The 144,179-nt window shown below is 47.0% G+C and overlaps 1 protein-coding gene across 2 annotated transcripts; it reads left to right on the forward strand.

Annotated features, from left to right (window-relative positions):
• Positions 1-15,822: 15,822 nt before the first annotated feature.
• MYL3 (myosin light chain 3) lies at positions 15,823-57,950 on the forward strand. 2 transcript variants are annotated; one of them, XM_032778903.2, is made up of 7 exons: positions 15,825-16,100; positions 34,735-34,762; positions 45,881-46,030; positions 49,038-49,211; positions 53,253-53,330; positions 53,754-53,789; positions 57,279-57,950. In XM_032778903.2, exons 1-6 carry the CDS (start codon positions 15,969-15,971, stop codon positions 53,780-53,782), a joined length of 591 nt encoding a protein of 196 aa, XP_032634794.1. In that variant the 5' UTR covers positions 15,825-15,968; the 3' UTR covers positions 53,783-53,789; positions 57,279-57,950. The 2 variants fall into 2 exon arrangements, with proteins under 2 accessions (XP_074918258.1, XP_032634794.1); XM_075062157.1 differs by lacking the exon at positions 57,279-57,950 and having other exon boundaries at positions 15,823-16,100; positions 53,754-53,790.
• Positions 57,951-144,179: the final 86,229 nt, after the last annotated feature.

Genomic DNA, 144,179 nt, shown 5'->3' on the forward strand with positions numbered 1-144,179 from the left:
CCAGTGACCCAGGGCTGTGGTGGAAGGAGGGTGCAGATTGGGTGGGGGAGAGCCCAGGGCTGGGGCGGCGGAACGTGTGTGTGTGGGGGCACTAGTGGGGGGGGAGCCCAGAGCTGGGGCAGCAGGGGATGAGTGTGGGGGGCGGGGATAGCCCAGAGCTGGGGCAGCAGGGGGTTGCGGCGAGGAGCCCACAGCTGGGACGGGGGGCAGCCAAAATTTTTTTTGCTTGGGGCAGCAAAAAACCAAGAGCCAGCCCTGGTCCTACCCCCTCATTCTTTTCACGAATAAGGACTTGTCTCTTTCATCATCCTAGCATTCATCTTATCCTTCCTGAGCCTTTGCAGTCTTGTATGACCATCGTATATAAAAAAAAATTGGGCAATCGAGTTCTTCAAATGCACAAAGAAAGAACACAAGAAAAAAGTACAGTTATTCTTCCCACAAATGAATCAATAGAGCTTGTAGGAACGACAGGAAATGACCCTTTGATTTCAGAACCTCAGAACACTCTTATACGACCATTGGCATTTCTTGTAAAATAGATTGGTCAAGTTCATCCACAAGATATCAGTGGATGTGAATTGGGCTCATTCTGTCCTTAACCATACTGCTTCTATACTATGTCATTGGGATGGGTCATAAAACCAAGCACTCGACCACTTTTCGTTATTAACGATCACTTGACACATCACATGAGCTGGAGTCTTGGCACCAGCCTTATGGCTAAATTGCATTCTGCCTATGTGAAATTCCTTCTGAGGTTTCATTAGGAGACAACATTCCTCTTCATGTCCTCTCCCTCAATGGTTGCACATGGGTAACCAGCTGCCCCATTTTATTCCAGAGGTAGCTGCATTTCTGTGGTGAGTGGAATCACTCCCGGAGATATGTATTTTAGTAATGTGCGAAGCACACTCAGACCCAGGTGGAAGGAAAGTTCTCTTTAGCAATGTAAGATCGTTATCATCATTTGCTTTCCCCTGTTCTGTAATTATCAGGGTTTTGGGGGGATGGCCGCCATCTTGATGAGGGCCGGCTCCAGGCACCAGTGTAGGAAGCAGGTGCTTGGGGTGGCCAATTCAAAGGGGTGGCGCTCCGTCCGGTATCAGGGCAGCACGTCCAGGTCTGTGGCGGGAATTCGAGGGTGGGTTCCCTCATTTCTTCTCTTCCCCTTTGAGCTGCTGCTGAATTGCTGCTGAGGAAGAGAGGGAGGACCCGCTGCCAAACTGCTGCAGAAGCAGTGGTGTGACTGAGCTGCCGCTGAATTGCTGATGCTCTTTTTTTTTTTCATGCCACTTGGGGTGGCAGAAAAACTGGAGCTGGCCCTGATCTTGACCAAAACACCAGGGATTGAACCATCTCTGAAGCTAAATGCACCGCGACTGCGGAACTCTTGCAGTAACAGGTTCGTATCTTTGATGGATCGGCGCAGAGGGGGGTACATCACACATGTTCACCAGAGGGTTATGCTTGCATGGCCTTTTCCCCATCTCATGTCGCAGTCCCCTCTTTGGCTCCAATCCTCTCAGATGCCACACACCTGCCAGCCTCATCTCCTAGTCAAGCCAGTGGGATCCTGACAGGACCAGACTGACGTTTATTTATTATCATTCATTTAGGTCAAGATTTTTTCCAAAGTGACTGGTGAGTTGGGATGTCTCCATTTTTGGCTGCTCAACTCGAGATGCCTTAAGGAGCCCTGATTTTCAGAGGGACGGTGCTTGATCTAAAAGATACTCCACGCCAAAGGGCACTTTGGATGCCCTGGTCTTACATTTAAAGCTACAGGAGTTACGAGGCATCAAGGGCCCGGAGCATCAGCCCTCCTCCTTCTTCCCATCCTATCTCACTTCATCCAATCACCAGTTACGAGACCAGTGAAAGCTGGAATCCCTGTGTGTGCATGTACACACATGCCTGGTAGGCCATTCCAGCGGCACTGGATCAGTGAAGGGGGAGTATTCCATAGGCCTTTTCTACATGTGTGGCGGCATGTAGGGTACAGGCACTCCGCATATAGCTACACTCCGCAGTGAAAGGCTCTGGCAGCGGGGACGCAGCAGGGAAAGGCTCTGGCAATTGGGAGGCAGGAGGACACTACACTGCTTGGTCCTGCTTGAGGTGTGACTGGAACCTCCCAACTGTTGTCTGTTGCTAATATTTGAAGAGACCTTTATAATCATCTCGTCTGACCTCCTGAATAACCCAGGCCAGAGAACTTCATTTTCTCCCACTGGGTAAGGGCCTGAGCTCCTGCATAACCCAGGCCAGAGAACTTCATTTCTCCCACTGGGTAAGGGCAAGTCTACACTACAAAATTAAGTCAACCTAAGTGCTGCTTGGGTGTGCAGAGAGCCTGGGAGGGTATATACTTTAGAGTTCAGGTGTATAGGGCACTGTACCTACTCTGCTCACCTAAGCTGTGCCTCATTTTCTACATTGCTATTTAACTCCAAGCTAGTGGGGCGTGCCGTGTCCGCCGTCCATGTAGACATACCTGTAGAGAGCAGTCCATTCACATACAGGGAGCTGCCTTGCGTGGCCCTACTGCTACTAGCTACAGCTCTATGCCGAAAGGAGAGACTTCAGGTGACTCTAAGGCCTGGTCTACACTATGGGGTTAGGCTGATGCAAGGCAGCTTATGTCGACCTAACTCTGCAAGCGTCTACACTGAAATGTTGCTCCCACCAGTGGAACTCACCCACTACACCAACTTAATAACTCCACCTCCTTGAGAAGCCGATTGCCTAGGTTGATGCAGTTAGGTTGACGTAGTGTCCATATAGACCAGGGGTCAGTAACCTTTCAGACGTGGTGTGCCGAGTCTTAATTTATTCACTCTAATTAAAGGTTTCGCATGCCGGTAATACATTTTAATGTTTTTAGAAGGTCTCTTTCTATAAGTCTATAATATATAACTAAACTATTGTTGTATGTAAAGTAAATAAGGTTTTTAAAATGTTTAAGAAGCTTCATTTAAAATTAAATTAAAATGCAGAGCTCCCTGGACCCGTGGCCAGGACCTGGGCAGTGTGAGTGCCACTGAAAATCAGCTCGTGTGCCACCTTCGGCATGCATGCCATAGGTTGCCTACCCCTGATGTACACACTGCTTTGCTTACATCACCTGTTGCTGCCTTTAAGAACATGAGAATGGCCGTAGTGGGTCAGCCCAAAGGTCCATCTAGCCCAGTATCCCGTCCTCTGACAGCGGCCAAAGCCAGGTGCCCCAGAGGAAATGAACAGAACAGGCAATCACCAAGTGATCCATCCCCTGCCGACCACTCCCAGTCTCTGGTAAACAGAGGCTAGGGACACCATCCTGGCCCATCTTGGCTAATAGTAATTGAATTTATCTAGTTATTTTTTGAACCTTGGCTTTTTCAGAAGCCATCCACACAGACAGTTAAATTGGTGAAGACACGCACCGCTGACACAAGGAACATAGTGTGGACGTGCAAAAGCAATTGAATGGCTGCAATGGCTGTACATTGACGTCACTTAGGTTGACTTAATTTTGTAGTGTAGACTTACCTTTACCCAGTGGGAGAAAATGAAGTTCTCTGGCCTGGGTTATGCAGGAGGTCAGACGAGATGATTATAAAGATCCCTTCAAATATTAGCAACAGACAACAGTTAGGAGGTTCCAATCACACCTCAAACTTCAGCTGTGTATCTGAACCTTGCCCAACTCTCTGGAATCTTCAAAATGAAGCTGGAAATCTCTCTTGATACATCACAGCTGGAGCCCAAAAGTACAGGTGGAACCCAGGACAGGAGAGAAAAGCTAACCAAAACTTTCACAGCTCAAGGCAGATTCAGTTAGAGTTTGGGGAGTGGGCTCTGCTTGGTGCTTTCTATATGAGAATTGGCTTCTCCATTCCCGGCAAACGCTCCTGTCAATAAAGAATGAGAGTAATGTACTACAAGAAAGATACAGCGTGGCTCCTAAATAGAAATGGCCCAAAGCTAAGCTAAGGCCTGGATGAACATCTGTGAACTGTGGATCGCTAGTCCCACTCCGTGGCTGGACTGTATTTCTATAATGAATCAGTACCAAAGCCGCATCGGAGCGCCCACAGGCTTTGGAGAAGTTTGGATTTGGATCCTAATTTGGATGCATGGGCCCAAATCTTTTCCATGCCACCAGCCCCTTCCAATATGCTTGGCTTTTCTTCTCAACCCAAGTGACCTGTCATACAGTGTCCCACATTTTTGAGAGCACAGAGGGGAGACAGGCAGCCCAGAAGCCCCCACCATCAGGCCAGGCTTTAGGTGCCTCTGCCGTCAGCCCAGGCAAGCATTGTTCCTGAGCGGCTGCTGCAGATTGTTTAACAGCTCTCAGAAGTGGAGTTGGATTTCGCTCTCCAGCCAGACATTCCACTGAATGAAAAAGGAAGGTGTGTATTTTGGGAGGTGGTGTTACTGTACATGCGTGACAGCATGCAAAAGGATTCCATGTCTGCGTGCCAAGCCCCCTGTGGAAATCCTATTAGAAACATCCAAGTTCATACCAAAGAAATTGATCACCGTCGATATTCTCACTATAAGAGAGAATCACTATCACGGGAATTAATAATTGCTCATGCCAGGTGCCTTATAGAGGGATTGTAGTCAGCCACTGGGTAGTATAATAACGTGTGGAAGGATGGTCTTGTTGTGGGTTAAGGCACTAGCCTGGGACTTCAGAGAGCTGAGTTTAATAGCTAGCTCTGCCACAGAGCTCATATGTGACCACAGGCAAATCACTTAATCTCCCTGTGCCTCAGGTCCACCTGCAAAATGGAGATGAAAATACTCCCTTTGGCTGCCTTGTCTCTCTAGATTGTAAATCGGGGTCAGCAACCTTTCAGAAGTGGTGTGCTAAGTCTTCATTTATTCACTCTAATTTAAGGTTTCGCGTGCCAGTAATACATGTTAAGGTTTTTAGAAGGTCTCTTTCTCTAAGTTTATAATATATAACTAAACTATTGTTGTATGTAAAGTAAATAAGGTTTTTAAAATGTTTAAGAAGCTTCATTTAAAATTAAGGACCCGGGCAGTGTGAGTGCCACTGAAAATCGGCTCGGCACGCGTACCATAGGTTGCCTACCCCTGTTGTAAATTCTTCAGAGCAGGGACTATCTGTATCTACATGTCTGTCTGGCACCTAAGCAATGGGGCTCCAGTCTCTGGTGGGGCCTGGGGCAGGGTGGCTGTCCTGGGGCTGGAGAGCCTGGGTTACAAGAGGAGACTCACCTGAGAGGAGCCAGGCACTCCAAATATAAAAGGCAGCAGGATTCAGCAGGGAGGAGGGTGGCTTAGAGAAGTTACTGGGACTTTCCAAGACAGGAGACCTGGCAGGGAGCTGGGGAACCCAAGGAGACTGTGTGGAGCTGGAACTGATGAAAGGTGTGAGGGGGCTTTTGTGATTTTGAGTTCTGGTTTTAACAAGCACTGTTGGTGAAGGGTGAATTAAAGGATTCTGGGCTGTGAAGGAAAAGGGAAACATTGGGTTCTTAAAGGGGAGCTGGGGAAGGGGAAATAGAGGCAAATGATAGCCAAGTCACAAGGGCCTCAAAGTGCTCCTGTGATACAAATGATCATAGGGCTCGAGTGGCTTTAACCAGGGTTGCTGGGGACACTGTCCCCTTTCTGCACCAGGGCTGGGGTGTAGCAGGGCGTTGGTTACATGGAAATCAGAGATAAGCCCTAACGGTGTTTGGCCCATATAACTCTAATGGGAGTTGCTAGTGCTCAGCTCCTGTCAGGATCGGGTCGGAGGCGAATGCCGCTGAGCACAACCATTCTATTGCTGACATCCGGTCAAAAAGCACCGCCAGCGTCCTCAGTCCTAACGTGGCTCTGGCTGTTTCTTGTGAGCTGGGGTGTCCCACCATCTCGACTCACATCTAAGGGGATTCATTTCTTGTGTACTAGGCGTATGATCGTCACCACTAGCACAGGAGTGTCTCCAACGCACTCTTAGTGCCGCCATGCGTGCTTATGGGAAAGGTTTGCGATGCCCTGGGAATGTCCCCTCCCGGTTCCTGACCAGGACTTGGCAACAACCCAAGAAGAGTGCGGATCCCTGGTTTTACGCTCTACCTGGTGCATGTTGGGACAGGACTCTTTTCCATCTCTGGATTGTGATCCTCTGATCCCAAGAGATGTTAGATACCCTCAGCTCCCATTGACTTCAACAGGAGCTGCAAGTGCTCTGAATCCGCTCAGTCATCACACCCAGCTCCTCTGATACCCCTTCACTGGACCCAATTCATGGGCAGGCCAGGGTAGTCCTGCACCTCAGCTACTTCCGAGTTGCCTCAAAGCCCTGGCTATTCATAGAATCATATAAAATTAGGGTTGGAAGAGATCTCAGAAGGTTCTAATCCACCCCCCTGCTCAAAGCAGGACCAACACCAACTAAATCATCCAGCCAGGGCTTTGTCAAGCCTGACCTTAAAAACTTCTATGGATGGAGATTCCACCACCTCCCTAGGGAACTCATTCCAGAATTCCTTGGCAGCCTCAGGATCACCCACCCATTCTTCTTCCATTCCTGTGCTGGGCTCCTCAGTGCTGCTGGGATGAGTAACCTCACTCAACGCAAGTCGTCAGTCAGTAATCATCTGTAGTTGATTTTCATCCATACCGAGGGGCCTCATGGTCTGAGCCATGTTCCACAGCTGCTGGGTCCGTCCCCATCTCATCAGCTTCTCCCAAGCATCTCTAGGAACCATTTCTCTCTTTGTTTCTTATCATCCTGTTGCTGCCACCCTATCAGTCAAGGAGCTACAGTAAAACACCTTCTCGCACCAATGCCAGTTTTGTGCTGCTGTGATGGCTGCCAGGTTGGCCAAAACCCCGGGATCTCCAGAGCTAACAGCCCAAGCTGTTACAGCATAAGCTAAGGAGGCTGGGCTTCCTCACTGGGGTTGTAACACACTCCTATGCTCTGAGCATCAGGCCCATCAGCAATCCCATAAGACACAGCAGCGGATTATGTTATCCCTACAGTTTTACCCTGAGCAGATGCTTGTCAGAACTCAGTTGAACAAGATATTAAACCCACAGTCCCACTGTGATGTAATTACAACTGTGCAGCCATAAACACTGGTGCTTAGAACACAATCTTATTGTGTCAGAGCCGTGACATCATAGGTGCTAGAACTAGGGGTGCTGGGGGGGAAAGGAGGGAGCTGCCACACCCTTTGGCTTGAAGTGGTCTCCATCATATTCAGAGTTTACAGTTTGGTTAAATGGCTCTCAGCACCCCCACAGTACAAACTGTTCCAGCTCCCCTGCCAGACATGTCCGCGGTGCGGGCAGAGAGAACTGCTGTAAGTGAACGGATCTGTGTCTTTACTCTTACTTGTGAGATTTTTGCATGTGAATTATTTTTTAAAAAGGACTTGGTGGGGAGGGCTGCACTTTTAGGGCTTGTCTACAGTACTGCGCGGGGTCAATCTAAGATACACAACTTCAGCTATGTGAATAGCGTAGCTGAAGTTGACGTACTTAGATCTACTTAATGTGGTGTCTTCGTGCAGTAAGTTGACAGCTGATGCTCGCCCATCGACTTCGCTTGTGCTTCTCGTTCTGGCGGAGTACCGGAGTTGATGGGAGAGCGCTCAGCAGCTAATTTATCATGTCTATACTAGACGCGATAAATGGACCCCCGCTGGGTCGATCGCTGCCTGCCGATCTGGTGGGTAGTGTAGCTAAGCCCATAGTTTGGATCCAAGCTCAGTTTTCACGTTCATCACTTCCCTTGGAGCAGGGGTGATGAACAGCAGGACCTGTGGCCAGTTCCTTCAGTGCTGAAAACAGGAATCGCTACCGCTTGAGCTAAATAAATAAGCCCAACAAGTAGAAGCAGCAGCCAAGTCATAAACACAGCCATTGAAGGGAGACTCGGAGCACATTCTGAACAGTGTGGGTCTCACAAGGACACATTCTTTTCCATCTCAGGTTGTCTACACTAGTAGGAGAAATAGCCATTGCTGATAACTGGAATGGGTTCCCTAGGGAGGTGGTGGAATTTCCATCCTTAGAGTTTTTAAGGCCCGGCTTGACAAAGCCCTGGCTGGGATGATTTAGTTGGGGTTGGTCCTTCTTTGACCGGGGGTTGGACTAGATGACCTCCTGAGGTCTCTTCCAACCTTAATCTTCTATGATAAGGGGTACAGAGTGATGATCTGGTAGAGGATGTGCTACATTCCCCTCTCGCGGCAGATACACTGCAGGATCACAGCGTACAACCAGCTAAAGAAGTTAGCTGAAGGGGTGGAGGCCTGTGCTTAACGTGCCATGTTAAAATTTTCCGTCTGATTCCTACAGGGAGGAGCAGGATTTAATTGCCAGCTGAGCGCTGCATCAGAAAACCCTGACAAGGTTTTAACATGTATTTTCCTGGTCCAACCTTTCAGTCAAACCACATGCAGCACTGGTTCCATTGTGGACACGCAGTGAGTCATATTCCTAGCCTTGTCTAGGCCTATGTCAACTCCTACATGCGTTACAGGCTGCCAGAAGCAAGCAGCTGTTACTGTATGGCCCCAGGATTGATTTCCAGTTGACCTGGCTGGAAACAACAGAGCCAGAGAGAAGAAAAGAAATCCACCTTCTCCCTGCTCCTGCAGCTGTCTCCGCAATGCTCAGCTCTTTTAATTTACAGCAGCTGCATTGCGGTACATGTGGGGACAGGCGAAGGCTGTAAAAAATAGTCACAGTGTCATATGAACCTAGATCTAGCTTGTCACCAAAGTGGGAGCGAGAGGGAGAGGAAAAGAAGAGGGGAGGGAAAGAGTCTGAAAGTCGGCCCAGGTCCACTATAGCCTGTTGGGTGAAGCTAATTTTGTCATCAAAGTTCAACATTTTGAGGAAAAATTTCAACAGCCTTTTCAAGTTGGAAAACTGTTGACCAACTCTATTAATAACGTCTTCCTACAGCAGCATTTTAGGTGTCACGTGGATACAGACATACAGAAACTAACGTCTATGTTCTAGTGTAGTCATCAACGACACATACCAGTTCAGGTCAGCTGATAGTTGCCCAGAGGTCTAGCACAGAATGGTTGTGCTGCTTCATCGTGCTATAAGTAATAAAGTAATTAAAAATCTCCTTGTTCTACTAGCCTTATTCTCATCTATATGGGGTCAGTTCTTAGACTGGAATGGCTAAAAAGGACTCTATCTTGAAGCAGGTTTCAGAGTCGCAGCTGTGCTAGTCAGTATCCGCAAAAAGACCAGGAGTACTTGTGGCACCTTAGAGACTAACAAATATATTTAAGCATAAGCTTTCGTGGGCTACAGCCCACTTCATTAGATGCATAGAATGGAACATATAGTAAGAAGATATATATACATACACAAATTGAATCTATTTCCCCATGTTAAGTATCCTCACCCCTTCTTGTCAACAGTCTAAAATGGGCCATCTTGATTCTCACTGAAAAATTTTTTTTCTCCTCCTGCTGATAATAGCTCATCTTAATTAATTGCCTCTTAGAGTTGGTATGGCAACTTTCACCTTTTCATGTTTTCTGTATGTATATATATCTTCTTACTATATGTTCCATTCTATGCATCCGATGAAGTGGGCTGTAGCCCACGAAAGCTTATGCTCAAATAAATTTGTTAGTCTCTAAGGTGCCACAAGTACTCCTGGTCTTTTTATCTTGAAGCAGTTCCTGGGAAACTCTTCAGCTAATCAATTTCTTTTGTATGACATTCATCCATCCAGCCCTTCTCTTATCCTCCACTTCTAAGATTAACATAAAGTGACTACAAATTGAAAACATATATATATTAATTTCCATACATTAAAGCAGATTTTTCAACACAACTAACTGAATAGAGCTGGAGGTGGGGGGGAGAGAAAGGGGGACAATGCTATTCAATTTTTCCTCATTTTTTCCAAAAATTGAAATTTTGAAAACGGAAAAATTTCAATTTTTGAACTTCAAAATTTCCAGCTATGAAAAGAATTTCAACAGCTTGTTCAAAAATAGGAGGGAAATGGTGACAATTTAATATAATTTTTTCCAATGTTTTGTTTTAATTGTCAAAATTTGAAATGTTATTGAAAATTTGAAATATTTGTCCATTTCAGTGTGTAGATCTCGACTTGCCATCTGAGCAGATATGGTTTGGTGCTTTCCCTCTCCATTCAGTGACTGACCTGGCATCTGTCGGGGTGAGAATTGAAGAAACATGAACATGCACCAGCTTCTGCAGGCACGTCAGCAAAAACCTCTCTGCTATTCTTCTCCAGGAAACAGGGCCGGCACTTCCACTAGGCAACCCTAGGCAGTCACCTAGGGTGGCAGGATTTGGGGGGCAGCATTTTGCCACCTTCGGTGAAATTCGGTGGCAGGGGTCCTCGTACTCCAGGTCTTCGGCAGAAATTTGGCGGTGGGTCCTTCACTCGCTCCAGGACCCCCCACCAAAGTTCCCTGAAGACGTGGAGTGGAAGGACCCCCCGCCGCCGAATACACAGAGGAGGAGCGCTGCCGCCTAGGACGGCAAAAACCCTGGTGCCACTCCTGCCAGGAAAGATGCTGAAAGTGATCACTGTCTTAGGGGATTCCTGTCTGGGGAATGCCACACAACAGCCTCCTGTGACATGCCCCTGGGATCTCTTTTAAGTCTCGTAAAAATGTGGCCATTAAACCTAGTTTTAGATGGAAAACTGAGATTTTGACTAAATGAAATTTTCACAAGAAGTATCTGCTTTCCATGGAAAATGTCATTTTTTTGTTAAAAAAGAAGCACCTGAAAACCGAAAACTTTTGGCTGAAAATCAAAATATTTAAATTCAAATATCCTGCTGTGGTGCTTCCTGGGCGTTGTAGGTCAGTTTCCCTATGCCCTCATTTTGTTACCTAGGCTGGCCCCCATCTTCCTTTTACACCACACCCAGGAATTCCCATGATGCACTCTCCACACCTTTCTGTGAGGAGCACAGGAGACGTAGTCTGAGTAGGGAGCTGGACTGATGGAGGAGAATGGGAGCATGAGACACCTGAACTACAACTCCCATGAGGCACCACGGTAGCATTTCTCAATTGAAATATTCTGGTTTGGGTCTGAAATATTTTGCCTTTTGATGTGTTTTTTTGGTATAAAGGGTGAAATTATCTGTGAAAAATGCCCATTTTCCAATGAGCTCTACTGTCTTTGGTGATTATCCCAACCCTGCTCCCAGGTGGAACTTCTCAAAATGTAATAAAGAAGGTTATTTCAATAACTCCACAAAAAGCCTGTGCCACAAGCTGGGAATGAGCATCAGGGGCTGGATCACTTGATGATTCCCTGTTCTGTTCATTCCCTCTGGGGCACCTGGCATTGGCCACTGTCGGAAGACAGGATACTGGGCTAGATGAGCACTGGTGTGACCCAGTATGGCCATTCTTATGTTCTTATGTTGTATAAGATGCTCAGGTGACTCCAGAACAGCTTTCTGGCACAGAAAGCTGCCACCAACATCTGTTATGTGAGCATGACTGAAAACAGAAAAACATGTTTTTCTGCACCTGAAAGACTATTAATAGGAAGCAAAATTGTTGCTAATGCCTACTGCATCTGTTGCTGCTCCCGGGATGCCAACAGAATAGCTATGGCATGGCAGCTAGGGATTAAAGAGTGGTTCTCAACCTGCAATCCGTGGACCCCTGGAGGTCCGCAGACCATGTGTAAGACATCCACGAATGGGTGCCATTAACATAGAACTGTGGTTTTCAACCTGTGGTCCACAGACCCCTGGGGTTCCTAAGATTATTTCTAAGACTTCCAAAGGGGTCTGGCACCTCCATTCAAAATGTTTAGGGGTCCACAAATGAAAAAAAGGTTGCAAACCGTTGGATTAGAGCACTGAATGAGGAGATCAGGACTCCTGGTTTCTACATCCAGCTCTGTAACTGATGTCAAGCAACTTACTGAACTTCTTTGTGGCTTGCTTTTCCAGCTTGTCAAATGGGAATAATAATGCATAGTCATTCCAGAGGGATGTTGTTAGGTTTACATCGTTAGCACTTGGAGGTCAGGTGGAGGTGCTGGGTACGTGAAACACTGTTGTCCCTACATTGTGCACCGCTCTCTTCCTGACTGAAGCAGCCTTTCTTTATCGGGGGGGGTCCCATCTGGTGTCTGAGAACTGCCCATTTTCCTCTTAATTCACAACGTCCCCCTCAAAACACCAAAGAGCTGGCTAGTTGGAGCTCTGACGAGACCCCATCCCAGAGCCGTGCATGGCTGAGAATGCTATTTAATTGATGACGAATTGCCTTGTGTCTTTGGTGGCCCAGGGCAAAAAGCATCTCTCCAGCAAGGGCCCGAGTCAAAGCCATTTGAAATGAATGGAAAGACTCCCATGGACTTTAGAATTCAGCATTTCCAGAGCTCTTTGTTCCTACTGGTGCAGGTTCCATTGTCAGCACTTGGGCGAACAAGCAGACGGTGATGGGCTTTCAAGCCTATACAGGTTGCCCTGACAAGGTCTTCCACCTGCACTATCAGGCCTCCACTGTCTTTTTATGAATAGGGCTGAGAAATTAATTGCAATCTGTGAACTCCTGGATGGAGAAAACGCCTTGTTGTTATGATTCCCTTGTAACTTCTGAGGGACGAGATGCTGAGCTGCCGCTAAGCTGTCTCTGGCATGCCTGATATTTCCCTCTCCTCATGGCCATGTCCAATTCGGTCGAAAAGGGAACCTGGCAGTGTCCAGTCAGCACTGCTGACAGGACACTAATAGTCTGGTTACCGGCAGTTACTGGCCTTTGCCACCATGGAGCAGTAAGAGCAGTAGCTGCGGGATTTCACATTGCTCATGGGCAGAAGTGGTCGGCTGGATTCTGAGTGGCTCCAGCCTCTCCAGCAGAGAAGTAGGTATGGGGAGGGGATCCTGTGTGCTCCGTCTGCCCTGCTGTCCCTCAATTGCCCCCCACTTCCTCGCTCCAGGCACTGACCCCCCTCCCTCTGCCCTGCCATGTCCTGATTGAGTAGGCAGGCAAGCTCCGCATCAGCTCCTCCCAGCCTATCTCTGCAGGTGTCAGGTGAGTCCTGGGACTGGTGGGAGCAAGAGATGACGGGGGAGGGAGTGACAATGCAGAAAGTGGGGAGAAGAGTGAGCAGGGGGCAGAGCCTGGAGGAAGAGGCGAGGCTGGGACTGGGGCCTTGGAGGGAAAGGGGCGGGGCAGGGTGTCCACAGTTTTCAGCAGCTAGAGAGTTGGCAACCCCTAGTCCTGCCCCTGCGAGAAGGTGTCAGGCTCTAGGGCCATCAAGCCAGCAATGCAATGACCTTTTAGCACGAGCAGACAAAGCGCCGCCCTTGCTGATTGCTCTCATCTCTCACACTCCAAGTGACATGGCTTTGGCATAGCATCTGCCCTGTTAACTGGAGACGCAAAGAAACCTGGGAAGCTTTGAGTCAACGTTCTCCTTTTAGATGTCGAGAGGCTTGTCCAACCTTTGCCCCAGCAAGGTAGCTGCTGTGCTCGTCCCATTGCAGGGGGGGGGAAGGGACTTGAGAAAAATTTCCCCGGAGCGACCGCCTGGGCGACGACTATTAAGCCTCCCCAGCCCATGGGGGGGGGGGGGGGGGCTCTTGAGTGTGTCATTTCAGCTGGACCTTCAGCGCTTCTTGCACTTTGTGTTTCACCTGGCTCGTGCCTGAGCAGAGACAACTGCAGACGGGAGCTCTGGCAGGACCAAATAGAGCAGAAAGAAATGTGAGATGCCCGCTGGGCTTGCAGCGCTTGTTGGCATTGAGTCTATGATTGCTGAAGAACAGACGACCTTCTGTTTGGCAGGGGCTGTTGGTACGTATCATTTCAGTGTGCTCACCGGCCGGTAGATTCTGAGGCCTATGGATTGGCCTCCTCCAAAATGCCAAATAAGAGCTTTAATTCTTTCTGTCTTCCTTACAAATGGGGGAGGGATAGCTCAGTAGTTTGAGCTTTAGCCTGCTAAACCCAGGGTTGTGAGTTCAGTCTTTAAGGGGGCCATCTAGGGGGAAAAATCTGACAGGGATAGTACCTCATCCTGCTCATGAAAGCAGGGGACTGAACTTGATGACCTTCCAAAGTCCATTCCAGCTCTCTGAGCTAGGCATACCTTCACATACTTAGGGTGAGGCAGTGGTCGGAGTAATAACCAGCATAGTACCTTGAAGCTACTTTTCAAAAAAATGATCTTCATCTCTAATAATCCACAGCTCACTAGTGATCTCTGGAAATCAGTGACTAGCTAGCAGAACACAGAATGAAACTGAACATCAGGCTAGAAAAGCAAACCAAGTGTCTGGATTATTTTCACATCCATCTTGGTTTACAGGATGGAAGTTCTGGCTGGATAACACATAAGGGACAATCATGGTGTTTCAAGACACACAAATGAACATAGTATTATTGTTTATCATTTGTACGACCAGGGCACCTGAAAGCTCTAGTCATGGACCAGGTCTCCTTTGTACTAGGCACTGTCCAAACACAGGACAAAAAGACAGTCTGTGGCCCAAAGAGCTTAAAATCTAAGTACAAGTGAGACAACAGGTGGAGACAGACAGATGGACAGAGCCCGTAAGCTACCAATGACGTCAAACATAAATCAATATAGGTCCCATAGGGGCTTGCCTGATGGGACCCCTTAATGTTGCATTAACCCAGAAAGAATGACAGAGCGGAAGAGAATATTGCTGGAACTGCTGTTCCTCTGAAATACTGGGGACATTCCCAGTGCATTGTAGATTTTGAACTTGGGAAATTGCATAATTTCTAGGGATCTTTGAAAAACAGTGATATTTTGAAAAAAGTCAGGCTGCCCTAATCCCTACATTGATGGTGGGGAGGTTTTTTTAATCAGAACAAAAGCTGACATTATCAAAGCTTCCCTGGGAAACTGGGCACACAGGTCCTGTTGATTTTAACGGGAACTCATCGGTCGAGTCCCTAAGGCAGTTTCGGAAATCGCAGCCACTATGGTCAAACCCTTATTTCTATAGAGACTTTTAGTATCGCACTAGAGTGTGAATGCTTGTGCACATGTACGTAGCCGTGTTCTGCTGTATAAAGGATGCCAGCTACATATCCGGCCACCTTGGCTCCTTCAATCTCCCTTGGGGGAGGCCTGTGTGTATGGTGCCAGGGGTTTTAGGGTCTGTCCACACTGCAGTTAGACACCTGCAGCTGGCCCGTGCCATCTGACTCGGGCTCAGGCCATGGGGCTGTTTAACTGCTGTGTAGACGTTTGGGCTTGGGCTGGAGTGTTGCCTCTAGGACCCTGCAGGGTGGGAGGGTCCCAGAGTTCAGGCTGCAGCGCAAGCCCAAGGTCTGTACCGCTGTTAAGCAGCCCAAGCCCGAGTCAGCTGGCCCACAGGTGTCTGTCTAATTGCAGTGTGGCAGACCCGTTTTGCCTTATCCTCTCTTAGGAATCAGAGAGCTGACGTCTAAAATTGAGACCGTTCTTGTCTCAGATGGGAACTAAGACTGACAATCAGCTAAGTACGGTACAGCAAAGGCACAGAGCTCCATCACTGCTGGAAGTAGGTGAGCTTTAAAGGTACCTGGCACAGGCCGGTGGACATAGAACAAAGAGATTGGAACCTGCAGTGCAATCCACTCCCCCCTCCCCTACACCACCCCTTCCCCGGAAAAATTTGACCAAGCTCCAACCTCATGCCTAAAATCCCTAAACTCTCTTTCCATTTAAGTGCTAATTCATAACAATGCCATAACCGACCACTCTAAAATAGCAGGGTAACTGTCTTGTCCTTTTATAGCAGTGCCCCTATTGTGAGCCCTGGCATGTGATGGGCTGGGTGAATGACACAATGTGTGACATTAAGGGACTGGCAGGGATAAAGACCTCCGCTGGAGGAGTGACTTGTGCTCTGCTTTATCCTTGAGCAGCCACCTCTACTCTGTCTCTCTCGCTCCCTCTCCGTCTCTTTTTTCCCCTCTTTTTGAAACAAGCGGAAAAGCAACATGCCCCCCAAGAAGCCTGAACCAAAGAAACCTGAACCAAAGAAAGAGGAACCGAAGGCAGCACCTAAGCCAGCACCACCACCAGAGCCGGAGCCGCCCAAGGAAATCCCGTTTGACCCAGCTAACATCAAAGTAGGTATCTTTTCGACCTAGAGCAGGAGGAGCGGTCAGAGCTATCTGGAGCAGGGTTGTTGCCTTCTGAGCATTATGAGGTTAGGGCCGAGCCTCTCTGGAGTTACCCCTTTGTCACTTGGCTGGGTCCCACTGCGGGAGGTGGCAGCAAAGGGGTTGTGCCCTTGGGCCAGGTCTTGGAGTCAAATCTGCAGTTGAGCAATGAAATCAAACTGCCTGGGCTTCTCTTTTTCCACGAGAAAATCTGAGGGCTGAACTCGACTTGACAAGGGTTCCGTTTGATCCTCTTCCCCCAGCAGGCACGGTTAGAGGCAAATCCATCCCCTTCCGCCTTTCCACATAGGGATGGGAAATCTAACGCAGCGGGCTTTGCAGTGCCAATAAAAAATACTTGTTTGCCTAAAAGCCAGTGAGTAAAGCCACCCACGGGTTCTAAGAGCAGCATAACACAGTGGCATATAAAACCTCAGTGTGCATGTATGCTAGGTATGCAGAGAGAAACCCGGGCGAAAGTCCACACATACTGAGCATCCTGCTGCCTTAAGGTATTGCCCCAAAGGATAACCAAGTGCAATGAGCCTAATTCCACTCTACCTTTCTCAGATCATCTCTGTTACACAGCTGATACTCTTGATCCCTTGAGTATTTGGTTAAGTCGTGTTCATATGCTTGTGCTGGTGTGTATTTCCTTTCCTATATAGCACAGAGAGGGCCAGATGTTCAGCTGGTGTAAATCAGCGTCGCTGCATTGACTTCAGCTGTGGCTGTTTACATCAGCTGAGGATCTGGCCCAAACTGAGAAAGAGAGCAAGAACGCATCCAAATGTCAGTGTCAGAGGTGAATTACCAGAGGGTTTGCCCCATCGATTCATACAAAATTAACAAAAGAAATATTTGAAGGCGAGGAAGCTACATGTACACTTCACTCCTTCTGGGCCGGATTGAAATCCAGACACCCCCTAGATATCTTTAGGAATTACTTTCTCACACCCTTTGCGCATTAAAGGCTACACAACAGATGGAGGCCATCAGGCAGTGGCAGATCTGTCTGCCTTTTGCAAAGGGTTTGCTTTTGAGCTAGGAAATGGAAGCCCCACCGTGGCCGTTCATACAGCGAACTCTGATGGGAACATGAGCCCGATCCTCAGGTGGTGTAAATCAGAATATTTCCACGGACTGATTTAAAACGATGCCAAGGTGCAACCGCTGAGGATCTGGCCCATTGCTTTCATAATGATCCAACTTGTTGCTCGGGAAGTGTCCCGAGGACTGTCTGCATTTAGGACAAGCAGAAGATTTTAAGGCAACGGTGATAAAATGGATAAGTCCGGGGAGAGAGGGGGCAAAGAAACCTGCAGCAGAACAGCCTCTCAGCTGGTGTAAACTGGTGTCACTCCACTGAATGAAGTCAGATCCTCAGCTGGGGTACAAAGTTCATGGGGCCTGACCCTCAGCTGTTGCACATTGGCATAGTTTGACTGAGGTCAATGGAGCCATGCTGATTTACACCACCTGAGGATCCAGCCCAGCTTCTCTAAAGAGACATTGTGTGGGGGGCGGGATGGTAATATCCCCAGCAGCCTTTCCTGCTAGTTAAAAAGTCAAGGCAAATAAAAGAACCGGGGAACGTCAAAGGACATGAATGGGTCACTCTGCTGCCTACGTGGAGTGCTTGTTCAGCTCAGAGCAACTTGGCCCACAGGCAGAGTAGCAGAACATGGCGGGTGCTTTGCCCCCCAGAGAGATTGTCACCCCCACATTCCAGCTGAGGGTTTCTGAGAAAGGAAGAGCTGGGCTGGGACCTCCTCTGGTTTCTTTCACATAGCAAGGGCCCCAGACATAACAGTCTGCAAATGGTGGACAAGGAAAAGGAGATCTATAGCCTCCTAGTAAGAGAGAGGACAAACAGGCATAAAAGGACTCTAATGATGGTGGTTATGGGTCTAGCCTAGGACTTGGGAAGGGTAGGTTCCAGTCCATGCTCTGCCACGGATTTCCTCTGGGACCTTGGACAAGTCACTTAGCCTCTCTGTACCTCAGTTCCCCATCTCTACAATGGGGATAACCACACCGGCCTACCTCATGGTGCGTTCTGATCCTCAATACATTAAAGGTTGCAAGGCGCTCAGATTCTACAGTAATGAGAGCAATATTAGTAGGTTAGAGAAATGGGCATCACTACATTCAAAAATATATATATTTTTAAAATTCACCAACTTCTCATAACGTCTGAACACAGTTTCATGCTACTGGTTTCCAAAGGGGCAGATTTTTCATTTTAAAACAAATATGCTGCACCTTTTCTCCATCGGAATGATCTTTCATCCTCCCAGACCAGAATTTTCAAATCCAACATTTTTTTATAAGAGAGAAAAAGGCCATATTTTTGGTGGGGAAATGTAAAAACTTCGCAGTGGTGAGATCTGTCGGTCTGTGGGATGGGCTCCCCGGGAACCAATTGAAAACCATTACTTGGCACGTTTAGAACTAGACTGGCTAAACATTAGTAAATGCACAGCAGGAGCATAGCTGCTCTGATTCTCGGAGCCTGAGATAAACGATCTTTTCTATCTCTAGATTCTATCTTAATAAATAATGGACTAAAAGCCTCATCTTGCACTCCAGAAATGAATGGGACTTTTGCAGTTGACTTCAATGAGTTCAAGATCAGGCCCTATATTCTTGTCTCTGTTACATTTGTGTAAATCTGGAGTAATTCCACTTAAGTCAATGGAGTGATTCAGGAGCTGTAGTGGTGGATGGGAGCGCAGGATTTGGTCTGACACTTTGATACTGTAAAGGACATTAGCAAGATCAAAAGCACATTGAAGTCAGTGGAAAGGTTTCTGTCTACTTCGGTGGGCATTGGACTGGACCCATGAAGAACATAAGCCCTTCCCTGGATTTTTGTCTCATTGTGACCAATACTGTGAATTTTCTGCACAGTCTCTTGGCATTGATAAATCTGCGCCTGAGCCTCCCGCCCCTGAGGGATGAATTGTCCTTCAGACGTCCTGGAGCCAGAACATTGGGTTCTTTATACACATGGCGCAAACTGCCTTCATTCCCGGTAGCATGCTCTTAATGTAGCAGGGGGGTAAATTTTGTCCTGCATTCTGCTCCCATGGATTGCACAGGGCATAAATTGAGGCAGGATTTGGCCCCAGAGTGAAGCCTGTGAAGAGTCCAGGGGTTTGGAGTCCAAAGACCAAGTGCAGTGGGTCATTGAAGATTAGAGTTGGAAGAGACCTCAGGAGGTATTCTAGTCCAATTCCCTGCTCAAAGCAGGACCAACACCAACTAGGTCTATGCAGGGAGCTAGAAGGGCTGAGCTAAGAGTCACCATTCCAGAAGCTTGGTCAGATGTCTCCATTCCACATGCCCATCGTAACAATATTCATGAACGTACGTGTCTTGGAGACGGGATGGGCATGGTTTATTTTCACTGGGCACCTACTGTCCTAGAACCTTGAAAGCCCACCTCTCCTGCAACGATTTCTTTCCTTGCAGATTGCACACCTTGGTATAACCTTGAGTTTCTGGTTAAAAAGCTCCCCTCCTCTTTTGGCAGGAAAGGAAGGATTTTAGGGCACTGGGACTACTGCAGCCATGAGAGAGTGAAGCAGATATTGCAGCAGGTGACAGGGAAGATGAGTTCCCTACCAATTCTCAAAGGCATGGGTTCAGGTCACAGGCATAGAGAGCATTCGGAGAACCCATGCTGTGCCCTGGCAGGGTAGCAGAGGAGAGGCAGACCATGTTCTAACAGGATCCAGCAGCCACCCTTGGCATACACCACAGCTGAGGCCTGCCTCCCCTCTGCTCGTCTTCTATAAATGGAAGGGTCTTTCTCCCCCCCACGCTGTGTCCCGTTTCTGTAACAGGAGGCAGGAAAGTGTGATGTTGCACACAGCGTACACACCCAGGGAGGGGGCATCTCAGCAAGAGGAATCCAGATCTGGCCCGTCAACACAATCTCTGTTTCCTCTCACAAGCCTCCTCTGCAGCGAAGGGCTGTTGTCTTCAGTTACCTCCGGCCGGTTCTCCCTCAGCATTCCGGAGCCTGCAGCCAAGACTGGATCTGTTTTATGTATGCAATACAGCCCATGCCATGCTTGAATACCCTATTAGTAATTTACTCTGGCGCTTATGGATGGATCCCAGCAGCAAAGATAATTGAAACACCAGACAGTCATAGAACAGTTCTAAAGGCAGCTTTGCTCTTTTGTTCACACCTTTATTTATCACAGCGCCTGTAACGTCAGAGGTACAGACTGTCCTCCATCAGGCTGGGCACTGATGGGCTTTTAATCTTTGGGGAAAGCTCCTTTTTCCTCCTCTCTCCCTTCTGAGCAGCTGGCTTGGGTTGATTTGAATCTGGCAACTAACTGCAGGAGTTGGTCACTGTCTGAGGTGGGGGGTGGTATTTGGACTCTAGGAAACAAGTGTATGCAGTAGCATTGGCCTGGACCTGACAGTCCCTTGGGGGTTACTCGAGTAAGAAAGGGGAGAAGATCGAGCACTTTCCTTGTAAGTAGAGATGGGGCTTGAGTCACCAGAACTTGTTCCAGCTCTTGGAGCACAAAGAGGCCCAATGTTTAGGGGTATTCCCAGAAGGAACTGGTTTTGAAAGCTAGTGATGGGGCAATAGGGACAGGAGAGCTGCCAGGTTAGATACAAAAGGGCAGATCGAAGGATCAGAAAGTCAAGTGGAAGAAAGGGTTTGTGGTTAAGGAACTATATTGGGACCCAGGAGATTAGAACCACTCTTGGACCCCTCCAAGTGTCACATGTTTTTCACCGCTGAGGATACGGCCTGTATTTTCAGTGGAGCTACCCTGATTTACACTAGCTAAGAATGCAGCTTGTTAGCTCTAGTCATCAATGTACTTGGGGGATAGAGTAGAATGCCTTCCTGACCCTCGCAGGCTAGTTGATGGTGCTTTGAAGGATGAGGGTTATTTAGTATGATCTTTGCTACTGCAGTCTGCAGAGTTACAAACGTTATCGATACCAGTCAGAAGATTGGGGAGTAGCACTGTGCTTCAGCTAGTACACCTTGAGATTGGAGCAACCCGGATTCACATCAACAAAGTATCTTATTTGTTCTCTAGTTGCATGTTTAGCTAACCTCATCACTGTAGTATCTGAGCACCTCACGGTCATTACAAGTGTAGGGAAGTTTTACTCCCAGTTCGCAGATAAGGAATGGAGGAACAGAGGAGCTTAAGCATCTTACCTCAGGTCACATGGGCAATTTTTACCTGACTTGTGAATTTTACCAAGGTCTCCTGATTCCCAGTCTGGTGCCCTATCCACTAGCCCTCCTGGACCTTGGCCCTCTCTTGTCGATTCTTTTGAACACCCAACCACGGTGTGTCTTGATGAGTGGAAAGTTATTAAAAGCACACTCTGGAGACCGAGCAACTCTGTAATAAGATCTGCATTTCTCACATAGCTGCTAAACCTCAATAAATGTGGTCGTAATCACTATTTGTTTAATGTGCAATAACTGTTCTATTAAATTTAAGTTAAACGCACAACTAAGTGCATGCAGGAGGCTGGAGCCAAAGTGCTAAACTTTCCCCAAGTGACTCAAAAGCCATCCTGTAGGCATGAAGTATTTATTTCACCCATAAATCAGTAAAACCTAGAGGGAATGAAATGTGACTCAGAGAGTACAATATACCAGTCCCTTTCTTGGCACAGCTTATTGACCCCGCATTAGGGGGTCAGAGCCTACGGTCCACTCACTCCCTGCCTACCATTGGTCGTTATCTCCCTCCAAGCTGTGCAATGCAGGTAGATATACATGGGCTTAAAAGGGCTCATTTCTTATGCCCTTTGATTTCTCGGTGGGTCCCATGTAAGGTGACCAGATGTCCCGATTTTATAGGTACAGTCCCGATTTTGGGGTCTTTTTCTTATATAGGGTCCTATTACCCCCCACACCCTATCCCGATTTTTCACATTTGACGTCTGGTCACCCTAGGCCCATGTGAGGAGAGATTGAAGAGCCTGGGACTTTTCAGCTTGGAAAAAAGGAGAGTAAGGGGGAATGTGATAGAAGTCTATAAAATCATGAGTGGTGTGGAGAAAGTGAATAATGAAAAATTATTTACTTGTTCCCATAATATAAGAATTAGGGGCCACCAAATGAAATTAATGAACAGCTGATTTAAAACAAATAAAAGGAAGTTCTTCTTCATACAGGGCACAGTCAATCTGTGGAACTCCTTGCCTGAGGAGGTTGTGAACTATAGGCTAGGACTATAACAGGGTTTAAAAGAGAACTGGATAAATTCATGAAGGTTAAGTTCATTAATGGCTATTAGCCAGGATGAGTGAGGAATGGTGTCCCTAGCCTCTGTTTGTCAGAGGGTGGAGATGGATGGCAGGAGAGAGATCACTTGGATTCACAACTGAGCCCTCAGTAACAGACAACCCCTGAGCCCAAGAGTTTACAATCTAAGTAGACCAGCCAGCCAGTGGAGGTATTTGTATGTGGAAAAAGGCCAGCCTGTCAGTTAGAACAGTAGAGCAAGATGTGAGTTCAAGTCCTGCCTCTGCCACAGAGTTTCTGCATGACCTCGGATGAGTCACTTAGCCTCTCTCTGCTTCAGTTCCTTGTGTAAAATGGGGATAATACCAATGCTGACTTTTCATCTGTAGATCTCAAAGCTCCCAGTAGCATTACCCTGTTTTATGGATGGGGAAACTGAGTCACAGGGGGACAGGACAGGACTTGCCTAAAAACATCCAGCAGCAGAACCCAGATGTCTGGTATCTCAGGTCAGTGGTGTAGTTACAGAGCCACACTGCCTCCTCCTATGGTTAGCACTATGTCATAGTCATTGAGTTCAAGTCCAGACAGGCCCACCAGACCATCTAGTCTGACGTCCACCACCTGGCTCCTCCACGCAAAACCCAGCAATGGAAATGAGACCCACAGAAGACTAGATTGTTATGTGTCACAGGCAAAGAACAGGAGGGACTGAGCTGCGCCAGTGCATGGGACCCTTGCAATGGCAGGAAATGAACACTCGAAGGAGTGCTAGAGAGGTATTAATCCTATCTGACAAGTGGGGACTGGAGGCTCAAAAAAGTCAAGAGACATGCCCAAGGTCATGCTACAAATCTGGGCGAGAGCCAGGAAGCACACTCAGCAATCCTCTCTGTTTTTTTTATGCTGGCAAGTTTAGAGGCTTGGAAAGAAACCTGGAAAAGGAAAGCAAAGTGATATGGCCAGAGGGACAATGCAACCACAAGCCCGTGATAGAATTGTTCTTGAACAAAATCCTTTCCCGAGTGTAATTTCATCTCATGCTGGAGGCAGACATCTTATAAGGCATTGTTCCCTGCTCTCTCTGTCCGGCCTGTACTCTGAATCACAAGGAGCGGGCGTCAGAGGAACTAAATTTAAACTGAAAGCGTTAAGTTATGCCAAGGGTATGCGGTCATCCAGGAGCCAAGTTCTCCTGGATGAGATGGCTGCTTCCTAGAATCATGTACCAAATGGTCACGTAGAGGGAGCCAGGTGTTATCACTGCTAATAATAGTGGCCGAGGAAGATTCAGATGCATTCACTTATGGCGTCTCTCTGCACTCAGGACCAGATCCTCGGCTGGTGAAAATCGGCACAGAGTTCTTGAATTCACAAAATCTGTCCATATCCAGGAATTACTGACTTCAAGGGAGCTACACCCGCTTTCACCATCTGCAGATTTGGCCCATTAGCTTTAGTGGAGCTGTGCTGGTTTGCACCAGCTGAGAACCTAGCCTATTGAGTCTAATGAAGCTACACTGATTTACACCAGTGGAGGATACAGTCCATTGATCTCAATGCAGATGTGCTGATTTACACCAGCTGAGGCTCTGGCCCATAGATTTCAATGGTGCTGTACTGATTTACACCCGTGGAGGATATGGCCCATGATGTCAATGGAGCTGTGCTGATTTACACCAGCTGAGGATATGGCCCCTTATGGTTGCAGTTTGGGCGGGGTGTTAATGGCACATAAATAGAGCTTGCGGGGAGGTGATGGCATGATCGCCTTGGAGAGAGAAGGCCTCTCTCCAGCCCTAAAATAGGGGCAAGCTTCCCCACACCTCACCCCAACTCATGTGCAGGGAGGGATCGTGCTGAGACGTGATGATGGCGTTCAGTCCCTGATCTCTCCCGAGACAGCCAGCCGAGTCTGCAAGCACTGATGGGCGTGAGCACGTCTGGATAGTCCTATAATAATGCCACCATCAATCAGACTGCAACGGTGCGGGACTCACCCCTGCAGCACCTCCTGCTGATGTCTTGGGAATTAGCTCATCCAGCCTCTGGAGCGCCCTCTGCAGGCCAGTGTCCCACTGCTGCTAGCCCCCGCGTCCCTCCCTGGACTCTAGTCCCTGTTATCTGGGGTGCTGCCCCCTGGCAGTAACCTCTCACTCTCAGGGTCTCCCCTCCCCAGGGAACACCTCCTCCTATCCCCACCTCACCTCAGTGTCAGGCTACTGCTAGTCAGCAACTAGCCCCCGCGGGCAGATTGCAGGGTTGGGTTTGGACCTGCTGCCTCTGCCTAGCCTTGGGCTGTCCCCGGCAACCCTACTACCTGTTTGGCCTTCTACTAGGCTGCAGCATGGCGGGTTTCCAGGCAGGAGCTCCCCAGCTCCCTTAGTCTTCCCCCAGCCCCGCTCCACTCTAGGTACCTTCTCTAGCTCCCTGCAGCCAGGCCTGTCTCCCTCTACAGCTAGGAGAGACTGTGTGTCTGCCCTTGGCTTCCCTGGCTTTTATAGGGCCAGCTGAGTCTGTTTGGGGCGTGGCCACAGCTGAGGCTGCCTCCCAGCCCAGCCCAGCCAGTGGTCTCCAAGGGCTGGCTTTTAGCCCCTTCCAGGACAGGAGCTGGTGGCCACCCTGCTACACAGACACTCACACACCCTGCCCGCCCCCCACCCCGAGCTCTCCGGACCTTTTCATCCGGCCCCTGCCCCATAGACCCGACCGGCCCACCTGCCCCTTCTCCGCAAGCCGGCTGCACGATCTGCAGCTGGTCCATTTTCCAACTGCGCCAAGGAAACAACTCTACACGCTCGTGCTCCATACCCTTCATTTCCTCACCCTCGTGTCCCGCCCCGACACGAAGTGGCGAGACCTCCTGCCACCTCTGGAGGATGAGGAGCCCCGGTGGGCCAGCCTATACTCCACCCTGGTCCCGAGGCCCGCCGGGGATATCAGTTGGCGGCTCCTGCATGGAGCCGTGAGCACGGGCGTGTATTTGGCGCGGTTTACCCCTGTCCCAGACACCTGCCCCTTCTGTGGCGTGAGGGAGACCCTGGCACACGTTTACTTAGAGTGCGCCAGGTTGCAGCCCCTATACCGGCTCCTCACTAATCTCCTGTTGCGTTTTTGGCTGCACTTTTCCCCTCACCTCCTTCTCTACGCACTCCCTATCCGTGGCCCCACAAAGTCCCGGGACCTCCTGGTCAACCTCCTCCTCGCCCTGGCTAAAAAAGCCATCTACACAACCAGGGAGAGGAGGTTGGCCGATGGCGACTCCGGTGACTGTGGGGCTTGTTTCCGGTCCCTGGTCCGTTCACGTATCCGGGCGGAGTTCCTCTGGGCGGCATCTATTGGCTCCCTTGACGCCTTCGAGGAGCAGTGGGCGCTGTCCGGGGTTCTCTGCTCGGTGTCCCCGTCAGGCTCCCTTCTTATGACCCTTTGACTTCTCTCCTGTCCCTGTTCTTTTATTAGTTGCCCCCCGGACTTAGTGGGTTTCTGAGGTTCTGTGGGTCCTCCCCTTAGGCTGGGGGGGGATCCTTCCGCCTGCCCACTTCCCAGAAACCCAATAGATACACAGACCTTCACAGACAACGCTATCATAACAAAGCCATGCCTATGACCAGCCCAAAGCAGTGCTTATTACTGACCCTTTGGGAACAAAACAGTGCCTGTGTGCAACCCTACCATAACAAAACAATGTCTAGAGAGAACCCTCCTTCTTAGCCTCTGTGCAGTGTGCCTCAGGTGGCACGTGACTAGGATTCGTCACCAAATTTGGTTGTCTGGTTGGATCATTAGCTTCCCCAGGCCGGGTACTGATGTGGAGTGCAACGTGAACGCTGATCCATTGCCTCCCTACAGGGACACAACTGTGCTTAGACGCGACCTTACAATAGCAAACTAGTGGGTGTACAATGGACATGGGGACAAAACATTGGTAAAGAAACATACTGGAGTTGCACACCCCCTCAGGATTTATGGCTAGGGTTGAAAGTCTCAGGTTTCCCATCAGCACATATTTTGGGTCTTGGATCTGTCTCGATATGGACACTTCCTCATCCTGAATTTCATTTTGAATGACAGGTTTGAGTCCAAACTGAAAGAAAAATACAGGCAAAAATTGCAGCATATTCACTTGGTTTAGGGTTGAAACCTGGCAAGGGAGTGGATTTCCCAAGATTTTGACCCACAATCCATTCATCTGAATGATTTGCATCCTTTTGAGGTAGGAAAGGGACAGACCCAGCTGTATGAATGCAATGGGCATTCTTTATGAGACTGCTGGACCCAGACAAACCGTGTAGTTCTCTCTGGCTTCTAACTCCCAGATTCACTAAACAGCCTGGACCAGTCATGGTGCACGCCTCATTAACACTGCTAAAGTTTGAACACACTTATCTGGCTCCAAGCTTCAAGCTTGCATGCTCTAATGGGCTGAACCAAATACTTGGATCCAAGCACCCCTGAGCTGTGGAAAGGTTTGGATCTGGGTTCAACACTGCAGCTGCGACCCCTGTCTAGTTCAGCAGCAAAGCAGCTGGGCCGTGGGTCAAGTGTGTGAGAGGAGAATTTCTGATCCTCCCTCCTTTTGATAATTTGAAATTTTGTTGAAAAAAAAACGCATCAAAATTTTGACATTTCCAACAATACTAAGCAGAAAAATTCATCTGAGCTTCCCATTTCTTTTAGCAAACGCCTCAATCCAGGCCAAGTGTCTGGAACAGTTGGGATTGCAAAGAAAGCTCAGAACACAATGTTTGTCAGCTTGCAATGAAGATGTCCGCTGTAGGACAATAATAAATTACAGTAATGGGTCCAATTGTGCCCCGGGGGCAGATCCATCAATGTGCTCAGGGGATCAATTTGGCCCATTAAGACCATGGCTGAATTCCAGGGTAATTCTTTCGGGAGAGACATGTGGGTTGACTGCCAGCTCTGAAACAAAACCAGAGCTCTCTCTAGTGCTAATTCTTTATTGCAGCGATTCTTTGGAAGAGCCAGAGTGACCCTAATTATTCATGGACCCTGTTACACAGCACAGCAGGCAGTGTGACATTTCTAGCTGGCTAGATATGGTTTACATGGCTGGAATTCTAATACCGTCAGGTACAAAGGCACGGATTCAACCTACAAGGAGCCTGGATCCTCAGGGGCATGTTGCACCATTCCAGTGTAGGTTGCACTGTTGGGACATTTGTGTCACAGTATCAGGAGGCCTTCATTGCAGCATCAAGATGTCAGACTGGTGGGGCCGTGATGGCAGTGGGGAGGCATCTATGTATGCCAGGCAAGCACTATATGTCCTGCATGGCCAACTGGATGGCTGTTGCCCAACTGGTGGCCTGCCGACCAGATCTGGCCCACGGCACAAATACGTTTGGCCTCCATGGAGGATACTATTTTGTAGAACAAACCTTGGCACAGCATGACCTCACACACCATAAGCGCACGGTCAGGCGGCTAGGGTGGCCACTCACACATTCCTGGAATTCCAGACATTCTGGTACTTTCAGGAATGGTATGAACCTGCCCCGGCTAGTGTGACCTCTCCTCCCTCAGAGTGGCCTCATACACATAGTGCGTGTGAGGTCATGACTTTTGGGGGATGTCAGTTTGAAGAGCTCACTGCGCCGCCCCCACTGGCATGACCTCGCATGTACGGTGTGCCTGAGGTCACGCAGGCAGGGGCAGAGTGGCACACTCTCCATTATGGCATCCCCTGTCCCATACTGGAAAAACCCACATCTGGTTTTGTCTTAATACCAGACAGGGGACAAAACACCCCCAAAGAGGTGTCTAGTTTATAACCGGACAAATGATCTCTGTCCACGCCACATGGAAGACTCCATTTTGGACCACCTATGGCGTACAAGTGAGTCGTTACATGCCTAACTAAAACTGTTACGGCCTGCCGGTTATAATCATAATGACAGCGCTGTGGGATTTTCACTACAGTGTCACGGGGTCACGAGTAGGTTAGACAAATATCTGTCAGGGACGGTCTAGATAATATTTAGTCCTGCCCTGAGTGCAAGGGACTGGACTAGATGACTTCTCAAGATCTCTTCCAGTTCTTCGATTCTATGATTGTGACATATATTGCAAGCACCGTCAGTATCTTTGGGGACCATGTTGTATTTGACATTGAAAGCATGAAAATCTCAAGAAGCCATTATATTTAGATGGACCAGGCAGTATGAGTCTTTGACTATTAGCAGTAAATATGCCCAATGGCCTGTGATGGGATGTTAGATGTAGTGGGATCTGAGTTACTACAGAGAATTCTTTCCTGAGTGCTGGCTGGTGAGTCCTGTCCACATGCTCAGGTTTTAGCTAATCACCATATTTGGGTCAGGAAGGAATTTTCCTCCAGGGCAGATTGGCAGAGGCCCTGAGGGATTTTCACCTTCCTCTGCAGTGTGGGGCATGGGTCACTTGCTGGAGGATTCTCTGTACCTTGAAGTCTTTAAACTACAATTTGAGGACTTCAGTAACTTAGACATAGGTTAGGGGTTTGTTACAGGAGTGGACGGGTGAGATTCTGTGGCCTGCATTGTGCAGGAGGTCAGGCTAGATGATCATAATGGTCCCTTCTGACCTTAAAGTCTGTGATTCTGTGACGAGTTGTATAACAGTCATAGACTTTTTGTATCAATACAGGTGATGTGTATTTGTGGGTTCGTGGAATCACTAGGGGGCGATTAATTGCAAAATCCCATGCCTATCTATACAGCTTGACTCTCAGGGCAGGGCAAGGGACTGGTTTCACCTCTTTTCCAGAGACCAGGAGACAAAGAGAGGGCTTTGGGTATAAAAGGTTGAGTTTAAACAGTCCCAGGAGCTTCATTTTGATTCAGAGAAGGGCCAGGCCCTTCTGTCCAAGAGGAAGCTGAAGAGTTGGAAGGGACATTGGCCTACTGCAAAAGATGAGCAATTTTCCTGGTACATATAGTGAGCATTTAAATCTTTTTATTGTTTTATATGGGACTGGAGCTGTGGAAAAACAACATGGCTATGTCTGAGAGGACTGTCTTTAGGGGTGAGAAGATATTTTGGACTCTATATCCCAGTCAGTCCTGGACCTCTGCTATGTGACTATATGGAAATTCTGAGTCAGCCAGAATTCACTTTTGGGGTATGTCTACACAGCAAAGGAAAAACTCTGGCTGACCTGCACCAGATGACTGCAGCTAGGGCTGTGTCATTGCTGTGTAGACATCTAGGCTTTGGGACCCACTCACCTGGTAGAGTCCTAGAGTGGGATCTTCAGCCCCGAGCCCACACGTCTACACAGCAATGAAACAGCCCCACGATCCTGAGTTGGCCGGCACAGGCCAGCCACGGGTGTCTGGTTGTTTTGTAGACATATCCTTGGGGCCCCAGCTACAGGGTAATCTCTGCAACACACCAACTACCCAGCCCAGCCTTTATGGTTTTCTCCTTTAAGCAGCCAGTGCACACAACATTTGACTTCTTCTGCCATTTATCCAAGGGTGTTTTTAATTTTTCATATTACTTTGCTGGTTAAGAACATCTGAACAAACATCTGCTGCAGGGCTTGTGGTGTGGGGGGTGGCAGGGAAAGGAGGTGAGCCAGCCTTCAATAAGTGGTCAGAGAATCCAAGCTCATGTTGCTGAAGGGGAAGAATCAGGCTGAAATGTTTTACATTTCTGGTGCTGAACGTTGCCAGAAACTGTCTGAGTTTCTCCAAAGCAGCTCTAATTCTCCTGCTGATGCCTCAGAATTCCCCATGCTGTGGAAAAGGAACATGTTCTCAATCAAAGAAAGAGGCTATCACTTTACAGACTGAAGCCTCCCTGCCAACTTGGCTTAGCGTTTAAAAGAACAAAGAGTGACCCCAGGGCCTCGAAAACTCTCTTCTGAAAACGTATGCTAGCAAGGAGGAGGCTGGGGATGGCCCTCCCCTGTCAAAGCGGGTTGCTGTTCGTCTGTCATCCAAAGACCTCTGGTTGAATTGGTCGCAGGCTGGGACCAAAGCACCAATATTAAAGGAGAGACTAAAGTGTGAACATGTGATCCATGTTCCTCTTTGGTTGGCGGCACTGGAGAAGTGGTGATTGAGCGGTGGAGACTCATGTTCCCCAGGGGCTGCTAGGTTTAGCCCTTAACACCCTGAGGGTGTGTGGATTTCTCTTCTAGTGGCTGCAAGCTAGAGATTAGAGCTGGTTGGAAATTTTTCACAGAAACACTTATTCCATCAGAGAGTGTCAATTTGTCAAAACCACTACTTTTTGTGAAAATGTATCAGTGTCAACAGAAATGTCAGGAAGGCTCCTCAGGTCCAGGGTAGAATCTCTGACCTGCCCCATTATAGCCAACAGCCCAGAACCTGGGTTCCGACAGCTCAGCTGAAGGCCCTAACCTAACCCAAGTTCAAGTGCTTGCTCTGAATCAGGGAGAGCGTGCTCCCTGCTGGGCTAGTGGCTCTCACAGGGTGGGGCTTTCATTGTGGTTTCATGAACGTTTTCGCTAGGGCTAGGCTCATTCCGATGTGGAAACAAAAACAAATGTGACCATGTTGACATTTTTCAGAAGACGGAATTCTTGTTTCCCCTACAAGAGATGGGCCCGCAATGAAACCCTGCCCCTGAGCAGACCTGTAGCTACATCTTGTAGCTTGGGCCCTTCTCTAAGCAAGACCAGTCAATCAGTCAGACCCTAGTCCCAGCAGCAGCACTGTTCTCTTCCGTCTCCCTAGCCTTCACCACAACCTCCAGCAGCTTCTCACACAGGAATTAGAGAGCCTTATACTTCCTCCTCACTTGAGAGCACTGGTCTCTGCATGGAGCAACGATGAGACCCCTGCCAGAACTTCAGTGAGCCACTGCTCCCCATGCAGACAGCCTCTCCCATCTAGCTTCTCAACAGGCTGAGGAAGGAGAAGGGTCTGAGAGTGCAGCTTGGAAGGGAGAGGTTCCTGGCATGGCAGATCCTGTCCGGATCTTTGCAGGCTAAAGCCATGACCTGGCCCTACCTCCCTTCTTCCCAGCACAGTGACCCAATGGTTGCCCCAAACACAGGAAGTTGGCCGAGATCCTCAAAGGTATTTAGGCTCCTAACTGCCAAAGGCTTTTGCAGATCTGGGCCTTAATCTGTACCAGGACCATGAGTATAAGTGGTGGAATAACAAGCCAGATAATGGTGATACATCACCTACCATGTAATGTGGACAGAGAGACTCAGGAAACCCAGTTAATGAGGACAGATCTCAGATGACCAGCTGATGCTTGAGGAGAGGAAGAATAGGCTAAGATTACAGTGCAGGACTAGGAGACCAGGGTTTTGTTCCTAGCTCTGTCAGGGCCTGAGGCAAGTCACTCCACATGGGCTGTTGTGAGTCATAGAAGCTGCGTGGGGATTCCTGTGGAGTTTCTGTGCTCCACAATGACTACAGAAGATGTGACTAGCGATAATCAGGAAGGGCACTTAATCCAAACAACAGGCCATTCCTGGGCCACCTCAGTCAAGCAACTCCCATGATATCTTGCTCCAGCCAAGTCCTATTCTTTTAGCAAGCCCAGGAACTCCTGGGACCCAGAGCGGGTTCCCATTTGCCTTCCAGGGGAAGAGGGGATCAGGAGGATTCAATGACTGGGAAAGAGGGAGGAGGGCGTGGAGACTTGGAGGAGAAAAGGTTAGTGGGGAGGTTGACCAGCAAGGGGGGAATTCAGAGCAGAAAGTTTATGAGAGAGTTTGGAGTAGATTCAGCAGGTGGAAAGGAGCATTGAGGCAGATGGGGGTTGGTAAGAAGGTTAAAGAGGTCACTGCACAGACAATAATACTCATCCTTAGTATTAAGAGCAGCCTGAGAATCTATCTAATTTATCTATCCATCCATTCATCCCCATACACACCTCTATATCTACCCCATACACACACTTTGTCTATCTATCTATCTATCTATCTATCTATCTATCTATCTATCTCCCTCCCCTGCCTACACACATTTCTCTCTCTCCATCCTCTTTTGTATGGATTATGTGATGGAGAACCTCAGGTATTCATAGATTAGAAAGAATTTCAAGAAGCAAATGGGACCCGAGCTCATGAACCAGGGAGCATGACCCGACACTAATAAAGACATGGGCCCAGGTACTGCAGGCTTTTGCATGCAATGGAATAGCTCTGTGCACAAACCGATGGGTTTGTGCGTTTTGCTGCCCAGCACAATGTGTGTTAATAGCTTTAAATAGTGGAAAAAATCTTGCAGGGCACAAATGCCACCTCCTCACCATGATACAGACCTTGATGCGTTTCCGGGCCTCTTCCCATCCTCGGCATTTCTAATACCTGAACTGGGCTCCTGTAAAAAAGTATCTTCCTCTTTCCAACCCAGCCCCTGCACCGGTTAGTTAAGAACCTCGTTATTAACATTAGAATTCCTTAGCCTGCCGGAGAAGAGAAATGCATTGGTTCCATTTTGGGGATTCCTTATTTGCACTGTTTAAATGCTTTCCCTGTGATACCCTAAAAAATGCCAGTTTAGCACTGGCATGGTTTTATTAATAGGACTTATTTCCTAGTAATCTTCTGCTTGATTGAGATAGAGGTGTAAAAAACACTGAGCTATTTTAGGCTGTGGAATAATCTCTCCTGGGGAGTGCTGGACCCCATCACTTGGGATATTGGAACTGGGCAAAACTGGATATTGGATAAAATGCACTCTAGGAAACAATTCTGTACTGCCCTGGAGACAGTCTGGATGATCTGATTGGCTTTCATTCATCTCTAACCCGCTCTGATTCAGTGATAAAATACTTTTGTGCCATTGCTCAGAAAATTGGACAATATCTCACACACAAGACGGGGCACTAATCATCGTGTTTAACACAAGGGCCAGATCCCCACCTGGTGTAACCCAGAGATGTTCCACTGAAGTCAGTAGAGCGGTGATGGTTTAAGGATCCAGTGCACAACCTTCCAATCATTGTGGAAATAAATGAATGAAGATTCACAACAACACTCTGCAACAAAAGTCCCCATAGAATCATAGAATAGAATCATAGACCTGGAAGGGATCTCGAGAGGTCATCCAGCACCATCAGAGACCTCCAGCAGGACTGGGATAATAGCGGGACCGGCTAAAATGTAAAATGTTCTTTGTTGTGGGTGGGATTGGGTGGGCGTAAAAAACAAGACTGTGATAAGTTGCAGGAAAACTCTATATCAATAAATGGTTTAAGCAAGATTTGGTTAATTCTTTGAGTGGTAAAAATTGTGTCTGAATTCCATTTATATATGTACCGTTTTTTGTTTGACTTTTTTTTAAGTAGCATAGCAGATCTGTCTCTCGTGTAGGCTTTGCAGGATCTAAGGTTTTTGCATGTGGGACTGGATAAGAATGCAAGAAACAATGCCAGTGCAAGTGGGAGTGGGTATTGCGGGGCGGGACAGGAATGGGATTAAAAAAATAATCCTGCATAGTGCTCTAGTCATCATCCCTGTTTTACAGCGGGTGGGAGGACGAGGCAACAAGAAGTGTGAGAGATTTGCAGAAGTCCATGCTATGAATCAGCAGCCAAGCTAGGATGAGAGACCAGAACTCCCTACACACACACACACACACACACACACACACACAAAGGCCACAACCACATGGAGGTAATTGTGCTAGGTGCTGTACAAACATATAATCAGTAACTGTCCTTGCCCCAAATGGCTAAAAAACACGATTGGCAGATAAAACACCAGTGAAAGCTGAACTCTTTCCAAGTAACAGCGTAATGCTAAAACAATCACCGTGGTTCACTCACAAGTAATAGTGGGTGTAAAATATTGTCCTTGGAAAGAAAAGTTACCTTGAGAATAATCCCTAGATCTTTCTAGTGCTTTTCATCTGTAGAACTCAGAGTACTTTACAAAAGAGGTCAGAGTCATTATCCACATTTTACAGATGGAGAAACTGAGGCAAAGAGCAGTGACTAGTGAAATCATTTAGTCAGTGTCTAGCTTTGGGCATTATGGGCCATTTTTTCAGCGCTAATTGAGTCACCTAAATAAGTGGCCAGATTTTCAAATTTTGATTTCTATCCATCCGGGTGAAAATGGGACATAATTTCAATTTTTTTAAAAAAGCAATCCTTGATCAGAAACAGAGCAGAGAAAGGTGCTGGGCTGATAGTGGTGGGGCCCTATTTCCCTCATCCTATTTCACATTGACCCTCTCTACACAGAGGGTTTCCAAAGGCCCATTGGAAATCCCAGACTGGATCAGACCAGGGGGTCAACCTAGCCAAGTAGCCTTTCTGCAGCAGTGGCCAGCACCATACGTCCGAGATCACAACTCCTGAGGTACCTCAGCACAGGAGCTAATCTGTGGTTTTTTTGTTGCTCTCTTTCAGCTTGAATTCACACACGATCAGATTGAAGGTGAGGAGGATTTGCATCTCTTTCCTGGCAGTGGCGGTGGGCGGAATGAACACAGCTTCTGGAGCTCATAATTCACTTGACTAAGAGGATACTTAATTAATGGCTTTGCTATTTGTGGTATGGTAGCATCTGGTGGCCTCAGCTGAGTGCTAGGTCCTGTACAAACACATAGAAAGTGACAATCCCTGCCCCTTACTGGATAAATAGGCAAGGCAGACAATGGGGGTGGGAGAGAGGGAACAGACAGAGTAGGGAATAGAACCTCACTATCTCAAGTTCCCAGCCAGTGCCTTAGTCACTGAACAAGCTGTCATATCACCCCAGCTTTCTACCCTATAATGCCTGCAGTCCAGCTGGGCGAATTCCATGACAACAGGTAAATGCTCTGGTCATGGCAAGTTCTCTTTAAAAGCCGGGGTACAGAACCCAGAGTAAAAGACACATCATAACTGTGGTTTTCTCTGTGCTTAAGCAAAAGAGAGTTGTCCCTAATTTCACTTCTTGGACCAGATCCTCGGCTGGTGTAAACTGAGGTAGTTTCACTGATTTCAGCTACAGTAAGTTATGTCAGTGGTCATGTTTCTTAGGGCCTGTCTACACTATGGAGCCTTTGCTGGTATAGCTATGCCTGCAGAGGCCCCTAGTGGAGATGCAGTGTAAGCCAACAGACGTGCTGGCATGGCTACACCACCTCCCCATACAACTTTAGCACTTTCTCACCATAGATTCATAGACTCCAAGGACAGAGGAGAGCATTGTGATCATCTTAGTCTGGTCTCCTGTGCAACACAGGCCATAGAATTTCCCCAAAATAATTCTTAGAGTAGCTCTTTTAGAAAAACATCCAATCTTGATTTAAAAATAGTCAGTGATGGAGAATCCACCATAGAATCATAGGACTGGAAGAGATCTCGAGAGGTCATCTAGTCAAGTCCCCTGCATCCTTGACTCTTGGTAAATTGCTCCAATGGTTAATTACTCTCACTAATAAAAATGTATACCTTACTTCCAGTTTGAATTTGTCTAGCTTCCACTTCCAGTCATTGGACTGTGTTAGACCTTTCTCTGCTAGACTGAATATTTGTTCCTTATCTAGGCATTTATAAACAGTAATCAAGTTACCCTTTATCCTTCTGTGTGGTAAGGTTAATTGAGCTCCTTGAGTCTATCACTACAAGGCATGTGTTTCATCCTTTAATCATTCTCGTGGCTCCTCTCTGAATTCTCTCCAATTTATCAACATCCTTCTTGAATTGTGGGCACCAGAACTGGACACACCGCTCCAGCAGCGGTTGCACTAGGGCCAAATACAGAGGTAAAATCACCTCTCCACTCCTACTTGAGATTCTCCTGCTTGTGCATCTCAGAATTGAATTAGTTCTTTTGATCTGAATGGGTATGTCTCTGCTGCAATAAAAACCCATGGCTGGCCCATACCATTGCAGTTAAAGAGCCCCTTAGCCGAGCCCCTTAGACCAAATCAGCTGGCACAGGCCAGCAGCGGGTGTCTTAAAGCAACATAGACACACCCTCAGTCACACTTAACGCTCATATTCAGCTGATTATCCATCATGTCCTCCAAACCTTTGTCAGAGTCACTGCTTCCCAGGACAGAGCCCCCCTCCCACTCCCATCCTGTAGGTATGGCCTAGTTGAGTCTACATGGGTTTTTTTGCCAGCAAGCTATATCAGCTGGGCTGTATGTGATTTTTTTCACATTCCTTGCTGCCATAGCTGTGCTGGCATAACTTTGTAGTGTAGACTAGGCCTGTGTAGCAAACAATTGTTGAACTGTCCCTCTCTCCTTTTTCTCTTCCTCACTTTGATGGCTAATTTTGTTTGGGTCCAGATCCTTCCACAGCAGTCCCCTGGCTGTGTGTATGTACAGTGTCTAGCACATTGGTGCCTTGCTACGTGGTGGGGCGAGTAGTGGTCTATGTCAGAAGCAATTTACAACATCCCTCCACCCCAGACCATCTCAGCGGCTCCAACCTGTGAAGAGGAGTGACAGAACCAAGGCTCTACCAGTGCCCCCCCCCCTTGTTCTGGGCAGGGAGTAAGCAGGTGCGTAGCACCTTCTGGCCCTTGTGCTGCTGGACTCAAGAGCTGGGCAGACCCTGCAGGGCTGCAAGAGAGACTGACTTCCTTGGACAAGTCATCATCTAGCATGTAAAGCAGGGGTGAGGCGAGCCCCCTGGTGGAATCTGGAGAAGTGACCATTGATGGTACTTGGCCACATGGTTGGCCTGGTGACTCTTGGTTGCACGGAGACGCTGCAGAGGGGAACAGAGAATTTCCACATGGCTGTTCCTTCAGAACAGTAAGTGGGTTTTTTAGTGCCATTGCTTGTCCCGTTGATTGAGGTTAGCTTGTTTATCCCACAATGACCAACCCTTTCTTTCTCATAAGCCATGCACATCTCCTCCTCGATCTCACAGCACTTGATCCCTGAGCCATGTCCACCCTGTTCTTACCACGCCAGCCATAGATACGCTGCACAATCCACTGAGGGGAATAGTCCTTTAATTTCCTCCTTGATGAAATTAAGACACATTCCCAAATGGCTCTGCAGTGCTTGGCAGAGGATTGAAAATCACACATCGTTTGGATTACAGACACGCAAAGCAGAATTATTACATTAAGAACAACACAAGCGCCCCAATGAGAAAGAATAAAAATCACCCGATCTAACCATATGTCCTTTCTTAAAAAAAATAACAACCAGCCCTTCTTTGCCTTTGAAAACTTTTCCCTGAGTTCAATTTGGATTTAATCTGTTGCAGCTACATAATGGAACTCAGGGCATTTATTTTATTTTAATTTATTTCATTCGAAGGAAAATGTCAAGTTCAATTTCCTAGCTGGCCACCCCGATCCCAGAAACCGACACAGAAGCTGATCTCATGCGGTGCTGCAAATACCATATGCTGTAGTTGGCTGCCAGTAGCTCCGCACCCGACGTGTCGTTTGTATAGACATAATTGATGTTTTGTGGTTGAACATCTGATGGGGTTTTTAACAGGTTCTCAAATGCTTGAAAGGTAGAGCTGACAAACTGCTTCTCGGCACAGGGAAACCTCGCCTGTGGCTAGGGGACCACAGGCTGGTTGAAGGGAAGGAGAATAGGTTTCTTACTTTGGAGGGTTTTTCTGATCCAGGATGTACTGTATTCATGCCTTTTGTCTTGAGCCAGAGGTTCTGCCACTGATGTACTGCACAGCCTTGGGAAAGTAATTTTACCATCTGTGCCTCAGTTTTCCTTCTGACAATAATAGATCATTTTAAAAAAAATAACTAGAGATTCCAGGTGCATCCGTTTCTGGGGTTCAGACTGTGTGGCTTGACGCACAGAGCCACTCTGCTCCCGATGAGATGCTGCACCAAAGCCCATCCCAGAGAGCTTTCCACAAAGGGTAAGAGAAACACCCCATGTCTTCGGCAATAGTTCCTGTCTCACTGAACACAGCTGCTGGCATCCAGGGTTGTATGTGAGCAAATGCTGAATTCACAGGGCCACATTCTAAGCTGAAGCCGACCCCCTTGCACCATTTCAGTGGCACAAAGGGGTTTGAAATCAGCTGAATCATCCCTAAAAGGAGATTCCCCTAAGGTGGGAGAGTCCCTTGTTGGATCCTATTTTCTGTCCCCTTCCACTGCCCCAATGGCCCTTGGTATAGGGGATATGTAGGGGAGGGTAGAGGAGAGGGCATGGCTGGAGCACGGCTGTACTCTGCTGACGTTCAGCCAGGAGAGAACCTCTGGAGACCAGAGATAGATGGTGTATTTTGGAGTAGCCCTAAGGCTGCTGTAAAGTGCAGCAGGTCCAGGGCTGATATAGACCATCCCTGGAATCAGGGAACAATTCCCATCTCCTTCGCAGCCACTCCTCCCCCAGCAGTTGCACCCACAGGCTACCAGGCAGAGCTGAGCATCCATGTTTGCCATATTATCTAGAGCAGTGGTCCCCAACCTTTTTGTGGCCAGTAGCACATCCATGTTTTCAGAAGAGTGTGGCAGGCACCAACAATTTTTCAAGACTTATTTTGTATTTGTACATTAAATAATACAAAAATCATCATGTTTAATATTACATAATATATGAATCCAGAGAGAAGAGAGAAGCCACGAGGACAGAGAACACTGGTGCCCGCAGCCTGCAGCCCCAAAGTTCTCTGTCCCTGGCAGGTGTGGGGCTGCAGCTTGTCTCCCCTGCTGGGCACTAGGTGAGTCTCGAACCTGCCAGGAACAGAGAACACTGCGCCCGCAGCCTGAGTTCTCTGTCCCCGTCAGGTGTGGAGCCATGGCTTCCCCCCCCTTCTAGGCACTAGGTGGGCGCACACAAATGCCCTGGCGGGTGTCATGGTGTCCACGGGCACCACTTTGGAGACCACCGATCTAGAGACAATTTCAAAGTGGGACCCACAGGCAGCGAACATGTCAGCTCATGCGGCCATGAAGTGCCACACACCCCTCCGGCACTGCATCAGTGTGCGTTACCGAGGGGAGGAAGAACACTACAGGACAGCAAATATCTCAGCCCACGCCAACTCCACTCGTGATGCTTCTGCATAACATGGTGTGTGTGCTGCGAGGGTACTGTCAGCAAAAGCACCGGGCGGTAAAGACATCACATACTGAATGAGCTGAAAATACTGCCTGTCTGTCCGGTCTTTGGTGCAATTCCTTCCTGACCCTCATTGTGGACTAGAGCCCTGAAGTTATTGGCAGTGGGTGTCTTTCCATTGATTTCAATCAGTTTTAGATCAAGCCCTGATCTTTCCCTGCTCCCTTCTGGGCTCAGCATAGGAGCTTCATCAAAGGCGATCCCTGGTTCTTTTTCCCTTTGCGTAAGGAGTCATCTGCAGCAAGAAACTGATGGGAGCAACCTAGTCGGTTTGATTTTGCAGGAGGCAGAGGGAGAGCAAGTGGAGGCGTGATGAGCTTCCCCCCCAGTGAAGCGGAGTGCGGTTACTGCCGCTCATCCTGCTACTGCAGGGAGAGGAGAGACCAGAGGGATGGGGTGAGGAAGAGCCCCGAAATGAAGAGTGCCCAGGACGGAGGAGAAATATGGAGATGGGGAAACGGAGAGAGGCCTGTCCCATGGCTGTTTGGTCCGGTCAGTCTAAGACACTGGATAGATCATGGGAACCTCAGCAATGTCTTCTGGGGGGTGTTTTTGTGGAAGTTTCCAAATCATAGCAATGCCGAGGGGACTAATGGAATCAGAGCAGAGCTGCTTTCCCACAATGCAACAGCCCTTCCCTCCCGCCTTTCCCCCGAGCAACGCACGGCAGCATTGGCCCAAGGTCTGCGGTGGAACTCAAAGCCACAGCTTTGTGAATGCTCCTGAATGAGCCAGACGGAGGTCAGAGCTCCTGCTGACAAGGACTTTCGAATAGTTAAGGACAGGCCAAAGCAAACGAGAGAGAAACACTACGAGCAAAACCCCGCATGTTTGTTCAGCTGCAGCTGGGCAAGGGCTGCCACAGCAGCAGGCTAGAGCAGCCGCTTTCACCTTCAGCCCATGGTGACATAAAGGCCCTGATCCTCGGACAGGTTTGCAGCAAATGAAGTGGTGATAACCAGCCAGGCTGGGGAGAACCTCATTCTTGGCAGCAAAGAGTGGAGGAAACAGACAGATTGTGCCGTGTCTGGTGTAGAATCTGAACAGGTGTCTATCCCCAAGTTTTTCTCTTTCCACGTCTGCTTTCCAGAGGCATCAATTTGTTTCTCTCCAGGCAGGATGATAAAAGGGCATTTTGCTTTCTATCTCAAAGGCCGTGCATTATTAAGAGGCTGAGATGTCTAATTGGTCAGAGCACAGAAGGAGCCTCTTTCTGTCCCTGGCAAACCATCCAAGTGCAGGAGTTTAGCCAAGACCAATCTATGACAGTCCCTGATCTAGTTCTGTGATTCTCAGGCTGTGGTCTGGGTGTGTCACTGCAGGTGAAGAGATGAGATTGTAACCTCCAGCAGTCATCAGCGTTTGAATCTAGCGCCTTTAGCATGGACCCCCACCGCGGGAACTGAAGGAGTAACTCTTTTAGCTGGCAGCAGTAGCAGGCTGTTATCCTCAGCATGGTGCAGCCACTGGAGGGGGACAGAATCCGCACTTTATAAGCATGCCCCAGGATCATAATGCCCTCTAGTGTGTGGCCTGCTACTTACACCTAAGGGAGTTTATCGTTAGCCTGTGAGACGGGCGCTGAAAGTGCCAGGTTCAATCTGCCCTGACAACATATTGTGCCTGTACATATGTCACCCTGGGTTGCTACAGACGAGCCGCTGGAGGTTTACAAACTAAATGGTTTTGAAAGCCAAGCACACACGGGTTGGGATGGTAAAGGAGAGGCGAGGCCAAGAAAGGACGGTTCTCTGGTGAAAGGGCTGCTTCTTGGGAAACTGATTTAGTATCAAGTTATTGGGCCAGATTCTCATTGAGTCGAAGGCTCCTGTGGAAAGGGTCATTTACATTCACATCAAGGTCCCTTTACGCTGCCAAAGAATATAAAGGGGCCTTTGGGTGAATCAGGTCCAATAAGCTAGCAGTCAGTTAATAACAAGGACAGGCAAATCTAGAAAATCCCCAATGGCTGGAGATGGGACACTAGAGAGGGAGGGCTCTGAGTAACTGCAGAGTATTCTTTCCCAAGTGTCTGGCTGGTGGGTCTTGCCCACATGCTCAGGGTCTAACTGATCCCCATATTTGGGGTCAAGAAGGAATTTCCCACCATGTCAAATTTGCTGAGACCCTGGCAGGGAGCAGGGGGGTATCTTCATCTGCACATGGCTCATGAGTCATTTGCAGGTTTAAACTAGTGTAAATGGTGAATTATCTGTAACTTGAGGTCTTTAAACCATGCTTTGAGGTCTGCAGTAACTCAGCCAGAGGTTAGGGGTCAATTATAGGAGCACATGGGTGAGGTTCTGCGGCCTGCAATGTGCAGGAGATCAGACTAGATAATCATGATGGTCCCTTCTACCTGTAAAAGTCTATGAGAAAGATCCTCTAACCCCTCAATCCATGCCCCAGACCCTGGTTCCAGCTCTGATCGCTTGTGGAGACTTTTCCACCTTTGTATGCCAACAAAAACAGTCACCAGAAATGTGTCTCGTGTCAGGAGAAGTAAATGTTGCCAAAGAATTGGTTTTATACCCACCTTGCACCCATTGTGCTTGGGTGCATGATCAAGCAGGTACTTCCCATCACAGCCTGCTCCTAATTCCATCTCTCTTCCACTTCCTAGCGCTTTGTGGGCTACGGGTCAGAGGATGAGCCCCTGATGCTGGTGAGCAGTTATTCACACGGGCGGTCTCATGGCATCCATGCTCACCAACCTTTAGGCTCCAGTTCCTTCACCAGTGGTGGGGCTCAATGCAAGAATGAGGTTCTCTGGCCTGTGTGATGCAGGTCCCCAGGCTGGATGATCACAATTGTTACTCTAGCCTTAACAGCTACACATTTCTGAATCTGGCCCTTAGTAGAGCTATTATTCCTCTCCTGTCTGCCTTTCTTTCCCCAGTCTGCATCTCCTGGAAGTCTGGCTAGACTAGATTTCCTTAGCCCTCCCTGGATCCTGTTTCATTCCTTTATTCATTAGTTTTGCATGCAGAATTTTGCTCACTTCTCTTCTCTCATTTTTTATCACCTTTCTCCTTTAATTCCATTTTTTCATTCTTTCCACTGGTGTCTCCCAGCAGTTTTCTCTTTCTTTTCCTCTCAGTCCCTTCCTCCTCCACTTTCCTTTTTCCTCCTGCATCATTCTGCTTGTTTCTACACCCTACCCTTTCCTTCCACTGCTTCATTCTGCATCCCCTCTCTCCCTTCCTAGATATGCACAGTCTTTCTTTCTCTCCCTGTGTCTCTCTTTGTTTTTCTCTTCCTCTCTCTCTTTCCCTCTCCTGGGCATTGTTCCCATCGACAGGGCAGATGCCAGATCCCCTGGGAATGATTTAATACAGCCTGGGGCCCATCTTATGGTACTGGATAGAGAACGTCATAGTGAGTGGTATTCAAATGAACATAAGGACATAAGAATGGCTGCACTGGAGGTCCATCCAGCCCTGTCTTCTGACAGTGGCCAATGCCGGGTGCCCCAGAGGGAGTGAACCTAACAGGTAATGATCAAGTGATCTCTCTCCTGCCATCCATCCATCTCCACACTCTGACAAACAGAGGCTAGAGACACCATTCCTTACCCATCCTGGCTAATAGCCATTAATGGACTTAACCTTCATGAATTTATCCAGTTCTCTTTTAAACCCTGTTATAGTCCTAGCCTTCACAAGCTCCTCAGGCAAGGAGTTCCACAGGTTAACTGTGCACTGTGTGAAGAAGAAATTCCTTTTATTTGTTTTAAACCTGCTGCCCATTAATTTCATTTGGTGGCCCCTAGTTCTTATGTTATGGGAACAAGTAAATAACTTTTCCTTATTCACTTTCTCCACATCACTCATGATTTTATATACCTCTATCATATCCCCCCTTAGTCTCCTCTTTTCCAAGCTGAAAAGTCCTAGCCTCTTTAATCTCTCCTCAAATGGGACCCATTCCAAACCCCTAATCATTTTAGTTGCCCTTTTCTGAACCTTTTCTAGTGCTAGAATATCTTTTTTTGAGGTGAGGAGACCACATCTGTACACACTATTCGAGATGTGGGCGTACCATGGATTTATATAAGGGCAATAATATATTCTCAGTCTTATTCTCTATCCCCTTTTTAATGATTCCTAACATCCTGTTTGCTTTTTTGACCGCCTCTGCACACTGCGTGGACATCTTCAGAGAACTATCCACGATGACTCCAAGATCTTTTTCCTGACTCGTTGTAGCTAAATTAGCCCCCATTATATCGTATGTATAGTTGGGGTTATTTTTTCCAATGTGCATTACTTTACATTTATCCACATTAAATTTCATTTGCCATTTTGTTGCCCAATCACTTAGTTTTGTGAGATCTTTTTGAAGTTCTTCACAATCTGCTTTGGTCTTAACTATCTTGAGTAGTTTAGTATCATCTGCAAACTTTGCCACCTCACTGTTTACCCCTTTCTCCAGATCATTTATGAATAAGTTGAATAGGATTGGTCCATTTCCAGCAGTTGTCTTGGGATTCAGGACCTCTCACCACGCTGTGGAAGCCCTGAGAAAGCTTAAGGGCAGGCCTGAACTTGATTTGCAACTGGGCCTCTTGCAACATCTTGTAATAGGACATGATGCACCAGAGTCACCTGCAGCTCTGGTGGTTTCTTTATCCTAATGAGAATGCACTCTTACCAGAGCACAAGGTCTAGGGCTTTGGGGGATCGCTTGTGTCCCTCTTTCTGAACTCAATGGCGCACCCAGTTGCCCTCAAAGCAGTGAAACCGGGGGTGCTCTTCCCTCCTTTGTGTTTAAGTTAGCAATTAAACCACTGGCAGACTCAGTGGATATATTATTATGACTAATTGCTACCTACATTCTCAGCATGAATAGCCTGCATTCTTCTCCCCCGTCCAGCCATTAAGGAATCAGGTCCCAAAGAAGCCAGAAATACACCGTCCAATACATATCCATTGCCAATGCCAGTTCAATCCATTCCCAGTCCAACCAGGAGAACTTGTGACAATGGGTGTATTACACATCACTGACTGCCTGGGCTTTTCTTTCCAATTTGAAATAACAGATCTGGATGGTAACATGGCACTGACCACGAGGTTATGTATTTATCGGTGCACTACAAGGTCTTCGCATTAACAGCGAAGCAAGGTTCATGCAGGAACATGAAATAGGTTTGACAGTTCTAGTGTTGCAAAGTCGTTTCCCCATCATAGAGCAGAACATTTCAAATCCACCAGCCAGTACAGCTATCACTCTTGAAAACGTTTTGTGGAGGTTAATTGAACAGATATTTTCACCCATGAAGTTATTCACTGATTTCAAGCTGCCCCGACAGCAGCTAGAGTAGCCTAGAGGCTGCTTTTGATTATGACAACGGCTTACGGTCCCTAAGAGACCATATGCCAACTGTGTATTGAAGTAGCGGAGAAGGGAGCTCTGTCCTGCTATGCCCTGCATGCCCACTGCCTGCCTCTGCCTGTCTCCGACACACGCCCTATGCTGTAAAGGTGACTTGTTGGTACAGGAACTGACTCCTACCAGCTTTACGCTAAATGAGAATTCCCTCCCAACTACAGCCAAACTCTGGCTCCATTGTGCTACTCAGCTACTCCTTTGTGCTGCTCAGAATCTAGTCCTTAACTTTTAAGACCTACACGACTTTCTGATTCCCAGAGCTTTCAAATAGCAACACCGATGCTCCCCGTTGTACCGTTGCTTCATCAGATTGCCAAGAAGCAAGCTTCCTAGTCGGTTGCTAACTACTATTACATTGGTCATCTTTAGCAGTCAATTCTCACTATATGTTCCCTTAGGTTGAATTCTTTCAATCATCATTCAGTCATTATGGTCAATGGGCTTTTATATGAGCAGGGACTGTAAGTGAGGCCATTACATTAGTTACTGACAATACCTCTTGAAGGGGCTGTATTATCATTAGTCGCCTCAAGTGTCAGAGGTAGAGTTCGCCCTGAATAAGCACTACAAAGTTTTGGGGGTTGATCCACACACTGGCAGTACGTGTCAAGAGAGCATTCACTACAAGATAACAGCCTACAAATGCTACCAGCTAGTAGAGATGCTCCTTTAACTCAGATGGAATAGAAAGCTCCTGTACTGTAAAACCCTACTGATGACTCACGTAGAGGATTGTTACCCAAGCAACTAACATGTACAGCTGCTATTGAAGTCAATGAGAGGTCTGGGCCATGGAGAGCATTCTCATTGGTCTGCATAGCTCTCAAGGTCTGACTTTCCCGTGAGCTTTTCTGTATTTCCCCTGAGTTGGAAATACCACAAGAAGAACTGTTTGACCTGTTTAATTCCATTCCTGTTTGGAAGCAGGAAGGGTGGTGAAGGAGGAATGCAAACATATTAGACAACAACAATGCTAATCATCTCTTCCAAATTGCAAAACTAAAGGTTCAGGGTCAGGCTGAGTGAGAGTTTGGGGGGAAGGCTCAGGTTGGCTATTACTTTATCTCTCTCTCTCTGTGTGTTTTTCTCTTTGTGTCTCCCAGAATTTAAGGAAGCCTTTTCGCTCTTCGACAGAACTCCTAAGTCTGAGATGAAGATCACATATGCACAGTGTGGAGATGTTCTGAGGGCTTTGGGGCAGAATCCAACCCAAGCTGAGGTCCTCAAAGTCCTTGGCAGACCCAAACCAGAAGGTCAGTGACCCTCTTTCTGTTTGTTTTCAGTGAGAGATCTCCAGGAGTAAATTGTCAGGCCAATCGGATCGTGTCTCTCTCCTTTGGTGGAAAGATTGATTGAAATTAACATAACAACCTGGAACAGCCTCCTCCGTGGCTCCAAGTCAATCAGGGGCAATGAGAAGCGATGGTCATATGGTCAAGGCACTTTAGCGGAATCTGGGGTCTCTGAGCTCAATTCCTACCTCAACTGTGCCCTTCCTGGGCAAGTCACTTAGGGCTAAATGCTCAAAGGGAATTAGGTGTGATGCTGAGCATCATAACAACTAACTTCTAGGTACCTGGAAAAATCACGGTGATTCTCAAAGCCTGAGTTAGGCATCTAAGCTCCTACACAATGAATGGGAAGACATAGGCACCTTGCGCTGTCATTCACCAAAGCCACCACACTAGGTGGGCAGCTGCCTAAGCTAGCCATTGGGAGATGCTGGCCAGAGGGGTGTGTCCCCTCTCACAGAGATAGGCACTTAAGTTCTGGCTGCAGGGAGGCACCTAACTCTGCTTTTGATTCTGAAGCTGAGAACCATCTTTGGAATTAGGCGCCTCATGCCATTTGAGCAAGAAACCAGGGGAAGAAGAGGCCTTTCCTCATAATTTCCCCCCCGGTGGTGAGGGTGCTCACCTGGGATGTAGGAGATCCCGGGTTCATGTCTCCTTCTGCCTGAAGTGGAGAAGCTGTTGCACTGCAGATATATAATTAAGGACCCATTGGAGCAGGAAATCTAGATCCTGGGTCTCCCCCATCCTGAGAGTGCTCTAACCCACAGGTTATGGGGTCATGCTCATATGGATGTGCTCTCCCTCTCTCCGTGTGTCTTAAAGAGTCTGCAGCAGGAGAGACTGAGGGAGCCCCACATGAGAAAAGCCCATTGCCCAAAGGTTAGAACACTCACCTGAGAGGTGGAAGATCCCTGTTCAGATCCCTTCTCCCAGATGTGTACCCTAACCATTGGGCTGTAAGTTATGAGGGAAAGCCTAGTCCACATCTTCTCCTCTTCCTTGCCCCCATCTGTTTTGAGTAAGCTCCCCTCTGAGGACTCACAGGCAGCCTCTGGGCACTCCTGCTGGATCAGGCCTCTCTGGTGAGCGAGGCATCAGCGTGCCCATCTTCCACCAGTTTGTGGATGGCTCCGGGGCTCAGACCCATGGGCACCCACAAGGAGGCAGCCGTGTGCATGTCCAAAGGCAGAAACATTGGTGACAAGGGAACTCACACTGCAGAAACATAGGCGCCAAGCGTGTTTAGGTGCCTACAGGGTTCAGCATTGAGTGGTCCCAAAATGAGTACTGAGGTACCTGAAACAGGGACATGGGCACCTATCTTCTTTTGTGCATTCAGCCCTCAACGCTTAATCTCTCTCTGCCTCGATTCCCCATCTCTGTAATGGGGATAATGATACTTTCCTGCCTCACAGGATTGCCTTGAGGATAAAATTCATTTATGTTTAGCAGGTGCTCAGATATTCTGAGGGTCAAATGAGCAGATAGGTAGACTGGATTGTAGGGCATTCCCTGCTCTTTAAAGAAAAGTGTCACGTGAACTTTAGTGTTGGGTTTTCAGGTCTCCTCTGAAAGCTCCCCACACACAATATATCTGCCCATAGGAATGCAGGGCTGAGACTCCCAGATCCACAACTATGATCTAGCCCTGCAGACCTGCCCACACTGTCTGCCACCTCCATTTAAGCTAATTGGAATGGAGGCCTCTCAGCACCTTGGAGAATCAGGGTCTTATTGAATAATTGTGATAAATCATGATACAGCAAGTTTGGCTGATGACACAAGGGTGGACTTCAGAGCTATCCAAGAAAGAACTGTACCTTACGAGGACCTTGTTCCTTAGCTCAGTGGGGTGGGGGGGGGAGGGGGGCAAAGGATCATAGAAAATAGAGATGGAAAAGGCCCATTTGATAACCAGCCCCTCTCCTGCCTGCTCCGCAGTTTTAAACAGGCCTATGCTACAGGGCTGCCACCACTACCCTGATGCCCTTGGGAGACAACCGCACAGCAAAACTGATTCCACTGCCAGGGCTGTTTTCCAGATATTCATTTTCATTTGCTCAATTTCATCTACTTAGTCTTAATTAATTATCATTGATTAACCCTAAACAATTGTTTCCCACTCCTTGACATTTACATATTTCAAATACTTGCAGATGCTGTCTGTCCATCCCCATACATACCCATGTATCCATCCCCAACCATGCTCATATATCCATCCATCCCCATACATATTCATCTATGCAGCCATCCATCTACCATCCATCCATCCCCATACATACTCATCCATCTATCCTGATTCTTCTCCACCTATCTATTCATCCCATCTATCCATCCAATCATCCCCATCCATCTCCCCATCCATATCCATCCATCTGTCTATCCTTATACATACACATCTATCCATCCATCCCCATTCATACCTATCTATCTATCTAGTCTAATTCATACCTTTCCATCCATCTATCCCCATTCATACTTATCTGTCCATCTATACTCATTCATACCCTTCTATCCATCCATCCATCCTCATTTATGCCCATCTGACCATCTATACTCATTCATACCCTTTCATCCATCCAGCCACACTCACACATCTATCTGTCTATCTATCGATCTGAGAAACAAGCTGGGTGAGCTAATATCTTTTATTGGACCAACTTCTGTTGAGGTAAAAAGACATTACCTCACCCATCTTGTCTCTCTAATATCACGGGACCAATACGGCTACAACATCACTGCAAATATCCATCTACCTAGCATTCTCCATACATCTCTCTCTCTCTTTCTCTCTCTCTCTGTTATTATCATGGTCCCACGTTCCTGCCCTTCCATTTAGCTGACAGTTTGCCAAGCTCCCTGCCACACACATCCTGCAAAGTGTTGTTCACCTGCTGAATGTCCCTGAGCCCCACTGTTTCCCCAGAATCCCTTGCATCTTTCTTTTGAATCTGTGCTCTTACAGAAATGAACAGCAAAATGATTGACTTCGAGACCTTCCTGCCCATGCTCCAGCACATCTCCAAGACCAAAGACACTGGCACCTATGAGGACTTTGTGGAAGGCCTGCGGGTGTTCGACAAGGAGGGGAACGGAACTGTCATGGGTGCTGAGCTCCGCCATGTTTTGGCTACTCTGGGTAAGAAGAAACTTTCTTCATATAATTTCAACTTTGAGGTCTTTTCAACCCAGCTGGTAATATACAGACTGGTGTGAATGTGCATCACTGCTCTCTGCTGGACAGAAAAGCAGGTGCACTTAAGCATCTGGGATGATCATGTCACCGTCTAGTGTCAGGGGTTATAAGAAGTCCTAAAAAGATTCCAGCGCAGGATCATTGTCTTTCAGCTCAAATGTTCACAGGTTTTCTCTCTCTCTGAGTTCTGAGTTCTCTCTTTCTAGTTCTATCATTCTATTCCCCCTGATAACTGTTAATTTTATATGGCCAAAGAATTGCCCAGCTCTGGCAGACACTTTCTTTGTAAACTGTGAAAAACTCATCTGTGTCTTTGCTGTTTTTCTTTAGTTGCATAGACTTATGATGAAGGCATTTCATTTTAGGTCTATCTCTGCTAATGACACTTGACAAGATTAAAACAGAATTTTAAATGTCAAGTTCCCTTTTCACCATTTATGCTGTTTGTTTACTTTGGGGTCCAAATTAGGGTGACCAGAATCCCGATTTTATAGAGATAGTCCCAATATTCAGGGCTTTGTCTTATATAGGCACCTATTACCAATACACCCCCCCCACACACACACACACCGTCCTGATTTTTGACACTTGATATCTGGTCACCCTAGTCCAAATTCAGTGCCGAGGCAAGTGATCCCAATACCAGTGAGGTCAGGGGAACTGTGTCCATTCAAAGCATCTTGGACAAAGAAACTAGTTTGCTCAGTTTTGTCAATTTAGCTAGACATTTCCCCTTTCTGGTTCTCCTGCCCCAGCACAACACTGTCATGCCTGGCTTTCAAGCCCCAGTGGGGAATATTTCAATCCAAAGGAAAATCACTGAGTTAGCAAAAAAGTCAGTACGTTTTAATTCAGATTAGGACTTCAACGAGCCCCAACTGGTGTAAATCTGGGTTCAGTGGAATGACATAGATTTCCACCAGCTGGCCCAATGCACTCAAAATCAATGGTGTAAAATTGGATTAACACAACGGTGAAGCCAGCCCAGTATATTTTATTTTAAATGCCATCTATATTTTTGGCTAAAGCTACTTGACAATTTCACTTTCCAGCTGAAAAATAGGTTGACACCAACATTTTAAAATCTGCACACGTATCTTGTTACTGATTAGCAGATCTGAAGTGGCTTTTTGCATGTATTTGGCTCTATATGTCGAGGGGAAAGCTTTTTAATTCACTATTAAGCAGTTAATAGGACACTTTAATTGCAACATACTTTCCTGGCAGTCACATATGGTGCTGAATAAGACCCTTAAGCAAACCCCACGAAAGTCACTGGAAAGATTTGCATTGACTTCAAAGGACTTTTGAGCAGGGTCAAATCTTCAGCCAGTGAAAACTGGTGTCACTTCCTTGGCTTCAATGGAGCTCCAGCAGTTTATACCAGCTGAAAATTTGGCCTGTTCTGCACACCAGTAGGAGACGTAGCCGCTCTGTCAGCGTCCGACTTTGAAGTTTCATTGCAACAGGTATGCGAAGCAGGGTAAAATTGTTAGCTCATTGTGGGCCTGTGATTATTATATACTGCTACTATGAGGTTGCTTTAAAGGTCCCAATAAGGACCGAGGCCCCATTTATATAAAAAGAGACAATCCCTGCTCCCAAAAAGCTTACACTCTAAAGCGTCTAGACAGACACATGCTGGGAGAAGAAACAGGGGCCCAGAGAGAGGAAGAAACTCCCTTCCTCATGTAACTAGTCCTTGGGCCTGACTCTGCTCTCATTTACACCAGCGTTGAAATCCAGATTGATCCAGTGCAGCTGTGATGGGGCCGTCATGAAGAATTCAGATTTTAAAGCAGACACCGCGCCAGTCTTCAGTTTCAAATGGGATGTGCTAAGGTGCAAGGAAGCCGAAGGGGAGACAAGCAGACAAGCCAGGAATGGGCTCAGGGGCAGAGACCATGGCAGGCTGGGGGCAGGGAGGTGGGGAACGGGCTAAATGCTCAGTTCATGTTGTGGTCACTTGGGCAGGAAAGTTCAATCCAAACCAAGGTGCAGGAGAGATTGTGCAGGCTCTGCAGCACTGGGGGAAGGTGAGGGGAGATGGGGCCCAGTGGAGACCACACACAGAACCAGCACAGTGCAGGGGAGAACTCCCAGCCACTGATGGAGGCAATAGGACCCATGCTCTGGCCTCCTGCTCTGTGGACAGGGCCAGGCAGAGTCGCAGCCCCTGCAGAAACTGTAGCAGGGATTGGCCAGGCACTGATGATGTCATCTGGATGCTTTCTACAGGTTGGACTCTGGACAGATTCTGTCCTGTGCTGACTGACTGTTCTCCCCAACCCTTCTCCCACAATATCTTCACTTCAGCCTCACTCCAACTGCCCTCCGTTCTCCTCTCCTCCCTCTTCTGCCCTGCCTGCCCCTCCTTCTTTAAGTCTTCTCCCTCCCCTTGCCTTTCTATTCTCTGATCTCCTCCTAACAGAGCAGAACTCAAAAGAAAAACTGTGGCACTAACATGACATTTGCCAACCATCACAAATGATCACCCCTGCTTGTGTGTTATGCTCCTTGTCCCCTATCCTGAATCTGTCTTGCCTATTTAGACTATTGGGACCAGGACTGTCTCTTACGCTTTGTACAACATCTCGCACAATGTGGCTACATCCTTAAGCAATCCCTAGGCACTACCATAAAAATATTAATCACAGTGTTGCTAGCCTGAAGTATTCAAAAATCATGAGATCAGTTTAAAAAAGTGAGATTTTTTTAAAAATAAACTAGGTTCTTTTTATTTGTCTTTTGGTCTCAGAACAATTGGGTTAACCTGGATCATGTTCTTAGGGTTTTCTCTACAGCTAGAAAGTCACTTTTTTAGAAAAAAATGAGAGCTGAGATTCTCACTTAATCACAGAACTCCTGGAGTTGGAGCTTTAAGAAAACTATACTCACAATTAAATTGACAGTTGGCAACATTGTAAATCATAATCATATTTAGTACTATCTAAAATACATTATTTCTGTAAATTAAGCTCTGTTAACACTCCAGATGGCTCCATCCTTTGCTCCCAAGAGCACCATTTCAATCAATATGTGTCGTGCCACTGATTTCAGTGGGAGTGGGAGCAGACCCTGAAAGACCAGAGGTCCTGGGTTACAGCTTGGATCCCTTCTGGATCTAAAACTCAAAGCTAAACTGAAGTGACATTACTATGAGTTTTCCTTGAGTGATAACTGAGGGGAAAGGTCCCATTGATGTCAAAATTCCGTTGATTTTAATTGATTTCATTAATTTTAGTGGAAGTGAGGTGCCTAAACACATCTAAAAATCTGGACCTCAGGACTTTAAGATTTTGCCCCTAAAGTATATTTATAGTTAGAAAAGTGATAATGTGAAAATGATATGGTGAGGATTTCCACATTTGTTCAGAGTCACTGGCTTTTAGATCAAATTTCCTCCATTTGCAAGCCCTAAAGTGGATTTTTAACATTCAACATTGGGATCTCTCTCTCTCTCTCTCTCTTTTCTTATGTGGCATCTATCACCACAGCACCTGAGCACGTCTCAAGTATTAAAAATGCACTTTAACAACACTTTATTTCATCTGGGTTCTTTTTGCTACTTCGATCTTCAGTGTGAAATGAAGAAGGTATGTGAGGTAGCATAGAATCTGATTCTCTCCCACAAATAAATTTGTTAGTCTCTAAGGTGCCACAAGTACTCCTGTTCTTTCTCCCACACCTGTATGGGAGAATTGAAAAGTTTGATTTCTCCACACCAAGTCAGCAGCTATGACTTGAAGACAGACAAACAGACAGATAGCAGCTAAGATGAGTAAGAAAATGCTGTTAGTGTGTAGGCAGTTTTTGGATGGTGACCACTACCCAACCCAAGCAATGGTTTGGACACATAAAACCATAGAATCATAGAATATCAGGGTTGGAAAAGACCTCAGGAGGTCATCTAGTCCAACCCCCTGCTCAAAGCAGGACCAACACTCCTAAACACTGAGCAGGAATTTGTTTTTTTCTATCCAGGTGAGAGGTTGAGTGAAGAGGAGGTCGATAAGCTAATGGCTGGCCAGGAAGATGCCAATGGTTGTATCAACTATGAAGGTATGAAGTGGTTAGGGTTGGATTCATCCCACAAGGCTTGGTGTCAATAAGCCCGTGAAAGTTTGGCTCAACGATGGGCCTCAACCGCAAAGCTATGATTTGGATCTGACCTTCCCCAAAGTTTGGGTGCCATGATCCAGTTCAAGTCCATCATCCACAATGAGATTCCTTGTCCCTTCCACAGAAGCAGCTGAGGCTGGCCACTCAGATATTGGCTAGAGAGACCAGTAGAACATACTGTAGATATTATCTTAAGGATCTGTCACCATGGCACCTGGGGGCTTATTTACAAAGCTAAATTGCATTCATTATGTGAAACGATGAGAGGGGAATGGAATTAAATAACAACAGTGCTGAACAGATGCAGAATGCTCCTAAAGTGAAGGAAATAGATGCTAAATTATCTCTTTCTATTAATTCCAGCTTTTGTGAAGCACATCATGACCAACTAAATACTCGGTGAGCCTCTTCCTTCTTCATCCCTCAATCCCATCCTATGTTCAGTTTTCCCTGTTGGCTTTTCAGCCTCCTCCTCATCTAGGGGGTGTGGGGTCACATGTAGCTGGAACTCAGCCTTTTTCTCCAAAGACCTTGTTTCCAAAGCCACAGTCTAAGATGCCCTGGATGCTGAGGAGAATTGCCTGACCAGCTAGCCCTCCGCTGTGAGTTGGTATCTACCGTTCAGTTTATATACAGGGGATATTTATCCCTTTCAGATCATTTTCAGGAGACCGCAAGGCAAATACCCTTGTGAATGGTCATTATGAAATCTGAAGCTATGTTTTCATTTCAGTTTTGTTCAGGGTTGTATTTCCAATTTGCTCTTCCATCTCTGTTCTGGAAAACAGCACTTTTGGATGTGAGGGCATTTCAGAGACAAAATCTTTCAGGGCTAGATTTTCAACTCTTAAATTGATAGTTCATTGCACAAGAGGCTGGAAATAATATATCCCCATTACCCTGATAACTAGAGGCCCAATTCAGAACCTATTGTCTGATCACCCACCCCACCAATTTTAGGGAGAGTAAAATGAAACTCACCCTTACTTTTGGCTTATCTCTTGCTAGCTGCCATAATATAGGCCTTTGAGAAGAGAGTGAAGGGTGGATGTGGGAACCATGGAATCAATCTATGTCTCTGAGTTGGGATTGGAAAACCCATCATTGTGTGAAATGCAAATGATCAGTCACTGGGGATGAACATTTTCAGTGGGCTGTAGGAGGAACTCAGACAAGAACTGCCATTCAAGGGAGTTACGCATAATTTTCCACGCTGCACTGGATCTAAAGTACAATGAACCTGTGACCTACCTTCTGAAAACTCTAGTGATTTAGGGTGCTTACATTTTTGGTAGTCCAATGTAAGATACCCTAAAAGAGCCTTACTTTCAGAAGATAGGCACTCAGCACTTTCTGAAAATCAGGCCCCTTAGAGGTGTCCCAAGCTGGATGCCTGAAAACTGAAGACCCTAAAAATCACTGATCACTTTTGAAAATATAGCTGTGTAATTTAAAGGTTTTGCTGCAGGGGTGAAAGTAAGCCGGTACGGGCCAGTACGGCGTGCCAGAAAAAAGTAGCCACCAGTACTGGCCCATACCGCTGACTTTAAGGCGCTGCTACAACAGCACTTTAACATCACTGCCTCTTTTGCGTCCCTCATGGGCGGCCCTGCTGGGTCCCTACCAGCAGGGTTGTCAAGGGGGGGGCACAAAAGAGGCAGCGATGAGGGGCATAAAAGGGGCAGTGATGTTAAAGCTCTGCTCTGGCAAAGGATCCTGCAGTAGCAGCAGCGGCGGCTGGAGCCCTGGGCCCTTTAAATCGCTGCTGAAGTCCCGGTCAGCATGGATCACGCAGCACAGATGGGATGCTGACCCCAGCTCCACTCCTTCTGCCCGAGGCCTCGCCCCTTTTCCAGGGTGGGTCGGGTGGGTGGGGGTCAGAGCTGGCCCCGTACCAGTGAAAGCTCAATTTTACTTTCCCCCGTGCTTTGCTGTCATAGTCTTTCCCTGTAGGGAAGACGAGAAGAAACTGATTTGGGAGGAAGTCACGGGTAAACAAAAATCGTTGTCTAAATAGAAAGAAGTAACTCAAGCTTATGGTTCTAAACCCAGATTCTCTATTACTGGCCACTCACAACACTGATTCTCCACCTTTATGGGCAGCTCTCCCAGTTTTCCAGATGAAGCCCTCGGTTGTTCCAGGCAGTACCTTTGGCCTCCCACTCAGTAATGCGTTCTCCAAACCACAATACAGCTTAAGTACCTCAAACCCAAGTCTCGCCGTTCCAAACTGGCTGAACTTTATTTCCAGTATTTACTACCCATGGTTTTCTTATCCCTTCCTGGAAAACATTTCTGCGTGTCTTATCCCCGTATTTATATCTTGATAGCCCATGGGAAAAGTTTGACCTAAGAACCGACCACCCCATTTATTTTGCAAAGGATCTGATAGGCCAGGAAAGAGATTGGCTTCATTTGGACCAGTTCCTTTCTCTTCAGCTTTGCTTTATTTTTCTACCCACGCACTGACTAGGCCCAGCTTTGCTTAGCTTGTAAGATCTGACACTGTCACAGCCCACGGTGATAAGACAGCAAAATGTAGCTTTTTGGTTTTGTGTTTCTCTGAGGCCCAAGGGAGTGAGTTCATTTGAGTCAGAGTCAAGTCCAGGTCTCCAGTACTTTGGTTCCAAAATATAATTTGCCACCAAAATGTGAATTGGCTTTAAACAGCTGCTGTTTTCTTGTCACCGTCCAGTTCTCTTTCTTTCAGGACTTTCTCTCTCATCCCTATGTACACACTGTTTTATCTAATGCCTAGCACTTTTAAATCCCCTCCAGCCCACATCCAGAATGGACTGTGTCCACAGCTAACATAATTCATCATGATTATTGTTTAGAGATAGTCCCAAATCAAACGTGTGCCACCCCACCGCAGCTTTGGGAAAATTCGGATCTGGAGACCAAACTGATAACAGACCTCTAACCGTATAACAAGCCAACTCCAACCCCTGGATATGAATCCATCTGAATTTTGTGGCGATTTAGATCTGAATCTGAATTAGGAGCGTGGCTCTGATTAATGGGTCAAACCAAAGCATCAGGCTTGAACATCCCAAACACCGAGGGAAGCATGGATCTGAAGCCAAATGTAGCAGCTTAAGTGATCTGTGTTCTTCTTGTTTATGGTCATTGGTTATCACAACTAGTTTGCCTGTTGGCATCTTTATTCTCAACCACAGACTGTCCCTCCACTTACTCTCCAACCGGCTGCTGCAAACTCTTGATAATACAGTATAATTTGTTACATCCTCTGCTAGTGAATCCTCGGTTTATTTTGTTAGATCTCTGAGCCAAGTGCTTGGCTTTCAGCCAGCTCTTGTCGCTTCACATTCAGCCTGGCCGTAGGGAAGCATTCTCAGATTTGCTGATCTTTTCACTTCTTACGCTAATAACTCAGAAAAGGTACAAGGCATAGGTGATGCTGTTTCCTCTCTGTGGGATGGAAACTATGGTCAGATAAGAGTAATGAGTGCAATACATGAAACGACATAGGGAGGTAGTATGGTATAGAGGATAGGACACTGGGCTATAACTCACTGTTCCTGGCTCTGCCACTGGATTGCCATATGTCCTTGGGAAAGTCACTTTGCCTCTTTGTTCTTCTATTCCCTTTTCTGTGTTTTTATTTAGGACCCTAAGCTCTTCAGGGAAGGGATTGTCTTTCACTTTGTACAGCGCCTACAACAGTGGGACCCAGTCTCTGGCCCTTACTGCAATTTAAATAATAACACTAGAGTGAGAATCAGTTTGATGTTTCATTATTGAGAATCCAAGTGCAGATCCAAGAGAATCCAAGTGCAGATCCAAGAGTCCCAAAGCTGGTTGGGGCTTTGCCTTTTGCTGGTTTTTTTTTTTTCCCCTCATGCTTAAAAATAACTTTGTTTTTAGGACAAGACAGATTCCAACGAACCCCCGATGCTGATCTTGGATTTCGACGTAACGGGAATGTCTCTTCATTTTCCAGCCCAGATTCCTATTACAAAGCTACAAAATGTCCCAGCCCTGAGGTTATTTGGATAATTTATTTTTCCCATGGGAGGATGGGTGGCCTTTACAGAAATGTGGTGATCAGAAGGAACTGGGGTCTGAATTATGAGTACCTTGGCAGTCTCATTGCTCTCTGATACAAGAGAGAAAACAGTGACTTGATACATATAGGCTTGGGGGGAGGATATTTCACTTATTTCATACCAAAAAGAACTGGAAGATCTGAAATTTAGCAGTTTTTTTTCCCCTCTAACACAACTGGATCCATCTCTTTGCATTTGTTGCGTCCAGAGGAATTTGAGGCTTCAAAGTTAGCTCACAAGTGGGGTGGAATAGGCGGAATTAACACTGATTAGTGTAAAGAACTCTCTGGTGTGCAGGAAATATTCTCTGGGGGTATATTGGTCCTTGAGGAAATGTGGGAGAGGGATGCGTAATATCCACCAATGCACCATCAAATGCAACCTAATGCATTACCTTCTGGGATGTAGAAGGCACAAGTTTATTTTCAACCTGAATAAAGCACCTTTTCTGGCATGAAATGTGGGCATTTTAACTTGATTTTGTGTCAGTTGAAAGCATCCTTGTCCATAAATGGCTCTTCCAGTTCAGCTGCCTGAATGATGGAGTAAGTGAAACATCTAACCCAGTTCAGATTGGAGAATGTTCTGATACAGGTGCCTCTTGTTACTGTAGCTTTTCTCATTAAAGCATTCTTTTCTCATGTGTGGGGGTCTTTGTTCCTTGTTTGCTGCATTGTGTGCGTGTGTATTAGAGAGGGGCCATAGCTAAAGCCACAAGTCTGAACTGCAGATTGGAGTCTGAATTTCTCATTTCTGTGAGGGGCATAACAAAATCAAGGCTCCAACCCTTCTGTACTGTGGTGGTTTGAGGTGCATTCCAAATCTGATGACAGGACGTTTGGCTTCTGTGTTCGTACATTTTAGAGCTTACTTCCCTTTGCTGCAGAAATCCCTGGGTGAATTTCTATGGCCGGTGTTATGCAGAAATGCAGAGTCCATGATCACAAGTGCTTCCTTCTGGCCTTAAAACCTATGGATCCATTGAGACAGTCTGTACAGTTTCAAGCTGCAAACTTGGATCTGAATCTGGAGCTGAGATTCTGGTTAGGTCCAACTGAATAGATAAAACTCAGCCATTTTCTCCAAGGTGAGACAAAACATCACTTCGATGCCTTCTAGACAACCCCCCGAAATGCTTTAGGTCACAATGAAATTTGCTATGCACTGTTCTATATAAAACATTTTGCAAATACTTGCTACCCATGCAAACGATAGAACCTTGGCGGCACTGACTAAGCTGTGTATGTAGTATCCCCATCCACCCAGTTACCTTCTTAAATGCCAATCTGCTTACAGGTTGTGATGGCTAGGCCTGGGTTCTTCTGGATCCTGCCACCCACTCCTCAGTGTGTAACTTCTTTATTCTCTTTCCACAGGAATTTATTTGGCAGTGCTTCCCTCCTCTCCTTGCTCTTTCCCGGCAGGGTCATCAGGGCAGCTTGGGAGGAAAATTCTCACCACAGGGTGACCCCGACTTACTTTCCAGAGAGTTGGAGACTTCCAAGAATTAATGCAAATACAGACAAAGACATTTTATTAAACAGGAGAGAAATATAACCTAACGGTAGAACTTTATTCTCAGGGTCACTGATGCCCACGTTGATAATACCCGTGAAGTTTCCCAGTCATGTGACCTGATATAACCTGATAATGTGACCCAATAATGTCATGTGATCTGACAAAGTCATGTGACCTGGTAATGAAAATTAGTATCCCATTGGTACACACATTTTGTTGGGGCCCTCGATGACTTGTGACCACAATATCTTCTGTGCAGCAGTTAGCGATGTGGCTGACTGGGCCCAGTACAACCCCAAAGACTCACAAGTGGGATAGGGCGGTGAGACCCTCCGCAGGTTTAATGGGCAACAGGTAATAAAATTCCCAAGCCCTGACCCCCTGGCTTGAGGACGCAGTTCGCAGTTCACTAGCTAACTAAAAGATGGTGACTCATAATTCTGTGAATGAGCCTCAGGTTCAGAGAGGACTCTGGACTTCTCAGTTACTGCAGAGGGGCTAATGATCGCTGCTGGCAGGCGTCCTTTTCATGCAGGAGTCAGGCTGCCTCTGGCCCCAGGATTTCCCCTCACCGCAGGGTGCTGAGTTCAAGGTGCAGATTACAAAACTATACTGAATTCCAAACTTTGGTCTCCTACCCTAGTACCCAGACACACTCATCTGACTCCAGGAGTTGGGAATTTCAGAAAACTGCAAACATCGGGAGTCTCTCATGAGACTGGGTAACACTGCAGGAAAGGACCGAGGGTCATTGGCAGAACTGGGTGAGAGCCCAGGACTGGACAACCATGAAGCATCATTTGTTAGGAGCTGTGCGCACTTGCAGAGAAGGCTTGGGGGAGTCCTCTGGCCCCAGCCCTGGGGCAGCCTGCCTGCACCCCAAACTCCTCATCCCTGGTTCCATCTTAGAGCCCACACCTCCAGCCAGATCCCTCCTCCCCGCCCGCATCCCAACCCTCTGCCCCAGCCCTGAGCCTCTTCCTGCATCCTGAACCCCTCATCCCTGGCCCCACCCTAGAGCCCTCAGCCCCAGTTAGAGCCCTCACCCCCGCACCCTACCCTCTGCCCTACTCTGGACCACCTCCCACACTCCTTACCATTGGCTTATTAGGGCTAGTGTCTAGTGTTAGTTATGTAAAGCGGGGTAAGCTGGAATGTTTTGCAATATTATGATTTTATGAAAACTCTAGTCAAAAGATATAATTATGTTGGGTCACGGGCACCAATAATTTTCTTCAGCTAGGTCATGAGGAAAAAGGTTGAAAACCACTGTGCTAGGAAACAGCTGGTATCTCTTCAGAGCCAGAAGGGGCCAGAAACCAGAGAGATAAAAGAAGCTGTGGCCATAGGTGCTCTGCTCTGGAGGCCCCTTCAGGAGACCCTTGGCTGGCGGAAGGGTTTGGGAGGGTCCCTTGGCTGTTGTAAGCCTGTGGCAGACTCCAGGTGGAAAAGTCTGGGAGTCCTGCAGCTATAAAGTGCAGGGACAGACTCTGGGGAGGCAGGCCTGGGAGCGGCTGCTCAGGAGAGGGCTTTCTGTGTCTATTTTGAATTTTAGGTGACTAAACCAGACCCCAAGATGGGTTGTTGGTATTGAGCACCTGGGGTGGGACCCACAAAGGTACATAGGCTACTACACCCTAGACTTAGGCACTTAAATCTCAGGTTTACATGCCCAAGGCCCAGTTTTAGGTGCCACAAAACTCCTGCCGAATGCTGTAGGCACCTCACCTCACTTGGCGCCCAAGTGTTTGCAACGAATGTTGCCTAGGCGCCGATATGTCTGCCTCTGGTCTTGTGCACTGCTGCCTCTCTTGAGGCGCCTCGCTCCCGCCTGGGGCCTAGAGAGATTCACAACCCTGGGAAGACGGGCGCTTGGCCGTCTACGCTGCATGCGGGGCCCGACCCAGTATCGGGCCCCTCAGGCAGGTTCAACACAAAACAGCTGGGCAGGGGGACGGGGAAGAGGTCCCTTATAACCTTTAGCCCAGTGTTTGGTACTCACCTGGGGGTGGGAGACCCTCCCCCATTCAAGTCCCCTCTCCCCTCAGGGGAGGATTTGAATTGGGATCTATCACCTCAGCGGTAAGTGCTCTAAACCCTGTGATATTCTCCCATGGAGGCTCCCCCAGTCTCTCCTACTGAAGCTGGTCCATTTTAATTAAGTAATTGAATAATTAAATATTAATTGGGCCCAAGAAGGAGTCAGAATGACTCTAGAGCCTGGCAGTTGGGGACTCACTCGAGAAATAACGTGGCCCTGTTCAAATCCCAGTTCCCCATCTGGTAGCAGCGGGACTTGACCTGGGGGACGTGGCAAACACCCTACTTAAGTACCCTAACCATTGGGCTACAGGTTATAATGGAAATAATCCTCCAACTCCGGCTGCTTTGTGTGAAGTCTCCTGAAGGACCTGGCAGGGTGAGCGCCCTCTGGGCACACCGACTGGCTCAGCCCCCGAATGCCCATTTTCCCCCTGGTTTGTGGATCACAAGCAGACCTAGCCACCTCCCGGCGGTCCAGACTTAGGTGCTGAACTCTGAGAGCGGGATGGGGCTTGGCCCTCCCCCACTGGTGGGTTTTTCCCCTTGACTAGCTTAGGCAATACCCCACCTCACGTCCCTGTAATTTTCTAGGCGCCGAAAAGTCCCACCCATAAGCCTTTGTGGTGCTATGGAGGGAACTGAGGCAGGATGCTGCAGGGCTGCCCTGGGTCATGAGAGGGGTCTCAGGAGGGGGGTAGTCACAGGGCCCTTGGGCAGGACTGACGGAGGGTGTGAGGTGGGAAAGGAAGGAGGTGAATTGGCAGAACAGGGTGAGGAGGCGAGACCAAAACAACAGGCGCTGTTCCAGGTGATGTGCATCAGCAGAGCTATTTGCGGGAACGGAACTGGAATAGCAGGAGGTGCTGTGCTGAGGCGACTTGGCCGAGCCGTGTGTGGGAGAGGGCTGGAAGTTTGCCTAGTGTTCAGTCCGTGCTCTGCTTGTCTCAGGACGTGCTGTTACAGCGTTTCGCTTTCATGAGCACAAGATTCGCTCATAAGTTAACAAGAATAAACAAACAATATCCTCCCCCCCCCTTAAGAAAATAACATCCTATCTGGAGAATGCTGCTTTTTTTTCTAAAATGGGGCCAGGAGACTTGCCAAGTTTCTTGCAGATCTTTTTATAGCAGGAGCATCTGGCTTGCTGGGAGATTTGGGAGTAGAGTTGGTGGCTTTACATCTGCTGTGGTTAAGCTGCTAATGGACTGACTGTCTGGGCCGCCGCCTTCGCTGCTAATTTTTCTAGCACCAGACATTAGGTGTTTGGGCAGTTTGAGCCCATTGACCACCAATATGTTTGCTGGAATTACACTGTCCAGTCAGCAGCAGTTTTCAGTACGACAGCTCTTTGTGCAGATGCTGCTTCAGGATGTAACCAACCTGCTGGGACACACTCTGTGCATCTTGTCTGATAACTCGCCTTGACATGCTGCCTATGAAATGCTTGCCAATGGGTAGGTGGCTCGTTTTCAGGGCTCACTCGGCTTCCATTGCTCTGAACTATGGGCCTGAGAAAATGTGATTTCATGGACCAGGTGGAAATCGTGAAATTAGCCTGATATTGTGATGCTGGTGCTGCTCGTGGGGGGTTAGCAAGCTGATTCCTTCCTGGAGAGGGGTGGGGAGGCAGGAGCTATCCCACCTCTGCTTGTCCTATCCTTAGGGGCAGGAAGTGGGTCTCACTGATGGCTAAAATGACAATCACCCCCTGCATAGGCAGCGAAAGCCAGTTCACTGCATAGATGAGCCGTGTGGCACCAGCCAAGCCAGGACAGGGATCGGGCCCCAACTTGCTCCATGCTCAGCTGTGGCCTGGACTGCTGCTTATGTGAAAAATTGGGACAGGAGGTGGAGGGTAACTGGAGCCTATATAAAAGAAAGGCCCAAAAATCGGGACTGTCCCTATAAAATTGGGACATCTGGTCACCCTAGATACCACAGAACCAGCTGGCAAGAAGCTAAGAGACTAGGATCCATCCCACCACTGCAGCCAGCAGTACCCAGCACTGCTGCAGCTTGGAACACAAGCAGCTGTGTGGGGGGACAGGGGGAGCCTGCCCCAGCACAGGGACTAGGGTAGCCAGATGGATCCCCAACTCAGCTCCTCACCAGCCAGCACTGGGGTTTCTCCCCCGAGCTGGGCCGGTTCTCCCGCTCGCCACATTGTCAGCACCACCCCCTGCTGGCCGGACAGGAAGCAGCAGAGACAGCCTGGGCTGGAACTGAGTGTGGAGTGGCCTAGATCCCCTACCTGGGCTGGGCTGGGGTGGTTGGCACCATGTGACTCATCTACACCCTAAGCTGGTTCTTGCTGGTGGTGTTCGTCACCCTGGCCATCGGTGAGACCCGCCTGCTGCCCCTTGACATAGAACCAGCACTCCACACTCCCACGCCACTCCTGCTTGGGACCACTAACCCTCCAGGAGCAGCTGCAGCCTCAGCAGAAGTTGGGATACCCGCTTCCACCTCCCTGCTGTTGCAAAAAATTCACAGTCATTCAGGGAACAGTGAGGACTCAAGGCCCGTGCCTAGCCCGTGACATTCAAACCATTAGCCAGGACACTGCTGTGCATTTGGGGGAAAAAAATCCATGATTTTCTCAGGGTCTCGTTCATAACTGTTTCCCTTGTGCATCCTCATCAGTTTGGTGTATCTCCTTCTTGTCTCTCATCTTATGCTGAGATGATAAGGCCAGATCCTCAAAGGTACTTAGGTGCCTAACTCCCACTGAAATAAAAAGGAGTTAGGTGCCAAAATACCTTTCAGGGTCTGTTCCTGAATCCTCTGCTGCCGGAACTGACTTCTTTGCTCTGTGTTTTACAGCACTTCACACAATGGAGCCCCAATTGCCATAATAGGAATGATAAGAACCACACGGGAAGGGCAGGCTTCTGGGATGTAACTTCAGTAGTGCTTTAATAAAGAATCATTATAACTCACATTTATCTACTACTGTATTATGATGAGTGGAATTGGAGAAAGAGGGTCAGGTTTCAGGAGGGACCTAGTTTGGTGTGACACTGAGTGTATGTCAACACTGCAATGTAATCCCTGGTTTTAAACTCAGGCTCAAGACTAAGCCTAACCCCCTCTTTTGTCTACACACAAATAGTATTAACCCAGGGCTTCAACCCTGGACCCTACAAGAGTGGAGGGTCCAAGCCTGAGTCAAAGCAGGACCCAGAGTTCAAGCCCTATTGCTTTGCAGTGTAGACACAGCTCCACTGGATTCATGCTCTGGGCGTCTGCCAAAACTATCCCACAATCCCCTGGGCTGACTTTCTTTGTGCTCTGCACAGTCAAGTGTGATGGACAGTCAAGTTTTCCTATATTGCATCACGGACAAAGGGCTGGTGGCCACATTTTGGGAGGGTGTTAGGAAGTCTGGGATATGAGGGTTGGACTCAGACCGGCATAATGCAGTATAGACACTGGAGACCCAGGTTGGGGCCCAGGGGTCAACAATTCCTAACCTGGGGTTACAAATGAGTGTAGACACTCAAGCCCTGGATTAACAAACCCGGGGTCTGCTAACTCAAGTTCTGCTATCCCTGGGCTAACACTGCAATGTAGACAGACCTTCTGGCCTCAAGAACGCAAGCAGAAGCCTTGCTGTTAACCCACTTTAGAGCCTCAGTGCGCAACAAGGGTTTCTCACCATGCTTAATAAAGATCTCTTTCCTGCAACTCCTGTGTCAAGTATTGCTCATGAAACATGACCCTTGTAGTGTATAGCCATAGGGTAGTATCCCTTTAAATAGATTGTGGGCTCTTGAGTGGCGCTGTGTTCTATGTTTAGAAAGACGCCAGAGCAGCAGTGTAAATACGGCGCTAGGCCTGGCATGTTGTCCATAGTTATCTGGATCCCACTGTGCCTAGTGCGGCTCCTGTATATTAAGTGTGTCAGGTAAAGAGCAAAAGGCACAACACACATTATTATTTATCTGCCTAGCAGTAGCGGCTAGAGGCCCCAGTCAGGGATCAGGCCTGAATTGTGCTAGGAGCTGTACACACCTAAGAAAAAAGACAGTTCCCACTCCCAGAAGCTTACAATCTAAGCACATGATGAGAAACAGTAGGTGAACCCAATAAACAAATGAGGGATACAATGGGAAGAACAAAGCAACAGTGACACAATTGTGTTTCGTGTAATAACGGCAGTGAAGATGTACAAAAACTTTTGGTAATGATTTGGAGCGTGACCTAGTTGATAGAGCAGTGGGATTGGAACTCAGGCGACCTGGATTCTATTCCCAGATCTCCCCCTGGACTGCCAAGTGACCTTGCACAAGTCACTTCCTTTCTCTGTGCCTCAGTTTCCCCAGTTGTAAAATGAAGCTAATGATACTGACCTCCTTTGTAAAGTGCTTTCAGCTCTACTGATGAAAAGTGCTAGATAAGAGCTAGATGTTATTATTATCCAAATTCAGTTACAATGTATATAAAAAGATCTACAAAATGCAAGGAAAAAAGAAGGAAATGGGCCCATATTGAACTCTGCAAATGGAAACAACTGCGAAATTCTGAAGTTTTTCACAAAATAGCTTTCCTGGTTTTCGAACAGCTCCTTTGTGTGTGCTTACGCCTCCTGGTGAGGAGAAAAGAAAGTTCAGTTCCAAACTAAATGCTCTCCTGACTGGATCCCAGTTCCTTTAGCCCCATTCAGCAGCAGTTGCACAAATATGCAATCTGTGTCTTTACTTCTCCTGTCTGTGACGTGTTAAATGAGTCATAACTCTCTAGGGGTAGTGTTTACTGTGGTGAAGAGAGTGAGAATCCAGGAACAGTTAGTTCATAAGCACAAATCTTTTTGGTTTTGTAACAGAAAGCATTCATTCTAGTTTTTCTGTGACACTTTCAATACGCTGCAGCATCCTGCTTGTCCAGCTAGCACTGGGGGCCCTGGCTATGCCTGGAGAGTGGAGGCTTCTGGTTATCCAGGGACATTTCTGAATTAATAGCAATTGTGAGAAGACGTGACCCTAACAGGACATGTGTGGGGGATTCAAGGTTCAAATAACCAAGGTTGTACTGTGTTGTCTTTTTTGCCAAGCTCAAAATATACAGCTACGCATAAGGTCAGTCCCAGTAGTTGTAAATCACCATAGCTCCGTGAGGTTACGCTATTTTACACCACATAAGGATCAGATCTGGAGTGTACATACACACCCATAGTTTGGGCCTTGCCAAATTTACAGTCCGTTTTCATCAATGTCATGGTCATAGAATTCAACTATTTAAATCTGAAATTTCATGGTGTTGTAATTGCAGGGGTCCTGACCCATAATGGAGTTGTGGGGTGGGGGGTCGTAAGGTTATTGTAGGGGGGATTGCAGTACTGCTACCCTTACTTCTGCGCCACTGCTGCTGACGATGGTGCTGCCTTCAGAGCTGTGCAGCAGGAGAACGGCGGCTGCTGGCCGGGAGCCCAGCTCTGAAGGCAGAGCCGCTGCCAGCAGCAGTGCAGAAGTAAGGGTGGCACGATCTGGCATTGCCACCCTTACTGCTGCGCTGCTGCTGGCAGGGCGCTGCCTTCAGAGCTGGGCACCTGGCTAACAGTCACCACTCTCCAGCTGCCCAGCTCTGAAGGCAGATGGGCCACCAGCAGCAGTGCGGAAGTAAAGGTGGCAATACTGCCACCCCCTTAAAATAGCCTTGTGACCCCCCCAGCAACTCCCTTTTGGGTCAGGACCCCCAATTTGAGAAGCGGTGGTCTCCCTGTGAAATCTGTATAGTACAGGGTAAAAGCACACAAAAGACCAGATTTCATCAGGGGAGACCAGCTTTCACAGCCATGAATTTAATAGGGCCCTACTCATAGTGGACTCTGTTCGCTTCCATTGGACTCTGTACCCGCAGCAGCTGGCAGTCTCCTTTTGTTCAGGTGACAGGGGCCTGTCATTTAGAACAGTGCTTCTCAAAGCCAGTCCGCCGCTTGTTCAGAGAAAGCCCCTGGCAGGCTGGTTTGTTTACCTGCCGCGTCCGCAGGTTCTGCCGATCACGGCTCCCACTGGCCGCGGTTCGCCACTTCAGTCCAATAGGGGCTGCGGGAAGGGCGGCCAGCATATCTCTTGGCCCGCGCCCCTTCCTGCAGCCCCCATTGGCCTGGAGTAGCGAACTGCAGCCAGTGGGAGCCGCGATCAGCAGAACCTGTGGACACACGAGGTAAACAAACCAGCCTGGCCCGCCAGGGGCTTTCCTTACGCAAGCAGCAGATGGCCTTTGAGAACCACTGAGTTAGAAGCTGAAACAGCTGCATCTTCTCCCAGGTTCCCTAAAGTTCTGAGAGGCTGCAGCATGTCACATACCGACAGCTGCCACAGCTGTGGTGGCCAGGGGTTTGTTTGACAGTCATAAAGGTACAATATTATTATGGCAAGCATCCTAGATGGCTTTACTAAGATTAGGGGCCCCTTGTGCCGGGCACTGTACACACTCTCAGGGTACATCCACACCTGGAGCTGTGAGTCCCAGCTTTAGAAGAGATACCAGTGATACCACGGATTGAGCTAGCGCGCTAAACACAGAGCGTAGCCACGGTGCAAGCAGCTAACCGTTTCTCCTACCATCTGAGCTACGCCCTTGCTGAATCAGAGCTAGCTCAGGTATATCTTCTCAAGCTGGGAATTACAGCCTGAGCTGGAAGCAGAGACGTATCACCAGCAAGAGAGCGTCCCAGCCCCAAAGAGCTTCCACTTTAACTAGACAAAGGGTGGGATGAGGATGCTCAAGGGATTTGCTGAAGGCTTTGCAGCAGGTCACTGGCAGACCAAGGAATAGAGTCCAGGTATCGTGGCTCCTTCTCCAGTGCACTAGCTACTGGCCGGTGCCAAGAAATTAACCTCCAACACAAAAGAGAACCCACCCTGTTTATAGCTGAAAGACACAAACCGTTTGCTTTTGCTTATGGCAAGGCAAAGCAACCACATCTAGGTTCAGAAAAGGGCAACAAAAATGATGAGGGTTATGGAACGACTTCCGTACGAGGAGAGATTAATAAGACTGGGACTTTTCAGGTTGGAAAAGAGACGACTAAGGGACGATATGATAAAGGTCTATAAAATCATGACTGCTGTGGAGAAAGTGTTATTTACTCGTTCTCATAACAGAAGAACTAGGGGTCACCAAATGAAACTAATATGCAGCAGATTTAAACCAAACAAAAAAAAGGAAGTATTTTTTCACACAACGCTCAGTCAGTTTATGGAACTCTTTGCCAGAGGATGTTGTGAAGGCCAAGGTATAACAGAGTTCAAAAAGAACTAAGTAAGTTCCTGGAGGACTAGTCCCTATTTACTAGAAGCTGGGAATGGGCAACAGGGGATGGATCGTTTGATGATTCCTTGTTCTGTTCACTTCCTCTGGGGTACCTGGCATTGGCCACTGTTGGAAGACAGGACACTGGGCTAGATGGACTTTTGGTCTGACCCAGTAGGGCCATTCTTACGGTTCAAACCTTTTTCTTTCTGAGCCCCAACCCCCTACACCCTCCACCCAACATGCTATAAAAACTCCATGGCCTACCTGTGCCACAACCGTTTTTCTGCATAGAAAACGGCTGGCGGTAGGAGGTAGCAAGCAGGGCAATTCCCCAGGGCCCCATGCCACCCCACAAAGCTAAGTTGCTCAGGTCTTTGGCCTCAGCCCTGGGTGACGGGACTCGGGGCCCTGGGCTTCAGCCCCATGCAGTGGGGTTTTGGCTTTCTGCCCTGGGCCCCAGTGAATCTAATGCCGGCCCTGCTTGATGGGCCCCATGAAACCTGCTTACGGCCCCCCTGGCCCAGGACCCCTGATTGAGAACTGCTGCCCTAGATGATTTCCTGGGGATTTTAGCAATTTCTTGTTGAAGGACAAATAGGGAGTTTGCAGTTTGGACTCTGGCTCCCCTCCTCCTCCTCCTAACTAGCTAATTATCCCCTCTTCCCAGTTTTCAGCTTTGGTGGCTTTCAACCAACCTCTTCAGCTCTTACGACTGTTGAGTAAATGGCGACTGGCTCTGTGCCTCCCTCCCCCAAACCTAGAAAACCTGCCTCACTCTGTTCAGCTGCCTTAGAAGCCATGAATGTATGCTGAGCCCAGCTTCCCTGCCCCTCCATCACAGCCTTGCTGTCTGTGTCTCTGCGTGGCGGTGGGGGCAGCGTCATCAGTTGTTCCCGCTGATAATTTTAGCTTTTCGGAGTACATTGTTCACGGCTCAGGCATGTGACACTTTGTCCTGCCTTTCTCCTGCCAATCTTCATGTGTTTTATGACATGAACACCTGCCCACCCAGCAAGAAAAAAAAAAAAAAAAAAACTATGCACAATCCCTGCCAGCAGGAACAAAATCTAGAGCTTAATCCACCCAGCTGTCTGATGCAGGTGGGTAGAGCTGATAATGACTGAAATACAGGCATTTGGCTGCTGCCTCAACTATCCACAGCAATAAATTCACCCCCCAAGGCCTTCCCATCCCCCCCAAGTATTCTTCTGAGGGGTCTCGTACTTTTGCCCAGGTTTCAATGTGCAGTTGTTATCAAGAGCTAAATATAGTTATATTGACTTCTGACACAGAATAGGCTCTGTCTCCTAACAGCTCATTTCACCATCTGCTGGTGGTTAGCACAGCTCTGACTATTTATTGCCACAAAGGACCCAGTCTTGTCCCTGTTGAGGTCAATGACAATACTCATTGACTTCAATGGTAGTTTTGGAAATTTTACCTTCGTCATTTAGGAATAATCTTCCGTCAGTCTCCTGGAGCAGTTTGAAGACAACTTGGAACTCAGCTAAATCAGAGCAGGGACAGCAAAAGGCATCTTTCTGGTCTCAGGGCTACCCCTGCAAACCATCGTGAAACAAATAGTATGTGATCACGTCTAAGACTGTATCATAAAGTAGATCCACAAGGGGGAGAGAGTTAAGGTTATCCAGGCAACCTTAATTTGAGCATTTCCTAAATTGTGAGAGCTTGACTTTGCAGAAACCAGGATACAGGGCTAGATGCACCTTTGGTCTGACCCACTATTGCCCTTCTTATGCTCATACTAAATAATATTATTTTCACCTACTTTTTTCCTTATGTAATTATTTATAGGTCTTGTCTACACAGAGAAGTTAAACTGGTTTAAAACAGATTTCATTAAACTAGTGTGGATGCCCTGACTTTGGTTGATGAGTGGCTTATTTGGGTTTAGCTTAAACATGTTTCTGATGGATTTAAGCTAAATAGAAATAATTCCGGTTTAAACCAAAATATGAGGTTCACACAGCTTTTTGCACTGCTATAACTAAATCAGTTTACAATCACACTTTAAGTTTAACTGCGGTAACCATCTTGTATAGACACATCCAGAACATGTTACAGCTCATAAGTCAAGCATGACAGACGTTCCTACACAACTGGCCTTGCAAGGATTTGAAAAGACCTGGGTGTGACGATGGGATTCTGAAGAGTGAAATGGCATTTTATTTGGCCCTATGAATTGAAGAGGTCGTTGGTGGAATAAGAGATGGGACGAAATAAAATACCAAGCTGAGAGTAGGTCCACCCACCCCTCTGCCTCTTATCTCCTGCCATTCCCACTCTTCCCTGAACATTTCACCTGATAAGATCAGGCCTATCAACTGTTTTCAAAACATTGGCCTATTGGGGAAAGTCTAACCGGATTTCCACCATACACCCCTAAGGTCTAATACATGACCTACTGGGTTAATAACAGGGACATCTTGCCAGATCATGTTGCTGGAGATATAGTAATAACCTACAATTACTCTTACGTAGTGCTTTTCATCAATAGATCTCAAAGCGCTTTACTAAACTGATCAAAATCATTTTACAGCTGGGGAAACTGATGCACAGGGAGACAAGTGCCTAAAGTCACTCAGTAGCAGAGCCGGAAATTGAACCAGGGTCTCCTGAGGCCCAGGGTCTATCTACTCGGCCATGCCATTTGTTTCAGTTGTGCTGCTGCTCTCCACACCAATCCCCTGCAAGCTTCCAATGGAATCTCACAATGATGCCAAGTGAGGCAGGTACACAGTACTGCCTGGGCTGCCCAGGCCTGTATAAACCATGAGAAGTGCAAAAATGATGGTGGTTAAAATGGCTTGGACTTGCCTTATGGAGCAGGTGTCCTGGCCTAGGGGGATGCAAGGCTGGCCTTCTGTGGTACATCTATACTATACACTAAGCCTAGGCTCTGACTCAGGTTTGAGCACAAGCATCACTTATATCCACACACAAATTAGTGTGACTAGGGACAGCACTCATGACCCAGGTCCTAGGACCCTGCTGGGGAGGGGAAGGGGGAAGGTCAGAGCCCAAGTCCCCCTGTGACTTGGGTCCAAGCTCTGTCATTTTGCCATGTAGATTCAGCTTAAGCCACAGACCCGAGCCGGAAGATCTGTGCAGTGCAGTATGGACGTGTTAGCACAGCTGTGGGACCTGAGTCAAGTAATTGTAAAGCCAGGTTTACAATACAATGAGGATGCTCAGTCACAGGCTTGGAAACACTGAATCCACAAGCCAGCGTCCTACAAACTTGGGTTTACAACATAAACACCAACTCTGTGGATGCTCCTGGGCTGAAGCACCCACAGGGAAAAAATGGTGGGTTCTGAGCAGCCCCACAGCAGCTCCTCCCCCTCCCCCCAGCACCTCCTGCCTGCTGCAGATCAGCTGTTTCATGGTATCAGGGGGTGCTGTGGGGGAGAGGGCAGGAGCCAGGGCACAGTGCACTTGGAGGAGGGGGTGGAACTGGTCAGGGAAGGGGTGGGATGGGGTGGGGGTGGGAAGAAGCAGAGTGGGAGTGGGGGAAGGAGTGGAGTAGAGGAGGGTCTGGGTGGAGCCGGAGGGGAGCACTCCCACCCAGCAGATTAGAAACTCGGCACGTATGGTTTACAATGCAGTAACGATGTACCCTTGGACATCTTTCCAGCTTGTTTGTGTAAGAGCTGTTGTTAGTGTGCTTGCATGCTTGTGTGTTCCTTCAGTGTTCTGCCCTGCGCAGTTAGCTGGGTTCGCAGGTCTCAGTAATAATACCCGGTGTTGTTAAGTACTGAAGGTTGGAATGTTACCTCAGTAACACAGTTTAGGCTGCTCCGGCCTTCTGTCCTTGAAGCTTCAACATTATTAGTAGACGGTGCAGCACGTTCATTCACCAGACTTTGATGTTACTTATAAAGAAAGACCACAGGCACGGTTCAGTGACAAAGGCACCCAGCCAGGTTTATTGGCATCAGTCCTGGCATCCTGGCTCCGTGGTTACAGATATGCTCACACATGAGTGCCCTGTGGCCAGAAACGACTCAGCTGGAGGCAGGACCTTCTGCTGCCCCCTGGGCCAAACAAAGATTGAAGGCGAAGTACCCTGACATTTATAGGCTAAAACAAACAACTAACATACACAATTTATGCCCCGCCTTATGTATATCGTGACATTTGTTTGTTACCTCCCCTTGTTCCTGATGTCTTGGGCAAAACATCCATATTCATTGTTTTGTCAAACCGTCTTATCTTGTCCTAGATGGGGATATATCTGTGCTAGCTGAGATATAGTTACATAAACATCTAGCGCCTAGTAAACTAGCAACAACATTGCCAAGTTCATGCACTGGATAGTGTTCCCTGGCCCAGCCTGGACACATCTTCCAGATGCCACTGGTCCTGTTGGAGACACGTGGCTTGCAAAGGGGCAGGAACACATGTGCCAGCCCTTGGGATTGGGGGCAGGACAGGGCACGGCAGCTGGGTGGGGGGCAGAGGGGCCTCAGCACCCTAAGTGCCAGTCTCCAAGGAGCTGCTGTAGGAATGGCAGTAGGAACTACTCTGCTGTCAGCTGCAGCCTCTAGATGCTACAGTAATAAACAATGGAAAAACTGTGCTTGTAGAACACCTTCCATCCATGCTAACATGTCCCTGTTTTCCTGGGATGCCATCCTGCAGCAGGCCATGGCACAAATGTTGTGTCTGCCTCAGTTTCCCTTTTCATTCCTCTCAGGACTGTGGACTCCAGTTGCCGTTAAGCTGTCTCTCATTTATAACTCTCAAGGACAGCCCCGCCCTCCTTGTTATACAAAATCAGCATGTACCTGGACTGGGACACGCATGCTGGGCCTGATTTCACTTGAGGGCCCAGTTACCCTGTTTCAGAGACATGCTAATAGGACAAGTAAAATTTACGCTGAGTTTACTAGGAACAAACAGTCCAGCAGAATGAATTTATAGTACAATGAACTATGTTTGGAGTGAAGAGAAAACTATTATTAATTATAATTAATTAATTAATCAGTGTAGGTAACACCTATAATATGTAGCTTTGCCACGAAAGCGGGGGACTGGACTAGATCAGCAGCTTCCAAACAGGATCCAAGGGCCCCTAGGGGTCTGTGAGCAGATTTTAGGGGGTCTGCCAAGCAGGGCCAGCATTAGACACACTAAGGCCCAGGGCAGAAAGCCGAAGCCCCTCTGTCCTAAGCCCCGTCACCTGGGGTGGAAGCTGAAGCCTGAGCAGCTTAGCTTTGTGGGTCCCTCTATGGTGTGGGACCCCAGGCAATGCCCTGCTTGCTACCCGGCTACCGCCGACCCTGGCTTTTATATGCAGAAAAACAGTAGTCATGGCATAGGTGGGCCATGGAGTTTTTATAGCATGGGGGGGAGGGCTTAGAAAGTAAAAGGTTGAGAACTCCTGGACAAGATGACCTCTTGAGGTCCCTTCCAGTCCTTTGACTTAACTATTCTATGATTCACTAAGCTGCACTGGTGCAGTGCTGTGAGTGCAGACAATCTCTGAATAAGGATAATGGAAACAGAAATGGTTACATATTTGACCCTTCTGCCAGTCACAGTTGTCAGCAACAAGGGCCAGCTTCCGTATCTAGGGGTTCCTTTTCAACAATACAACACAAAGCCAGCTCAAGCCCCCACCCACTGACCTGAGACATTTACAAACCATTCCCTGGCTGCCTCTAAGAGGCAATACTTCCACTCTTGCAAGCACAGTCTGAGTGTAGCAAAGAAACTTTTAATAAAAGGAGGGAAGTCACCTGGCACTAAGTTGCAAAAATGCCACAACCAGGGTTCATAACATAAACCATGAGCAAAAGACCCAACCCCAGAGTAGATTGGGCAGTTTCCTTTTCCCTCAGGTTCTTAAGTCCAGCAACCAAAAGTACCTTCAATTTGCCTGTCCCTTCTCCACACCTCACTCACAATTGTTGCCATTGGTCAGTGCAGGCCTAGAGGTGCATCTGCCAAGTTCACCTCCCACCCTGGGTGGATGGGAGGTAAGAAGACACCTTGCTCACTCTGCTGTCCAGGCACTCACTTGCCATTCCTCTCTATAGGCCATCCTTTCACTAGGATGTCTTCAAGTCCCACCACTTAACACAGCTTTCAGTGATTTCAGCTGTTAGTGGGGGAGCCTCACTGCTAGTGCACACTGGGCAATCTCTTGCATCAGAGACACTGTCCCAATACAGGTCTAATGCCTAGATGTAGGCATCAGTGATTTTGGTTCAAGTGTATATAACAAAACTCTCAACTGAGTCTTAACTAGTTTCTTTTTTAAATAACATGACACCTAAAACACCACCCGCCCGCCTGCCTCCCCTTCCCCTCCCCCTCCAGTTGTTGGAACCCATGTCCCCTGCCTAGGGAGTGCCCTTTAGTTGAGGGTGAGTCCCTCAATCAGGGTATACCAAACACAGTTCTGCTGCCCTTGATCCACAAGAATAATCACCCTTTGTTACTCCTGTCCCAATAACAAGGGACTGGGGTTCCAACACCAGTCAAAAGTGATAATTTGGGCAAGCACGCCCAACATGCTGAGCACCTAGGCAGGGTGGGTGTGCTCATGCAAACAAGATAAGCTCCTGAAGTCCTCTTCCACAGCTCGTCACTAAATGTCAGGGGAGAGCTCATTCAGACCCTGCTTACACATATAAAACAAAAAGGATAACGCACTTCTTAGAGTCTAACCTTAACTTCAGCAGGCTAAAATCCCTGTCTAAAGTCATTTCTCCTCTACAGCAATCTCCCAGCATCACCATCCAACCTGGCTGGGATCTGTCTTCCATGAATACAAAAAGCGCAGTCCTTTTTGCTACCTCAGTGAGGGATAACATGTCCTTTTGATTCTGTTTATTTTTCCCCAAACTCAATCTTTTGTCCCATAGACACGCTAACCCTCTGGGTTCCTTTCCTAGTGTGTTGGCTCTAAGTTGTCTTCACAACCTCGTGTTGACTCCCTGTGCAAAACAGGATCCCTTGTCGTTGGTTTGCGATGAATAATTGACATATGAACCTCGGCAGGGAGGTGGATGCAGATTTATGATTTTGTCTGGCAAAACCTGCTTGCCAACGCCGCCTGGGACGCAGACTGCAAAATATATTGTGCTACTCCTTACACATCATCTGTACATACATCTTACTTTGGTCATAAGGCTCAGTGTGACATAACCTTTTATTAGATGCCTCTCACAACTCCTTCTGGATAAATACCAGGAAAGCAGTGTGTTAAGTGTAGTGAGTTTGTCTGGCCTGATAGAAGTTGCTGTTGTAGAATGGAGAACCCTTTGCCAGTTGCCATTCAGGGGCTCTTAGGGTCACACTTATATTTTTGGAATAATTCACAAATACTCTCTCTCAGTGAGGGTTATATTGAGTGTGAAATGTATGTAATTGTGGGCGGCTTCGGGTGTGTCTTAGATGTGTTGACAACTCCATGCTGCTCCCAGGGCTGGGATTAAAATACAGCCACCAACTGAAAATTTAATAGAAGTTCTTTGAATGAGAAAATGAAGCAGCTTGCTGTGGAAACTCACTGAAGCTAATTTAAGACACTGTTTTATATGAAGCAGCCACACACAGCTCTGTGCCCAGGATGACTTCAAAGAGCCATTGAGAACTCAATAACCAAAGGAAGCGGAGAGAAAAGGCAATGGATGGAGCAGTGGATAAAGATTCAGGGGCTGCCTGCTGTCAAAGAAGGAGCTGTGAGATTTTGATATAACAACCCCTTCACCCCTCAGAGAGCCCATCAGCTGGGTTCACACCTGGCACTCTAGCAGATCAGGAGAGACCTCTCACATGTGAGTGTGATGGAATACACCCTAAACACTATTATAACAATCTTTATACAAGGTAGGCTTTGTAAGGTATCATCTGGAAACTCATAATTTGCTGGTCAGTTTTGTCCTGATAAAATGTGTGACAAAATTATACATGAACTTATAAGATCCCCCTGCATGATGTTATTAACACATGTTCCAAACCCCACAGCCCTGCCCAGGCAGAAGTGGGCAAGAGATCTATCCCAAACAAAGGAATGTGTGCACTCCTAAATTTGCATATAAGCAGTAAACAGAGTCATCAAGAAAGAAGGGAAAACAAAGAAAGCTCAAACAGGTGAAAAAATCCGAGCAGGGAACATCCTTTCACATAGGCTGTCTCTTGGTTCTCAGCTGGAAATGTTTTCCAAGATTGGGAATGAAACTATAAAAAGGAGGGGCAAATACCCAAGGGACACCTCTCTCTCTCCCCCCCTGCCCATGGCATTCTCTGCAACTGAGAAGACAAAGGACGCAGCCATTGGACTCTGGGGGATTTTGGTCAGTAATCTTGCTGGAAGCATGTCATGAGAAACTTTGCTTGAATCTAGCATAGTTTGTTAAGTTAGGCACTGGAAAGCATTTCAAGTTTATTTTTCTTGTAACCATTTCTGACTTTTATGCCTCATTATTTGTACTCACTTAAAATCTCTCTCTTTGTTGTTAACAAATTTGTTTTATCTAATCCAGTGTGTGTAAATTGAAGTTTCTGGGTAACTCTATATAAGGGATTAAGCTGTATATTATTCCATTAAAAGAATAAAAGACTTAATATATTTGGACTGTCGAGGAGAGGGCTGCGCAGTGAAGGACACACATTTTGGGGGGAAAGTCTAGGACTAGGAGTATGTTGGGGTCACTCTTCAGTATAACAAAGGCTGGTGAAAGTCAAGGTGTGACTGGCAGGCTGCAGTTACACAAACACATCTGAGAGTGATCTGCATGCTAGTGGCTGACGTTGAGAAGTTCAGGTTGGATGCTATCACACTGCAAGGCACCCCAGTTTACAGGGCATGGGTGATACAACCCTTCACTGATCTGGATCGTACCCTGGTATGTCACAGTGAGCTAAAAGAGCAACTCTAGTAGCTGCCTGCAATAGTAGGCTGCTATCCTGTAACTGACCAGGCTGCACAATTCATGATTAGAACTGTGCAAATACCAGATTTATCAATTTTCTGGAAATTTTGAAAAATTGGGAAAGAAAATCATTTTGGATAAAAAACAAAAATATTCAAAATTTTCAGTAAATCGAAAAGCAAAAAAAAAAAAAAAAAAAACTCTAAAGGTGAAATGAGACATTTCTTGGACCCGGAAGCATATGTTTTGTTTTTGTTTGAACCACTGGTTAATGCTTTTGAATTTTTAAAAATAAAATTGAAGGAAATTTTGAAACAAAAACCATTTCCTTTCAAAAATGTCCAAATGAAACAGTTTGACTTTTTCAGAAGTTTGTGTTGGTTTTTTTTGGACACAAACAATTCAATGAAACTGACATGAATTTGCCAGACATTTTGGTGTTGTTGAATCTACATTTTTAGCACCCCTTCCCTCTCCCTGCAACAAGTTTCAGCTGAAAAATTTTGCTCAGCTTTGGGTCTCCTTCCAGTTCAGCTTGGGGAAGTTACACTCAAGGTGGACTTGAAGGCTGGAGTCAGATGAACTCCCAGCTTCTTGGGGACATCTCCCTCCTCCCTTCTAGGGAATCTCCTTTCTTGTCAGAATCTATGATACTATAATTTAGAAACACCTCAGCTACTCATGAACAAATCCACTCCCCCCCATATGCACATGTATGTGTGTTTCAAGTAGGTGCGTGCAGATGTTTCTCTGTGTGTGGGTACTGTGTTTACCTGAGTGAGCGTATATATAATTATATATGTTTTTGCATGCAGCTGGGTCTAGCAGTGAATGTATCTTTGCATATATGCGCTTATACATACAGGTGTATTTTGGTGTCTGTGGTCAATGTGTGATTATGCACATGTGTGTGTCTGAGTCCAGGTATGCACATGGGTGTCTGTCTCCAGGTGTCTCTGAATACATGCTTCTGGGTGTATTTAAAGGGCAAATATGCCCATGTACTTCTGTGAATGTGTGTCACCCTGTAAGGAGGGGTCGTGTGAAGGAAGCAACAATGCCAGTGGAAGACGTGGCATCTGTAGCACTCCAGGCTGTGACAGGAACCCAGCTGAGCCACAGTGTTTCAGCAAAGTCACAACACGGGCTGGGTCCCCAGTTGCACTCTGGCTGGGACACCGGGCGATGAAAAGGAAATACCATCTCCAGTATCAGACAGAATCCAGCTGTCTCTCTCTTCTTCAATGAAGGATGTGTGTAATGCAAGGGGGGGATCTGGGATCACTAGTTCTGCTTTGGAAGCTTTTTTTTAAAGCCGCTGGCTATTCATAAAAGCCAGTCTATTTCAGGGCACTGTCTGTGCAAGAGTTCTCCGGAGATTTAATGGAGAGATGGGTTATTTTTTATGGAAAGCTATTTTTCTCTCTTTCTCCCTCTGTCGTTGGATATACAAAGAATTGTTTTCCCATGTGGGAAAGGAGCTAGAATATCAAGGAAGAGCCAGCTACCATATGGAAGAAGGAAACCTCAGAGAGACCGAAAGCATCTGGTGACAGAGCAACTCTATCCGAGAAAACAGCTTTGGGCTACAACCAAGCCCCCACACTGGCGCTAAACGTGGATCACTTTGCCCGTTCTGGGTGGATTTGCTTCCTGAGAGGGCAGTTTCCTCACCCAGTCCTAGCTTCCCGGAGAAGTCATAGCCTGTGCGTTTTATCAGGGCTTACAAGGCAGTGAGATGAAGGGATGCGAGGATGGGAAAGGACGGACAAGCTAAATATTTTCCTAAGGGTGGACAAATATTGTCTCGGGGGGTCTTTGCACAGTCCTCAGGCCTGGTCTTCAGCTCACTCAGCAAATATCTTTCACTCACATGAACCCTCAGAAACCAGCAACATCAAAAAAGGGAGAGAAAACACAACTCATTTGGGGTTTGTTTATCCGGTGACGACTCAGCAGCTTCTCAAATGAGCAGACTGCACTGTTTCGGGTGCACTTCAGCAGAGGCCAACCACAAGAACCATGTGGGCCTTACGTAGGGTTTAAGTGATGCATGAACCTTGTGATGGGGCTCTGCACAGGGTGAATGTCGCTTTGCAGAAATAATACATTATGGGGATCTGCAAAGCACAGAGAACCTCCTGAGCAGTGCCAAGTGTCCTCAGGTCATTCAAGATGCTCAACTAACTCTCTGTAGCCACTCAGCATGTAGCAGGAATGGGCCCCTAGTGACAGCCTCACTCAGTCAGTGTCTTCATTTTCATTACTAGCATCTAGGAAAGGGAGGATTATTTTGAAGTTAAGGCATTGGGCTGGGACTCAGACGTTCTGTGTAGCCTTGATCTCCCTATGCCTCAGTTTCCCATATATAGAATTGTAGGACTGGAATGGGACCTTGAGAGGTTGTCTACCTCAGTCCCTGCACTCAAGGCAGGACTAAATATTATCTAGGGCATCCCTGACTGGTGTTTGTCTAACCTGCTCTTAAAAATCTTGAGTGATGGAGATTCCACAGCCTCCCTAGGCAATTTATTCCAGTGCTTAAACACCCTGACAGTTAGGAACTTTTCCCTAATGTCCAACCTAAACCGCCCTGGCTGAAATTTAAACCCATTGCTTCTTGTCCTATCCTCACAGGTTAACGAACATTTTTTCTCCCTCCTCCTTGTAACAACCTTTTATGTACTTGAAAATTGCTATGTCCCATCTCCGTCTTTTCTTTTCCAGACTAAACAAACCCAGTTTTTTCAATCTTCCCTCATAGCTCATGTTTTCTAGACCTTTAATCATTTTTGTTGCTCTTCTCTGGACTTTCTCCAATTTGTCCACATCTTTCCTGAAATGTGGCACCCAGAACTGGACATAATACTCCAACTGAAGCCTAATCAGCACGGAACAGAGCAGAAGAATTACTACTTGTGTCTTGCTTACAACATTCCTGCTAATTCATCCCAGAATGATGTTTGCTTTTTTTGCAACAGTATTGCACTGTTGGCTCATATTTAGCTTGTGATCTATAATATGGGACTGTTAACGCTGCTTTTTTTTTTTCTCTTTACAGTACATGCAGTTTGGGGCGGGGTCTGTCTCCTGTTTATTTGAAGCATGATCCAAATCCCAGTGATGTCGATGAGAGACTTTCCATTGATGTCCCTGGGCCCTGATCCTTGTTGGGGCCTCTAGGTGTTAATAAATAAAATAATAATAATAATTAATAATATAATTGTAGGAGAGTGGATCTCTGCTCCAGCCTTGAAGGGGTTAAAACAGCCCAGGGAAGAGGCTGGGGCTGGAGAAAGCAGCCTTTTGGGCTGCCCTGATTGGGGGAAGTGGCAGCAGCTGGGGCTACGCCCCAAACTGAGTGACAGAGCCTAATAAGAAGGCCAGGGAAGCCAAGGACAAGCAGAGTCTTCCTCTGGCTGTAGAGGGAGAAGGGCCTGGCTGCATAGAAGTGGACAAGGTACCTAGAGTAAAGCAGGGCTGGAGAAAAGGCAGAGGAGCTGGGGAGCTCCTGCCTGGAAAGTCCCAGGCTGTGGCCTAAGATTAAGCCAAGAGGTACTGGGGTTGTAGGGTGCAACCCAGGAGTAGGCCAAGGCAGCAGGTCTAAACCCCTTTGCTGATGATGAGTGGCTGACACTGCAGTCTGCCCCAGGGTGTGGGACTAGACAATGACTGGCAGTAGCCAGTACTGAGGCAAAGTGGGGATAGAGGGTGGGGGGTTCCCAGGAGGGGGAAACCCCAAAGGGAAAGGGGTTACTGCCAGGGGGGCAGAACCCCATGTAAAAGGGCACTGGGGTCCAGGGAGGGACACAGGGCCAGAGCACAGAACAAGTGGATCACCGGCCTGCAGAGGGCGCTCCTGGCTGCAAACCAAGCTAATTCCCTGAAGCAACCAGCAGGAGGCGCCGCGGGGGTGAGTCCACACGTTTACAATAATCAAAACATAAGCATGAGAACATAAGAACAGCCATACTGGGTCAGACCAATAGTCCATCCAGCTCAGTGTCTTACAACAATGGCCAGTGCCAGATGCTGCAGAGGGAATAAACAGAACAGGGCAATTTATCAAGTGATCCATCCCCTGTCATCCAGACACAGCTTCATGTCACGTGACCATCAAAGCCAATGGAAAGCCTCCCATTCAGGGGCTGCGAAGCACCATTTAAAGTGGGGGGGCTAAGTGAGAAGTGTCAGATCCTGCCCCAAGGGGGAGGGGAGGCCCTGGTGGTAGTTGGACAGTGAGCCTGCCCCACACTCACCCCACAGCAGCTCCTATGGGGCAGGCCCAGCTCCCCGCTCCAGACTGTTGGGTTTAATTACAGTGCAAAGGCAGGGGCCTCCCCCACCCCACCACTTTCCCAGTCCTGGCACTGCTGGGTCACCTGCCCCAGATTGGACTGTGTCAGACCATGACTCCATATACTTCCATTGATTTAGACTGGCCCTAGGTGATCTAGGACTCAGGGAGCTACGTCCATCCCACTGAGCCATGCTAATCGAAGAGACAAGGAGAAGATGAAAAACAGGGACAGGCAGCCAAAGGCTGGGCTCTGAGGCATTATAAATATAATCCCATTGCGATGGACATTCAGGATTCAAATTGCTAAGGGACTGTCCACAGGGAACCTCAAAGCTGTAACATATGCTCCCACGTTATAGCAGTGAAACCAAGGAATAACTTTCATCAATAGCTTTCCTGTGTGCACCGAAATGACCGAATAGATTTCCACTGCTTGGATTTAGTGGTTTGAGGGTAAATATCTAACTGCTGGTTACTTTTTTCTCATCCATATAACCATGATGTCAAAAGAGGGGAAAATATGTTGTAAAAGGCAAAATTAAAAAACCACGAGAAATTCACGTCCCCTGCCCCAACCCCAAACTCTTGCAGATGTGAAATCCAAAGCTCACCTCTTTCCATAAATACTCCCATCTCCAGACCTCAGGACTGTGAGCCGTACGCCAGGAGTGCATTGCTGAGGCTGGGAGGGCAGCAAACGGCAGATTTCAAATGGACTGGTAGTGGGAGACGTGGCATTCTCGCCTCCTTCTGAATTTGACTGACCAGTGCCAAAAGGTGCAGTTATTCCATACCCATCACTGACTCCTTGCCTATTACGGGTCAGTTTCGATCTGCTACCCATCACCCGACTTGGGAAGTCTGTTCCACATTTCACAATCCCCCTTGAAAGGAACTCATCCCAGATGGCCTGTTTCATTGATTTAAAATGTTACCGCAGGAGTAGACCATGCGAAAGACAAGGCTAACTAAATAGGTTAGCTATCTTTCTTAGATATGGCCACAGGCACCATGGTATTTGAACACCTCACAATCTTTAATATAGTTAGCCTGCCAACACCCTTGTGAAGTAGGACAGTGCTAATGTCTTGGGTCCCAAAGGGGAAATCAAGGCATAGAAAAGATGACGATCTTTCAGAAACTCCATAAGAAAACATGGAATTGTACCTGGCTCTAAATCCCAAGCTAATTCCTTAACCCTGGACTATCCACCCTACCTCCTGCTGGTAGGTAAGTGTTTAAGGCAATAGTTTATTCCATCAAATAAAAAAAAGCCACAATTGGAGCCCATAGCACCTAGTTTAGCTTGAAAACCCAGTGTTCCAGTCATCTGTAAACACCTAGGAACATACAAAAGATGAGAAATTGTTGCAACTAATATTCTACCCTTCGGTTATGTTTTATGAACAAGCCCTCCCGCACTGATACAACAAAAAACCTGCAATATTGTGCATAAAATGTACATTTGCATGTGGAATATCAGTTTCCAAGCGGGCAGCCACTGTACAGAGGCACCAAATTACTGTTTATCTCATTCCCGACAAACCCCCTTTAACCCAATTTATCACTTAACACCCCTCCCCCACCCCCCACAATCCCCTTCTCCAGCTCAATCGATTGGAGGAAACAGACTCAGTCAGAAAAGGTCATGGCTCATTTGAATCCCACTCTATAAATTGACAGGATATTTATTTTACAGTTAAATATTAAATCCCAAATATCTCACACCTCTGAATGGGTTCTTGCTATTGGCGAAAGCTGCCTTTTAAAAGATCATTGGGGGGGCGGGGGAATTCTATGCACATCAACTACTTTTAGGCCCTGGTAACTGTTTAAAAAACATAGGAAAATTATTTCTGGAGAGGAGCCAAACAGGTTTGGAAAAACATTGGCACCTCTAGAAGCAGGGGTTTCTTAGAGGCCGGGAAACAAGGGGGTGAGTGGTGGAAGGCAGGAGATGGGAATCCCTAGGCACTTGGCAGCAATTGAGAGCAGCAGTTTAGTGACCTGGGAGTCATTTCACCACTAGCAACAGGACGACGTTCATTGTAACCAAAAATCCACTGAGTCAGTCGCAAAGCAAGTGTCTTCTCAACAGTCCAATGGGACGGCCCTTTAACCAGGTTTTATTAGACATTCCCACCTAGGGTGACCAGATTCATAGACTCTAGGACTGGAAGGGGCCTCGAGAGGTCATCGAGTCCAGTCCCCTGCCCTCATGGCAGGACCAAATACTGTCTAGACCATCCCTGATAGACATTTATCTAACCTACTCTTAAATATCTCCAGAGATGGAGATTCCATAACCTCCCTAGGCAATTTATTCCAGTGTTCAACTACCCTGACAGTTAGGAACTTTTTCCTAATGTCCAACCTAAATCTCCCTTGCTGCAGTTTAAGCCCATTGCTTCTTGTTCTATCATTAGAGGCTAAGGTGAACAAGTTTTCTCCCTCCTCCTGATGACACCCTTTTAGATACCTGAAAACTGCTATCATGTCCCCTTTCAGTCTTCTCTTTTCCAAACTAAATAAACCCAATTCTTTCAGCCTTCCTTCATAGGTCATGTTCTCAAGATCTTTAATCATTTTTGTTGCTCTTCTCTGGACCCTCTCCAATTTCTCCACATCTTTCTCCACATCCGATTTTATAGGGACAGTCCTGATTTTGGGATCTTTTTCTTATATAGGCTCCTATTACCCCCCACTCCCTGTCCCGATTTTTCACACTTGCTGTCTGGTCACCCTATTCTCACCTCAGCAGCAGAGAAATGCTTGTTTTGGCTTCAAGGGCAATTAACCTGAGTATAAACACCCTCATGACATGAACGTACCAATGCCAGAGGGCACAATGGTTCAATGGGTGGGCCTCAAAAAGAGGTTCAGGTCTACAGTCCTCAAAATGGGGCCTGGCCCTTAAATTTGTGGGAAATGGGGTCCGGTTGGGAGCTGCAGTTAGAGCTAGTTGGAAAATGGTGGGGATTTCTCCAGAGAAGCCATCAACTTTTTTGTTGAAAACCCAAAACTAAAAACATTTTTGCTAAAATTGTTTGTTTTGGGGGTTTTTCTGTTTGTTTGTTTTCTTGTGGAAAATCAGAAATTTTCAAGAGATATAAACACTTTCAGTGAAAATGTTCATTCCACTGAAAATTCACTTTTCCATTAGCCATAATGTCCTGTCAGTCCTGAGCTTCTCTCACAATCAGCCCTGACTGCTTAGCGTCCTCTTGTGGTTGTTCTCAGTCAAACAGACAAGCCAGACACGATTCTCTGAGGGAGCTTCTGGAAGTCCACAGTGTTGAAATCTTTTTTTGTTCAGAAACGGAAGGAAAATCAAAACATTACAAAAATTTCCCATGGCGCAAAATGCCTCAAAAAAATTCATTTTGCATCAATTGAAACATTTAATTTTAGTAAAACTGAACCCTTTTGCTCTGATTTCAACCTTTTAAAAATGCTTTAAAATAGTTTCGTATCAAAACAAAGAGATTTCGTTTAGAAAAGCCATTTCAAAATGAAAAACTGAATCTTTTTGTTCAACCTTTCCTCTGTCATTTCTATGCTGCTTTGATTCTAAATACCTCTGAGAATCTGGGCCTCAGTTCGTCATCTGTGATATGGGGACAATGTCACTGCCCTACCTCACAATGGGGCTGTCAGGGTTAAACACTGAACTTTACTACAGTAATGGGGGAAGCACCTTACCTACTTTAAGACCAAAACTATCCCACCAACCCCAGTGGGGAAGGAGAGGAGGCCTACACTTCGAGAGTTGCATGAAGGCCAGCACTACCCAATGAGATCAGGATAAGCAGAAGCTCAAGGGAAGGCAGCTACTGCAGGCCTCGGTGGGGGGAGGGGGCAAGGTCACTGGTTTGAAGCTAGTTAAGGAGAGCCGTAACCAAAAGTCGTTAGCCCCTGGTGGCTAATCAATGACCTATTTAAAATAAAGAGGAGGGGACCTCAGTGCGGTAACTGGCACCTTTGTTGTCAATTGCAGAAGGCAAGCCAAGGGCTAAATGGATGTTGATTGCATTGTAGCCAGCCCCACTCCAGGCTGTGGTCCCTTCTAGCTGTCTGGTAGGGTGCTCTGTGTACTCTCAGCCTATAGGCCAGTGCCGTGGCCTGTGGGGAGACATAAGAGTGATGGGGGAGAAGGATGGATTGATGTATGTATGTGCAGGTAGTTGCTGAATGTGGGGAACCCGTACAGCGGGGTGCTCAGTCTGAGACTTTAAAATTGGTACAAAATGTGCAGGTGTTAATTTTACGCATAATTTCTCACGTTTTTTGCTGAAGCAGTATAAGGTGACTGGTGTCCAGCCTTATTCACAAAACAGGTGTTGGCTAGAACACTAGTTGCAACAGTGCATCACCTTTTGTCTGCTCCCACACAATACTTGGCTGATTAGTTAGTGTTCTAACTAACCCACATGCAATCAACACAAGTATTAACCCTTTATTTGCTAGAGAGAAAAAAAACCTTTGTGCAAAGCCTGAACCTTAACAGATTTAGGCAGAGTAAGTCAATTACTTATGGGCTACACTCTCTACAGCAGACCTGAATAAAAAGAGGACATGGGCTGGAGGCAAAGCAGCAAATAAAATATTTGGGATGGGTTTCTTTATAGAGGGGGTGTGGAAAATGTGGAACAAATTGCCAAAGTCAGCAACAGTGACTCCATTATACAATGGTCACCATTAAACCCTTTACAGATGCCTTGGCAATTAGCTTTACCACGATTCTCCCTAGATATTCCCTTTACTAAGTATATATTTTATGCTATTACAGGGAATAGCATGGGAAATGTTACTGACTTGCAAAACCAAAGCTGTAAAGATTTTAAAGGAACTATATGAATTAGTCCAAGATGGAGACAAGAAGCATTTATGATTGAAGAAAACCAGGAGTTCTTTTCTCTAGGGCAGGACGTTCAAGGTAGGCACTGCCTGCCCCTACTTTGGGGTTCACCTTCAAAGCAAGGGCCAGAGTTCTTTAGGGCTACAGAGGAAACCTTGTGGCTAAGGCACTGCCATCAGACTCAGGAATTCTGGGTTCATTTGCAGGCTTTTGTTGCAAGTCTTCTTTTTGATCTTGGGTGGGTCATTTCATCTCTCTGTGCCCGTGTTCCTCATCTGTAAATCGGAGCTGACTGTATTTCCTGTGTCTATGTAACTAGTATGCAGGGCTGGCTCTAGCCATTTCACCGCCCCAAGCACGACGGCACGCCGCAGGGGGCGCTTTGCCGCTTGCCGGTCCCGCGGCTCTGGTGGACCTCCTGCAGGAGTCCTGTGGAGGGTCCACTAGTCCTGCGGCTCTGGACCTCCCACAGGTGTGCCTGCGGATGCTCTACCGGAGCCACGGGAACAGTGGACCCTCCACAGGCACGCCTGCGGGAGGTCCACTGGAGCCGCCTGCCGGCAACCGGCAGAGCGCTCCCCGCGGCATGTCGCCCCAAGCACACATTTGGCGCGCTGGGGCCTGGAGCCGGCCCTGCTAGTATGCAATCTGGCATCTCTCATTACCAATGCAAGTGAACCGCGCTGAGTGCAATGGGGTCCTGATCTCAGGCGAGGCACCTAGGCAGCACAACAATACAAACAACCACGCTAAGGGAACACGGCTCCCACCATCTGGAGCAGCAGCATCGCTTACTGCTCAAATGCCCCAGTCATTTTCAAATCACTCCCCTTTGTTACAAGATCAACTCCTATGTGTATTTTGCTGACTAGAGACTCTGGCTACGTAACTTTCCCTCTTCTCTCAAGGGCTGACCCCAAGCATTGTGGGATCAACGCTAAATGTTTAGTCCATATGCTCTATTTGAACATCAGGCTTCTGTGGTTTTAAATTGAGATTCAAACCCATCCCTTGTTGAGCAAGCCAGGGCTACGGACTCCTAAAGGGAAGAAAGTCCTTTGCAGAACTTGGATGGGAGATCTTTATGGAAAACTCAGGTTCTGCAGAAAGAGGTGGTGATTCAATAGCAGAAGATCTTCCCTATGAACTGCTTCTGAGTCATGGAGCTATGCAGATTTACACCAGCTGAGGATCATAGAAGATTAGGGTTGGAAGAGACCTCAGGAGGTCATCTAGTCCAACCCCCTGTTCAAAGTAGGACCAATCCTCAACTAAATCATCCCAGCCAGGGCTTTGTCAAGCCTGACCTTAAAAACCTCTAAGGATGGAGACTCCACTACCTCCCTAGGTAACCCATTCCAGTGCTTTACCACCCTTCTAGTGAAATAGTGCTTCCTAATATCCAACCTAGACCTCCCCCACTGCAACTTGAGACCATTACTCCTTGTTCTGTCATCTGCCACCACTGAGACCAGCCTAGCTGAAGGCTGCTATCAAATTCCCCCTCACTCTTCTCTTCTGCAGACTAAATAATCCCAATTCCCTCAGCCTCTCCTTGTAAATCATGTTCCCCAAGCTCTGGCCCCATACAGTGTTAGAGGAGGCCATGTTGATGGAGCATTTTATTATTTCAAATAAAATGTAATGTCAAAGTCCTCACCACTTCTGGCCATTAAGGATCCTGTGCCAATTTTCACAGGCATAAAGATGTTAACACCAATGGTCTGGCTATATTCCAGATGAGTAATCAGTACATTCTGCTTACCCCTGTAGCTTCATTTAGTGAACAGTTTTCGTCCCTCTTCCATCAGAGCAACTGAATATTGACAAAATACAGTGGTGCTTATATACAAATGCTAGAAGTCTAAATACTAAGATGCATGAACTAGAGTGCCTGGCATTAAATGAAGATATTGCTATATTAGGCTTCATGGAAACTTGGTGGAATGATGACAATCAATGGCACATGGTAATATCAGGTGTGACAAAGTTCCTCCCCTGCCTTGGTGGATCCTGCACTTATTGACGGATTTGCTCGCCTCAGAGATCTTCCCATCTGGTGGAACCCTTAGTCCGGATCAACTCCTCTTGTGTCTGATCAGGAGTTGGGATATTTGGGGGGGAACCCAGGCCCGCCCTCTGCTCCAGGTTTCAGTCCAGGGCCCTGTGGATTGCAGCTGTCTAGAGTACCTCCTGAAACAGCTGCATGACAGCTACAACTCCCTGGGCTACTTCCCCATGGCCTCCTCCAAACACCTTCTTTATCCTCATCACAGGACCTTCCTCCTGGTGTCTGATAACGCTTGTACTCCTCAGTCCTCCAGCAGCACACCCTCTCACTCTCAGCTCCTTGTGCCTCTTGCTCCCAGCTCCTCCACAAACTGAAGTGAGCTCCTTTTTAAACCCAAGTGCTCTGATTAGCCTGCCTTAATTGATTCTAGCAGCTTCTTGATTGGCTGCAAGTGTTCTAATCAGCCCGTCTGCCTTAATTGTTTCCAGAAAGCTCCTGATTGTTCTGGAACATTCCTTGTTACCTTACGCAGGGAAAGGGGACCTACTTAACCTGGGGCTAATATATCTGCTTTCTATCACTCTCCTGTAGCCATCTGGCCTGACCCTATCACACAGAGTATAAAATACATAGGAACGACAGAGTAGGTCATGCTGGTGGGGGAGTGGCACTATATGGAAAAGACAGCATAGGGTCAAATAAGGTAAAAATCTTAAATGAAACAAACTGGGCTGTAGACTCTCTATGGACAGAAATGCCATGTTTGAACAATAAGAGTATAGCAGTAGGAATGTACTGCCAACAACCTGACCAGGAAGGTGATCATGACCGTGAAATGCTAAGGAAAGCAGGCAGACTACACACGCAGAAAGTGCGATAATAGTGGGTGATTTCAACTATCCCCACATAGATCAGATATTTGTCACCTCCGTGCGTGATGTAGACATAGAACTTCTTGACACCATAAATCAGGTTTTCTCAAACTGGGGGTCAGGGCCCTTCAGGATTCATGAGGTTATTACATGGGGGGTCGCGAGCTGTCAACCTCCCCCCCAAACCCCACTTTTCATCCAGCATTTATAATAGTGTTAAATATATAAAGAAGTGTTTTTAATTTATAAGAGGGGGTCCCACTCAGAGGCTTGCTGTGTGAAAGGGGTCACCAGTACAAAAGTTTGAGAGACACTGCCATAAATGATTGGTTCTTGGAGAGGCTAGTCTTGGAACTAACAAGGGGAGAGGCAATTCTTGGTTTAGTCCTAAGTGGAGCACTGGAGCTGGTCCAAAAGATGAAGGTAGCTGTATTGCTTAGTAATAGTGACCATCAGCCAATGAAATTTAACATCCGTGTAGGGGGAGAATACCAAAAAAACTCACCCAGTAGCAATTCACTTTAAAATGGGGAACTGGTAAAAACTGAAGATGCAAATTAAAAGGAGCTGTCACAAGGGTTAAATGCCTGCAAGCAGCATGGGGGCTATTTTAAAAAACCACCATAAGAAATGACCAGATTAAATGTGTACCCAAATCAGAAAAGTCAATGAGAGGACCAAAAGAATGCCCCCATGGCTCAACAGCAGAGTAATGGAGGCTGTTAGAGGCAAAGAGGTATCTTTGATGCTTGGCAATCAAAACCTAGTGTTGATCATAGGAAGGCACATAAACTCTGGCAGGTTAAGTGTAAAAAGTATAGTAACACAGGCTAAGGAAGAATTTGACAAGCAAGTTGCTAAAGACACAAAAGCTTCCAGTAAGAATTTTTTTAAGTACATCAGCAGCAGGAAGCCTGCCAAACAAGCAGTCGTGCCACTAGATGACAAGGTGTTAAAGTAGCACTGAAGGAAGACAAGGCCATTGCAGAGAAGCTAAATAAATTCCTTGCACTGGTCTTCCCTGCAGAGGATGCAGGAGAGATACCGACATCAGAGCTAGTTTTTCTGGGTAACAGATTTGTAGTATTTTCTCACATTGAGGAGGGAATAGAGAAGAGTTTGGAGCAAATTGATAAATTAAGCAGGAATAAGCCCCTGGGACCAGATGATAGTCATGCAAGAGTTCTGAAGGAACTCTGGTATGCAGTTGAAGAGCTGCCACCTGTACTATGTAACTGTAGCATGTAAACAAGCCTTTGTTCCGGATGCATGGAAGTTAGCTAATATAACTGATTTTTAAAAAGAGCTCCAGAGGCAACCCTGGCAATTACTGAACATAACTTCAGTATCAGGCAAATTGGTAGACACGACCGTATATACTTGTTCATAAGCCGAATAATTTTGGTGATTTTAAACTCTATGGAATCAATGAATTGAATATGTAATTCATTGTCGTTTTGTTTACCTGGAGCGTTCACAGGCATGGAGCCTCTCGCCACTCCCAAACCGCGGACACTGGGAGCTGAGGGGCTCTGTGCCTGTGCCTGTGAACGCTCCAGGTAAACAAAACATACAGGCCCGCTAGCAGCTTACCCTAATGGGCCAGGAGCCAAAGTTTGCCAACCCCTAAAATATAGACTTTTGAAAGGGTCATACAGTTTTTGCTATTTTTACGTCACCATCTTGGGGGGTCGGCTTATAAATGAATGGGCTAATGAATGAGTATATATGGTATATTAAAGAACAGAATGACGAGACACGTAGATAAACATAATTTGTTGGTGAAGAGTCAACAAGGCTATTGTAAAGAGAAATCATGCCTCGCCAATCTATTGGAATTTTTTGAGGGTGTCAACAAGCATGTGAATAAAAGTAATCCAGCGGATATGGTGAACTTGGATTTTCAAAAAATCTTCTACAAGGTCCCTCACCAAAGGCTCCTAAGGAAATTAAGTAGCCATGGGTCAGAAGGAAGGTCCCCTCATGAACCAGTAACTGCTTAAAAGATAGGAAACAAAGGGTAGGAATAAGTGGTCACTTTTCAGAATGGAGATGGGTAAACAGCAGGGTCCCCCAAGGATCTGTACTGGGAACTGTGCTGTTCAACACATAGGTGCCAACATTCCCCAGTGCTGGTGGGAGCTCGCACCCCCCGCCCCTGGCCCCGTACCAACTCCATCCTTTCCCCACCCCTGCCCCACCGTCATTCCAACCCCTTCCCCAAAGTCTCCACCCCAATTCCAACCCCTCCCTTCCCCTATTGGATCCCTTCCCAAATCCCCATCCCAGCCCCACCTCTTCCCCGGGAGAGCCGCATTCCCCTTCCTCCCCCCTCCCTCCCAGTGCTTGCCATGAGAATCAGCTGTTTCATGGCGCAAGTGCTGGGAGTCAGGGGGAAAAAGCAGTCACGTGGTGCACCCAGGGGAGGAGGCGGAGGCAGAGGTGAGCTGGGATGGGGAGGTGCCAGTGGGTACTAAGCACCCACCAATTTTCCCCCATGAGTGCTCCAGCCCGGGAGCACCCATGGAGTTGGAACCTATGGTTCGACATATACATTAATGATCTCAAACAAGGAGTGAACAATGAAGTATCAAAATTTGCAGATGATACACCATTTTTCACAATAGTTAAGTCCGAAGCTGATTGCAAATTGTTATAGGAGAATCTCACAAAAGTGGGAGACTGGATGACAAAACGGCACATGACATTCACTGTTGATCAGTGCAAAGTAATGCACAATGAAAAAAATAATCCCAACTCCACATCTATGATGATAAATTAGCTGTTACCACTCGAGAAAGAGATCTTGGCCTCATAGTGGATAGTTCTCTGAAAACATCCACTCAATGTGCAGCGACAACCAAAAAGGCTAATAGAATGTTTGGAATAATTAGAAAAGTGACTGAAAAGACAGAAGAATATCATAATGCCACTATATAAAGACATGGTACACCTACATCTTGAATGCAATGTCCAGTTCTGGTTGCCCCGTATCAAATAGGATAGAGTGGAGCTGGAAAAGGTTCAGAGAAGGGCAAGGATATGGAACAGCTTCCATACGGGGAGACACTAAATCCCCTAATTTTGGGTTTAATTAGTTTTATTTTCTCTTTTCTTATTTTTTCCATGTTTCTTGACTCTGTTTCCAAGAGGAAAATACCTTCCCCAAGGCCCCTTCGAGGGAAGCAGCATCAATTCAAAAGAGCAACTGTTTTCCAATGGGCAGATATGCTGGCCACAAGTTTGCAGCAAGCTAAAAGAGGCAAGCTAGACCAAGCTCTTGTTTTCAATAGGAGCCACTTGCAGCTCGACTGATCTCAAGGTTGTTCCTTCTTTAACCAAGGCCGTTCAATTGACTTTCAGAATTAAAGGACACCGTCCACTATAAAAGTTAATGGAGGAGAGAGTTCATTGGAGTTCAGAGTTTCCCACGTTCCTCATGTCCAGTTGTGCAATGCTCGTTTGCAGAGTCTTGTGTTTTAATGCTGAACAGGTGCTGGATGAAGAATTTCAAGGACAAACTGACCATGCATATGCAGCCTGTCAGTGACCAAAATAAACCATCAAAGCAGAAAATGTGCCTTGGAGGGAGGTCAGAAAGAACACGCAATAGTCTAGGGAAGCTTAAAGTGGTTGCTCTAGTATGACTGGGAGACTATGGGTTTAGGATTTCCTTAGCATACGTGAAATATTTTAACATTCATTTGGGGCGTGATTACTGTTCATTAAAGCTGGTGGAAATTTGTATATGAAATCATTGTTGAAGCAGAAATAGCCTCTTATTGAAATTAGAAATTGTTATGATTTTTTTTAATGTTTTATTTTTTTTCAAAATATATATATCCTTTTCTCTCCTTTTTTCCAGTTTTCTTTTTTTCCTCTCTCCCATTTCCTTCTTTCTTTTCTTCACAACCCCCTGCGTTTTCCAGGGACAAAAAAAAAAAACAAAAAAAACCAATAGCATAAAGGGGAGAGAGGGAAGCAGGGAAACAAGTGGGAAAAAATGATGAAACAAAACACCTCCCAAAATTAAAAAGCAAAATATTTGAGACATATTTTTTCAATAAAAATGGGTTTCACAACTTTGGAATGAGCTAAAAGGAGATCCCTTCCAAAGGATGAAGAATGAAAATTGCTGCAATTTATTATTTTATTTTTTTTGCAATTCCCTCTCCCCCCCTGAATTTTTCAGCTCCTTCAATTATTGACCTCATTAGGAGCGGTGGTGAAACTGACAAGCATCATGGCAGTTTCACTTAGCAGCAGCCAGGGTTCCTACAATCACCTGGGCTTCTAAACTCGCAAGCTAGCTGGCCTGGGAGGCTGGAAACTCTGCTGTTCCTGGAACTGGATAGGGCTGTCCTGGAGTTGTAGACCTTAGAAGCCCATCCCAGACCTCCAAACTCATGGACCCATGTAAAGGTTGAAGATGAGCCCCAGCTAAAACTGGAGCTCCCAGATGTGGCACCACATCAGGCTCACAGCCCAGCTTTTGCTTAGCAATGCCTGGAAGTACTTTGGTTCAGGCTTCAGGCCTTAGACTAGGCCTCTGATGCAAGAGTTTATGTTTCAGGGCCTCATCTTACTACACTGGAGTTTCCAGGCTTCCAGCTCCACTGAAAGGAACCCAGAAGCCCTGGCATGGAAGGACTGCCCTGAAGCCACAGACACTGGAAGCATATAATGTACTGAAATGCAAATCCGTTTACAACCAGGTTTATACCCCAACTGGCTGCTATTTCTTACAGCAGTCACCAGGTGCAGACAAATCAGTTGCACTGCCACATGAATTTGTTTATTGCTAGTATCACATGTTCCCGCCAGCTTAAGCCCCTTGCCTTCCTCGCGCCATCTGGGAAAATCCGAAAGCACTTTGTGGTTAAACCATCCTGCCTTTTAATATGCCTTATTCATCAACTAACTGAGCTGTTTCCATTTCACGCCGTGCTCAGCTCAGTTTGCATTCTGCCGTTCCTGGGCTCTCCTGCACCATCTGTCCTGTCAGAAGACTGGAGTGGCAAATTGTTTTTGAACCAGAGAATCAGGGAGAAAGCAAAGAATAGAGGGGAATAATCACTTCCCTCGATCTGCTGGGAATGCTCCTACTAATACAGCCCAATATGCCATTGTCCTGTGATTGGACACTAGATAGGATGGGATCTGAGTTACTACAGAGAATTCTTTGCTGGGCGTCTCACTGGTGAGTCTTGCCCACATGCTCAGGGTTTAGCTGATCGCCATATTTGGGGTCAGGAAGGAATTTTCCTTCAGGGCAGATTGGCAGAGGTCCTGGGGGGTTTTCGCCTTCCTCTGCAGCTTGGGGCATGGGTCACTTGCTGGAGGATTCTCTGCATCTTGAAGTCTTTAAACCACAAGATGAGGACTTCAATAGCTCAGACATAGGTTAGGGGTTTGTTACACATGTGAGTGGGTGAGATTCTGTGGCCTGCATTGTGCAGGAAGTCAGACTAGAAGATCATAATTGTCCCTTCTGACCTTAAAGTCTATGAGTCTACAAGTCTTGGAAATACTGTGGGAAAGGATTGGCCTTATTGACTTGTTTGTCACTTTTCAAAACCCAAAATGGAGCATACACCAGCATTTCAAAGCAATCAGGTCCTACAAGCAAAGGATTCAGTGGAGCGAGAAAAGCCAATTAATAAGGCCCGAATCTTCAGCGGTATTTACACACCCTAATTAATTTATATTAATTTCAGTGAGCATTAGGAATCTGGGCATCCGTGGCTAATGCCTTGCACAATCGCCATGAACGAGTCAGCAATTTCCAACCACATGGTGGTATCTGGATAGTGTAGGCACCTATCCCCGCTTACTCCACAAACTGTCTGCATAGTAAATCCAAACTCATCCCTTCCCAGGTGGTGCCTTTATTGACAAGCAAAACAGCCATGAGGTAACATACATAGATTCATAGATTATAAGGTCAGAAGGGACCATTTTGATCATCTAGCCTGACTCCTTGTAAAAGACAAACCTGAGAACTTTACCCAATAATTTTTGCATCAAGCTCATTATTTCTGGTTGACCTATAGCATCTCTTTTAGAGAGACATCCAATCTTGATATAAAGACTCCAGGTGATGAACAATCCACTGTATCCCCAGGTAAGTTATTCCAATGGTTGAATACCCTCACTTTTAAAACCTTGCGCCCCATTTCAATTTTGAATGTGTCTAGCTTCCACTTCCAACTTAAAGATCAGCTCACACCTTCTTCCCAGGCTTGGAAGCACCTAGAGTTCCTCCTTCAGGATTGCTCAGCCCGTACACTGGATCCTCTTTCCAGCCCTCCAGGTGGACTAACCAGTGACCTGCCCTGCTGAACCAGCAGAATCCATTTAATCCTTTTTCAGTAAAACCAGCACCTGCTAATGGGATGTTCAAACATTGTCAGGCTGAGATTATCACAGGTTTCCCCTGCACATAACCAAGAAGATCTTGGTGGTAAGTGAGCGGTGGTGGTTGACACTTTAATGGCTTCTTTCGTACATCTCAGCTAGAAAACAGGATTTGGGGTGAGACTATACCTTGCCCCATAGGAGCGCACACAGACTGGTGGGCAAAGAGCCTTTGTTTGCTTACTTGGGGTCTATGACCGGCACAATCCTGGGCCTTACATGTCTGGTGGCGGGGCACAAGAGGCCTCGATCAGGATTGGGGCGCCCTTGTGCTGAGTGCTCTGCAAATACCTAGTGAGACATGGCACCTGCCCCAAAGTGCTTACAGTCTAATTTGAAACCAGATGCCACAAGCAGGTGGAGCAAACAATGGGGAGGGAAGCACGAATGAGAATATGGTGTGATGAGGGTAGAGAGGGTGGTTTAGAGACTAAAGAAATGTACTGGGAATAAAGAGAGTTGGATTCTTTCTATCTAAGGTACTTATATGCCCCTGTTATCTGAGCAGCTTGCAACCCCTAACATAGGTTAACAACCTCCTTGTGGCATAGGGAAGTGCTATCGTCTCCATATAACGGATGAGGAACAAAGACCCAGACAGATTAAGGCATATATCTTCATTGCAAAAAAAAAAAAAAGTGTATTCTTAACTCAGGTTAATGTAGCAGTGACGACAGAGCAACTCTGCATTTAAGCCCCTACGATTGAATTCAAGCTGCCCAGTTTTCATTTCTATTTTAACCCCAAGTTAGCAACACATCCTCTTTCCCGCTGGGTAGACAGCTTTAAGTGACCTGACCAACATCACATGGGGAGTTGAGTCTGTGGTAGAGCAGGAAATCAAATGCGGGTCTCCCAATTCCCAGGCCAGTGCCCGAACCACTGGACCATCCATCTCCTCTATTGCCATTGTGAGCTAGGGCAAGTCACTTCACCCCTCTGTGGATTATAGTTAGACGGTAACTCTTTAGGGCTTCAGGCTGCCTCTTACTATGTGCCTCAACTGAGCAGAACAGGGCCAATATCTTAGTTGGGGCATCTAAGAACTTCTCTATTATAAGAACATAAGAATGGCCATACTAGGTAAATCAATGGTCCATCTAGCCCATTGCCTCGTCTTCCAACAGTGGCCAATATCAGATGTTTCAGAGGGAATGAACAGAACAATGCAATTTTGAGTGAAGTATCCCATATTGTCCAGTCCCAGCTTCTGGCAGTGAGATGTTTAGGAACACCCGGGGCATTGGGTTGTGTCCTTGACCATCTTGGCTATTGCCATTGATGGACCTATCCTCTGTGACCTTATCTAATTATAATTTTGGCCTCCACAACATCCCCTGGCAATGAGTTGCACAGGTTGACTGTGTGTTGTATGAAGAAGTATTGTCATATATTTATTTTCAACCTGCTGCCTGTTCCATAAATAAATAACAACGCTTGGTTCTGTAGGATCAAATTGTGCTCAGTTAAATGATTCTATTTTTTTTTTAAATAAGCAATATAATTTATTCCAGCTCAAGGTCAACCCAGCCATCTTTAGTTGCTGGATTTCCTGTAGGCATCACAGTAGAGCAGGGTTGTGTGAGGAGGGATTTGACCATGCCTTCTGGGATAGTGGGTCTCCAACTGTGGTCCTCAGATCACCAGTGAGCCATTCCTGGTGGAATGTAGAATGTGCGAGTCATTCCTTTGGAAATAGTGATGTTGGGAGACGCCAGGGTTCCTGGAAGGAGGGTTCGTCTCTTTCACGAAGTGTTCTGCAGAAGGAAAGCGCCAGAGAACAGTTCATTTGCAGGTTCAGAGGCTCAGCTGGTGTAAACCAGCATTACTACACTGACATCAGAGAGGTGGCACTGATTTACACCGGCTGAGGATCTGGCCCCTTGTAGTTACACTGCAGTCATGTCATCTGCAATTTCAAGAGAGAGCATCCATCCATCTTCAGTTAGCTTCTCCCCCTCCATGCCTCTAAAAAATAAAAGAAGCGGAAAGTACCTCAGGTAACTTGTTAGCATTTCAAAGGTCCTGAGCACATCACAGCATAGAGAGGGATACAGAACACCTAAGATCATCACTGAATAACTTGAAAAATCTGAGCTATTAAAGCTAATGGAGGGGGGAAGTGCTGTTTTTCCCCTTTGCTGATCCCTTGTATCACAGTGTAGGTAGTTGAGAGGCTTAAAATAAATGTTATAATGGAAAGAGAAATTCACCGTTAGCCATAAAAGCATTTTCCATCTCCTATTCCCCATGAGGACCGAGTGCCTCTGTGAGTAACGACCTTCAAGGAGAAGCACTCTCTCCGCCAGCGTGTTTAGCCAGCTCTGAAGGAGCTTGAGGGACTGTTGAATAAATGCATAAATATGGCCAAGAGAGCTGCTTTCTTGCATTACAATTTAAATACAGTGGCATATAGGTGCGGGAACTGGGTGTCCTTCTGCATCCCTTGGCTTGAAGTCGTTTTCATCATACACAGGGTTTACAGTTTGGTTCAGTGAATCTCAGCCCCTCCAGGCCCCTCCACACAAATTGTCCCAGCATCCCTGCAATGGCAGATGTTTTTAGGCTCTGAGGTTCCAGCTGCACTTGCCCCAGCTGAGTCTTTCCAGAAGGATGCCTTACAAGGAAATGCAAGTTAACAATGAGCTTTTCCCATGGGTGATTTCTGTTCAGGGAACCAAGACAGTACTGCTCATCTCATTCCCTCTCATGTGATCAGGAAGCTATTAAAGACCTGATTCTAGTCCCCCACGTCACCCCACCCACCCCATTCCACCCTCGCCCTCAAGAGGTGAAATTCACCCAGTACAGAGGAGGCCAACACAAATTCCCTGTGTGACTATGGGCAAGTCACTTAGGACCTGACCTCAATGGCATGCAGATGCCTAACTCCCATTGGTTTTATTGAGAGTTAGGGGCTTCGTTATCTTCAGGATCTATGCTTTAATCTCTCTCTCCAACTCAGTTCCTGTTATGGAAAATGGGAACAGTATCACTTCCTTTGTCTGTCTTGTTTATTAGAAAGTCTTCAGGCTTGGGACTATCTCTTGCTAGTGTAACCCACACACCTTCTGGGTGGGGTGTTCTGTCCCATCTAGTGGCACCAAGACCACTTGAGAGAGAGTTAAAATGAGTCTGCTCTACAGCCTTAGCTAAGAGTCGGTTGGCTTTTAGCTCATGCGGCAGAGACTGATGCACTAAACTCCAGAGGTTCCCCAATTCGATCCTGCCTGTGGACGACCGGGGTCTGTTGGCGTTACACTATGACATTGTACAGCAGCTAACACAATGGGAACCTGATCTGTAATCTTGGCCTGTGCTGTGTCAGACTAGATTATCGCAATGGCCCCCTCTGACCTAGGAATCTATGAATCTCAGCTGGAACCTCTCGGTACTACTGCAATACAAATAATTAATCACAATAATAATGGAGCAGATCACTTCACTTGATGTAAATTGGTGTAGCTCTGCTGGAGCTATGCCAGTTTACAAGATCTGGCCCCATATAGATAACAAGTATCAGAGGGTAGCCATGTTAGTCTGGATCTGTAAAAAGCAACAAAGAGTCCTTTGGCACCACATAAACTAACAAATGTATTGGAGCATGAACTTTCGTGGGTGAATATCCACTTCGTCAGACACATGCTCCAATACATCTGTTAGTCTATAAGGTGCCACAGGCCTCTTTGTTGCTTTATATGGATAACTGTTACTTATCAGTTTGTATATTGTGTCTGGGTATTGTTATGTTTACATTATGTTGTCCAGTCACAAAAAGGGGCTGTAGACTTTCAGTCTGAATGACTTTTATTGTAGATCAAGGGAAAGTAAAAGGCAGGAAAGAACAAATGGCTCAAGGAGAGAGAGCACAGTGCATGCTGCTCTCTCTGTAACAGGCTGCATCTTAACTGGACACAGAAAGGCAGGTGCCTCCAGCAAGCTGCTAAAAATGTAAAGACGCCATACACACAACCCTTCCCCCACCCTCGCAAATCATAACAGTGACATAGCTACCCCAAGCATTTGCCACCCCAAGCGAAAAAAAACAACAACAAAAACAGGGCACAGGGTGGCTGGAGTGGCTGGAGTGGTGAAGCAGAAAAAAAAAAGGCAGCCCTGCCACCCTAGGATTGGGCGGATTGCTGCCCCTTAGAATCTGCCGCCGCAAGCACGAGCTTGCTTGGCTAGTGCCTGGAGCTGGCCCTGCCGGCACTACAGATACCATAGTGATGGGTGCGATAAAAACACAGTTGACTAATTAAGAGAGTTCATAATCTTGTTAAGAGAACCCTGTCCTGACCCTCCATCTCCTCCTTGCATCTGCATTTCAGCTCAGCTGCATGTCCTCTCCAGCCCCGACTGTAAGCAGTCTGCAGCAGGGACCTTTTTGTGATCTATAAGATGCCTACTATATCTTTGGCTGTGGAGCAAATAAATAATTACAGTTAGAAAGGGAAGGGAAGTGGGAGTTGGGGAAGAAAGATTTACTTTTCAGTTTAATTGGTTCTTCTGAAGATGAGCTGCGAAATGATTCTACCATTTACAACACCACTTATTGGTGAGATTAGAGCAGAAACAGAGCCAGCTAACTAATAAAATTTTAACTGCAGCTGTGCAGATTGAGTCAGATTAATCCAGCTGAGCGTGGCACTCGCTGACTGCAGGACAGAGAATTAACAGTGAGTGATGTGTCATTTTCCAGTAAGGATTTTAGAAGAGATTTTCAGAGATTCCTGGAGGACCTGCACATTCCTCTGATGGGCCTCAATGCTATATTAATTATTACCATTATTATTTGTAGGGTGCCGGTCCAGGACTGGAGCACCTACGAGCCCCAGTCCTGGACCGGCACTCTATTGTGCTTGGTGCTGTATAAACACAGAATGAAAAGATGGTCACTGCCCCAGAATTTATACTCTCAGTGTGTGACAGATTTCTGTTACCAATCTGGCCAAGGCATCAAGGGATCAGGCTGAAGCCGCAGGATCTTTTTAGGGGAGGAGATGACGAAATACATCAAGTGTCTAAGTGTCCAAGTTTTAAAGCTTTATTAATAAAATAATAAAATAACAGTGGAGAGTGATGGGTGCTCCCCATGTCACTCAGAGGAAGGAAGGAAGCATTAATGCCCCAAACCCTAACCCACTTTCATACTCACACACGCTCTGGCCAAGCTTGGGTGTAACATAAGAAGAAGGAGTAGGGTGGACAGGAGTTCTGTCCTGGGCCCAGGTCATCCGGGGTTCACTGTAATCTCTGACTTGCTTTGGCTCTCAGGAGAGTTTTTAAGTCCTGGATTCTTTTGGGGGTGTTTTCATTCAGGGCTCTCTGTTCCTGGTGCTGTTTGTACCAGTTCATACCGGCTTTCTGTGGCCTTCTCAGCTTTCCCCAAAATACACCAGCTCCAGGGATGCACAGCTCTGCTTCCCCCTCCCCCCAGCCCTTGTTGTCTCGCCTGTGTTTTCCATCTCTGCAGCCCTGGTTCAGTGCACTGTTTCTTTTCTCATGGCTGTCTGTGGCTGAGTGAAAGATAAACGCTGCTCCAGATTTCCGTGACCTGGGACTGGGGCCAGCGTCTTATCATCGGACTGAGCAAGCTAGCAACAGTGTTGAGTCAACTTGTTCTTTGCTCTCTTCCTTCTTCTCCCTCTTGCTACCTGTAAAGGAATCTTCCATTCTATATTCACACCTTTGACCTTCCCTTCCCTCCCTACAAAATGCCTGGCAATGCTTACAACCATGATAGCAACATACAATGCTGAGGGATCTCCTGAGGGAGGGAGTCCTTGGGCCTGTGACAGGTGTGTCTACACTGCCTTGCAGTTCAAACTGGGCTCTTGTTCCTCATCCATTACATGGAGATGATAGCACTTCCCTATGCCACAAGGGGGTTGTTAATCTATGTTAGGGGTAGCAAGCTGCTCAGATAACAGGGGCATATAAGTACCTTAGATAGAAAGAATCCAACTTTCTTTATTCCCAGTACATTTCTTTAGTCTCTAAACCACTCTCTCTACCCTCACCACACCATATTCTCATTCGTGCTTCCCTCCCCATTGTTTGCTCCACCTGCTTGTGGCATCTGGTTTCAAATTAGACTGTAAGCACTTTGGGGCAGGTGCCATGTCTCACTAGGTGTTTGCAGAGCACTCAGCACAAGGGAGCCCCAATCCTGATCGAGGCCTATTGTGCACCGCCACCAGACATGTAAGGCCCAGGATTGTGCCGGTCATAGACCCCAAGTAAGCAAACAAAGGCTCTTTGCCCACCAGTCTGTGTGCGCTCCTATGGGGCAAGGTATAGTCTCACCCCAAATCCTGCAAGCATCCACTGAACATCAGTGGGGATGACCTCACGGCTGCTTGCCTAGCGTTGAACTTGCCTTTCCGAGTGGCTATAACCCTCATGTACCTTGGATCTTTCACTGATGCCAACATAACTGCATCCATGCTGCCATCAGAATGGCCAGGTGACCTGCTGAGGCAGGAACAGATGAAGGCTGAAACTGGGTTTGGCTTGCATTGAAACAGGCCCAGGCTAGAGCATCAGCAAGAGCAGTCTGTGAGAACCAGTTGGCAATGGGAATGTTCCTGGCCAGGGCATGACACTGAGCAGACTGGAGGGACTAGTTCACTTAGGCGCCTATATACCTGCCTTGGGATCACCTGGGTGGGTCCTCACCTGTGGATTGGATGAACCCTGGATCAAAAGTGTGGGGCCCACGACAAGACCTGCAGGTAATTTTCTCTGATGACTCACATCATGGTCCATGGCACGGGGTGACTCATCACAACTGCTGGGTGGAGGGGTCATATCACTTTAACTATACCAGTATAGTCAAAGCAGTTAAACATTTGTACACAGATAAACCCTTAGTTAGCGAGTTCTTGCACCAAAGAACTTAAGTCCAGATCCTCAAAGATGTTTAGGTGCCCAACTCCCATTGATTTCAAAGTAAGCTCCTGAGTACCCTTGAGGATCTGGGCCTTACTGTCTAAGGAGACAAAGGAAGTGCTGGTACCATTATTTTACAGATGGGGACCTGAAGCACAGAGAGTCTAAGTGACTTGCCCAAGGTCATCTGGGCTGTTTGTGTCAGAGCTGGGAATTGAACCCAGGTTTCCTGAGCCCCAAGACCCACCCTCTTCTTGTGAATAAAAGCAACAGAGCTGACTGATGAAGCATGTTTTCTATTTTTAAATATATTCAATTCACTCACCCCAAAGAAAACATTGACCCACTCGACCCAGTCCCAAAGTCCTATCTGTCTCTCATCTAACTTCACCCAGACCTGCCATTTGAATCATCTACTGTTCAGCTACTGCTTGGGTGGAGCGCAGCGGTTGTTTAACAATATCCAGAAATGCCACATGAGCCGGGCAGGGAGAGGAGAATGTCACAGCCAAAGCAAAGCACATACAAGGGATTTCATGTCAGCAGACTAATTCCTTAAAATGAAATTCCACCAGTTTCACAGCCAACGTACCGCACAGACCCAAGGGAATCTGCCAAAATACATGCAGGGTCACTGAAATAGCTGGAAGCCTGCAGGGTCAGTTAAGGAGAGAGGAGGACATTGGAACTGTCCCCATGACTATGGAGAGCCTCCTCGCACCCCATGGAGGACCTTCATGAACTCCTATGACTGATGGCGACTATGGAAGTCCTAGACAATAAACCGGAAACCCCCAACAGCTCTTTTAACAGTTGCTTTTCCCAGGACAGCTGCACTTTACTCTTTCTTCCCCAACTGAACACGGCTACCAACAAGTGATCGGCCACTTGCGTCCCACAATAAAAAGAAGCAACCCCCCCAAACAGTCAAGCAGACTCTTCGATGGGCCCCTAAGCAAGATGGAGGCGGCTTGCAATTTCCTTCTTTCCTCAAGCGATCTAGCATTCGCCACCATTTTCCTGATAAGGTTTGGGAGCTCTGTGCAGATTTCCTTCTCTGTTGACCTTTCAGTCTGTCTGAAAACTCTGACGTTGGTATTTATCATGGCTGACTCTCCAGGCAGGAGACTTGTCCTAGTGCACAGCTCCTTCAAGCATGTCCTCCATCGTTCTGGCAAATGAACTGAAGAAAAATTGAGTGTAAGTATGTTTTCAGACCCTAATAAAGACCTGAAGTCAATGAGAGCCTTTCTGTTGAGTTCAATGGGCTTTGGGTCAGGCCCCAGGAGCTTAAAATCTCTTTGGGCCAAATCCTCATGTACATCAGCGTAGCTCCAACGACAATATTACAGCTATGTTGATTTATTGCAGCTGAAGATCTGGCCCCTTTGACTTCCTTGGAGCGGCAGCGATTTTCACCAGCTGAGATAAGGATTTAGTTCCAGTGACTTAATTAAGTGCTGCTGATTTACAACAGCTGAGGATCTGGCCCCATATCAGCAGTCTTGTGGGGTTGAGAGTTTCAGTGATGTGGAATTTACTTGATGTAAGATTTGTTATATGGATCAGAGTTTTCCTTAGCAGAGGAGGGGTAGAGAAAACCATCCTCTAAACTAATGAGGTTTTGTCAAGAGATGAGTGAACACTGACCCATAAGAACGTAGAAGTTGCAATCTTAAATCAGAGCAGCGGTCCATCTAGCCAGTCTCTGACAATGGCCAGTACCGGCTGATTCAGAAAAAGGTGCAAGAAGCCCTCTAGTGGGCTAAAAGGAGACTCGAACTTCCATCTAGAACTCAACCCATTTTCGAGGTCAGAAAAAATTTGCTGTACTTGAGACTCACAAGAGGGTTCACATTTCCTGGCTGCTGAGACTTCCTGATTCCAAGCACAGACTGTGTGTAAAGAGGAGTGCAAGAAGCAGGCTGTGGGTGGGGTGTTGCACTCCAGTGCAGTTACCATTGAATTGAACGGAGAAAGAGAAGTGTATGAACTCTGGGTAAGTTTCATCCTGTGCCATTATTTTGCTCAGAGTTGTATCCATTTAGCATTTTTGTCTATTTCTGTTCCTGCTCATCAGGAAGTTCTTATCTCTCTGATACAGAGAGTTAAAGTTGTGGCTGTGCCTATTGTCAGCCCATCACAGCTCGTGGAGGTGGCTTGGAGAGGATGTGGATGTGGTGCTCTTCATGATTCTGAGGCAGGTTTTACACTGGTCCTGGTGTACTTTATGTTATGTTCACAGCATACAGACAGAGGAATTAGAGAAATACATAAAATACTTATGCTGGAAAGTTACACCATAACACAACTTAATTTTGTAGAATCCAGAACAATAACACACAAGAATCCAAATCAGAGTGAGACAAAGCAGGCTGCTCCCTAAGGCAGATGGGCACAACTCACCCCAGTTGGCTGTACGCTGGCTCTTCGCAGACTGACTACTAAGGACACAGATCACACGCTTCCCTGGAAGCAGGACCAAAAAACCCCTTAGGATATAAGGAGATTGCTTCAATGCAAGTATCAGAGGGGTAGCCATGTTAGTCTGGATCTGTAAAAGCAGCAGAGAATCCTGTGGCACCTTATAGACTAACAGACGTTTTGGAGCGAAGAGAGAGATTCAGGCTGCCCCTAAGGCAGAATGGGCACAAATACCAGTGGCTGTAAGCGCTGCTACTTCGAGGACTTGAACTACTAAGGACACAGATACAACGCTCAACTGGAAGCAGGACGCAAAAACCCTTAGGATCATAAGGAAGATTGCTTTCAATACAAGTACATAGGGGTACCATGAGTTGTCTGGATCTGTAAAAGCAGCAAAGAGAATCTGTGGCACAGCTTAATAGATCTAAAACAGATACGTTTTTTGAGCGTGAGCTTTTGGGGTGAAAGTACACATTTCGTCAGAGGCAGGTAGTGGAAATTTTTCCAGGGGCAGGTATATATAACTGCATAGCAAGCAAGACAGAGAAACGAGGTTAGTTCAATCAGGGAGGATGAGCCCTGTTTCTAGCATAGAGGTTGAAAAGCCAAGGGAGGAGAAAACTGGTTCTTGTAATATTGGCAAGCCATTCACAAGCTTGTTAGTCCCAGAATGATGGTGTCAAATTTGCAGAGAACTGAAGCTCAGCAGTTCTCTTTGAAGTCTGACCATCCTCTGAAGTTTTTTTGCTGCAGGATGCACCTTGAAGGTCTGCTATAGTGTGGCAGGGCGGGTTGAAGTGCCTCCTCCAGTTTTCGTATATTGCTATTACTGATACTTGATTTGTGTCCATTATCCTTTTCCGTCGTGACTGTCCAGTTTGGCCGATGTACATAGCAAGAGGGCATGTGCTGGCATATGATGGCCGTATATTAACCAAGGTGACGTGCAGCCGTGAATGAACCAGTGATGGGTGGCTGATCTGGTTAGGCATCCTGTAGATGGTTCGCGGTGGTAGAATGTGGCAGGTGGCAATGTGAGGTTTTTGCTGGATTGGTTCTGAGCTAGAGTTACTATGGGTGCGGTGTGCATGTTGCTAGTGAGAATAACGTATTCAGGTGCAGATTGATCTGTGGGCGAGGATTGGCCCGCCACCAACACCTATGTAAAGTGTGGGATCCTTGTCACGGATGGGTTGTAGATCCCTGATTGATGCATTGGAGGTTTAGCTGGGGCTGTATGTGATGGCCAGTGGAGTCCTGTGGTTCTTTCTTGGGTTGTCGTTGCAGTAGGAGCTTCTTGGGTAACATCTGGCTTCTGATGTTGATCTGTTTCTATCTTCCTCGTGCGGGTATCTGTAACGTTTGAAGAATGCTTGGTGGAGATTATTGTAAGTGTGGTGATCTGTCTGAGGAGTAGAGCAGATGCGGTTGTACCTCAGTTGACTTGGCTGTAGACAATAGGAATCCGTGATGATGTGCCTGGGAAATGGAAGCATGGAGGCAGAAGGTAGCATATGAGGTCGGTAGTTTTCGATATAGGGTGGTGTTTAAAGGTGACATCACTTATTTGCACATGGTGTCCTAGAAAGATGGACCCCTGTGTAGATTGGCTCCAGCTGAGGGATGTTGTGGGGTGGAATTTGTTGAAGTATCTGTGGTGGAATTTTTCTAGAGTCTCCTTCCATGGGTCCAGATGATAAAGACGTCATAAAATGTAGCGTAGGTTAGAGCAAAGGGCGTTGGAGTTAGGACGGAGCTGAGGAGGCGATTGTTCCAGTAGCCATAAAATACTGGCGTACTTGTGGCCATGCGGGTGCCCATAGCAAGTGCCACTGATCATGGAGATATATATTGTCATCAAACTTGAAATAGTTGTGTTGAGTATAGAAGGCACAGAGCTCAGCAGCCAAGTGTGGCTGTGGCATCAGCAGAGAATACTGTTCCTGAAGCTTGTATATCCCATCTGTGTGTGGGATGTTTTGTAGAGAGCCTCTATCATCCATGGTGGCTAGGATGGTGTTATCTGGGAGGTGACCAATGACTGTAGTTTCGTCAGGAAATCAAGTGGGTGTCAGCGAGACAACTGGGAGTATGCGGTAGCAATAGGTGTGAGCCGAGATCCACATATTCCAGCAGTCCTTCAGATGCGAGTGCCAATGCCCGAGATGATGGGACGTCCAGGATTTCCGGGTTTGTGGGATCTTGGGTAGTAGATAGAATAACCCTGGTGGGGCTCAAGGGTATGCTGATTTGTTCGGTGTTATGTGTAGGTAGTGTCGCTGAATAAGATTGGTCGCAGTTTTCCTTAGTGTAATCCAGTGGATCTAGGGAATAGGCCTGATCAGAAATTCTGGTATATGGAGAGTGTGTCTGGCAGCCTTCTTTTGGTAAGTCAGAGACTGTTCAATATGACAACAAGCACCTCCTTTATACAACCTCTTTGGAGATAATTGTCAGGTGGTTGCTGAGGCTGGTGGAAAGGATTGCGTTCTGCAACGACTTAGGTTAATGAAGGCAAGACAGATGTTGTTTTTCAACGATGTCGATGTGCACCGTCGGCGGAATAGCATTCAAATGTATAGGTCCAGATGTCATTATCGATCCATTGTTCTACAAGCCAAGCACTGAGGTAACAACCGCACCATTGCTTCCTAACCCTGCCATGACAGAGACAATAACAGCCTACAAATCTCCAACCAAGCATTCTCAAAACTACAATACCCCACGAGGAAATTAGGAAACAGATCAACAGAGCCAGACGTGTACCCAGAAGCCGCCTACTGCAAGACAAACCCAAGAAAGAAACCAACAGGACTCCACTGGCCATCACATACAGCCCCCAGCTAAAACCCCTCCAATGCATCATCAGGGATCTACAACCCATCCTGGACAAGGATCCCAAACTTTCACAGGTCTTGGGTGGCAGGCCAATCCTCGCCCACAGACAATCTGCCAACCTGAAACGTAGGTATTCACCCACGAAAGCTCACGCTCCAAAATGTCTGTTAGTCTATGAGGTGCCACAGGATTCTCTGCTGCTTCAGTGCAGTTTTCAATATGCCACACTTTAGGCTGAGGGCTGTTGTAAAGTATTCTGGCTAGCGGTGGACCTATGTGGCCAGTGAGGCAGCCAAGACAGGTCCCCTGCTGCAACTACACCAGGAGCTGAAGGGTGAGTGGCTTAGAAACTGACCATGCAGACTCTGCAATAGCTGGGGATTCTAACATGGTGCAGAAAACCCAGTTGGAGCTATCTGGTAGCTCTCCAGACCCTTTTTATTGCCGGAGTGGCAGGGAGGGGCAGGATCGCAAGAAAAAATCTGGCTTGGAATCTTCTCAGTGCATATCTATACATAAGAACATAAGAACGCCCATACTGGGTCATACTAACAGTCCATCTAGCCCAGTATCCTGTCTTCCGACAGTGGCCAATGCCAGGTGCTTCAGGGAGCATGAACATAACAGGGCAGTTATCGAGTGATCCATCCTCTGTCATCCAGTCCCAGCATCTGGAAATCAGAGGTTTAAGGATGAGGTTGTATCCCTAACCATCTTGGCTAATAGCCATTGATGGACATATCCAGAAACTTATCTAATTCTTTTCTGAACCTTGTTATAGTCTTGGCCTTCACAACATCCCCTGGCAAAGAGTTCCACAGGTTGACTGTGCGCTGTGCAAAGAAGAATTTCCTTTTATTTGTTTTAAAGCTGCTGCATATTAATTTCATTGGGTGACCCCTGGTTCTTGCGTTATGAGATGTAGTAAATAACATTTCTCTATTCACTCTCTCCTCAACATTCATGATTTTAAAGACTTTTATCATACCCCCTCTTAGTCGTCTCTTCTCTAAACTGAATAGTCCCAGTCGTTTTAATCTCTCCTCAAATGGAAGCTGTTCCATACCCCTAATCAGTTTTGCTGCCCTTCTCTGTACTCTCTCTAATTCCAACATATCTTTTTTTGAAGTGGGGCAACCAGATCTTCACACAGTATTCAAGGTGTGACGTACCATGGATTTACATAGTGGCATTGTGATATTTCTGTCTTATTTTCTATACCTTTCCTAATGGTTCCTAACATTCTGTTAGTTTTTTTGACAGCCACTGCACATTGAGCTGGTGTTTTCAGAGAACTATCCACAATGACTCCCAAATCTCTTTCCTGAGTGGTAACAGCTAATTTAGACCCCGTTGTTTTGTATGTATAGTTGAGATTATGTTTTCCAATCTGCATTACCTTGCATTTATCAACACTGGACTTCATCTGCCATTTTGTTGACCAGTCACACAGTTTTTTTGAGATCCCATTATAACTCTTCATAGTCAGCTTTGGATTTATACCTTGAGTAATTGTATATCATCTGCAAACTTTGACACCTCATTGCTTACTCCTTTTTCCAAATCATTTATGAATATGTTGAACAGCACTGGTCCTAGTATAGACCCCTGGGGGACTCTGCTATTTTCCCCTCTCCACTGTGAAAATTAACCATATATCCCTAACCCCTGTTTCCAATCTTTTAACCAGTTACTGACATATGAGAGGTCCTTCCCTCTTATCCCATAACCGTTTAGTTTGCCTCAGAGTTGTTGGCGAGGGACCTTGTCAAAGGCTTTCTGAAAGTCCAAGTACACTACACTGACTGAATCACCCTTGTCCACGTTTATTGACACCTTCAAAGAATTGTAATAGATTGGTGAGGCAAGATTTCCCTTTGCAAAAGCCACGTAGATTCTTCCCCAATATATGGGATTCATCGATGTGTCTGATAATTCTGTTTTTTTGTTATCGTTTCAATCGATTTGTCTGTGACTGAAGTTAGGCTCACCAGTTTGTAATGGCCAGGATCACCTGTGGAGCCCTTTTAAAAAATCAGCATTACATTAGCTCCCCTCCAGTCATTTGGTACCGAGGCTGAAGACAGGTCTACACTAATAATATAATGTAACATAACAAGATATACCTATCTCATACAACTAGAAAGGACCCTGAAAGGTCATTGAGTCCAGCCCCCTGCCTTCACTAGCAGGACCAAGTACTGATTTTGCCCCAGATCCCTAAGTGGTTGCCTCCAGGATTGAATTTACAACCCTGGGTTTAGGGGGCCAATGCTCAAATCACTGAGCTATCCCCACTAGGAGCATTAAAGCAGCACAGCTGCACTGATGCACATCTGATGAAGACGCTCTATGTCACTGGGAAAGCGCTCTCCTGTCGGCATAATTACTCCATCTCTGTGAGAGGCGGAAGCTATGTTGGCAGGAGAGCCTCTCCCGCTGACATAGCACAGTGTGGACAGCACATTGCTCACTGTAACTTGTGTTGCTCAGGAGGGGGCTTTTTCAAATCCCTGAGCAACGAAAGTTAAATTGACTTAAGCAGCAATGTAGACCTGCCCTGACTTCCGCAGTAGGTTACGTACCACAGTTGGTAGTTCTACAATTTCATATCTGAGTGCCTTCAGAACTCTTGAGTGAATCCCATCTGGTCCTGGTGACCTATCACTGTGTAATTTATCAGTTTGTTCCAAAACTTATTGACACCTCATTCTGGGACAGGGCCTCAGATCTGTCACCTAAAAAGAATGGCTCAGGTGTGGGAATCTCCCTCACATCATCTGCAAAGAAGGCCAATGCAAAGAAGTAATTTAGCTTCGTTGCAACAGCCTTGTCTTCCTTGAATGCTCCTTTAGTTCCTCGATCATCCAGTGGCCCCACTGATTGTTTGGCAGGCTTCCCGCTTGCGATGTACTTTAAAAATTGCTGTTAGTTTTTATGTCTTTTGCTAATAGCTCTTCAGATTCTTTCTTGGCCTGCCTAATTATACTTTTATATTTGACTTGCCAGAATTTATGCTCCTTTCTATTTTCCTCAGTAGGATTTGACTTCCAATTTTTAAAGGAAGTCCTGTTGTCTCTAACTGCCTCTTTTACTGTGTTGTTTAGACATGGTGACATTTTTTTTGGTCCTCTTGCTGGATTGTTGTTTTGGTTTTTTTGTGGTGGGGGTATATATTTAGACTCTAACCGCACCCATGATTTGTTCTCTTGGCTAAGTGACATGAAACATAATTGTTTACAAAGCTCACTTCTACAATCATATTTCGGCAGCTCTCCCACCCCTTTTCACTACAAGCTGGAGCATGCATCCTGCAGTCTGAAGTTCCCTCCTAGGGTCTCTCACATGGCCAGGCAGCATGTGGCCATGAGGACATCAGTCCTGCTGTGATGAGGGTCGTTTCCAAAAGCCAAGCCAAGCCTAACCTCACGAGAACAATAGGTTCTTGAGAGGATAATGTTTTGATTGACCTGGCCAAGCCTACGGGCGTCCTAATAGGCAGGCCAAGTGTATCCATCACTTTGGACCTGATCTAAGCCCATGGAAGTCAATGGAAGTCTCTCCATTAACTTCAACAGAATGTGGATCAGGCTTATTGTGTATGGCGCTGAGCCCTTTGTTCATGTTTGACAGCGTTGTTTTGCTCCGAAGTGTAATAATTTTATAGCTTCTACTTTTTTTCCTCTCCTTTGGCAGCAGCTGGCCTGGAAAAGCTGGAGAAGAAACTTGATCAGGCGGTTTTCCTGAGTTCGGCACCACACTCAGCATTGTCTTGGTAAGCAGTTGCTGTTTGTTAACCATCAACCATCCTCCCCCTCGCCAGTGAATTTGTTCTCTGGAGCTCTAGGTCCATCAGGCAAACTGGTGCAGGCTTTATGTTGCATTCGCTTCCTTGTTTTGATTGTTTCTCACTCTTTCGCATGCAGGCCGGGTGAAATCCATGCCTATGTAGCACTTGAGTTCCACTGAAACCCATAGCTATTAGGCAACTGCAGATCATCACCCGCTGGGGCACAAGAATTGTGCCCCACAGAGGAGTTATTGAGTGCCAATGGCTCCCCAAGCTACTCCCACTTCTGAATCTGGTGCCCTTTCCTCTAGTATCTGAGCGCCTCACAATCATTGACCTATTTATCGTGACCATGCCATGTGATAAGCAATTGTGACTATTCCCATCTAGGGCACAGAGAAATGAAGACCCAGACCCTCAAAGCGGTTTCAGTGTCTCGCTCCCATTGAAATAAATGGATTTGATTTCAGAGGCATCACCCACCTACGTCAGGGTATGTCTACACTACCCACCGGATCTGCGGGCAGCGATCGATCCAGAGAGGGTTAGCCCCTGGACTTGACCCTAAGACCTTCATAATGAATCATGAGCTAAGTTAGCTAGAAGCCAGCCTAGTCTCAAACCTAAGGTGACCAGATGTCTTGATTCTTATATAGGCTCCTATTAACCCCCATCCTCATCCTGATTTTTTGCATTTGCTGTCTGGTCACCCTACTCAAACCTTTTATGTGGATTGGCCTCTAGAGGGCAACTTAGACTCTCCTAATGAGGATTACTCAGAGTAGGTGAACACAGTGCAGGAGCCTTCTCTAGCACTGCCCCACCCCCACCATATGTATCCATCCTAGCCCAGCCCTGATGTGACCCTGTTCATTCTTCAAGCCTCATTTTCAGCACCTTAGAATCATAGACTATCAGAGTTGGAAGAGACCTCAGGAGATCATCTGGTCCAAACCCCTGCTGAAAGCAGGACCAATCCCCAGACAGATTTTTGCCCCAGACTCCCTAAATGGCCCCCTCAAGGATTGAACTCACAATCCTGGGTTTAGCAGGCCAATGCTCAAACCACTGAGTTATCTGTCCCACCAAGCCCCCCCTTGCCCCCCCCCCGAGGCACATTTTACTCTGGTCCCATCTGCTCTGCTTCACCTATGCCATTGTTCGTTATGTATCTGCTCTGCAGTCTGGGAGAGCTCTGCAGTTTGCTGCCATCTCTTAGGCATGAATAAATATGGGATGATTCATAAAAGCTCTGCACTTATATTTTGGATAAGAAGAAACAACAATCTGCTTCCGCCTGTAAACACCATCAAAGGCGCTTTGAGTCATTTAATTTCAGATCCATTTCTTCAATGCCTGAGTCATCTCCCTGGGAGGGAGACTAGCATCTTAGACTGGGAGAAGGTATCTTTCTTCACTTCCTCATACACCTCTCTTTAGAGGGAATAACTGGCACTTCATTACCTGCTGAGTTTGTAGCAGGTGGCACGCATTGTAAATTCAGCTCAGACTTAATGTTTTCATCAGATCCTGAGCAAAAAGAGTTACTGAATCAATCAAGTGTGTTCGAGTTCATCATGGGGCCAGGGAGAGATTTCAATCAGACTACCTTGGAGCCTCACTGGATGGTCCAATGGTTAGCACATAAGCCTAGGACTTAGGATATCTGGATCCAATTCACAGATCCCCGACAGATTTCCTGGATGAGCTTGAGCAAGTCATCTGGGGCCAGATTCTCAAAGGTATTTAGGTGCCTAACTTCCAGTAATTTCAAATGGTCTCTCTGTGCCTCAGTTTCCTATCTGTACAATGGGGATAATAGCATTGCCCTACCTCACAGGAGTGCCCTAAGGATAAATGCATTGAAGATTGTGAGTCATTCAGATACAACAGTGAGGGGGGCCATATATGTATGTTAAATAGGCAGGGTGGCTCTTTCAAAAGCATTGCCCCTCCCCCTCTGCTCTGCTCCGGACTCGAGCCTCCATTGCTTACTCAAACGTCAAACAAACCTCTTGGTTCTTTTGTCCCTTGCTGGCCCTCATATTTGGGAGGAGCTCCTCTGGGACATCTGCAAACCACCTCATTGTCCTCCTGAGCAACGTAAGTTAAATTGACTTAAGCAGCAATGTAGACCTGCCCTGACTTCCGCAGAACCTCTAGCCCAGAACCTGCAAGAAACTTCACAGTGGTCAGGCCCCTGGTGTGCAGAGATCACGGCCTATTAGACTGACCTGTGATGCCTGGTGGCTTCCTTGGGCTCCCCTGTCAGTCTTGTCTGGAGCCACCTCTTGTCTTATACTTCGATCAGGACCCTTTGGGGCAGAAGCCATCTTCTTTTGGTTGTGTTTGCCCAGTGCCTCGCACAGTGGAGTCCTGCTCCATGATGAGGAGCTACTACAGTACAAATAGTAAATTAAGTCTCATTGATTTTCATTGGACACCTTTGGTCATGAGTATGTGTGTCACCCATGATTGCACTCTCAGGGCTGTAACACTTTGGTCTCCTTTCGGTTGTTGGGTTTAGTGTGCGGGTGCTGGGAGGCGCTGGTAGCCTGTGATTGACAGGAGGTCAGACTAGATGATCCAGTGCTTCCTTCTGGCCTTGAACTCTACAACTCTATGACAGAAATAGAAATAACAAATCTAACCTTGTGGGACATATCCAGCCTTCCACTGAGAATGTCCAGTAACAAGGATTTAAATGAGCAAAGTTACACTGCATATAGGATCTGATTCGAAAGCCCGTTGAAGTCATGACTTCTGTCAACTTCAGTAAGCTTTGGAACAGGTCCAGGATGTACAATACCAGGGGTGGCCAACCTGTGGCTCCGGAGCCACATGTGGCTCTTCAGAAGTTAATATGCGGCTCCCTGTATAGGCACCGACTCCAGGGCTGGAGCTACAGGCACCAACTTTCCAGTGTGCTGGGGGCTGCTCACTGCTCAGGCCCTGGCTCTGCCACAGGCCCTGCCCCCACTCCACCCCTTTCTGCCCCCTCCCAGGAGCCTGCTGTGCCCTCGCTCCTCCCCCCACAGAGCATCCTGCATGCCATGAAACAGCTGATCGGGAGGTGTGGAGAGGGATGGGGAGGTGGGGCTGCAGGTGTGTGGGAGGCGCTGGGAATGGGGTGGGGGAGCTGATGGGGGGCTGCCGACATATTACTGTGGCTCTTTGGCAATGTACATTGGTAAATTCTGGCTCCTTCTCAGGCTCAAGTTGGCCACCTCTGTACAATACGGTAAAACTGCCATTTCTGAAGCTGGTAGCTAGACTGGCAGAGTCTGCAGCCTTGTGAGCAGGGCACACAACTCCAAATGGCAAAGCAGCCAGAAACAAAGTGATGAGCCGGTACCTGGCATACGTGTGTGCCAAATGACAGCCAGACACCAGATCAGCCAGAAGCAGATTGGCTACTGGACGTGCCCTGAATGACTGACAATTGCCCCTTTGCAGAGAACCAACCAGGCCTATGCATCTGTTCAGTCCCACCTGATGCCCTCTGGGTTCTCACGCTTACCCTGTCTCAGAGTACATGCTCTGGAGCCCACAGTATTGAGACAGAGAAGCCGACTCTTTTATGCAAACACAATCTCACCCACAAATCTGCCTCAGTGCCGTGGATGCTGAAGCTGTTGCATAATGCACCCAATTCGGCGGCAGGGTGCACTGGGGTGGAAACTGATCAGCGCCCCTTGAGCGCCCTGCTGGATGGAGCTGGCTCTGAATGAGACAGTTCCAGCTGGGCAAAAGGCCAGCAGGAAGGATCACCAACTAAAGCTGCTGTCTAGGGATCATCCCTGCTCCTGCTTCAGGACTCAGTGTGCGTGTTCACACAGACACAGAGCGAAATGAACCTGCAGCAGCTGCAGCAGGGAGGCAAAGGTGCAGGCATGATCAAGTTTGCACCAAACACCACCAAGACCTTGGTTCATTGTTATCCACCACTCAGCCACCCAGGCCCAGAGTAGGTACTCTGATTTGGAGTAGACAAGAGACAGTCTCAGTTGAGAGGCAGCATGGTCCAGAGGACAGGGCACTGGACTGGGACTCAGGAGAACTAGCCTCTATACCTAGTTCTACCAGTGACCTTGGCCAAGTCATTTTCCCTCTCTGTACCCCTGTGACAGGGTGTCCCAGCTCCACATTGGACCATCAGGGGTTAACCTCATACTCTGGGCAGAAGAAGCCATGCCCCCTCTGGTCCTGCTGGGTATCCTCCAGCTGGAGCCTCCTCAGTATAAAAATGAGCAGTCCAACTCATCCAGGGCCACTGCCCGGGAGAGAGGATGCACTTTGCAGGCTCCTGCCCAGGAGCTGTGGGAACTCCAGATCACGGAGGCAAAGTGCATTGAAACCCAGAAGGATACCCAGGTGCCTGAGAAAGCCCAAGAGGGAACGGAGTCACTAGGAGCTTTGCAAGCTGACGGCCCCTGAAGTGCAGGAAAGCTATGGACAGTGATGCAGGAGAACAGTGATTCCTGCATTCAGCCCATCACTTCTATTTGAGCGAGAGCAGGTCTTTTAAAACAGACAGCCAGTCTGATTGACAGACGTCACATGCAGAATTCACAACATCCCCAGGTAAGTTGTTCCAGTGGTTAATTGCCCTCATTTGTGCTTTATTTCTAACCTGAATTTGTCTAGTTTCAGCTTCCAGCCATTGGATCTTGTTATGTCTTTTCCTGCTAGATGAAAGAGCTATTAGAAATCTCTTCTCCTGGCAAGTCTTGTAGACCATGATTGAGTGATCTCTTAGCCTTCCCCTGGTTGAAGAAAATTATTATTATTGGGGGTCTACCTAATTTGCGACTGTGAAAATCACATCATGGACAATGAAATCTGGTCTCTGGACACCCAGCTCTGAAGGCAGAGCAGACAGTGATGGCTGCTGGCCAGGTGCCCAGCTCTGAAGGCCACGCTGCCGCCAGCAGCAGCAGCACAGAAGTAAGGGTGGCTATACCGTGACCCCCTAATAGGCTTCTGTGACACTCTATACCTCAAAGTAGCACCCTGGAACCCTCATATTCACCCCTGTGATATGATTAAGATATGTTTTGAACAAAGTACGCCTTGTGAGGTATCGTTTTGTAAGTCTTGATCTATTGAATAATCATAACCTGTCAGATTGTATGTACTATCATTGTATGTGAAATTATGAAGCATTCTATAAGTGTTACTGAAATACGTTGTGTGGTTCAGTTATAACAAAGGAGTTGCCATCAATAGCACAACCGTCGTTAATGGTTCAGCAACACACAGTCCACTATCCCAGAGGTGTCTTGGAGAAGGCACGTACACAACAGAGACTACTTAACCAATGGGGACTGCCTGGCCCCCGTGTCACAGCAAAGAGCTTTCTAGCAGCTGGACGAAAGTATAAAAGAAAGACAGTGATGTCATCACTTGGCCTCTTCCTCCCCCCTTGCCCATTCCCATTTCAACTGGAAGACTGGAAGAAGGACTGGAAGAAAAAGACTTTGAACTGAGGGAGTTTGGTCCCAGGCTGGAAAAGGAACCAGTCTATGTACTGAGGAACTGTAACCTGCTTGTACCATCTGTCAGAGTGAGAAAAGCTGCTCAATTTAACTCTTGCTTAGACTAAAAGTGTAGGATTTTAAATGTGTGTTTACTTTGTATTTCTTAAGGTAATTACCTCTGACCTGCATGCCTACCCCTTATGATCACTTAACATCTACCTTTCTGTAGTTAATAAACTTATTTTAATGTTTCATCCTTACCAGTGAGTTTGTCTGAAGTGCTTGGGAAATCTGCTCGGGTTACAAAGACTGGTGCATGTCCACATTTCTATGAAGAAGTGGAAAACTAGTCAGTGAACTGGCCAGGCCTTGTGGGTAGTGCAAGACGGTCCAGTTCTGGGGTGTAAGACTGGGGAGGTGGGGGGAAGTGGCTGGAGTCTCTCTGTTGATGATTCATAGGCTGCTGAGAGATCATTCATGTAACACAGCTGGGCGTGTCCCTGCCTGTGGATGTCTAAGTGCAGTGCCTGACATCAGCTTCACAGAGTGAGAGGCAGTCCACATTGGTGGGAGAGAAGGCTCAGCGATCCCACAGTCCAGGGTGCACCCTGGGGACCCCATCACAGCTTGTGACCCCCTTTTGGGTCAGAACCCTCCGTTTAAGAAACACTGCAGAGAAATAATACATTTGTGAGGGTTGGTCAAGGCATAAATAGCACATTTTTCAGGTGTGCAAATTTTTCACGATCAACCCATGAAAAAAGTGTGACTTTGCCACGATTTAAATAGATCCCTAATTAGTATTAATCATGTTTGTTATGGTACTCTCTAGAGGCCAGCCAAGACTGGTGCCCCATTGTGCTAGGTGCTGCAGAAACACAACATGAGACAGCCTCAAAGAGCCTAAATCGACAAACCAGACAGAAAGTATTGAAAAGGGATGGAACATACAAGCAGATGTTAATCTTTCTGATCATTCATTCACCATCAAGATTACACAGAAAGTGAATCCCAAAATATTGAGCAAACTGCCTACTGAATAGCTGAAATGTTGAATGCTGGATACTCAACCAGTATACATTGGGCTAAGTCCATTAGCTTCATACTACATCAGTGTGGGCCACCTGAGGATGTGGCCCAAATGTTAAAACTGAAAAACCTGCAACACTAGGGATCACATTTATGAGTAGTTACTAGAAATATTTATTAAAGTTAGACTCAGACTTTAACATCACAAGGGATCATCATGATCATACAGTCTGACCTTCATGGGTGGCGGATGGATGCCCACTTCAGGGAGGCTAGCCCTCTGACCCTGCCCCTTCTGCCGGAGACCCCACCCATCACAGCCCCATGGCCAGAGGACCCCCGGACTGGCCTGAGCCCCCCTCAACCCCCTACTACTACAGCCAGGGAAGCCCCAGGCTGGCCCCAGATGTTGAAAAGGCCCGCGCCTCCCGTCCTGAGAGCCTGAGCAGCCTGGTGGGAAAAGCAAAAGCTCTTCTTGATAGGGTGACCAAACAGCAAGTGTGAAAACTCAGGATGGGGGTGTGGGGAAATAGGCACCTATATAAGACAAAACCCAAAATATTGGGACTGTTCCTATAAAATCAGGACAGCCGGTCACCCTACTTCCCGAAGAATGCTGAGCTTTCTATATGCACCAGGCAGGTTCCGGGGCGGCTGAAGAGGTGGTACCTGCTACTCAGCTTCCCGGGTTCATCAGTCATCTCCCCGGACTCCATAACAATCAACAAAAACTACCTCCAGCGGAAACCCACTCCCAGCCCATGCAAACCGCAAAAACCTGCAGCCTCCCCTGGCCTGTTATACCCGCTGCCTATGCTGACCTCCTGCACATTCTCTTGTCTCCTCTTAATGATTGAGTAACAACTTTTAAGTGCAAAAAATTCAGTTGTTGCCAGGTCAGAGGTAAGTATTGTTATTCCTAAGTGCCCTTTACAAACTCAGACACCCTTAAAGTGATGGTATATGGAATCCCCTGCCCCTTCCACAATGTAAAGAAATCAGTTGATGACTATGTGGAACTGGGCCTGGAAAATGAGTTAACAGATTGGTTAATTGGTTCTGATTGGTAATTATTCACTGCAAGATTCTTCTCATCTATAAGATCTCCAAAGGGTGAGCCAATCTCTCAGGCCTGGTCTACACTGGGAGGGGGAGTCGACCTAAGATACGCAACTTCAGCTACGCGAATAGCTGAAGTCAGCGTATCTTAGGTCGATCTACCAAGCTGTGAGGACAGCGGCGAGTCGACTGCTGCCGCTCCCCCATCAACTCCGCTTCCGCCTCTTGCACTCAGTGAAGTTCCGGAGTCGACGGCAGAGCGATCGGGGATTGATTTTATCGCATCTACACTAGACGTGATAAATCGATCCCCAATAGATTGATCACTACCCGTCGATCCGGCGGGTAGTATAGACGTACTCTAAGGCAGTAATACCCAGACTGAGGCTTGCAAGGTGCAAGCGGGTCTTTAATATGTCTCCTGCGGCTCTTTGCAGCACATGCTATTAAAATGTAGTGTGATTTAATTATTAACCCATCTAAGTGATTAGCCAATCAGGATGTTTTTACTATATTATTAACCAATTGCAGTTGATAAAATAATGAAGCCGAGTCAATCATTTTGCTGGGAGAATTATATATATTATATACACTAAATATTTCCCCTTTCGTACTGTTTAAATATGGATATATAGCACTATAGTAAATGCAATAATGAATTCACACTACTGCGGCTCTTTTGGGTAACGTTGATCGCTAATTTGGCTCCTGAACCACCAATTTCTGAGTATCACTGCTCTAAGGTGTTCTGATCCAATGTGCCTTTCACATTGAACTTGGCTGTAGGGCTGCTCTCTATACAATATCCAAAGAAAGAGAGAGACCCTAGTGCACCCTATACCCAACACCAGTTCTGTAAAGACACGGAACTGCTGATGCTTTCAGTTCAGGGAAATGGCAGCTCAGAAATGTTGTTCTCCTTACAACATCATCTCAAACCAGTTCCAATGGGACAAGTGTCCACTGCATCAAAATGGAACCCTGAGGTCAAAGTGTAGCCGGTATGTTGTCCCCTCTGTACCCACAATGGGGGAAGGGGAGCTTGAAGAAAGGGATGATGCAGGGATTAGAACACTTGGCTGGGAGTCAGGAGCTCTGGATATAAGTCCCTGTTCTGCTCCAGGCTGCCTGTGTGACATGTTCTGTCTCCCAGCACCCCACCTGTAAAATGGGGCTAATATCACTGCCCTACCTCTCAGAGGTGTGTGAGGATAAATTCAAAGTAGATAATGGGGAGCTCAAATACTACAGCAATAGGTAGAATCATAGATTCACAGAAGATCAAGGTTGGAAGGGACCTCAGGAGGTCATCTAGTCCAACCCCCTGTTCAAAGCAGGACCAACACCCACTAAATCATTCCAGCCAGGGCTTTGTCAAGCCTGACCTTAAAAACCTCTAAGGAAGGAGATTCCCCACTTCCCTAGGTAACCCATTCCAGTGCTTTCACACCCTCCTAGTGAAATAGTGTTTCCAATATCCAGCCTAGACCTCCCCCACTGCAACTTGAGACCATTGCTTCTGTTCTGTCATCAGGTACACTGAGACAGTCTGATCCATCCTCTTTGGAACCCCCTTTCAGGTAGTTGAAGCTGCAATCAAATCCCCCCCTCATTCTTCTCTTCTGCAGACTAACAAGCCAGTTCCCTCAGCCTCTCCTCGTGGTCATGTTCATATTTGTAAAAGCAGCGAGAATCCTGTGGCACCTTATAAGCATAACAGATGTTTTGGAGCTGGAGCTTTCGTGGTGAAAACCCACTTCGTCAGACGCAGGTAGTGGGAATTTCCAGGGCAGGTATATATATGCTAGCAAGCAAGCTAGAGATAACGAGGTTAGTTCAATGGAGGGTGAGAGCCCTTTCTAGCAGTAGGGTGTGAAACCAAGGGAGGAGAAACTGGTTCTGTAATTGGCAAGCCATTCACAGTCTTTGTTAGTCCAGAGCTGATGGTGTCAAATTTGCAGATGAACTGAAGCTCAGCAGTTTCTCTTTGAATCTGGTCCTGAAGTTTTTTTGTTGCAGGATGGCCACTTAAGGTCTGCTAGTGGTGGCCAGGGAGGTTGAAGTGCTCTCCTCCAGTTTTTGATATTGCTATTCCTGATATCTGATTTGTGTCCATTTATCCTTTTCCGTAGTGACTGTCCAGTTTGGCCGATGTACATAGCAGAGGGGCATTGCTGGCATATGATGGCGTATATTACATTGGTGGACGTGCAGGTGATGACCAGGTGATGGTACGGCTGATCTGGTTAGGTCCTGTGATGACATCTTCATCATCTGGACATGGAAGGAGACTCTAGAAAATTCCACCACGATCTCAACAACTTCCACCCCACCATCAACCTCAGCCTGGACCAATCTACACGGGAGGTCCACTTTCTAGACACCACGGTGCAAATAGGTGATGGTCACATTAACACCACCCTATATCGAAACCTACCGACCGCTACGCCTACCTTCATGCCTCCAGCTTCCATCCCGGCACATCACATGATCCATTGTCTACAGCCAAGCACTGAGGTACAACCACATCTGCTCTAACCCCTCAGACAGAGACCAACACCTACAAATCTCCACCAAGCATTTCAAAACTACAATACCACACGAGGAAATTAGGAACATCAACAGACCCAGACGTGTACCAGAAGCTCCTACTGCAAGACAAACCCAAGAAAGAACCAACAGGACTCCCACTCCATCACATACAGCCCCAGCTAAAACCTCTCCAACGCATCATCAGGGATCTACAACCCCTCCTGGACAATGATCCCACACTTTCACGGGTCTTGGGTGCAGGCCGATCCTTGCCCACAGACAGCCTGCCAACCTGAAACGTATTCTCACCAGCAACTGCACACCGTACCATAGTAACTCTGGCTCAGGAACCAATCCATGCAACAAACCTCGATGCCAACTCTGCCCACGTATCTAACACCAGCGACACATCACAGGACCTAACCAGATCAGCCACACCATCACTGGTTCATTCACCTGCACGTCCACCAATGTAATATACGCCATCATATGCCAGCAATGCCCCTCTGCTATGTAATCGGCCAAACTGGACAGTCACTACGGAAAAGGATAAATGGACACAAATCAGATATCAGGAATAGCAATACAAAAACCTGGAGGAGAGCACTCAACCTCCCTGGCCACACTATAGCAGACCTTAAGGTGGCCATCCTGCAGCAAAAAAAACTCAGGACCAGACTTCAAGAGAAACTGCTGAGCTTCAGTTCATCTGCAAATTTGACACCATCAGCTCTGGACTAAACAAAGACTGTGAATGGCTTGCCAATTACAGAACCAGTTTCTCCTCCCTTGGTTTTCACACCTCTACTGCTAGAACAGGGCCTCACCCTCCCTGATTGAACTAACCTCGTTATCTCTAGCTTGCTTGCTAGCATATATATACCTGCCCCTGGAAATTCCACTACCTGCCTCGACCGAAGTGGGTATTCACCCACGAAAGCTCACGCTCCAAAACATCTGTTAGTCTATAAGGTGCCACAGGATTCTCTGCTGCTTTTACAGATCCAGACTAACACGGCTACCCCTCTGATACTTGATGTTCATATTTACCTCTCCCCCGTAGCTTAGTGTCATCTGTGAACTTGCTGAAGGTGCCGTCCATCCCATTATCCGGATCATTAATAAAGATGATGAACAAAACCGGCCCCAGGGCCGACCCCTGGTAGGCAGGGGTAGGCAGACTTTAGTCTCTTCCTTGCCACCATTTCTTGGGGGGTGAGACCCGGAGATTTTCCTCACCTGGGAAATATATTTTTGTATTTTAAAGTGTCTGATACGGGCTGCAATCTGTTGCATTCCAAAAAACAACCCCTTATGCTCCCCAGCATGCAAGATATGGGGCATACGGCCCAGTGAATCCAAGAACATACATTCATGCCAAGCCACATTTGCAAGCAAACACACCAAACTCAGCAAAAGCAAGCAAGCTGCAGTTCTCAGGAGAACCAGCAGTTCACCCACCCTATAACAAGAGGACGCTGACAATTATTGCGCATTAATCATTTGCAATAGTGGCTGCTAGCTGGTTCCTAACATGAAGGGTGGTCCCAGCTCGCGGGAGGTCACATGCTAAGTACAAACCCCTGGGCAGAGGTCAGGGAATAATAATGGGCAATTTATATTCAAATACAAGCTGCAGGAGGAGGCACAAAGGACAATTAAGCCTCCAATGACCATTAAAAGTCAGTGAGACCTGGGCACCTGATTTCCATCTGTGCATTTGAAAACCACTTCTGTGGCAAGTAAGAGCAACATCTGACAGCTGGCTCATGCTGCTTTCACACTGCCCCGGCTCAAGGCCAGGTGTGAGGATCCATAGGCCTGCAACCAAGGGGTGCTGGTTCTTGGGTGACTGCCACAGCCACATGACCACCCAACAGCTTTGGCAAAGCTTGGGACAGTCCAGTGAGACAGGAAAGTGCAGGAACACAGGTTTGGAACTTGTATGGAAACAAAACGGCTTCCTCCACAGGGCGTGGCCTTGCACGCACCATATGGGTGGGGTCATGCAGGCGAGGGAGGATTGCACCAAATAAAATCAGGTCTGAACCCTCACAAACAGCAGCCTCTGGGTTCAAGCACCCACCCCCAGAGATCCTCACTGATGGAGCCAACCACATTCCCTGGTTGGCCCAGACCCACTATTTAAGGCCTAGAGGGAAATACCAGGATGTTGTCCGTGCACCTAGGTGGAAACCTGGTTTGCTGCTGCAAACAGACCTTGCTGTGCAATCCTGATACCTTGCCTGGTTCCTCACCCCAGCCCTGCTCCTGATACCTACCCTTGCTCCTGGTAACTGCTCCCCTGCTCCGCTCCAGCCTCACCCTGCCTTGGTTTCTCATCCCCTGCTCAGCAGCTGGCACCTTGCCCTGCTTCTGTTCCACAATCCTTACTTCAGCTGACTCAGATGGCTCCATGCTGATGTGGCTCATCGACCTTGACTCCGATCTGATCCTATGGGGTGACACTAGCACAGACTGAGCCTCCTGGCCTGATCCTCTAAGCTAAACTTGGACTGTTTCCCCTCTCACCCTGGCCTCCTGCTGCACCCTGTATCTGGCAGCCTGGCACCATGAAAATCCTGGGAGGAACTGTGCTTCAGGGAAAATCAACTTTTCACCTAGACATTTTGCTCCCCAGACCACTCCTCCCTCTCTACAAAAAATGTTTCCTAATTTTGGAACATTTTCTATGGAACCCTAACAAAATAACAAGGTAGACTGTCCAGGGAATTGTTCCCTGTGTGCCTGGGCCTTAAGCCGGCTCTGCCCCTGGGTTTGTACAAATGTTGCTGAGGTGAAGCTCAACCCAGCAAGGCACATGTGATCATATTTTGCACATTTACACAGTCTGAGTGGTAAGAACATAAGAACGGCCATATTGGGTCAGACCAATGGTCCATCCCGCCCAGTATCCTGTCTGCTGACAGTGGCCAATGCCAGGTGCCCCAGAGGGAGTGAACCTAACAGGTGATGATGAAGTGATCTCTCTCCTGCCATCCATCTCCATCCTCTGACAAACAGAGGCTAGCAATACCATTTTTTACCCTTCCTGACTAATAGCCATTTATGGACTTAACCTCCATGAATTTATCCAGTTCTCTTTTGAACGCTGTTATAGTCCTAGCCTTCACAACCTCCTCAGGCAAGGAGTTCCACAGGTTGACTGTGCGCTGTGTGAAGAAGAATTTCCTTTTATTTGTTTTAAATCTGCTGCCCATTAAGTGGTGTTTCAGTTTGATCTCTCAAGTGGGTGGAGCTTTATTTGTGGGTGGAGCTAGGGAGCCTACCATTTCTGCTGTGTCTCAACTCTAGCCCTGCTACGTACAATGATAAAGCCTCTCCCCATATATATTCCCGGAGACACCAAGCCCAGATCCTGGGAGGTAAGCACCTAAATACCAGTGAGGATCCGTGCTCCAGAGCCTGGTTTTCATATACACCAATGAACAGGGGATAGAGCCCTGGACCAGGACTCAGAAGACTTGGCTTCTATTCCCAGTTTCTGCCAGTGGTTTGCTGGGTGACCTTGCTCAAGTCACATCACTGCCCCATGCCTCAGTTTCCCCATCTGTAAAATGGAGCTTGTGGTGCTCCCTTCTTCTGTAAAGTGCTTTGAAAGCTAGAGATGAAAAGTGCCAGGTCAGAGGTAAGTACTGTTATCCTAAGTTGCCTATATAAACTCAGACACCCTTAAAGTGACGGTATATGGAATCCCCCGCCCCTTCCACAATGTAAAGGTACGTGAGTGTACATAAGAAATCAGTCTCTCATTTCCCTTTAAACAGAACCCATTTCCTCCTGTTTGCTAACTCCTAACCCACAGCATCAACCCACCACGGAAAAGGCCCCAGCCAGCTTCCCTTTCAGAGGGAACATCACCACGTTGGCAACCACTGTTAATCTCAGCCTCAGTCTTTTTCTTTCCAGAGTTGTTGTTTTTTTTTTTTTTTATGCCCTGCAGCTCATTAAAACCCTCTAATGACCCAAATTTGGAGCTCATTAGCAATGTCACTTCCAGGAATTGGTTCTGCTTTCCCGCTCAGTCCCAGAACACCCTTCCCCGAAGGCAAAGACCAGAACATGTGTCTCAAATTACCGGTCCACGCCCCGTTTGGTGCCAGCCAGCGTTGTTCTCCTTTGTCCAGCACTTCTCCTCTCTGCCAGAGCCCATGTGGACTGCATTAGCTCCTCTGTTGGGTAAGTCCAACTGCAAAATATATGAGGGCGATTCTGGGATGGCGTGGGCAGAACACAAAGGGGGGGAAATGTGACCTCCCCATGTGACTCCTCCTGGTCCCACTGCCTACTTGGGGCCCCCATGCTCTCCCCATCCCTTGTTACCTGGGGCGGGCTCTGTCCTCCTGCTGCTCTGGCTCCCCCTGGCATCTTCGGCTGCTCTTCCTGGCAGACAGGCCCTGGACCCTCTCCTGGATGCTGCCCGACGCAGGCCAGCAGCTGCCTGGGAGAGTGCCCAGCTGTAGCAGCAACGGGCTGCCTCCTGCCCAGGCTTGGCTTCCAGGACGGCAGCTGAGCGAGCCGGAGCCCTCCCCACCCCCACGGCTGCTCAGAGTCAACTCCTGTCCCCAGAAACGTTACAGTGTGGGAAGACCAGTGTCCCTCTGTGGGTGACGCTTGCTGAAACACACCTACATAATCCGTGTTGCCAAGTTGGAGGGAATTAAGAAAACAGCAGCAAAATGATTAAGCAGCTCCTGGATTTTGAAGAAAGCGCTAAGTATGCCTCCCTTGGCTTAGATGTGGCAATGGAGGGTTTTCTGGCCTGATGTTTGAGCTTAAGGGGAGCCAGATCCTCCACTCATGTAGACCAGTGCAACTGCGTTGAAGTCAATGGGTCCGTGCCAATTTACACCACCATAAGCAACATCCCAGGGCATCAACACTGAGGCCGGAGGAGAATGATTTGGGAGTGGTACCAATTAAGAGCAATGGGTTTAAATTCAGAAATGTTGCGTGCCTGGCACAGTGTGATCTATTAGCATGTGGCTGGGGGGTCTCCCATGGGAAGTGGTGGAAACCTGATGGCTTGAGTCATTTAGGAACAGAACATAGGAAGTGGGACAAAGGGCCCTGCTGTCCTGGCCAAGGAATGGGCTGGATGATCTCACAAGACCATCCCAACACTGATTTGTGCCGCATGAGTCCATGGTTCGTTGTCACTTGGCAGCCACAGATTTGTAACGAGGGCCAGTAGCAATCCCAAGGCAAGGGTCTGGATTGTGCTCTTAGGGACAGCCCTGAGTATGGGGAAGAAGGGGAGGGTGCTTAAACTGCACTGCCCCAGGAGTAGCACCAGGAGGTGCTGTTACTCAGAGCTGTCTCTCTGAGACAAGTAGTTTGCCACCTGTACCAGCAAATGACATGCCCAGCATTATACCGATTTAGCTGCACTGGGTAGCCATGGCTTCATCCCTTGCCCACTTCCCTGCTCTGGGGTGCTAGTAAGCAGGCACATAACCCCCCTGCCACACACACACATATACGAGGTGCAGCCTGCACCACAGGGGTGCTTAGTCCCTGTTATTCGCTCTTAGGGAGCTTTGCTCCAAGACAAAATGTGGCACCTGAAGAGGTAGTAGGAATAAGGCTGGCCCTTGGCCTGAATAGAGAATGTAAAAGGCAGCACTCAAACCCATGGGAAGTGGACACCACCTGGGGAGATGAATCTTACTGTGGTCTGATCTCCCAGGCCATATTCTTCTGTCTCATGCTACCATACACACCAGCTCAGCCTCCTGCCACACTCTTCCTTAGGGGTCAGCACTCAACGCCTCTTCTGCCTGCTATGCACAACCACGCATTGCAATACACAGCCTCTCCCCTCACATATACCTATCTCCTAGAGCTGGAAGGGACCCTAGAAGGTCTTCAAGTCCAGCCCCCTGCCTTCACTAGCAGGACCAAGTACTGATTTTTGCCCCAGATCCCTAAGCGGCACCCTCAAGAATTGATCTCACAATCCTAGGTTTAGCAGGCCAATGGTCAAACCACTGAGCTATCCCTCCCCCTTACAAAGGCAAGCTTGATTTTGCCTCTCAAGGACTTTCAAGTGGTGCCTAAAGGTTGTCCAAGTTTTGGATCCATACAAGTGTTGGGAGAATAATGGCTTGATAAACAAGAAGCTTGGTGTCTGTTCGAATGTCATAATTTTCAAAAACCCTGTGCCATAAATTAGACTTAAGCTTGGCTCAGCTCTGTTTGGAATGTGCTGCTTGATTAACTCTGTGCTAAGAAGTATTTCTAGCTTGGCTGGAGAACAGATGCACAGGCTTTTATGGTGATAATCCCAGCACCCGATGCTCTGAGTGGCTCAGTCCAAGAGCTAGGAGCAATGTGCTGTGTCAGTTCTAATGACCTCACTAGGGGAAACAGGCTGGTCTTGCTTTCCTCATTGAGTGCTGCTCAGAGTGACCAAACCCATGATTGTTCAGGCTGAGAAAGCTGTGTCTGGCTCCTCCCATGCTTCTCTGATCAATATCTTCAGAATGGGCAGAGATAGACAGCTCCTTTGACTTGAAATGAACCTGCATGATCACTGCACCATTTAAGGCACCAGTAGTAATTATTCCTACAATGCATGATCATTGGATGGTGCAGGACTCCCACAGTTTCAGATCAGCCCAGGAGGAGGTATTGCTGGATGTGACATTTGCCCAGGTGTGTGAAGCTCTGTATGCAATATGCATCGGAATGAAAACCCTCTCATTGCAAATACAGGTTAAACTCCAGCAGAAAAGAAACACTGATGGGGTAGAAATGCTCAAGGAAGGGTCGGCCCTTACAAGATTTGATGTGAACATCCAGGACTTGGGGGGACTGTTGCTGTAACCCACCTTAGTACAGGACTACAGCCAACAACTAACTATTGAGGGTTAAGAGAAATTGTCCCATGTCACCATCAAACACACATAGTCTACTAAGGACTGTTGGCCCAGCCAGAGTGACCATTTTTGATGGTGTCACACCAAGCATCATGTAGTGAAGTTCCCAGGTTTGGCTCAATCCTGCAAATCCATGAATCCCCGGGGAAGACCATGGGCAACAACAGGTAGGGCCAGCCCCTTTGTCTGTCCATGGAAAGTTTGGGATGGCAGCGTGCTGGAGGGGGTTGTGCAACCCGGTGATATGGCCGAAGAGCACGCAACGCCACTTTTGGATATGATGAGTGAGTGAATGATCTTTGCGAGATTGTGACAATTCCCACAAAATCAAACTACTTTATGCTCAGGATTTAATTGTCCCTGGGGGCAGGTTATTGCTTGAACTGCCTCCTGCAGAATTTCTTACATCTTCTTCTGAAGCAGCTGGCACTGGCTAATGTCAGAGACAGGATACTAGATTAGCCTGATCTTGGATCTGCTCCAGTCCGGCACTTCCTGTGTTCTGATGTTCACCGCTGAAGGCCCGTCCATTCAAAAGCAGCAGTGTCACCTACTGCCAACATCTATGGGAGCTGCTTCTTTTGCTCAAGTGGCAGCAGTTTTAGCTTTTAGTGCTGAAGATCCTTGGTTGAAGCCCATCCGATGACCCAGACCAGGACGTCTTCACATTATTGGAAGAACAAGAACAATCAGATCCTCTTCGTTTTGCAAAAATTAGGCAGGACATTCACAAGAAGGGGCTTCCTTGTCACTTTGTGATCCGGCAGCCTGTAGAGTCATAATCCAGGCCCTGATTGCCCAGACCTTGCTCCAGGGAGAAGTAATACACCCTGTCCCTTTCCCAGTAGTTTCCTTTCTCTGTCCATGTTGGCAGAAGTCGAGTGGAGAATGTGCAGAACCTTGACTTCTTCCCCACTCATCAGGGCTGAGCCAATCTATTCTTTGCCCACCTGCCTAAGAAAGGCACTAGCAGGCTTGTAGAGACTGCTTTGCCCTCATCCCATCTTGTCATGCAGGCAGCCTGTTCAGGGGACGTCTTACACCACTGGCTGGTGTGGGCCATGATCTTTCTCAAGATTTCCAGTACCTCTGCACCATGTTGCATCCCTGAGTGGGTCACTGACAACAGGACTGAACCTGTGGCCTCGGGATCTGAATACCAGAGCTTTGACTACCTGAGGGAGAAGACCCATCTCCATTAGGCCGTCATTGGCTTATCAAACTCTAACTGTGGCCCAGTCACCACTAGAGGGGAACAGAGCACCACACTGTACTGGTTACCCCCAGAATAGCTTTTCTCCAAGTGTCTCCATGCTGCCAGTCCCCACTGGGAGAGAGTGAAAAAATGAAACAGATGCAAACAAGCTTTTGTTGTTTTCCAAATCTGTTTGCTCATTCCTTAAACATGATGGGCCATGGAACCAGCATGTCACTCAAGCTCCTTGAAACACAGATCCGTCACCTGCATAACAGGGCTACGCACAGATGAGTTTCTCACCCTAGTGTTGTGAGAATCAATTCATGCCTGGGAACTCTGAGAACCTTGCCTGAAAGTGCAGAGTGTTCTTGTGGGCTGGATTTAGGGCCAAAACCATTTGACTACCTCCCCTGAAAATGCTGCTGTTTGTCTGGCACACTTGGCCGAGTCATTTCAACAGACTCATTTGTATTTCCCTGAAATTGTGAGGCTGTGTTACCTCATCATTCACGTTACTTAATGGAGCAAGGAAATCAGCTTATGGCAATTATAGAGCATCCGCAGCCTGATCTCTCTTGAAATGGCCTATAAACATCAGCAATGAAGAGAAATTCCTTTGCTGATACCTTACCATTTGTTACACTGGAGATTAGTAAATGCCTTTGAGGATAATTTCTTTTTTTATCCTCCCTTTTAAAATATGAGCAGGTGCTTTTTTTCCCCTTGGCTTTACTGAGAACTGCGGGCCCTAAGTGCACGAAAGAAGGAAACTGAGCACCTCACAGGATTCGATTTCTCATGATATATGTAACCACACTCCATCTTAAAGTGGTGGCATTTATTTAAAAATGGCTACAACTACAAGCTTCCACATAGCTTCAGTTCCACTTTTATCTCTTTGTTTACCAGGGACCTCATTCTGCCTGCAACTCTACACAGCACCCAGGGGCCCCTTGTGCGTGAATAACGTCCTGCCAATGAACATCTGACAGAGTTCATCCTTTGGCATTGACAGTGAATGCAGATGGATCGATCAGCTTCACTTTTAATGCCAGTTTCCCTCTCTTGATCTCAGGCACTAGCAAATACTGCAATGTTTTGCTGATACACACTGAAAATGAAATTACTAAAGTCAAGCAAAAAAAAATCTCCAACTTTAACTAAATTGTTTGGTTTAACTTCATTGACTCTTCTGGGCTTCTGTTTCTTCAGGGAGATAATGGCTCTCCTGGGGAAGTGAGGAGGAAAGATGAAATGCAGGTGCTGATGGTTTCCATTGTTTTAGGGATTAGGGTGTGTGAAGTTGCCCTGCAATGACGTAAGAGCATGAGTAGCAATCTCAGGGCAGATCCCAAATCCCAAATCTACCCTTAGATTTCACCAACTAATTATCATGTATAAACTCCTCAGGCAATATAACATCCTAAGTATGGATCTGGAGACAGTCCCCTGGGGTCTTCCAATCTATCTCACCATATAGGTGAGCCTACCTTTGCAATGGATGGTCTCTTACATCAAGGATGACAACAATAGTCAGGTTATTCCCAGTCCCAAAGGACCAGTCACGTACCCCAGGTCAATTGCACCTTAGATCTCACACCGAAATAACATTTGTGAACAATCCTAGAGTAAACTATGTAAAGATTTATCAAATTGGAAAAGGAAATGAGAGCTATTTAAAAGGTTGAAGTGGGTAAACACAGGTATACAAGTAAGTTACAATCAAGTTTCAAAAGGAAATAGAAGCTTCTACAATCAGCAAGCTCTATATGTTCTTTAGAGCTGACCCAGACTAAACAGCTTGGGGATCCTGTGCTTATGCCTAGAAACCTTCCCCCCTACCAAAGTCCAAACATCATAGAAATACTGTTCCTTCTTGTTAGGTGTTTTGATTCCCTTCCCCGCTGTGCTCGGTGCTGCGAACTCAGCTGATGGGAAGAATCCACTTGCATGACTCATCTTCAGGAGTGGATAAGAGGGGGGAAACAAAGTCTTTTGTTCTCCTTAATGTTCCACAATAGTCCGTCTGGCATTTATGGGTCTTTCTTGTGGGCCAAGATGTAACACCTTTTGTTTTAGACCAGCACTTTACACTAATTATTTTCTCTCTCCTGTCTGGTGATTTACAATGTCACAGAGGCTGACAGACCCCTTGTGTGCTCCCTTCCTTGGGGTTGGTAGGGGAACCCCATCCTACCCTTTACTCTGAGTTCCCACCCAGGGCTCTGCTCCTTTGCCTGTGCTGCAGTTTTCCCTGAGCCACTTCCTACCTTGCCTCTTAAATTCTCCTCTGGGTCTTTGTCTCTTCCCTGTTATCTTCAAGGTCTCTCTCAGATCTTGCTTCCTGGAGAGTTTTCCTTACTCCCTGAGTTTTCTGTGTGGATCTCTCCAGCCCTTTCCCCAGCTGGGCTTTGTCACCACCTAAGCCTGGCTCTTGGCAGCCACTTTCTGCTCTTTATGGGGAAGGTGTGCAGTTCTCATCGGGTGGGGGCTCATCCCGTAATCCAGGCTGGCATAGCCCCAGGGTCTCCAGCACACAGCTCAAGCCGCCTTGTTACAGGGATGAAAAGTAGAAGTTTTGAAAAATTTTCACGGAACAGAAATGCTGAAAAATGTTGCTGCGGAAATGTCAAAATGTTGGGTTTCAATAGTGTCTGTCAAAAAGAAAGAAGGGGAAATTCCCCAGACTGAATGTTTCATTTTTATTTGTACAAACAACCCGATATGCTTTGTTTCAACTCATTTCAACATACAGGCGAGTCTCATCTTATGGAGGGGTTTCCATTCTGCGGTTAGCACGTAAAGCAAAAACCGGGTATAGTCAAAATTACATTGAGTTGAATGGTGGGCAGAATCGCCCGCACTACAGAAACAATATTTAAATTGTTATTTTCCTCTTTTGTTTTTGTTTTTGCCGACCGCATAAAGCTGAAATCGCATATGTTAAATGTGCGTAAGATGTGACAAACCTGTATGCCTGCGATGTACAGCAGGTCAGACTAGATGACCATGAGGGTCCATTCTGACCTTAAAGTCTATAAGTCTGTGCCACCTACTCTCTCCTATGGGTCAGGCTCCCATGATGCATGTGAATCCCACACAGTGAGAAATCCACCTTGTATTATGGAAAATGGCCTCCAGGAACTTTGGGCCTTAGGAGAGAATGAGGGCATGAACTACAACTCCCATCGGGCAATGTGCTGATAGGGAAATTAAGTTTAATGTTTCACTGAACTGATTTGAAACAAAACATTTTCTGGTCATTCAACAAAATGAAATCTTCTGATTTAGGACAAACTCACCCAAAACAGAATGTTTCATTTCAATTTTCCTGACAAAAATTGTCAGCAAAGTCGAGATTTTGCATCAGTAAATTTCAATCCCAAGGAAACTGCATTATCTGATGGAAAATTCCCAACTGGCTGTACTGCTGTGTATCTTTCCAGGATTTAGGCTTTAGAGTGCAAGGTTTTCAAGGCAAGAACTGTGTCTTCCCATGTGTTTGTACAGCACAGAGCACAACAGAGTGTCAATTGAGAATGCAAAGTCTAGACACTGTGATAAAATAATAACATGGAAATTTAAGTCAGACTCTGAAGGGCTATATTCTTTCACCTTTATTTCCAGTGAATTGCACCTTACTCTGTAGACGCATACACAGAGGGGATCAGAATCTGGCCCTAAATTTTGGGATGTTGTCCTTTTAATTAAAGACTGGATATAGCTTTAACGGGGGGGGGGGATAGCTCATTGGCCTGTTAAACCCAGGGTTGTGAGTTCAATCCTTGAGGGGGCCATTTAGGGATCTGGGTCAAAAATCTGTCAGGGATGGTACTTGGTGCTGCTGTGAAGGCAGAGGACTGGATTTGACAACATTTCCAGGCCCCTTCCAGTTCTATGAGATAGATATATCTCCATATAATAAAAATAATAATGAAAGTCTAGCTATGGTATTCCCACCAACATCTGGCAGTCCAGGAACAGAGCCCAGCTGGGAACACTGGCCAGGTAGTATCTCCTAATGCCACTCTGTAAATCTGCCACAAGCAGGGAGAGAAAAATAGCTTCACAGCTAGGGTTCTTCTCAGGTCACTCCACATGGGGGAAGGAAAAAAAACACACTAGAGTAACTGAATTGTTTCCTCTTAAATCCTGCCAGGAATCTGCGCCAGTGTCCTATTTCGTTCATACAGAGCAGAGCACATACTTATGGCTCAAGTTTCACTCCTGAAGCTTTCAGAGGTCCGTAAAGAGAAGACGCACACACAAGTTTGCCTTGGTTTATTTCTAGGTACTGAAAGTCAGACTGTCATCTGTGTAAGATTTCCTCCTGGCAAACGGCTCCTACGGCCGAGGCTCCTAGCCAATTGCAGCAGAAAATTTGTCTTGACTCGGCTTTTAATATAGCTTCCCTCTCCTTTATGTTGAAGCCACATGAGGCCAAGCGGCCAGTTGCAAGCGAATTGCAAACTACACCCAAATGTTCCAGTTACAGCAAATCTACACCACTAAAGTATTTTTTCGCCTTCTTTTTCAACAAAACTGGCTGGCTTATAAATAGAAACCGGAGAACACTTTGGCATCAACTCTGTATCCGCTCAGCCTGTTCAGAGTTTACTTCTGATGGAACCATAATATATTACTATGTATGTGTCATATTCACTGATCGTCAGGGGATCCTTAGCATTTGGAGGGGTGCAAGGGGAAGGAGGGGGGCAGGGAGCTGTATTCCCAAGGTGAGATGCCAGCTGCATCAGTGTTGCAAACCGATAGAATTCTCATGGTGACATGCCGAGAAACCACCTGCTGCTAGACTGGGCGGTGCTGGGGAAGTGTTGGAAACATGGCTGAGGTTAGAGAGCACCGGAGGTTGACAGTGCAAGAACTGAGATAAGAAAAGGAGCCCAGAGGGCTCAGGCAGGGATTCTGGTGGAGAGACAGAGGGCTTGATTCTCCTTTTACTTGCACCCCTGCAAATCTGGAATGACTCCAGCAAGTTCAATGGGAAATGGAAACAAGCACAGTATTATCTATGTGTGCTGCTGCAGAGTCTGGAGGTCCCAACATCCTCCTGAGAACTGTCCAAACCCATAGCAAGACCCAGTCCTTGCTCTGAAGAGCTTGCAATCGCCACAGACAAAGGGTAGGAGGGGACACAGAGTTACACAGACTTGATCAAGGTTGTCCTGCCAAAATCAGAACCCAGGTCTTCTAGTCCAGTGTCCACTTGACAGGAGTGCCTGAGACTGCCCCTGGTGATCCAAGGAGCTTCATGAGGGGAGGAGGTGGGGCCTGGGCAGTCCAGGTCAGAACTGAGGGCAGAATGGATCATTACCCCACAAAGCCTGTGACGACTGGGACAGGAATATAATTGCATCTCTTCAGGCCTGCCTGTAAGACCGAAGCTGGGGCAGCTGAGTGAAAGCCGAATACAGATTTCAGGATCCAGTCTCATCTTTTTAGCCCATGTGATTGTACGGACCTATTTAACTTTTCCAGTACCTATGTTCAAATATTTAGCCCTAGCTTCATCAAAGACAAAGAAACCAAGCTGGATGCAATACGCACCAACCTGACTCATCGCGCTGCAAAGTTGAATATATTTACCTCTATTCATTTTGCCTCACAAGCCAGCCTTTCTTGCCTTTTTGACATTTTCGTTGCTTCTCATTGATTTCCTCCCCATTTTTCTGCTATTAAATGCTCCAAAATGTCATAGATTGTAATGTCAGAAGAGACCATTAGATCATGTAGTCTGACCTCCTGTAAAACTCTGGCCAGGAAATTCCATGCAGCGATTCTTGCATCTAGCACAACAACCCATAGTGGAGGTACAGAATATCTTCCAGCAAATCATCCAGTCTGGATTTAAAGCCTCTATGTGATGGACAATCCTCCACATCCCTTGGTGAGCTCTTCCAGTGGTCAATTACCCTCGCTGTTCCAAACAGGCCTCTTAGACATAGTCCGAACTCTGCTGATTTTGACTCCCAGCAACTGGATCTAGTGATGTCTTTGTTTGCTCGGTTAAAGAACTGAGCATGGTACGTGCAGTCTCACCAAGATAATAACACACTGCTTAGCTTATTTCAGCCATAGATCTCAACGTGCTTTGCAAAGAAGGACAAGTCTCCTGATCCATAGATGGATGCGATACAGTGAAGGAGCATTAACCGGTTTGTTCAAAGCTGCGGAACATACAGACACGACCACCCAGAATAGAGCCCACCCCCTATTCGCCAGACTGCAGTGCTTCCTCCGGTCGCAGGTTCATCATTTCCAAGGCCAGAAGGGACCCTTGTGATTGTCTCATCTAACTTTCCCAGAATTAATTCCTGATTTGAACTAGAGTGTATCTTTTAGTAAAAGATCCAGTCTTGATTTAAAGATTGCCAATGACAGAGAAGCTTAACTCCCTGGTCCACAAGATGCTGCTTCTGCCTATGCAGCCTCAAATCACATGGGCTTTTTTTTTTCTTTTTTTTTTTTTTGCTACCATATTGCATCTCAAACTTACAGCCAAGTGGTTGCTATGTTAAAAAAAAAAAGTCACCAAAGAAACTGTTTCCTGGAATCTGCAAAGCTGGATAGAATTTTGAGTCAGTCTTTGTCCTAGCCAGCTAATCAAATCTGAATTAAAATGGATTACAGCAGGAATGTGACTCTACAAAATAAAGAAAGAAATATGAGATACATTTCCTATGGAAGAATTTATGCTGATTGTCTCTGTTAATTCGTCTTTCCCCCCTGTTACAGACTGTCTGCGATTTGGAGAAATCCACCCACCGTGTTACAATGACTGGCTCTCTGGCAAAGATGCTGCTATACAGAACACGTCAAGAAATAGAAGCATATGCCTCGCCAGTATGCAACAGTGCCATCATTTACGAGACTATCTAGTGAACATCATATTGTTTAAATGACTGAATATGGTGGGAGGCAGATCCTCAGCTGCTGTAAAATGGAGGAAAGACCTTTGAAGTCATTGGAGCTCTGTCAGTTTACACCGGAGTTGTTAGCATTATACACTGCAAATGGCTTGGCCTCTGACACTTAGCAGCTTGCATCATCCTAGTATTTGAGCACCTCTCAGTCCACAGCGTATTTGTCCTCACTATAGGTAAGGAAGTGCTATTAAATGGGGGACTGCAGCACGGGCAGCGAGGCACATTGCCAAGGTCACCCAGGAAGTCTGTAGCAGAGGAGAGGAATGGCCTAAGCTCTATCGAGCCCCACAGCAACACCCTAGCCGCTGGACAAACCTACATCTCGTGATCTAGACCAGAATCTTTCATCTTTAGGTCACTGGTTGAAATACAGCTCAGCTTGGGAGTGCCTGACAGTAATAGCACTTAGCTCTTAGACCGAGCTTTTCCTTCATAGATCGCCAAAGAAGGTCAGGCTCATTGACCCCGTTTTGCTGATAGGGAAACTGAGGCACTGTAGAAAATTGACTTGCCTGAGGTCACACAATGGGGCGGCGGCAGAGCCGGGAGTAGGATCTTGGCTTTCTGAATCCCTTTCCCATGCCACATCCATTGGAGCATGTGGCTTGCCCAGGTTACCACTGGCTGTCTGGGGGCATATGTGAAACAAGATGTGGCTGCAGTCAGGGGCACAACAAGAGGTGGAGAGAGACAGGGGCCCAGTTCCCGCCCCTTGACTAGAACAGGGTGGAATAATGGTGGCATGACAGTGGGGCAGCTGGACCAAATTGGAGTGGCATTGTGAGCCCGTGAGCCAGGCTGCAATGCCACTAACTTCAATATGGGGTGACCTGGTCCCCTCCTTAGCAAACTTCTGGTGGCCCCACTGGCTGAGGTCCTGGTGGCTAGCTGATTGCATCCCAAAATCCCACCAGTGAAACAGGCACAATCTAACACCTGTCCCGGCAGTCACAGGCGAGGAGTCAAATGCTGCCTACACACATGATTCCAAAGCACCATATGGGCATCAACGGAGCTTGTGCAGGAGGGTCTGGGCTCTGCCTGCTCTGTGCCAGTGAAGTCCTGTGCGCTGTGACAGTACTGGAGCTCTGCTCGGCTGCAGAGTCACTGTGGCATTATTGTTCCCATTTTACAGATGGACAAACTGAGGGAAGAGACAGACTCAGGTCTGTCAAAGCCCCTTGGGAATCAAGATGTTCAATTCCCATTGTTCATAGGAACCAGGCAGCCATATGGACAGATCAGGCTGCGGCACATCAGTTGCAAAGCTCATGGATAAGAGCAGTTGTGGGTGATGTGTTCCCACTGTAACCTCTGGGAGTGACACACACACACACATCCCGCAGCTAGCGGGACCAGCTGGTGTGTTCTTTAAACTGTGGCCCTGCCTTCTAGCAGGGGAAAGGATTAGCCTGCTAAACTCAGGGTTGTAAACTCAGTCCTTGAGGTGGGGATTTGCCCTGCTTTGAGCAGGGGGTTGGACTAGATGATATCCTGAGGTCCCTTCCAACCCTAATAATTTATGATCTAGTGGTGACTATGATGGATCTGCATAACCTGGAGCTAAAGGGAGTAATCAGGGCCAACTGTAGTGTTGTGAGGTTCTTCTGATCACTGGGTACCCTGTTCTTCAGGCCCCTGTATGGAAATGAGGTTTAAAGTGGGTGTAGTGTTTTGGAAGTATTGGTTCATCACAATAGTCCCCCGATCACCCCCTGCCACATAGAACTAGGAGCAATGCTGGTTCCTTTGAGTCCAGCTTCATCTCCAACCAGCAAGAACATGTACAGACTCCAGCCTCAGAGCTGGAGCTTTACTGCCCTCCTCGCAGAAGCTGCCACTGCACAAAACAGTACAGCCTGGAAACTCATCTGATGTTTCCAGCACCAATTACTCACTCTTCTAGTAAGGTTCTGGCATCTCTGCTCCCCTGTCTATCCAACAGGTGGTGCTGACATTCCATACACCTTAGCTCACCCCTTCGTTCTCATGCTGTGCCAGCCCCAGCACACATCCTGCCTTAGCCTGGGCATTGGGCACAGCCCACGCGGAAGAGGAAAGCTCCCGATCAAAGCACCCAGCTAATGAGTGAGTCACGCTGGAGATGAAAACACACACTGCTCCAGGGTCCTTCTCCTGCTGGCTTTTTGAGCGAGAGGCAAAACTGTGGCCCACTGCTGGCGACTCCTGGGTTTGAAAGATTTCCTGGCATTTTTCATCAGACGAGCGATAGCTCCAATTGCCTGGTCAAGTTCCAACTCCCCAACCACTGCAGTTGGATACAATACTCTTCTTTGACTCTTCTCCTGAACTGTTACACATTGCTGAGATGTGCTATGAAACACAGCCTGCTTTCCACTGCTGAGGTGCTCAGCACAAAATCGGACTTTGGAGAGAAATCTTTATAATCCCCCGGTTGTTAAAGAGACCGTAAGGCCAAACATTTCCTGTGCAGCTGCCTGAATGTATGGGCACCAAATCAAGAAATAATGTTCTGAGACTTGTACATACAGAACACTCCCCATTATCTGAGTAGTAGAGGAGACAGGGATTTTATTGGGATAATTGAGAGGCCAGGAGCCATTCAGCAGCAGGGTGATCTCCCCTAAGGCCAGGAGCTTGTCATCCTCTTTACAATCCAGGCCAGGGATCTCTGCTCTATAATCTGAACCCCTGTGTTAGCCAAATCCCTTCCTCGTCATCCAGCATGATATCCATGGGGGACAAGGAAGGGATTTGGATCCTGCGGAGGTTTGGATGGTAGGGTCTTGGATAAACAGGCAAATACTGTGTATAAAAGCACACACAAGAACAACATTTTAAAATGCATTGTGAAGGCTACAAAGTCGAGCACTCAAAAGTTAGGAAATTCCAGAATGCTTGTGCTAAGCAGACAAACGGTGGGAGACCCATGGGAAACTGAGGCACAGTAATGTTCAGGGATTTACTGGTCGACACTCAAAGAGTCCACAGTGGTTCTGGAACAACAGGACTCAGCTCTCCTGAGTCCAGCATAGTGCATTATCCACAAGACCATCCTTTGGGTTCAACTCAACCTGACACTGGGCCTTTAAGGAGACGCTGGCTTGATTTTTCAAATAGCTGAGTTTTATCAGCCTTCCCTGAGACTATGGGGGCTCGGCACTTTTGAGTTACAGGCCAAGATTTTCTGGACAGCAATGCAAAACACAGCGCTGGGCCAGCTTTTCTAAAGTACTCAGCATCCAGCAGCTCCCACTTAGAACTATTCTCTTTGGTCTGTTTAGCCTGAGAACAATGGGAGCAGGACTCTTGAGAATCTCTATAGATAGATGGAGAAAATTAGACACATACAGAAGCTATAAACAGCATTTCACCCTATTAGCAAGAATTGTGTCTCTTCGTCTCCTCTCTTCTCACCCCCTGGAAGGCAAGTTGTGATCTCCAGCTACAAAATTGTTCATTTCCCAACGGCGCGACAGACATAATTTAAACAAAAGCCTCTTGCCTGGTCAGCAGCTGTCAATCAGAAGTTTGCAGAATGATCTCAAGCAAACTTTGGCATTACTCAGAAGCAAATTCACCTCCTTCCTACATACACGCCCACGTCCGGGATCAACACTCTTTGGAGTCTTGTGCATTGTACATGTCAGAAAGGCCGAAGCAGGGAACCAGGGTTACAGAAAATGTTACCAAGGTGAAAGCAAGGCAACCTGCAATGCTTTGGAGTTGCAGTGTCTTTCAGGTCCAGGTCTGTGCTTCCCTTGGGAGGTGCAATTCAATGAGTTGGTGCCCCTAATGAGCACTCACAATTTGTCAAGTGGTGGGAATAGTGCAGCTTACACTCAGTTTTCCCTTGCTAGGAGCAATGCCCCATCGAAACTGATCTGCAGTATCAGCTGATTCTGCATGACTTAATATCTAGGCCCTCATAAATGATCCAGATGATCAAACCCATTAGAACGAATGAAAGCAAGAAGCCTAGAATGGTGGAGATGCAACTGCCACCGTTTACCATCCTGTGTGGCAACGATCCCGAAAGATCCTTTTACCCCGATGCATTTTCTTCGTTGTTACTTTGTATCTGAATCCTGCTTCTTCTTGGAATTTGAGCTCGCAGCTGAGAGAGGCTGACAACCAGCAACGCTCCACTTCACCCATGGGAAAGAAATAGCCAAGGATGTGGAAATTACCAAAGAAGAGAATGTTAGGGCTGATGCCAGGGGTTGGAATAATAGCTCTGAAATCCCATTGTTCCTTGTGCTCCTCTGGTCTGCTGTAAATTGTAAACTCTTTGGCCCATCACTGTTATATTTGTACAGTGCCTACTAAAATGAGGCCAGGGCCTATAAGTACAACAACAATGAATATCTACAGAGCAATTCAGCATGGGAGTAGAAGGTGGAAACTTCCTTATCCCATTGCCAGCGTGCCCCCACCATGATCAATGAGTTCCTCCAGCTTATCAGAGCTGAGCCATCAGGAGCTAACCTTAGCTCAAAGGCTTCCAGGCATGCTGCTAGATCTAGGAGGTGAAGATAACTTGAAACCAAGCTGGGCCTCTGACCTTCACAAAGTTCCCTAGTCACCATGGATGTGAACAGGAGCAGACTTTTAGCTTCACGGAGGGCATGAAAGGCAGTGATCAAGTCCAATATTGCAGAAAGAATCCTAGTATTTCCAGACTTTCATGATGAGCCTTGCGTTTAATTATCAGTTTTCATTCTGCTAAAGAATGCTAGCCCAATGAGATCGATAAATGCCTTTTTTGGATCTATTTAAAATAGTGTTCATCCTGTTCTTACATTTGGGGTTTGGGAAGATATAGTTTGTTCTATGGTATATATATTGCTTTCATATATGATATCTGTGTTTATATATCCATGGAGCGAGCAAGATTCAAAAATTGTAACATAAGTAGGTTTGCCAACCCCAAGCAATCAACAATCATGAGTCCAGCATCCAAAAATTTTCAGCAAACTCCACAAAGGATCAGTCAGTGATGCCAACTCTTCCAATCTTATTGTAAGTATCACTACAATTGATGTTTTCCCTAAACCTATAGCTCCAGCTGCTGGAATGAATAGATTGCATGAAAGTCTCAGCTTTCAGCCACAAAAAAAAAGTTTCTAGCCCATGTGTTATGGAGAAAAGCTTCAAAATATGACCCCAATGCATCCGAAAGCCTCAGTAACCAGAAGTGACAGGTTTCAGAGTGGGAACTGTGTTAGTCTGTATCAGCAAAAACAGTGAGGAGTCCTTGTGGCACCTTAGAGACCAACAAATTTATTTGGGCATAAGCTTTTGTGGGCTAAAACCCACTTCATCGGATGCATGGAGTGAAAAATACAGTAAGCAGAATATATATTATAACACATGAAAAGATGGGAGTTGGGAGGGGTCAATGCTAACAAACCAGTTCCCTTGGTATTCATCCCTTCTCGTCAACTGTTGAAAAGAGGCCACTTCCACCTTAATTGAATTGGCTCGTTAGCACTGACCCCGCCACACTTGGTAAGGCAACTCCCATCTTTTCATGTACTATAATATATATTCTGCTTACTGTATTTTTCACTCCATGTGTCCGATGCAGTGAGTTTTAGCCCATAAAAGCTTATGCTCAAATACATTTGTCTATCTCTAAGGTGCCACAAGGACTCCTTATTGTTTTTTTCTAGTAACCAGAAGGCAAGTAAAAAGAACCCCATATGTACTTTTTTTAAACATCTCATGATTTTGAGCCAATCTCATGATTTTTTTTTTGAGCCTGACCTGTGATTTTTATGAAGACTTGGGCTTGGCAGTGTGGATCATTATTATTACAGCACCTATTGTATTGATCTCTAAGCTCTTCAAGGCAGGGAATGGCTAGTACTCTATATTTGTACAGCACCTAGCACAATGGGGGCCTATTCTTGTCTGGCCCATAGGCATCACTGTAATAAACATGATTATTAATAACAATAATGTGTTAACTCTGCAAGGCACATTGAGATCCATATAGTATAAGTGACCCCCATGCAAAACCAGTGCTGAATCCCGGCCGAAATTTTCAGAAGCAATTTCAAATGTACTCGTCTTCTTGTCTGCCCAGCTTGAGGCATCTTCCAGTGTCCTGATTTTCAGAAAGTGGAGACTCGGCATTTTCTGTTAATCAGGTGCCTCTTAAGGAGTTACAAGCAAGGCCCAGACAAAGGGAGGCACCCACAATCCATAGTTACTTTGGAAATTCTTGGCCGATCTGAATTATGCTATTTCAAACGAAGGGCAGAGTCCTGCTCCTGCAATTATCAATAGGAGCTTTCAATTAGCATAGTACCAAGTCCCTTTAGCTGTAAGGCAGTATATTTTCCAGTGAAATCATAAACCTCTCCTCTAATGCTTGAAAAGTCCCTGAATGATCTAAAAAATAAGTAAACACCAACCCTTGAAAAGAGGAGGCGAAAGTGTGAAAATTTTTTTGGAAGGTGCAATTGTTATGCAGAAAATGTCATTCTGCAGCATTTGGTGTGTGGAAAACCGAATGTGGAAATGATGAAGGGAAATCTTGGCTCAGATACTGTTCCATGTGTGAAAGGACTTAAGAGGTTTGGACTTCATTTTGTTTTTCCTCTGCTGAGTGATGAAGTTGGTTCAAACCCATCATGTCTTTTCCACTTTATATTGACTGTGAAAAAAACATCTTTAGAAGCATGTGAAATTGTTTTGCATACGATTGCCATATTGAATTGAGGATACTTTTCACTGTTATTTAAGTAGAGCTGTCAGCTCAGTCCAACAACACCCTCCATCACTGCATGTATAAATGTAACATGCTTTTAAAGTGTGGGTCACATCCTTAGAAGATAACAGCCAGCGACTGCTGCCAGGCAATGGAGTTATTCCTTTAGCTCAAGCGGCAGAGGTCTGTGCTTCGGTGCTGAAGGTTTGCGGTTCAACTGAAGATGGAGTGTGATGCACAAATGAAGTTAGGTCAGATCTTCTGCTGGTATCACTATAGCCTCCTGCTTGTGTGGAGGCTGGTGGGTCTGCCCTTTGTTCTGGTGGTGGCACTACAACCCAACTCCATGGTGATTTACAACCTCCCTCTTCAATGCCACTATCATAAAATGCCCCCCTTGCCACCACTAGCATTGGCAGCTGTCCCACCCAGTCTCCAGGAGGTGTTTGTCTGCATCTCGGCATGTAGCAGACAGGGAGGGAAGGTAGGCAGATTACACATGAGAGCTATGGTCATGTTTCTCGATGAGACTTTGAGACCTAGATCTTCAAAGGGCTTTAGGTGTCTAACTCCCATTGATTTCAATGACAGTATTATTAGCCCCATTTTACAGATGGGGAAACCAAGGCACAGAGAGGTGACACACTTTGTCCAAGGTCACCAGCAGGCTAGTAGCAGAGCCAGGACTAGAATGCAAGTCTCCTGAATCCCAGTTCAATGTTCTAGCCACTAAGC

Source organism: Chelonoidis abingdonii, chromosome 2, assembly GCF_003597395.2.
Source record: "Chelonoidis abingdonii isolate Lonesome George chromosome 2, CheloAbing_2.0, whole genome shotgun sequence".
Classification (NCBI taxonomy): domain Eukaryota; kingdom Metazoa; phylum Chordata; order Testudines; family Testudinidae; genus Chelonoidis; species Chelonoidis abingdonii.

What these genes read in the sequence shown, in the direction of transcription:
- MYL3 (XM_075062157.1), top strand. Translation starts at nt 15,969, where the DNA reads ATGCCCCCCAAGAAGCCTGAACCAAAGAAACCTGAACCAAAGAAAGAG. An exon ending in TGGCAGACCCAAACCAGAAG is followed by an intron (nt 46,031 to 49,037) that starts GTCAGTGACCCT and finishes GTGCTCTTACAG; the next exon opens with AAATGAACAGCAAAATGATT. An exon ending in CCATGTTTTGGCTACTCTGG is followed by an intron (nt 49,212 to 53,252) that starts GTAAGAAGAAAC and finishes TTTTCTATCCAG; the next exon opens with GTGAGAGGTTGAGTGAAGAG.